Genomic DNA, 144,179 nt, shown 5'->3' with positions numbered 1-144,179 from the left:
ATCAGAGATGCAAGAAAGAAAAATGGCGGCTTCACAATAAAAGGATGCAATTAGCGACGTTAAACGAGCGCGGGTCCGACGAGTAAATAAACAGCTCGAGTGACAATGGGCATTTATCTGCCGTTTCTCTGTTTTAACTCTTCTACACACTGCCTGCCTTTGTGTGGGGCTCGGAGCTGAGGCAGTGGAAAAAAAGGAGAAGGAGAAGGTGAGAGAGAGACAGACAGAGAAATGGAGGAAGGAAGGGAGACGGAGGTGTGAATCTCGTTTCAGCAGCATCTTCATACACTGTCACTAAACTCCAGCGGTAATTAATTAACTTATCCGCAGAAGACAAGTGTTACAGCGACGAGGGAAAAAATAATTACCATGAAATCGCTGCTTTGCTTTCACATGACACGGTGATCCACACACACACACACACACACACACACATACTTTTATGTGAGACGCATATGGAGGTTGAGTGTACAGCTCAGAAAACACAAATCAGCTTCAAACATATTAAAGCCACGCCTCCTTCATTATGACTGACAAGCCAGGCCACGCCTTCTTTACTGAGACTGGCACACAGGCCACGCCTTCTTTATTAAGTTTTACAGGTACATAAGCCATGCCTCCTTCATGTTGACTGACAGTTACACAGGCCACACTTCCATCCCTGAGACTGATGTGCGATGAAATAGTGTGTGTGTGTGTGTGTGTGTGTAAAGGTTACAGCGCGAGTCCTCTGTTATCTCAGTGTTGTGTGGAACAGCGCTGTGTGTGTTGCTAAATGTCAGTTTGCCCATATGGCCCCTTGGCTGACAGATGCCACTTCCCTCGGCCCAGCCATTTACTTACACACACACACACACACACACACACACACACACACATTACACTCACAGATGCACCCTAACCACATAAGTACAGGTTATTGGACACCTGCTCAGCAAGAGAAAAGTGGTGAGGTGGTGAGCAGCCTCTCTCTCTTTCTCACACACACACACAAACTATAGAACATAGAAACACCATATTGATATAGTAATGTCTAGTATATCGATATTTTACACTAATTAATTTTAAGCATTTTCTTGCTTCATAGTAATTTCTGGAATTTAACAAATTTAAAAAAAACTGAAAGTAAATCTGATAAAATCTTTTGTTGACAGCTTTTTTGTTGAAAGCTTTCCAGAAAGTTCCACAAGGCATCTCGATGAGCCCGATTATGAACTCGAGTGATGTAGCTGAGGTTGAGGAACTGAACAAGTTCAGGAGTTATGTTCTGCAAATTGCTATCTGTTTTTAGAAATTGTGAAAGAAAAGAATTCTTCTTATTCCCAACAGCACTAACTTCCTCACAGCAGGATGTCGCGGTCATCTTTACGAGGCTAATGCATCAGGCCATGACCTTCGGCTGCCACCTGGAACAACCATAACATACACACACACACACACACACACAAAGAGAGCGAAGTGTGTGTAAAGCACTGGGCTGTGTGACCAGTGCCAGCATACTTCAGCAGCTTCCAGCCTGAGATTTAAACACCTGAGACAAAGTAGTACGGAAGTTGGAGGCTTGGACACACACACACACAAACACACACACACACACACACACACAGGTCCATAGGGCAGCTGGGGGTTGTTTAGATTAGTAGAAATGAGGCACACACACTCACACACACACACACACACACACACACACACTCACACACACAGTCTTGTCCAGTAGTAGAGACAGAGCGAGCGCAGCGTCAGCTCTTTTCAGATTCATGCTCATGTTCAGAGCCATATGACCCTGGGGTCCACACAGTGGTCACACACACACACACACACACACACACACACAGATGCACACACACACACACACACACACACACTCAAAAATACACCATCTAAACCTGAGGCAAATCTATTTTTACTTATTGAATATTAGCAAATTTCACTCAGTCACTCAGACGCTAACATAAACACAATGCTAATCCTAAATGAGCATCATGTGTTCAGTGTCTTTACAGAAATGATTTCATAACTTCACATAAACAAAATGGATGTTTATAATTTCCTTTCTTGTAACTTTGAGTTCAAGAGTTCTGCTTCAATCTAACAAAATCCAATGAAGTTTAGTTAGCTGTCACTGCTAAGTGGATTTTTTTTCTATCATTTTACGGTGTATGGAGTCTTTTTTTAAGGAATTTGTCGACACATCTGAGGAAAATGTTGATGTTCCCGATAATTTCGTCTCATTTCGACCACCACTTTGCCTCTCCATTTTCCTTAAAAAAAGATTTCAGAGACAAATAAAAGTGAGTTAAATATTTTACCTCAGTTCTGCTTGGTAAACATGTTTTCTGGTTGCCTAGCAACAGAGTTCCATTTAAGGGCAGGACACTACAGGTGAATTTTATAGATATCACGATCAATGTTACTAGTTAATAGCTGATATTTTTACAAGTTGTTTTTTTTAATGCAAATGAGGCTTCCTCAAAAATAAATATGTGTTTTTTTACATTATAAAACCAAAAAAATCACATTTTTGGGATGATGTTAGAATTAAAATATTCTATATTAAAAAATATACTATACTAAATAAAAATAATTCCAGGGAAATCATTTCTTTATTATTTAATCATGAAAATACCGTGCGATGTTGTGATTTATTTAATGCTCTTTTTAAGTACAAAATCTATAGATCCAAAACTTTACATTAACATTTTGGGAAATTCTTCTGTAATATGCTTCTAATTAAAGATAGGAATGAACATGAACATGGAAAAATTCATGAATGCAAAAAGTGTTTTCACTGTTTATAAGGTTTATAAAGGTTCATTATAACACATAAATTGACATGTATATCAAGAAACAAGATTTTCAGAGATATATGACATGATTGGGCAAAGTGGGTGGAGCTTAAAGTCTTTATTAAAATTGCTAAGTTACGGATAATGTGGTGGTTGTGAGTTAAGAAAAACAGTGAAATAAACATTTTGCTCTTATATTTTTCTTGCTACAGAGAAGACGTGTTATAGATGTAACTTATCCAACGACTTGATCAATTATTGACCAAAATAATAATTTTCACCTGAACAAATATCATTTAAACTTTTTATCACAGTTTACAATATTATCACAATATTACAATTTTATGAAATTACTACATTTCTAAATGGAATTATGTGATGAAAATCCTAGTAGCTTACTTCAATGCATTTTGTTAACACTTTGCATTAAAAATGCATTATAAATAATGCTCTAAACTGTAAATACATTTCATAAAAAATGAGAACAATATGTATAATGCTTTATAAATGCATCAATAACTGTTAGGCATGTATTCGGAGGCCATTATACATATGGCCTTTACAGAAAGTGATTAAAAATAATAATAAAAATCAAGACAGGTCTCATGATGCATTTCTCAGCTTAGTTTCTTCAGTCTTATATAATGATATAATGAATTATGAACACTACTTACAATGCAACATGTAATAAGTTAAATAAATGTAATAAAAATAATAATGTATACTAAAGACAGTTACGAATTGTAATGCATTTTCTTAAATCATTGTAATGATGTGTATAATGCTTTATGAATGCATTATAACATGATATGAATGTGCACATAGTTCATTGTTACTATGAGCTTCATAGAAATACTTAACACCTTAATAAACCCCTCATATGTGTTCTTTTCTAACTTTTCTATTCAGATTTTTAAGACCTCGCCACAGAGAGTGTGTGTACAGCGGCTATGAGGATCTTCCATCTCCAAAACCTCCACCCCCCGGGAAAGGTGTGTACTGCTGAAGTGTGTGTGTGTGTGTGTGTGTGTGTTTAAACTTTCCTGGCATTTTATCTACATCAGATGGCCTTGTTCGGCTCTATAGCCTCTATTTGGCTCCGTATCATCAAATGGAAATGCGATTTACAAAACGAGCGTAAGCTCTGTGCTCTAAGCTAAAGCAGCAGATAACATCCCCATGCCGCTAAATCCCTCACCGCGACTGGAAACTGCTTACCTCGAGCCAAGTGCATCATGGGTGAGCAGAGAAGGAGAGGTTTAGAAATACCTGATGAGCCCTTTGTACAGTGGAGAAGTGTGTGTGTGTGTCTGTGTGTGTGTCGACTCAGGAGGGAAAACCGAGAGGGAAAGTTACACAGCTGGTTTTGTGGTGTGAACTGACCGAGGTCACTGCAGTAAATTCCCCCCTACACACACACACACACACACACACACACACACACACACACACACACACATGGCACATGGTAAGACAACAGAAGAATAATAAAATACTGTTCTTACTTTTTTCTTTGATTATTTTAGCTTTAAAAAATATATTTATTTGGGCGATTCTAAAAATTTTAGAAACGGTAACAAATGTAGAATACATGGGAAATAGAACAGGTGAACACAATAGAGTAACAAAGCAATGACAGGACAGGAATAGAGACAGGACTAGAACAGACACAAAACTAAACAAAATAAACGAAACACAAGTGGGAACTTTTAATTAAACAATTAAGTCAATTAAAGTGTTATTATTATTATTATTATTATTATTATTATTATTATTATACTATTGAAGCAATCAGCATTACATGATGTTAACAGATGCCCCATGATGCACTGAAAATCATTTTTTAAATTTATATTAAATTTAATTTTGTTAAAAATAATTAAAAATTAAAAGTAATATGTATAATGTAATATATATATATTTTATATAATGTCATTTCAAAACTAAATATGAACTACTTATTTATGAGCTTATTCTTTTTTTATTTCTTATCTTTTCTAAGATAAGATAGCTTTCTAATTTACAGTTAAAAAGCATTAATATAATATAATATATTAATAATATAATATATAATAAAAATAGTTAGTTGATTTATGAATGATACTTTACTATTATTTATTCATCAAACTTAAAAGATGCTACAAATGTCACTAAGATTTTTTTATTGAATGAATAGCTAATGTTATAATTATTTTATACTTATGTTTTTAATCATTATTAAATGATTGTATAACTAATTAAACATTAACTGATAATAATTTGAACAGCTATGTGTATAAAGTATTACTATAATAATCAATTAAAACTAATAACAATAATGGCCATAAAAAATAACTAGTTATGCTTGGTTTAAGATTTTTAGATGTTTTTATTTTTTCTTTTTGAAATGGAATTCTTGCTGACCGTCAGTGTGAGTTTCTGCATTATCATGGGAATATGTAAGTATTAAACCTTTAACCCATGTGCATGTAGAAACACACACACACACACACACACACACACACACAGTATCAGGTCCTCTACGTCTGCAGTGGAACAATTAGTGCTGTATTTCCATGGCTGGAATATTTCCGAGGCCCGTTTTCTCCTCAAGGTAACACAGCACATTAAACACAAGGAAACGCTGATCAAGTGCCCGTTGGGTCGGAACCAGACCGAGATGGCCCATTTTCTCCCACACGTCCTATTAAACAGTGAGGAGGCGAGCGTTTCGGCCACCGAGGGGAAACGGATCGCGGCCTCTTTTCGGATCATAAATTACAGGTTTTAAACAACAGGGAGTCGAGGAAGGCCTCCATAACCACCATGAGTAGTGCACTCTTGTAAAGAAATTAACCTCGGCTTCGCACCAATACAGGAGAGTGAGTGAGGGAAGGAGCAACATGTTGCCTCTAAAGCCTTGACCTTTCAATCTAAAACTGTTTGGATTGAAGAAACGGCTTCTCTTTTTTTTTTTTTTTTTTTTTTTTTTTTTTTTTTTTTTTTAACGTCTCCACTTTTAAGGCCCAACATGCCTAAACATACATTTTGTACATTTGTTATTTTGTTATTCCATTTTAGACTTTGCACTTACTTCTTACATTAAAATGACAATCAATTTTGCAAGTTGGAGAAGCTTTTAAATATCATATGAAGCGCCGTTACATCTTAGTGTTTTATTTATTCATGTTTATTAAACCTTAAAGGAAAAATCCACCATGAATCCCTTGCATGTCAATATTAGTGAATAATATGTGAAGTTCAGTTGCAGCCCAGATATATTTTCTAATAAAATCCTGATTTGACATTTTTGGTTTATATCGAACAGACACATTAAAATTATATTGAATCACTACACTAAAATATTTATTCATAACAGTATTCATTAAGTATTGTGGGGTTTTTTCTAATCTTTTAAGTTTTCAGCATCCACTTAAATCCAGTAATGTAGCATAGTTACCCATAATGTGTAAAAAAAGTAAGGACAGTTGGGGACATGCTCTCACAGGTAAATAATCCACAACGTTATCACCTTGAAGTTTATTATTTTACTATAACAGTCCTAAAACATGTCCCGAAATGTTTTATATACCTATATGTCTAATACCAAGCTAACATTTTTTATTAATTAAAGAACATTTGTATTATTTATTCATTTATATTTGCATTTAATGTTGTGGAACATGTGCAAAGCAAGTAGTATAATAAGACAAAAATACATCTTGTCATCTTTCTGACACTGGAGACTCCTTACTAAAACCTTCACCATCTCAACAAAAAAATCTGTTTATGTCAAGCGTCCACCTTACAAGTCCCTGTGCAAGTTGTTACTGTAGAAACAGTAGCATATTACTCTCATTGCTACAGTTATATTCTCACCAATTCAAATCAAGAATTCTGTGGTACATATACACGCTATTACATTTTATGTAGCCCATACTGTAATAGTTACTGCATTTTCAACAAACCACAAATTGGCTTCACAAAATGTTTTTTTGGCACCTGTGCACTGAACACTGAGAAAAAAAAGAAAGAAAATGCCTCTGTGAAGTTGAGTTCCTGCTGATGGAGGACATTAGTTAGAATGATGGTTCTTCTTTCTGAGAATTATGACAGGACATGACCTTATCCTGTTGTGCCGAGGTTGTGGGGCCAAAAAAAATCTGACTTTTTTATTTGGGTGAATCTGAAAATTGTAGAAAATAAAACAAATATAGAATACAGAGAATACAGGGAAACTGAAAAAGACATGATAAAAATGCATGAAAAGACTTTGCAAAGAGACAAAGAAACAACAGGTGATAAATAGACAAACATAGAACAGGTGAACACAATAGATCAACAAACAAATGATGGGACAAGAGCAGACAAAGGACTGAAACAGAAAAAAGTAAACAAAACATGACTGGGAACTATCATTCAAAATAAAACCAAGTATTCTTTTATTTTTAATGTATTATTGATAATCCTTGTTTTCAATGTATGAAATGGTTAAAACAATAAAAGTAGCTCTAAGATCAACTCCACTGACAGGTAAAAAAAAAAAAAACACTACCTCTGCTCTCAGCCCTCAAACGTCTGGATTTTTATTTGACTGCATGTCATCTTTATTTTGACGGGAAAGTCCCTGTGAGACTGCAAGAAAAAAACAAAAAAAACAAAAAACTCAAGCATCAGCGAAAAATGCACAGCCTTCGCAAAAATAATTCTGACTTCAACCTTTTTTATTCACTTTTTTATAAATTAAAATGCCGTATATGACTTAGACACACTCTCAGGCCAGAGAGACACACACTCTCAGGTCCTGGACTCACACCCTGTTACACAATATCAGCTCAGGGACTCACTTTCACACACTCTCAGGTCATGAACTCACACATTCTTAGATCAGGTGGTCACACACTCTCAGTTCATGAACTCTCACAATTTCAGGTCAGATACTCACACACTCTAATGCTACAGACTCACACACGCTCAGGTATAACACACTCTTGGATCAGGTACTCACACACTCTCAGATCAGGTATACACACACTCTCAGGTCAGGTACTCACACACTCACACACACTCAGGTCCTGGATTCACACTCTCTCAGACCAAGGACTCACACATTCTCAGGTCAGGGACTTGCACACTCACACACACTCAGGTCCTGGATTCACACACTCTCAGACCAAGGACTCACACATTCTCAGGTCAGGAACACACACACTCTCAGGTCCTGGACTCACACACTCAGGTCCTGGACTCACACATTCTCACACACTCTCAGGTCATGGTCTCACACCCTCAGGACTATCATGAGTCTGCATTTTATTGTGCACTCACACTTCTTTTTAACATTTAACTTCTTATGTGTTTTGACTGACAGAAACTCTAAAATAATAATTATTATTATATAATTTTCCACTTGTTTATATAGCTCTTATCTTTTTTTTTTGTCAGCTATATCTGAGTTACTGGAAAACAAAGCAGGCTCTCACTATTAACTGATATGAATATTTTAAAAATGTGAAATGAATTATATATTTACTTTATTCCAGTCTCACTCACTGGAGTGTTTTCTTTCATAACAGTTCTACATTCAGATGGGAATGTGTGTGTGTGTGTGTGTGTGAGAGAGAGAGAGAGAGAGAATAAGCATTGGGTGTCTGAATAACTGAGCTCTGTTGGTTGTTTTACATGACTGTTAACACTCAAAACCATGAATCATGAACCAGAAACTTCGCCTCATCCACACACATGGAGAGAGAGAGAGAGAGAAGAGAAGGAGAGGTAGGAGGTAAAAGAAAAATCTGATTAAAAGTCCATATGTCAGCACTGAAGACTACCAGCGCAGTGAGCAAGCCCAGCCTGAATCGGCCTAAAGGGCGAATCGCTCACTTCCAGAAGTGTTTAAGGGCAAATCAGCGCTGCCAAGTATGATGTTACTCACTTCCCATGTTAATGTTCACTCAGGAAGGAGCTTTATTGGCAAAGCGGAGGGGGAGAAAGCCACGGCCAGCTGCGAAAACACCGTTAAAGGGGCTTTAGTGCTCATTTCATGAATACTTAAAGTTTCCTTATTGAAAAAGGAAGAAAAAAGTGAAATTAATGGACTACGCACGGGTTTTCCCTTATTGTTCGCCGTCCCAAACTCCTCCATATGGGCCAACGGACAGTCCTCCGGGTTCAGCCGTCCTGTGAAACTCAATCTTACAAATGGTCCAAGGCTCTGTTTTCTTCTTTTTCACCTCTTTCCTTTCCTTTTTCCTTTTCCGAGGTGTTCTGGGAACGCTGTTTGGATTGGGAAAGTCAGGATTTTGTGCCTGGGCTTTAACTCAGAACAGGGTTTCAGAAGGAGCTGGGTTTAGCCAGGGTGGAAAAGAGGAGGTCCAGAAGAGAAGGACAGAGTGTGTGTAAAACCAGAGCTGGTAACTCTTGGCTGGAAAGTCCTACTGAACTACTGGGTCATCCAATAAGTTCTGGCATGAATGTTCTAAAAGGGAATTTGTCCTGACCAGTGGGACTATGGTACAACTTACATAGTTGTGAAGATTTTTTTTTTTTTCAGTTCAGAAAAAATACAATAAAAAAAAACAATAATGGCAGTTCAAACTGAGTTGTAGGCTTACCACCAACTTACACCAAACTTGAGATTCAGGAGCTTGGCTGTGAAGTCATGTCACTGTCCATCATATAGTCTTGACATTATTGTTCAGATTATCACCTATTCTGTTTCTTCTTATTCTGCTTCAACAATGACACTGAAATCAAATGCAAACCAGTCAATTTGTTTAAGCATGTAATTTAAAAAAATGGTGGAGTGAAAGGCAAAGGTCATGAGAATGAATGGGAATACAATAATGACTATTTTCTTTAACACTGTGCCAAAACTTATTGGATCAGTGCCCAAATAAGTATCTCAGACAACAAAAAGGGCTTTAATGTTGCAAATTTGTTTGCGGTTCAATGGCAAAGTTGGTGTTTATTGGTGTATGATAATGTGTGATGGTGTTGGATGGAAAACATTGGTGTAGGGTTAAGTATTTTTGATGCTGTTTGATGGAGAAAGACCGTGTTTGATGAAAGCTGGTGTCTTTCGGAGAATGTTGGTGAGCATGAGTAAATTCAGTAAAGATGTGTTTGTGTTTCATGGTGTTTGTTAGTGCTTACTGATGAATATTGGTCTGTTGTGGTGTTGAGTGATTGTAGTGACTTGAGTATGCATTGCAGAATGCTGGTGTTTGATGGTGTATGTTGGAGAACATTGGTGTTTGTTGGAGAACATTGGTGTATATTGGAGAATGTTGATGTATGTTGGAGAATATGGGTGTTTGTTGGAGATAATGGTGTTTGTTTGAGAATATTAGTATATGTTGGAGAATATTGGTGTGTGTTAGAGAACACTGGTGTTTGTTGGAGAATATTCGTCTATGTTGGAGAATATTGGTGTTTGTTGGAGAACATTGGTGTATATTGGAGAATGTTGATGTATGTTGGAGAATATGGGTGTTTGTTGGAGATTATGGTGTATGTTTGAGAATATTAGTATATGTTGGAGACAATGTGGAGTGGTGTTTGATGGATGTTGGGGTCTGGTGGAGAATATTGGTGAATATTGGTGTATGGGTGCACAGTGGGTATCACCTGAATGCTATGTTGGGGTGTCATGTATGTGATTACTGGCAAGTTTCCAAAACACCGTAGCACACTATACCACTAAGAATTAAAAGTAAAGTATACATTATTGGTGGTTTCACTTGATGGTTCTTGCTATTAGTTAAATATGATAGAACTGTCATTCCAAAATCCAAACATCCAACCCGCTCTCAAACAGCTTTCCAATAAGCAAGAGGAACTCCATCAAAGTTCATATAAACGAGCCACAAGTGCTAACCCCACCCCTCGTCCTATCCTCAACAGAAAACTGCACACATTTAACAACCTCTTTTCCATCCTAGCAATTCACATGCACTACGATTTACAAAGGAGCCAAGAAAAAATACTGGATATAAACCAATGGCTATCAAACCAATTCGATATTCTCACAAGAGTCTCTGACCATCTCACATTAACCAAATGTCAGTGATGGATGTACACTGAGATTTTGTTACGATCTTACGAAATATGTCTGGGACTCGAATATCCTGGCTAAAATCCTTTGGTGTGTGTCTAACTTCAAGGAGGATAAATAACATGATTCCAGGTATATGTGTGTGTATGTGTGTGTGTATGCTGATAGGAAGGGGAGGAGAGAACGCCAAAAGCATGTTTTAGTCATCAGTCAAAACTGAGGGTGTGCTGGTTGTGAATCAACAATCTGTCAGTAGCATCGAAAAGATAAAATAGCCAAATTTATTAGCATCAATCGCTAGGAGAAAAGAGATCCGAATCTCAGAGTCCATTCCAACCAAACTATACTGTACCTTCAGGTTTTTAAACTTTTAAACACGGCCATAAAGAGGCCGAAGGTGGCTCATCTGATCGGACTGAATGAATTTTGACAGGCATTGAGTAATGGCCGCAAAGCCCAAGAGGAGAACGTTAGTGCCAAAACCTGCTCCTGCAATATTTAACCAGTCGAATGTAGGGGGGATGTCACCCAGCGTCCAGGCTCAGTGAACAGCACTCACCCATCTGGAAGCCATTAACATACAGTGCTTTATTGAGCTAAAATATCACAATTCCAGCAACACACAAGTCACGATCCCACCCAGGAGCTTCACTTTATGGGTGATTCTACAAATGGGGTGCCATTACATTAACAATTATGCATGTAAAATAAAGGTAAAAGGCATTTTAAGCACAGGTAAAGTGCCTTTCACAATGACCTATGTGCATGTTTCAGATAAATAACTTAAAACTTCAACAAAAACTACAAAATCTACAGCATGTAGAAAGCAGCATTTCTGCCTCTCAGCGCAGAGTAACTGCACTTTACTGTAAGTTGAAATCAAACCTAATCATTAACATACATCAAAAATCTTCACAATGTGAGAAGCCTTTAAACTTCTCCCCTTTTTGAATCATAAAGCAGCGATTTGATATAGTTCAATTTAGTAGCTTCTGATCATTATGTGAGCAACTTTGCTCAGAATCTAGGGTAGACTTAGTGTTTTTTGTGAATGATGATAACCCAAGGATTATTTTAAGTATCAGAGTTACGGCAAATCACCTTACTAGCCTATTTACACATCCGTTTAAATATATGAATTATTTTTTACACACCAGTTGTCTGTCCTTTTTTTTTTTTTTTTTTTTTTTTTGCTAATAATCCATTTACAATCAATTATAATATTATAATAGACAGTAATCAATTTATGATTGCTTCCATGATTCACTCTTTTAAATTGATGCATCGATCCAAACTGTTCAATCATTTCACCTAAATTAATTAACCATATTTTGTGTGTTGCATAATTCTTTAGTAAAAACTCAAAACTGTTACTTTTAACCCAGTTCCACAAATTGCAGCCAATGTCTGCAAAGAAACCTTGTAAAAAAAAAAAAAAAAAAAAAAAAAAAAACTTCACTCATACTTTAATACTTTAATACATACTAAATGTATTATTTTGGAACAACTTAAGACAACTTAAGTGTATTTAAATTGTGATTAAGCCATGTTTATATATATATATATACACACTGTATATACAGTATATATACATATATAAAATGCATGCTTTTGAGTGCTTATCCAAGCACAACCTTGAGATCAGTAGCTCACTGCCTGAACTTGCACTTCCCCAAGCCGAATTGTACCTTGACTGGAAATTGAACCTAGGCCTCATGGGATTTGGGAAGTGTCTAGGATCATGTGTGTAGTTCCATCATAGCTTAGTTTTAATGTAAAAAGACACCATGGGGAAAAACTTCTGTAATAGAGCTCACAAATGGGAGGAATTATAAGATTACAAATGGAGTATTTTAGTATAGTGGACTCTTTCCTTGGGTAGTGCAAAGTCATCAAATTGCATTATTGGCAAGATGCATCACAAAAAACTTTTACCATTAATATACCATTATACTGTTGATCTGTGTATTCAAATGTGGATTTTTGCAGGTGTTAGTTATTTTTCGTTGCTATGATTTGTTACTAAAAACCTACATTTGTTGCACGAGAGCCCAAGCAGAAAAGAACAAATGCATACAAATACAAAAAATGGATAAACTGGAGTTAACATTTTATTGTAAATTTATCTATGGTTTAAACATGAATGGTTTAATTCATGTGTCTTGGGTATTTGTCGTACTTCCTGTTTATGTCTGTTGTCGTGTTTTGGCTGGTGATGGTGAAATATGTCATTTGTGACATCATTTACAATCTAATCTACAATTCACTAGGTATGATGTTCCTTGAGCATCTCCTCTCAACATATGGGTTAGGATTGGCTTTAAATCTTGACTTAGTATGATCAAACTTTCAACTGGTGCAATCAGCTCCTGAGTGTTTGGGATTTCAGAAAGATTTTGGTCTGGTCCATGGATTCTTTTCTGCTACGTTGGGAGTATATAGTCCTTGGAGATCACAGAGGAACGTGCCCAGCAGCACTGTGGGTCGTCAGTGAGGCCAAGAGGAGGTTGAGTTTGGATTTGCAGCAGTAGACGGTCCCAAAGGCTTGGCTGGAGGAGTCATACATCACTCGGCTATCATATCAGCCTGGCCACATCTCCGCATGGAACTGCGATATAGGACTCCACTGCTGACAAATGTGTGCATGCTTTTTACGCTCTGGCTCAGCATTGTTTGTTTTGTATGTGTGTGTATGTGAATGGGAAGTGTATTCCTGCATCTACACAATAACAGCCAAGAGAAATATCATAAATCTGTTCTTTGTTATGATTAGAGAAACCATCAAACCATCCAAGCACCTTCTTCTTCAGCAGTATTAGACCACGATGGCCATCAAAAAAACATTGCAGTGATTTATCATACCTGTGCGTGATGGTTAAGAAATTTCTAGAACGTTCCGCCCCATTTATATTGGTTCATTCAGCTTGTCTAAAAAGTGACATGTTTTATGAAGTTGGACAATGTTGCCGGTTTGTTGGTATTTGGTGTGTTGATGGAGGATGGAAAATGTTGGTGTGTATTGGAAAACAGTGGTGTTTGTGTCCGTCTTTGGTGACGAAGTGATGGTTTTTGATAAACGTTATTGGTATTTGATGGTGTTTGTTGGAGGAAGATGATGTTTGTTGGAGAATGTTTGATAGTGATAGTTGATGCTGGAGAATGTTGGATTAATTGTGAATATTGTTATGCTTGTTCTGTTTGTATTGGATAATGTGTTGGTGAGTGTTGGTGTGAATTGAAGAATGTTGGTGTTTAATGGTAAATTCTAGTCAAAGTCAAAGTCATTATATTTGTCATACGCACAGTATGCTAGAGATAATTGTGCATTGAAATGCTTGTGGTGAGGCTCTATAATACAATAAATACAAAGAGAACAAAATATTGGAATACGTTTGGTGCAATATTTATTTAAATAGCAGCAGAGAATAAAGTGACACAGTAGTAAATGTCCTAAAAAAGTAAAGTGAGTAATGTGTCTAATTAGTAGTCTGATGGCCTGCAAATATCAAATATCATCCGTGACTGTAAGCTTTGAAAGCACCTACCAGATGGTAGCTTATTGGCTAGAAAAGGATGGTGTTTGATGGTGAGAATGATAGGGGTTTGTTGATGAATGTTGGTGTATGTTGGAGAATGTTGGTGTATGTTGAAGAATTTTGGTGTATGTTGGAGAATGTTGGTGTATGTTGGAGAATTTTGGTGTATGTTGGAGAATGTTGGTGTATGTTGAAGAATTTTGGTGTATGTTGGAGAATGTTGGTGTATGTTGGAGAATTTTGGTGTACATTGGAGAATGTTGTAGAATATTGTTATTGTATGTTGAACAACAATGTTGGTGTTTGTTGGAGAGTGTTGGTATGGAAAAATGGTGTTTAATGACATTGAAGAATGGTAGTCCTTGTTCAGACTTTTGTGATCCATCAGTTTGTTGGAGAATGTTGGTGTATGTTGGGGAACGTTGGTGTGTGTTGGAGAATGTTGGTGTTTGTTGGGGAACATTGGTGTATGTTGGAGAATGTTAGTGTATGTTGGGGAACGTTGGTGTATGTTGGAGAATGTTGGTGTATGTTGCGGAATGTTGTAGAATATTGTTATTGTATGTTGGAGAAAAATGTTGGTGTTTGTTGCAGAGTGCTGATGTATGTGGAAAAATGGTGTTTAATGACATGTTTGAAGAAAGTTAGTCCTTATTCAGGATCTTGTGGTCCATCAATCTAATGTTCCAGCATTCTAGCAATCTAGTGATCCAGGATCTTCTGATCTTGTGATCTGTGATCACTATGATCCTTTGATCTAGGGATCTGGTGTTCTAGTAATCTATTGACCCTATCAGATCTTGAGAGCCACAGGGATCTCGTGGTCTGAGGACCTCATGAACAATTGACCTAGTGATCCAAATATGTTGCGCTCCAGTGAGCCAGGGATCTGTTGATATAGGGATCTGGTGATCTGGGATCTAGTGACCCACTAGAGATTATTGGTGCATATTGAAAAATGGTGCTTGGTGTTGAAGAACGTTGGTGTTTGTTGGAGATTATTGCTGTGTATTGGAAAATGTTTCATGTTGATTAGTGTACATTGAGAAATGGTGTTTAGTGTGAGGTTTAGAGAATCTCGGTGTTTGTTGGAGATTATTGGTGTGCATTGGAGGAAATTGATGAAGTTGAATGTAGTTGTATCAGAATGTATTCAGTATCACCTGAATATTAGATTGGAGTATGACAAATGTTTGTGCTAGTTGTGTTTGTGTGTGTTTGATGGTGAATCTTGGTGTGTATTAGAGGGTTTGGTGGTCTGTTTTGGGGAACATGTGTTCAGTTTAATTAATCTACTTCCATTGTACCTTTCAAGATTTTCTTCTGTGCAGCATCAGCGCAACGTGACTTTGCAGTGGAAAGTCGGTGTGTGGCGCCTCAAGTCTGCTAAGACCTTATCACATTCTCCTTGATCACTAAAAGCCCTGGTCAATGTTAGCAATGACATCACTGACTTTTCCATGCACATTTTCTATCCAGATGTTGTCGCTCTCATGGGAATATGTGTGTATTGGGGGAGGGGGGGTGACACTTTCATGTGTCTGTCCATCCCTTTGTGTGTTATCATAGTTTTCCTTTTCTGTGCTTTGAAGATTCCAGTGCACTATCATACAGAAACAAGTCTCTGTGTGTGTGTGAGAGAAAAAGGACAGAGAGAGAGAGAGAGAGAGAGAGAGAGTAGAAAGGGCAAAGGGGGAAGAAAACTAGCTCAGTTCATACGCTGACCCTGCAGATAGTGATCGGTCTGAAGACCACCGCTTAATTTGTTTTCCTTTCAGAGCACAATTAGCACTGTAATAGCAGAGACACACTGCTGTGTGTGTGTGTGTGTGTGTGTGTGTGTGTGTGCGTGTGTGTGTGAGGAGATCAGCGTTTCTCACTAAGTGCCATTTCCCAGTGCTGCTGAGAGGCTCGCTAATGTCCTGAGAGGTTTTTAAGAGGTCACTCTCGTGTCATTAGAGAATCGTGTTAGTCGCGTATAAATGCGTTTGAGGATAAAGAGGTGTTTAGGACACCAGCACTGGAATGTTCACTGAAATGAGATATTTCATTAGAGAAATTAGAGCACTGATGGAGTCATTATGTGATTTTTTTTTTTTTCACTGCAAAAACACGAGAGCCATCAGGCAGCTCAGTTTCTCTCAGGCCAAAAACGAGCCAGTGTTTTAGGTCAAGAAGTTAAAAATGTAAAAGATTACAAGTTCTTATTGATTTTTATTTAGCATAATGGAATACTTTTAAAATAGTGATTTGATTTGTGCTGTATTTCTGATGGATAGTCTTACTTCCAGGTTAAAATGTTCACTCACACCTTAATCCAGTTATGTCGTTTATCAAATTGAAAATGGGGCAGTGTCCAGAAGTCTAAACTGTAGTGGATAAACACTTTAAAAACTTTTTTAAAGAAATTTTCGGTGTATTGGACACGTTGAAAAATTCAAAATTTATTAAATAAATGAATTATTTAAAAAATAAATAATTCCTCTTGTTTTTTATGCATGCTAGTATCTTACAGGATTACTAATTTTACATTACTCATTCACGACACAAATAAAAAAAAAATGACAGGAACACAACACAAACACAATCCCTAGATGACAACTTTTTAGGCAGTAATGAAGAAATGATCTTGTGAAAGTAGAGATATGAGATACTCTTCATAAAATATTACATAAATAAAGGTAGTTTAATAATGCTAAAGCTTTTAAATGTACTGTACATACAGTATGTTAAGGACCAGCATTTGTGTGTGTGTGTGTGTGTGTTTCTGCAGCAGTGTTTTCAGTTACACTTGAAGCCGATCAGGATTTAGGCTATCCCGCAACATGTAGTTATTCTTTCACATATTTTACACCCTCCAGGTTTCTTCCACTTGAGAATAATGACTATCGACATGCTGCAGGAAGTAGTGAAAAGAATGGAGTGGACGAAAAAAAGTACAGGTTGAAAAACAGTACTTGGAGTCTTAAATAATGTACAGAATAAAGCACTTCGGAGGTGTGGTGTTAGAGGAAAATAATCAGCGATGGGGTGGTATGAAGAAGCAAAGTTGATTATTTTCCCTTAACAGCACATTCCTATGTGTTTTCCTTCTCTTATACCACAAGCAAGCTGCCAATGATAATTTAAGATTGACCTGTTGTATTTTTTATCCATTTAGAGTTACATTTAATGTTGTGGAACATCTACAATAAAACTTAGTACCTGTTTTTCAGGAAAAAAAAAACATGACATACTGCAAACTCCTGTCCTGAAGACTTTCCCATGTCAGAAAACTGCAACTGTTACAAAGCTCTGACACTGGAGACTCCTTCCATAAACGTTAAATAAACATCTTACGGAAAACAAACTCCATCATATCAACGATTACAGAAGTTTTTTTTTTTAACTCTGTTTATGTGTAGCATCTATTGTATCCGTACGTTACTATAGAAACGACGAAAGCTGTCACAAATGCTGTTATATAAAATTAATCAACATCTTCTGACCAATCAGGATCACGAATCTTACAAATATCACGGTGCTGTAGTGGAAATCCATTATTTTACAGGATAATATTATTAACCTCAACACACACACACACACACACACAAACAGTATTAGTTAGATCAGTATCAGTTTATTACTAAAAACATTGCATTGGAGGAAATGCAATGCAGTTGCCTAAATCTGAACATTGCAAATGGAAATAATTTTGAAGAATCTTCTGGATGCAAATCAAACACACACACACCCACAGACACACACACAAACACACACACACACACAGAGAAGAGACGAAGTCTCCCAGATCCTAATTGATATATCCCGGTTCAGTGTCTGTATGATATGAGTCTGTACCTTGGGCCAATTCCACTGTTCCACTCACTGGGTTTTAATTGAGTCCACATTAAAATTTACTTATAAAATAATAATGGGCTCCCATGCAAATGAACCCCGATATTGCCCTGGCGCCATTTACATATCCACAAGCAGCCGGGGAGTTCAGAAATCAATACAGATGATTAATATTATATGGGCTACAGGAATAATTAAAATCCATCTTGATGCGAGGAGTCGCTCGAGCTTGGCGAAGCCTGGGTACAGTTTTCTCCGCGCTTTAATTTAATACAAGGGGCCCCGGATCGCGGTTTCAATTACTGAGCGCCGGAATAATAATAACGTGCGTTAAAAATTACACTTTCAAATATATGTTATTTCATTTCGTCTGATTGAATACATTTAGGGATTAATTCCTGCTTTTCTTCGGGCATTAACATATTGCGGCAAATCGCTGAATGAAATTGGTCCTTCTGTTGGGCGTATTTGAATGCAGATTAAGCATCAGATAATAAACGCTGTTAAACAGTCATCACACACTGTTTACTGGTATAAAGCTATTTATGATGGATAGATTATGGATTTTCGCCTATAGGTGCTAGCTGCTCAAAGATAATCCTTGGTTTTTTTTTAATTAATTAGCCAAATTTGGCAAGAGCACATCAACAGATTTTCTACATCTTCCTCAGGTCGTAGTGTGCCTCAGGAGGGTGCTTCGCCTATCGCGCTCTGCTTCGCTCTTCTACCGTGTGATAGCATTATAATGTCCTGGATTATGATTATGACTCTGTTAATGGCGTCGCCATATTAACACGGTTTTTAAAAAACATCGCTTGTGTTTTTTTCTTCCTGCTTGTAAGTTTTCTTCTCTGCAGGTGGCTCACCTGCCTACCCACAATCCTTCAGTTAGCACACCTCCACCAGGGACCCGTCACACGTTGGTACAAAAATAAACATTTTTTTTTGTGGGGTTTGTTTTAATGAAAGGCTTCACCGTCCTGTCATTAAAATTCCGTTTGCATAACGGATTAATTGCACGCATTTGCATCTCCTCTGTGGATCGAGCGAGAGCGCCTCGAACCGCCGACGTGAAATTATGACCATTATGTTCTCGACAACCTATTACATCTTGGGCACTTTGCAGGGGCATTGTTGAGGATCGCCCAGATTTTGGTCTTTGCCCGTAATGAATGCACTTCAATATGTAATGACTGAGTAATCACATTATTTGCTGCATCTACTTTGCGCACTAGGAAGTGTGCATCTGTGGCTCAGTGGTAATTGCTAGGCAGGGAAGATGAGGAGGAGGAGGAGGAGGAGGAGGATTTGCATCAGCGCTGGGGAGTTCCAGTCGCAAACGATTGCACCGGATTGTTTTTGCAACAGGAGTGTCCGACGTAATAAAGTTAATGATCTTGAAAAGACACCGGTGAAAAAATCTATTAGGATGCACATGTTTCCTCTAGTGCCTTTTTTTCCTTTTTGGAGCCATCTTTATAGTAAACAAAAGCCCACACATTTCAAATGTAATCATAGTATATATAGTATTAAGTCATAATACATATAGAAAAATGCAGAGATGCATTTTAAGATGTGTGGAACGCAGAATGACTAAAAATCTACCAATAAAAACACAGTCTCTAATAATCATGTGGTTAGTTACATGTGAATTTAATATGATTTCGTTTGCTAGACGAATAAACACGCCAAGTTGCAGTGGTCAGAAAAATTTCCCCCAATGCAACATGCAGCATCTGTCTGTAAAATCACTGACCTGTCAATCTTCAAGATTAAAATGATCAGATGACTGCATTTTCTCAGGGGATAATGGAAAGAAATACAGACGTGGCCGATCCAGACGGAAATAAAATCGGAGGAAGACCTGGAAATGGTAGAATTCCCAGGTCTCAGTGTAAATCTAATCCCGTCAAAATATGGCTCTAGAGTTTGGCACAATCCAGTATAAGACGGGGATAAAAAATGTTTTACTCTAATACTGGTGTTCCCAAACTTTTTGGCCAGGAATTTTTTATTTTTTTCCAAAAAATGCAAATTTCCGTCTTGACATATAAAATCAATCTTCATAGTTTGAGCGATATTCATAATGTTCGTTTGTAAGCTATATGAATAAAACGACAGAGGAGATTGTTCTCTCAAATGACTCCACATGAAGTTGCAAGCCCTAGGAATCCCTGTTCTAGATAGATAGATAGATAGATAGATAGATAGATAACTTTATTGATCACAATGGGAAATTTGATCATCATATGATTCAATGTAATACTTATGGACCCCGAAGTAAATTTGAAAAAACAAACAAAACAAAAACGGCCCATTGTTCAGTAAACCAACTCATCTTCTGTAGCAGCTCCTCACTTTCAGTTTATCCAATCATATGCGTTTATGTAAATTATGTAGCTGAAGGTAGCTCATCGTGTCCAGATAGAGCTTCATTTTAGACAAAAGCGATGTTTAAAGACGAATAGACTGAGACGTAGACATTTATTCAAATTCAAAAACGAATGTAAAGATGTTCAGGTGTTTTTTACATTCATTCGTTCATCTTCAGTAACTGCTTCATCCTTGTTCAAGTGCTTTAAATTGCTCATTTGTTTATATTTTGGGAAATACACTGCAAACGATTATATTGTAGCAATAATAAAGGAAAAGTTATCTATTTCCCCTAATGAGATTATTCTACAACAAATATAAGACCATTAAGCCTATTGCTAAGCATATTGACTATAAAAAACTTATTTTATTCTATTGGCAGATAATTCTGTTTCTTTCTAAAAAATAAACCCACATAATATAATAATATTAAGCAGTATTATCTGCCAATAGAATGACCATTTCAAGCTTGAAACGAGTAAATATGTCCAGAAATACGCTTAGTAATCTTACATTTCTCTTTCTAAAGAGAAATATTACTTGATTTTGCCTATATTTGAGATTTTGTACTTGCAAAGATATCACTTTTTGCTGTGAACTAAGTTTGTTAGAACATATTGCAGGCAGGTGAGAACAAGAATCATAACTTCGGGATTGGTCGGGATTGGTCAGTGGGAGTGGGCTTGAGTGGGATTAAAAAAACACAGTCATACACACCTCTAGCTCAGAGTGTGTGGCGCTAGTTAAAACATGAAGCGCCAACGCAAAACCAAAAATATAACCGCTTTGAATTGGCGCTTATTAGCCATCCTACTGACCTAATGATGAAATCAACGTCCTTCAACTGATTTCAGAAGAGTGTTTGCTGTAACACAATTTGTTTCCCTCTTAACTTCTGTAAACACAGCGTATCATTATCAGGTCACCGGCGTCTCGGGAGAAGCTGCGCTCGACTCCCTCTTCACCGTCTCTCCTCGGTTTCACGTTTAATTATGCCACTCCTGTGATTACCAGGTAAAGCAAATTATGCCCTTTCGTTTGGCAGCAGATAAATCTTGCCTTCAATTTGCCGTAATGGCCCGTGTAATTTTTAAGGCGCGCCTACACGTTTTGCTCTTTTCGCCGGCATCATTAGTGGCTCGGAGTATTAGATATACGTTGCGGCGGCTTAATTTGGTCTCGCAGGAGCACTTGCCGGGATGCAGCTGCTCCTGGGTTTCTTACCGGAGCCTCTTTATTTGTTTCTTTTAGATCCGTGTGATTGAACGAGATCTAGCGGGACGTGAGGGTCAATGCCTCTGAGGAATTCCTTGAATAAAAATCCGAGCGGATCACTGGGAAAGTTGTTAGGAGAGAGGACACCAAGATATAGAGTAAACGTGGATTATTCAGCACCGGCTTTGAGAATTCCTTGGCTTGAACCCGATCTATGATTTGTGCTAGGTGGACGCTAAAGCGTTCCAATCCGTTATTAGTTTTCATTGGGTTTCCTCCAAGCTTTGGCCTGAGTTTTTTTTTTTCTTCTTCTTCTTTCTGAGCATGATGGACTATTTTCCTTAAATCCTCCCTGAAACTGCACCTTGCAAGCCGGACGTCAAAGATGCGAGCCGTACATTAACCACATTCCTATAGCTTTGCCAAGCCGAGCATGACAAAGCCGTATTCTTTATGGATGATGTCAGATTTATCTGCTAACACATGTCCCCGTGTGTGTGAGCCTCCCAGGCGGAGACCTGCTTAACATCTGGAGGCGTTCAGAGGCCACGGGCGCTCTCGACGGCTCGCTGTTATTTCAACACACACCATTACCACACAATCTCCCCTTTCTCCTTCCATCCATCCTTTCCCTCCAACCTGGCCTCCCTCTGGTCATCCGGAGAGCGAACGACAGGGCTTTGACACCCGCTGCGAGCGAAACCCTTCTCCCTCACGTTGTGAGACGGTGGAGGAGGAAGGAACAGGCCCGCCTGTGTGTGGAGGTTTCCGTGGGGAGCCTTGGCTTTGGACGCAGGCCCAGATCAATGTGACCTAAATTCAAATTGCGAATTAGAGGGCTGTCAGTGGGAAAGGACACTCTGCAAATGAGCTCAGGCAGCGTGAGGCCCCTGGGGACCCCCGGCGAACCAGGTTTCCCCCCTCTCTGCCCCACCGATTTAATAAGTTCCAAATGGGCGACCCGGCTATAGCCACGCTAACCTCCAGCCTCAGCAGCCGGGGGGCGCCGCTGCACATGGAGTGGGAGTTGAACTCTGCCTTTTCCACCAATGTACCTGTCTAACCAGGGAAAACAAAACACAGCGTTAACATAAATGATGGGGTGATTGGGAAAAAAAAGTGGTGCGGGTTTCAGGAATGTGGCTAACATTGATGCGAGTTAACATACCTGACTAACCAGGGCTAAAGAACGAGGAAAGAACGAGTGCTGCTTATTCGAATAACGGCGTGGTTGTGAAGAAATGGCGTGATTGAGGCTTTGGTGTGCGCCAATGATGTGGCATTATTTTAAGAGCTAGCATGAACATCATGTACTGTATCTGAGGACAATCAGCATGTGAATGTTACGGAACATTGTAGGATTCTTGGCCTCCTCTGTCTTTGGTTTGCATTAAACAGATATGATTATTTTTTCCTAGGTATAGTAAGTGACAGAATACGGGCAGTCAGAGATTGGAAAATGGATATAAATATCCAGCAAAAGAGATTTGTTGGAATACGGATGGGAAAAAAAAAAGGTTTCTTTTTCCATAAAGTTAAACTGCTGTAAACTGCTACAGTGAAAACCAACTCGTATATCTGACAAAATTTTGGAAGTATCATGGACACTATTAAAAATTAAAGGTTCTTTAGAGTGATGCCATGGGACAACAATTTTTTTTTGTTTCCTACAGAGCCCTGTAAAAAACAAACAAAAGAAAAACAAAACAAAAAAACACGCATACAAAAAAAAAATTCTTGTTAGGACGGAAAATTATTTTGTGTGCACATAAAATTTTTTTCTGAAAGTGCTCACCACATGCACAAAACCTACAACTTCACAAATCTTGTGAAAACTGCAAATTTTCACGTGTGCATGAGATAATTTGCCATGTATTTCCATATATATTTTTTGCAAAGGTCCCTTTAGGGGCTCTGTACCTTTTGGCTGATGTATATCTAGTTTTTTCTTTTTTTGGTTTTGCAAGGAGCTACAGAAAAAATCCCACCGTAAATGTTACGATTATGTGGAAGCATTTTTGTGGTGGAAAATGGTTCATTTTATTGTGGCAGCAAAAACAAAAAGATCAATGAATTATAGACTGAAAATGGTTCTTTATGCAACCAAAAATGGTTCGTCTACAGCATCACTAAAGAACCTTTCCCGGTACATTACCATTACTCGTTCTTGGACCCCTTTCTTTCCTCTGCCCCTGGCAGCCAAAAATAAAACGTTTAAAACACAATTACACAAACACAACTTTCTCTCTGACCTAAGCGTACTTATTATTTTTACATTTATTAATTTTTTTAGCCTTTTTGGCCGACATCCATTCATTGATATCACATTTTGCAAGTCTTTGCAAGACAGAAGGCTGACCATAATCTAAAAGAGAAGACGTGAAATAGAAGGAAAGAAAGAAGAGGGAAGAGAAGGGGTTGGTAAAGTAAGAAGAGAGAACGTCTGAAAATATATGAAAGAATAGCTGTTTTCCATTTACCCCCCAAAATGCCCCCAACCCCCTCTTCCTATACACCACATACAGCAATCCATAAGGGAACGCAGCCCTTTTGATTGCCTCCGATAGCATATGCTAATTGTTGATTGTCTCCAATATTATATGCTAATTGTCACGAATTAGCATAATTCATTAACATTTGGGTTCTAATTACACGGCGAAATAAAGGCGAACTCTGCAACGGCGCCGTGTGCTCCGACTCCCTAATGCGCTCTGTGAATTACTCTGTGCATATTGCTTAGGAAGTCGAAATAGCAAACACGTGGCAGGGGCAAAACGTGCGATTATTCCCCGATCAAACGTTGTTTCTTCTCTCCTTTTGCTCTTTGTTGGCCCGCAGGTGAGACGCGACTCTACCGCTCAGATTTATTTACAAAAAGAACACATTCACAAACATTCCTTAAAATGCAAATTGCACAGCAGCAGTGTTTTCATGTCTCCTAATGAACGCTGCGTTCGGAGGAAATTTAGAGGAACAAAAGGGAAATTAGTAGATTTTTTTTTCTGGTGTGTGTGTGTGTGTATGTGTGTGTGTATTCATCATTACAGCCTTATGTGTTTGATATGTAATCTTATATTCTCTTTGAAAGTCTTTCTTTAAAGCTCATTAATGAGAGTTTCATTTCTTAACCATGTTGGGGAAAAAAAAAAACACAACAACACGGTGGCTTAGAAAATACAACAGTTCTTGTATTCTATTTTATTTATTTATTTATTTAGCACTTCAACTTTCGTTAAGTAGTCTTGAAAAAAATTGGAAGATGACATTAAGACATTAAATGACTTATCACTGAAATGCATCGCTACACATACACACACACACACACACGTAGCACTGATTATTATCCCTGGTCAATTAGGTAATTAGTCTTAGTTACAGGCAATTACTCTTAACATTCAATATTCTACACTCGGTGTGTGTCATGTACACAGTGTCAAATATGCACATAATTACAATCCTTACCATTGCAATGCATGGACAAACACTGCACAATTTGTTTAAGGTGTCATTTAAATTTTTTTATTCAATAAATAAACCAGAGTATGCTATTGTTTTCACACCATTAAAAGTTTCTAGCTACGTTTAATATCGTGGAACATCTGTAGCACAAGTGACAAGTTAAATCCTATTATTATACATCATTCTCTCACGTAATAAGACAATAAAAAAAAAGCAGCTTTCACTCTGACTTTTAAAAAGCCCTGGCACTGGAGACTCCTTACATAAATGTTAAATACACATCAATCTCCTTCCAGAAAATCTCACTGTATCAACGATTAGACTTTTTGCTTTGTTAAATGAAAAATTATAATACGTTCATCCTGTTTTTAATCCTGAAAGTAGGACGTTTTGCACATGATTTAAAAGTTTCATTCTTTATTCTTTTATTCTAAACTTTTCCAACATTTACGTCATTGAGAGGCAAGTCGCATTCCTTCTACATGAGGATTACTTGGCTAATAAAATTTCCTAATGTTGTGCAAACTACGTCATCTTGATTGAATCAAGCGTTTGTGATTAGCAAAGTGATAAGAACAATTATTTTCTCATTAAAAGGAATTACGATAATGTGTAACACCGCAAGATTCATAGGCAGTGTGTGTGTGTGTGTGTAGTGTGTGTGTAGTGTGTAGGAAGCACACAAAGAAGGGCCTTGAATCAGTTCCCATTGCCTCCTCTTCGTAGAGGCGGAGCAAGGCAAAATTCCCAAGGACAGGATTTAGGGGCCACACAGAGGACCCCTACGAGACATGGCCAGAAGTGAGGTAATTGAACAGAGTCTGTGTGTGTGTGTGTGTGTGTGTGTGTGTGAGGCCTCCTCTCAAGCAGCGGGCCTCCTGAGAGAGACTCAGGGAGAATGGGAGGGTTTTAATGAATGGAGACTGTCATTAAAATGATAACTATTTCCTCTGAGATCATATCCAATTTAAATGGAAAAGAAAAAGTATTAGAGAAGACATATGGGGAGCAAAAAGAAAAAAAGGTAATTGAAAGATCTTGGATTTCTTCTGCCATTCAAATCCAGAACTCTTCTGAGCTCATGAGAGGAGAGAAAATGTTGTATATGAATCTCGACAAACTACTTTCCAATTACGACTGTTTTCCCAGTGTTTAATCTGCCAGGGAGTCCCTCAAAAAGCGGTTTGACCTTTGACCCCTGAAAGGCAGTAAATCACTTAGAACCGATTCCGTCTCAAAAACGCACAGCTGCAGCAACACGAGATGAGAAGTTCGGGGCCACGCTTCGGTCGGAATACAAAGAGGAATGGTATTTCCGCGCAGCGCTGCGGAATGAGCAGGAACATGTTGAGGAAATATATGCGAGATCAATTATAAGTGAGATGAATTCACTTGGATGGATTTCAGGTGAGCTGTGAGATGAAATGAGGCAGTGTTGATAAGCAGGAGAGTAATGTGAGACATTTTAGCGTATTTGGAAACAAACGGTGGTGAGAAGCAGATGGGAAACTTGCAGAGAATCAATTCAGACACGTCATGTGACTTGCTTGTTAACTCTTTGAACAACAAACTGAGGAATTTTTGGTGTCTGCCTTGTGATTTTTAATAATGGTAACATTTAACATGATTTGCAAACGATCGTGTTTCTCCAGTCCTCACTGTGTATCTATCTTTCATTAAACTGCACTTTGTCCTGATCAGGATCATGTACACCATGTACCCACAAAATCAAGAAGACCAATTTCATTCTTAGCAACTAGATATTTAATGTGTTGGGTTTTGCAGATTTTCCTTCGTTATCACAAATGTAACAAAATGGTTAAATGGTCCCTTTTGAAGTTAATAGGACAAAAAAAATTTAGCATATCATGTTACTAAGAAAGAGCAAAGTGTAAACTCCTCTGTCCTGAAGATACAACAGAAGTTACAGCTGTCTAACAAAATGCTGACACTGGAGACTCCTTCCAAAAATATTCAATAAAAATCTCCTCAAAGAAAATTTCCATATTCCACCATATGACTTAGTATACATTTTATTAGGACAAACACTTTTTTATAAAGCTGTTATTTGCAGCTACACTACTGTCAGAGCAAATGAATTAACACCTTCTGACCAATCAGATGGTTGATTGGTTTAAACGTACTGTTCGCATTCTAGCTGAACACTAGCTAGAAATCACACTGGTGGCAGGCAGTTTATTATGAACCGTCACTCATTTGTACTGTCTCTTTACTTTTAAGTATTTTTTTTCTGCTAGATAACATCCAGCTTTCTAGTTAGTGAAAAGGGTGATTAAAAATAAAAAGCAGACAGATGTTACTAGCTCTCCATTTTCTCCTTGACGAGTCAATCAGGGATTTGGAAAAATATAAAACGTTTGTGCTCTGAAAATACAGAAAGCATTTTTTTATACCAACTAGTACTACTCTTTCTATGATCATTCAAATTTAACTTACGAAATAGTATTTTGTATTTCAAATATATTTCGAAGACCTGTGTAAGAAAAAAAAAGCCTATTCCTGAGCACCATAGTCAAGTTCTCTGAGTAACATCTCAAAAAAGTTCTTTCCTCACACACTCTGTCGTTTTCACTTGGAAGATGAGCTGTCAGCATACACTACCTCTCTGCTGAGTTCAGCTAAATGTATTTATTTCAGAACATTGTTACTGAAACTCATAATTGAAAGCTATTAGTTGCCCTGTGGCCTGATGGTCCTTATGGGAGAAAGCAGCAAAAGTCCGATATCTCAGCGGCCCGCCACGACTCCCACACAGCGGAGCAGATGTCTAAGCTGTCTTTGTGTACATCACAGATTAGCATGACAAAATAATCCATTAACTGCATTATGTATACTCAAAGCACTTTATATTAGATATGGAGTGACATGGGTTTATTAGGCATGATGAGCTTATAGAGTACTTGAACAAATACGAACATCCCTGAGTTATTGTCTCTTTGACCGCTTTCACCTTGGCCTTGTTTAAAATAATAGACCTTGGAAGTATAACACAAATGAAAACTTTCCTAGCTGTATTGTGTATATACACCGGCACCTAGGTATTTACAATGTTTCTACACTTTATATGTACAGAGGAACATGGTTCACTGGTTCCGAGAAATTATTGTCTAATGAGTGTTGGTATAATTTCAATAATTGGACAGTACACTTTGTGGACAGTCTCAAAACAAATAGATAGTTGGCCCTCTGTTTGCCAGAGGTGTAGAAACAAGATGTACCAATCAACCGTCTCTTTAACAGTAGAGCCCTGGGAACAGATGCAGCAAACCTGCCCCAACCATTCAATACCACATGGATCAATGGGGGGATGGGGTGGGTTTGGAGTGTTTATCTAAGAAATTACTGATCATAACATCATCCTTATGGGTCTCTAAAGAAACAACGAGCCCATCTTGCAGATTACTGCTTGATGAGAAAAAATGCAATTAAAATGTCAAATACTTTTTATTAGAAGCTGCCTGCCCTGTCGAGTCTAGCATCCCCAGGAGTCAGCAGCAAGCATTAAATGGATGGCAAAACAGAAACATGCAGACAGAATTAGACAGTGTTACTGTAAGAGGAAAACAACAAATTAGGCCTGTTGGAACTGTTTTTCATACAGTCGGTCTGCAAGGTCTGCTCTTTAGAAGCAATATTTATTGGGTGGTGCCAATTCTATAGTAAGAATGGCTCCAGAGCCTAGACCTTGGCTACATGTCTTTGGACAGGCCATACCTAGTCTTGCTGGGTGCTCTTACATTTAACATTTATGATTCAGGATACAACTGCACAGAAGAAAGTTAAGGGTCTTGCTCAAGGACCCAACAGTGCCAGCTTGGCAGTGCAGGGATTTGAACTCAAAAACCTTCAGATTTCACAACATTCCAAAGAGCCCAAAGCCTTAATGACCAAGCCACCACTTCTGATCAGTATTCCAAAGCCTTATCGACTGAGCCACTCCTTCCCCAGTACATGGACACAGTTGACCCAGAATCTCCTACGTCTATACTGACCAATGACCAATCTGCACCCTTGGATTGTAGTTGCCAAGATAGGTGAGCAATTCAGCAATTCAGACTACTGACTGATGAAAGTGGATACATATGGGATTGACAGACACCAAGCTTGACCAAACAAGGCTCTCCCTTTTGCCCCAGGATATACACTACATGGCCAAAAGTTTTTGGATACCTGGCCATAACACTCATATTTGCTTTTTTAACAGCCCATCCAGATTTAGTACTACTTTGCTGTTATAGTAACCTCCATTCTTCCGGGAAGGCTTTCCACTAGATTTTGGAGCGTGGCTGTGGGGGATTTGTGCTCATTCAGCCACAAGAGCATCAGTGACGTCAGGTACTACTGTCGGTGAAGAGGTCTAGGGAGCATTCGGCATTCCAATTCATCCCAAAAGCGTTCAGTGTGGTTGAGGTCAGGCCACTTGAATAGTTCCACTCCAGCCTTGGCAAACCCTGTCTTCATGAACCTCGCTTTGTGTTTGGGCAAGGCCCACATTTGGGTGTGATGGTCAGGTGTCCACAAAACTTTGGCCATATAGTGTATGTGGGTCATACTCTCTCCAAGCAGGGACAACTATAAGCAGAATCTTGTTTTGGCCTGCAAGAGTTCCCAGAGGATGCTTAAACCAAGGGTTGTCCCAGGGGGAAAAAACTAGCATTTTAGTTTCCAGATCTAGAGGGAATGGACCAACAATAAAAGGTAGAGTTAACGAGCTGAATAGTTAAGAAATGTTCACTGTTCTTTGGGCAACCACTACAGGAATGATGGGCACTTTGGTACACTTGGCAATTTGTTATGAGGTAACCATTCCTTGTACATTAAAAGCAAAGACCAGGACACATCCATGTTTCTCTAATAAGGTAGTTTTTACCTGAAATAACTCAGCATATTTGTCCATCACCAGCAGATTTGTCAGGTCAGGCTGGTGGAGGCAAAAAAGTTGCTTTGGGCTCTTCTCTCGGATGGATGGACAAAGATGGTCTTGAAGTGTACAATAAACACTGTCAAAGGATAACAAAGACTACCAAGAACTTGGTGCATTGGTTACTGCTACAATGCTTCAAGCACTTGTACCACTCCCTGGTTTAAATTAAGGCTAAAGAACCCAAATGATTGAATGGACTGCAAATGGATCTAATTAACAAAAGTTTTAAATTACTTGCCATTGGTTAATTTCTCCTCTTCTTCCTTTTCATGTGTGTTATGATTTTAAGTTAGTTAATTAGTTCATTCGTTCAGAATTAATAATTTACTATGGAAATGTTGACAGCATAATGACCTTTAAAAGTCTCATTTGTTGTGCTAGGCCTGGTAAGATGACACTGGTGTGGTGGGAAGAAATGGAAACAAAAGAGGAAGAAATAGAAGGTTGTTAATGGATTTTAACAATAGGTCCCCTGTGTATTCATTAGCATGAGCGGTTTGAATTATTTTACAGCCATTTGTAATTAGTATCTGTGAGAGTTATTGCCATAATCATCGTCAAGTTCTCCTCTGGATTCCTTTGGTTAACAATTAAACTTTGCTGTTCTTATAGTTGGTGTGGGGAAACGGACATTCGTAAAGCTCACACTTGTAAAGCCAATAAAACTGTAGGGTTCCTTTAGGAGGAGTTTGATCATTTCATAGTTATGAGATTTTGTTCAAACTTCAAAGCAGCTCTTAATAAGGCTATTGCAGCAGGCACTGGTTAGTCCATAGATGGCAGATTGTAGACTTAGGAACTAGTTGATGTCAAAATTACTTATTATTGTTCAGTAATTTTCTCTGCATGCATGCATAATATATTGTAGAGTACACCTTTTATACACTCTTAATGATACATTTGAGTTTAGTTTGGGATAAGATAGTTTATAGCAGTATTATTTATAGTTGTTTTTATTCTGTGCAGCCATTTTTCATTTTTGCTGTGCAAAAAAGATTCCACTTATTTTTAATAACAATTCAGAAGAGCTGATGATGCCCTCCATGATGCAGCATTCATTCATTCATTCATCTTTAGTAATCGCATTATCCTGGTCAGGGCTGCAGTGGATCTGGAGCCTTTCCCGGGAACACCGGGTGTGAGGTGGGAAGACATTTTGGATGGGATGCTACTACATTATAGGGCACCATGAGTAGCCAATCAAACTACTGGCATGTTTTTGGGAGGGGAGGGGAAACCAAATAACCCGGAGGAAACACAGATGCACACTGGAGAACATGTGAACATGAGAGAATCTTGAAAATTTTGTCAAGATACTTCAAACGTTCACATGAACTCCAAAATAAATTTTTATTTACAACTTGTGTCACTTCCTACGTATGCCCAAGTTATTTATTAACTTGATTATGCTATCACCCCTACACTGCTGCATATATTTTACAAAATTATTATCTTTACAAGATCTTTAATTTACCATCCTCAAACAAAATATAGGGTTCTACATTGGGACATGGACTTTTATTGTCCCAATAGACCTCGAGTTGTCCCGGTTTTTTACCGGTAATTACCCTCTCTATGATAACGAACATGTACTGTAGTTAATTTTGTCTGCTTATTTCTGAAGACTGTAGTGTAGCTGCTACCATGATTCCAGCCTTTGATTATTCATTTACACACCTGTCAACCATTTTTACAACCAAACCGTCTCCCCATCGGAGCTCTAAGAATGCTTCTCATGCACCTTTTTCAGAATGTCCAAGATAGCTATGGACAATGTGTATTGGGTGCCAGGGGTTTTAAAAATGGCCAGTAACAGAAGAGTTAAAGCAGTGAGGAGTGAGCAGGAATGAGGATGGACTCCATCACCCTTGGGCCTCAGTCCTTCTCATCACACTTCATCATTCTTTGAGCTGGGGCCATTCTCTCGCCCCACTCCTGCCGCTGCTTTTATTTCCTCCTCTTTTAGTGCCCATCTAATGGCTTATTTATTACATCCATACTTTATAAGAAAGATCCTGTGTGGCCTAATTAAGGGCCACGCTTCTTTGGAATTCTATGATAATTATGGGCCTTCGTTGTTTTAATATTAGTCCTCGCCAGGCTGGAACTCTTGTTCACTCTCTGCATTCCCGGAGGGGTTTTTTATAGGACTGATGAAGCTGGGGCTGAATGATGGTGGATGTTTATATGGCTGCTCTGAAAGTTGAGTCTCCTCCAGTCTCTTGTTTCAAAAGTCCTTCAGCAGGCTGCATACAGGTGGAGAAACTTGGCTTCAATAATGGCCTGCTTCAAGGCCTTACTTTCCCTTAGAAGATCATGTTCTGTTCAGGAAACATTTTCAAATTTGGGGGGGATTAGTGGTGGTCCAATTCCTTCCATTTTTTATTCACATTGCCACTTATGCACACACACACACACACACACACACACACCCCCACACACCGTATCAAGAGGATCTCCAAGCATGGGAAGTGCTTTGAGTGCGACATTTATCAATATTTTTATAAACGAGATAAAGATAAGATATACCGTATTGTGCATTTTAAAATAAATGTTACAATTGGATTGCTATAGAATCTAAAGAGATGGCCTGGCTCAGTGGGAGAGAACATTGCTAACTAGAGAATGAGGTTAAGCGTGAACAGTGTGTTTGCTTGCATTTCTTAACAGGAGCGCTTTCGAGTTCAGCTGCTGTATAAACATTTCTCATCAAGCAGGAATGCTCCCAAAGGAAAAGCCGCAGTGCTGAATAAGTTCTGTGAGGGAGAAAAGGTCTTGGAGGCAAAAAACTATACACCATGTTCTTTGTATGTTCTTACAGAAAAGAAATATATCATGATATTTATCATTTTTCATACAGTTTTCTTGGGTTGTTTTCCAGATTTTCTGGCGTTGACATTGGAATATATGATAACAGGGTCGGAATACGGAAGATAATTTACAATTTTTATTGTCTGTGTAGCTCGGTGAAGACATTTCCGCTTGCTATACAGCAATGCCATATAAATGCTCTGAAGATAATTGCTGTCCATCCTCTAGAGATGCTCTGGAATGCTTGAGTGGCATTTCTCATATTTCTACAACATGTAAATGGTCTCAATCCAATCACTTGTGCATAAACATGAAAATATACACAGTGCAATCACTCCTGCACACATTCACACACAGACACATTCACAGTACATTTAATACACACAGACCGATCAATATCATTACAATACACACAAGTTAACATTTCTGCAGATGCATAAATTTTACAGTTTATTCAGAAAACCCAAAAGACATGTGTTGCAGTGTGTCAAACATTCATTTTTAAGAGGGAACACATGCATTTTAATGGATTTTTGCCTGCAATCAGATTCTAGTCTAAAATGACCAGTGTATTTAAGCTAAGTGTGTGCTTTTAGTTTACTTACTGTAATGCTAATTCACATCAGCAGCTATTTATGAATATTTATGAATATGAACTATAAATCCACTCAGAAAACCATCTCATGTTACCTCATATTAGCAACGTGACTGATATTACCAGTGAATATTATGAACATTTATAAACATGAACTAAAAATCCTCACTGGTTAGCTCATGTTATCTAGATGCCTAGCATTACCAGTGAAAATTATAAATTATGTTTATAAAAAAATCTTAAAATTCTCCAAGAAATCCTGTCAGGTTAGATCGTGTTAGCTAAACGGCTAGCATTAGTAGTGATAATTATGAACATTTATTAATATGACCTAAAAATTCCTCTCAGAAATCCGGCCAGGTTAGCTCATATTAGTTAGCTGGCTAAATAATACATTTATGAATAAGTCTTTAAAATTCTCTGGAAAATTCTGTCAAGTTAGCTCATGTTAGCTAGATGGCTAACATTACTGGTGAAGTTTATGAACGTTTATAAATAAGGCTTAAAAGTCCTCTCTGAAATCCTGTCAGGTTAGCTGATGCTAGCAAGATGGCTTAGCAGTAAATATTATGAAAGTTTAGGAATAAGACTTTAGTCCTCCCAGAAATCCTCTCAGGTTAGCTGGCAAGTTAGCTGGGTAGTTAGCTGGCTAATTAGTGTTTTCTCAGACAGATAGATAGCTGGCTAATAAATCTGTGAAAATGTATGTAAATACAAGAATGCCAATCCTTCTTTTCGCTCATGAACCCAGATATTTGCCACCATTTTCTTATATGAACTCAATCATGCTTTGTATAGTCAGTTATAGTATTTCTAGCATGTTCCTTTGCCATGATGACTGCATGGACCAACAAGGATTAAAGGATAAATATGTATAATGTTTATTTTATTTGTGTAATATCCAGGGATCTAACCCAGCATTAAAAGCAGATAGCTTTAGCATCTTTAGGACTCGGGTACATTTGTATTATTCTAAATTTTTAGGTCTTAGCTTTAGCTGTGTGGTTTGTTCTAATATACATCTTGCTTGTATTCCTTTAGCCTAAACAATAATATGAAACAGTAGAAGTTTTAAGTGGCTTAAACCATATGTAACAGTAAGCTATTTCACAGCCTAGGTGCTGATGGCTCCTCATTGTTTCTCATCATCACCTGATGCTAGCTGAAGTACGTCTGACTTATGCCAAAGCCTAGAGCCACTGAAAGCCCTGTCTTCACGATCTGCTCTTTGACTTATCCTTAACATGTCTTTGGGTGCTGTGGATGCTTCATTGTGTCTCCTGCCGTGCTGTAAATCTGCCAGAGAACATGGACGTCTCTTCCTCTGCCAGGGCTCGGTCCAAATCCCTGACTTGGCTGCTGTTGCTCTCTTTTGGCAGGTGGCTGGAGCTCATGTCTGCTCGTTCCATCAGACGTATTAGGTACTTCTTAACGTCCTTCCCTCATCTCCTTTCCCCTCCATTTCCTCCTGCTCATTAGGCAATACGGATTCCATTCGTTTAGCAAAGAGCTAAGGGAGGCAGTGTGTGAACACACCCGGGCTTCGCATTGATTTATTAGCTCTGATTCAAACCTGGGAGATTCTCATCAGGTCTTTGCTCATTCGGTAGGCAAAGTCTCTGTTCTGGTTTTCGGCCGGAAAAACTTCCCAAAGCGTCCTGTGCTTCGTCCGGCGTGACTTTGCTCTGCAAGAGAAAACACAACAGACCTTGAAAAGTTCCAAACACGAGCAGCTTGGGAGAACTTTTGCAAATTAGCCAGATGTGTTAGTAGGACAGTCCCTGGTTGGATGATTTAAAACCTGTTTGTTTGGACGTGACCGCTGTTATCCGATCTGGCTCTTTTCTTATTCTCTTTCATTCTCCTCTACTGGCTTATCTTACCATCAAACTACAAAGCTCAAGTGACCAACATTTTTAGATTAAGACCCCATCTCTGGAACTCCTTTTCATAAATAATCTTTAACAAGACATCATAGTTTCGAATTCACCAATTTAAAAAAAAACATTTTCAATTTGTAAGAATTTGCAGAAGTTCAATTCAACAACAACAAAAAAAACTGTAAAAGGTTATGATTAGGGTTACAACTGCATTCGTATGAAAAAACAGGACTTTTTTAAATGAATTTTGCATGTGATCAGGTCCAAAAAGATAAATAAATAAATAAAGGCTATACTATAGAGAATATTTTATACTAGTTATTTATTATTATTAATTAATCATTAACGTAGCACTGGCTCTATGATCGTCATGCTTGGTTGATTTGTCATTTCTAGACACATTTATGATTAATAAAAAAAAAAAATACTAGATGATGACATCTTCTCAAATGCATTCCTAAATTGTTTACACATAAATTGTGTGAAATTGGTGAAGTTGGCTGGATGTTTGTGTGCAGTCTGAGTAAGATGTACCGCTAATCTCATACATACTATACTCACACTATTTTGGATGATTTCCGGATTGCAGTACAATTTAGCTAATTTTTAAAAAATTACACTTTGTATATTTTTTTAATATTGAAACAATTCAAATCTGTGTTAACCCCTCTCCAGTCTCATAACCAATCTATCTCTCTTTTTTTTTTTTTTTTAACAAATTTTGCTTCATTGATCTTTGCTGCATTTTGCTCTTGACTAAGTAGCAGGGCTGATTTTAATTAACCATAGAATGAGGAAATAAACAAATGTAGTTGACTAGCATTCTAATGACATGAACATTAAGGAAATTCTAATGCATTTATTATTATTATTATTATTATTATTATTATTATTATTATTATTATTATTATTTTACTGTTTTTTAATTAATAATTTACTTTTAATCTATAAAAATGTGTTTCAAGCATGAGATGTTAAATGGATTCACACATTAATGCAAAAAATATGATTTTTTAGAAGTTATTTATATAAAAGATGCACATATGTTGTTAACAGGTAGAAAATTTTATGTACATATTTGTAAATATAATCGCAGTGGAACACAAAATGGCAGCTAAAATCATGGAATTACCCTTTTCTCATGATTAGCATCTTGAAAAATAATTAACTAATCAAATTACTAGATCTTGGGAATCATACTTTAAGAGAGACTGACATTATTGGGATGGTTGCTCTCTCTCTCTGTCCATTTCCTGTCCTGCTTTATCACTTCCAGGTTCGAGGTGCTCCTTCAGGCCTCTGGCTGCGCTCATTAAAAACAGTTTTCCCATCGATACTCGCTTGATTTGACAAAGTCAAGATCTCACATTTGGCGTAATATTACAAGGGAAACATTGAGTGAACGAGTCGCCCTGAACGACTGGAAATAAACCTCAGTCGAAACCCTGGCCTGAAACCCGATCTCAGCATCCCGTGCCGCATTTGGTTTTCATTATTTTGCTCGAAAATTTAACAATAGCACCCAGGGATTAAGTCATGGGGCAGGGCGCAGCCAAGCCAAACATCCTGCCTCCCCCAGAAAAATGGAGACTGATGAAAAAGGGAAACAGGTGGAAGGAGCGCTCTTTGTATGTTTTTTCTTGAGCCGAGGTTCCTCGCGGAGGTTCCTCGCGGAGGTGTCATGCACTGCGTTCGTCTTCAGCTGAGGACGCGATTTTGGCTGCGAAAGCCAAAAGGACAAAAACCCAAAACAAGGAGCGTTTCTTTGCACTGCACAAACAGCATTCATTTTTTTGTCCCTTTCACAGGAAATGATAATATTTCTTGCGTGATGGAAAAGATTGTAGTCGAGAGATGGGAATGCTGAAAGATGAAGTGATTGTGCTGGAGTACAGGGTGTGATTTGAGGCTAGCACAGCCATGATGGGAAGCAGGCCATGCTCAAATAATTAAAAAATAAATAAATAAAAAATCCTGTCAAGCATTAAATCACTAAAATCACTAAAATATTTATCAGTATTATGACAAAGAATTCATTTTTATAAATTAATAATTAATGCTTGACTAAACTCAGAACTTTATCATTTGATTTTTTAAAGTACTATGTTTTTATTTCTTTGTTTAAGACCAATAAATACATTAATTTATTTTTATTTTATGCAATTATATTATTAATTTACTTACTTTACATTATCAAAAAGCAAATAAAGAAAAAAATAATATTTGGAAAAAAATCACAGGGAAATTTGGCTACAACATACAAATGCATTAATTAAATTTAAATTCATTATCTAAAATTGTGAAATTTATACTTATTTAAATAATTTTTTTTTAAAGTCCCTTAAAATTGTCATGTTTTTGTGACAGGTGCTGCTGTTTTTCACCTGCGCTGTGAAGTCATGTTGAATTTCCCATCATATGATTCAGTAACACCTGTCATCACTGGTGTTATCAGTCTCATCAGACCCAGCAAGCTCCTCAACATCACCAAACACACACACACACACACACACACACACACACACACACACACACAAAGTTTTGATCTACTTAACATACTGTTTTATGTTTCCTGCTTTCCACATAGCTGTGATGCTACATATTTTATTTAAATGGTAACATGTACATGCTAAACATTCACTGATTCTCGTTTCTTAATACACCTCCTAAAAATTCAACTTTATCAACCAATCACAAATTTCATAAAGTAATAGCTAGCTAATTAAACACTACATTTAGTGTTAATGTTAACTGCTTGATCTTAACTAGCTAGCCAAGGTTGCAAGAAAGCTAACTAAAGTTAGGTTAACTGTTATGACTGTTGCAAATACGTTCTGCCACCGTTAGTAAAGAACGTTCTCAGAATGTTCGATGATGCATTCAAGGTGTAATGGCTTAACATTATGGAAATTACGTTCTTGCAATGTTCACACAACACTTCCAGTTAGATTTCGGAAATGATCATATTATTATTGTAAAAGGAATAAAACACGGAAACAGGAAAATTACTGGTACCACCATGAAGTTGATTATTTTCCTATAACAGCATGTCTGAAGTGCTTAATTCCTCTTATTCTACAACAATTTGCCAATGATTAAAGTTTTTATTTATTAAAAGATATGTTTCATTTGTTTAGAATTACATTTTATGTTGTGGAAAGTCTGCAAACCTGTCACTTATGTTATAGCAGCTATAAACCTTTTCTCTTTCAAAGTTACTAAGACAAAATAACAATTCACCAAAGTCCTGCTCTGAAGACTTTCCCATGTTTGTAAAAGCTTTACCACTGACACTGGAGACTCCTTCCAAAAAAATGCTACATAAATATCTCCTCACAAGTCTCTGAGTAAATTGTTACTAGAGAAATGATAATATATTTGAAGGAGCATGTTGATATGAACTTCATATCCTCATAAAATTTAACAAAATGGCTTCCATTGTCATTAATTGCAGCTTACAAAATAGCACTTGATGCAGCACATATTATTATTCTGCATTTGTGCGCACAATTTAATGAAGATAAGATACAAAATCATGAAATTGCAATGCGTATGTGGGACATAAGCTATTTTATCATACTTTTAATTCACGATTTTGAGTCGCCAAATCAATAAAAACAATCTTTTTGTTAAGTTTATGTGCTTTCCTGTGAAGAAGACATGACTGAACATTCTTACAGTTTAATTTAAGTATATATATATTTCATATTTTTATCCAGAAAAAAATCCGCTCCTCGAGATAACATCTCAGATTAAGACGCATCTCCTCCAATGATTAATTAATTAACAGCATCATATAAAAGTGTTTAACATTGTCCTCAACCGGTATTTGGTTGTATTTTAAAATTTATTTACAGCTCAGGATATAAGTTTCAGCATGAAATACAGTCCATCTCTTTCACATCTTTTTTTTCCTCACAATTTTAATTATCTCAGGTCATAAATGTACACTAAGAAAGCTTCTTTGCACCATTTCTTCCCCTCACTTCCATCTTGTGTGAGAAGTTTCTACCATGTGAAACTCTGAGAAACGGGTTTTTCCCCACTTAAAGGACATTTCCTATGGCTTGTTTTCAGCATCTTCCACACTCACACTCTCCCGTTTGTGTTTTTAGCTAAATCAGCCGTAAACCTCCCACACCACGGAGCCTTTTTAGAACCAGCTTTGCGTCTCAGACTCTTTTCCGTTCCTTATAAAATGTTAACTGCGGAAACACTTATTGAATCGGAATTCAGCAGAGCCATTAACAGACGTCATTTAACACACTGCTCGAGCTGTTCCGCTTCCTCCACGGCTCGGTAGCAAGCGACAAAACTCTTGGCGCTGTTAGACAGAAGCTGAACCGTGGGAAAGGCTCTTCAACACACTGAGGCCCGGGTTCGTCACGGCTTCTTTGGCTAGTCATCAGTAGCTGCAAACCAAAGAACCCTTAGGGTTTTACTTTTAACTTTTTTGTTGTTGTTGTTGTTAATTATCTAGCTAAGCTAATGAGTGGAGGTTTGGAGGTTCAGAGAGCTCAGGACTGCACCACAACCTTCTAATTTCCACCCGTGTACCTGAACTTAAGCTAGTCTACATCCAACTTCCTATGATGGCATTATACACTGTAAAGTGTTTCTGTATTTTCTCTAATAATGTCCTGTCTTTAAATCAGTCCAATACTTTAAACATGGTCCTGCCTGGAATTCTGGGAAATATTTATTGTACTGGTAGATTATGTTTCCAAAGGACCTTACTCATTAGCTACTGTACCATTACTATAACATTACAGTAAAACATCCAATATCATTAAATTTACAATGAAACTAGCCACTAAAAGCATTTAACTGCAACAAAACAAACTTGTTCAGCTAATTTTTCATTTTTTCTATTATTAATTTATTCCATTATTAATTTGTCATTTTAAAAAAAGCACAAGCATTAAATCATTTTAGCACAAAATGCTAGACAATGCTAGCTAGGTGGTTAGTGTTTGCTAGCTAGTCAGATTAATTTAAACTGCCAGAACAGCAGCAGTACAGGTACAGGTGATATTTAATAAATAGATAAACATTTCCAAATAAATCCAAAATCAAGGTCATTAAACGGGCAAGAATCCAAACCACAAAAAAACAAGAGCTACAAACAACAGAGCCTTAAATAACAAGACTAATCAAGATGAAACGAAACACAGGTGTGAATAATAGAAGTAACAAGGGAATGGCGCTGGCTGTGGGAAAATCTGAGTTCAAGGGGGCCATTTTGTGAGGCTGTGATGCATCCTGGGAAACTGAGTTCATCACTGTAAGGTGACAATAACCCATAAGTTGTTTTACTTTTTTTTAGGATTGAGAACCAGAGATTCTGTGCCTGTTAGTCTTATTGTTATTTTTCACAGCTTCTTAAGTTGATTTCTTGTGTTTGTTCTTATGTACACAGAAATGATTATCAGATTCTTTCGTTATTATTGAGCCAATCAGATTTATTTAAGATGTACATGGCCATTTTTTACAGTAATTTATTTTTATCATTATCTACTCCTGTAAACATAACTTTTTAGACTCTATAATAAGTGCTGTAAAATTACAGAGTCTTTTTTTTTTTTTTTTTTTTTACAGCGTAGGGAGTGACGGGGTTCAGATCTTGTTATTTAACGGATTTTAAATAGCCGAATGACTTTCTGTGGTTGCTTTTTTTCCCCTAGGTGTGATACAATGTAGGAAACGGAGATCCCAAATGCTCTGAATGCTAAGTGTGAAAACATCCCACATCAGTGTTTCATCACGGTCGAGTTTGCAAATCCGTGAGCTATCAGGACAGGTAACGTCAAATCACGGATCATCCGTACTAAACTAAACAAGCAAAACAAAAGGGAAACTAGACCACAGAAATCAAAGCCTCAGACAAGCACAATAAAAAATGTAAGACTTTGCAACAAGACAGAGAAAAAACAGGATATATGCAGACTAAGTAATGAATGGCTAACACAAAACAGGTGAACACAATAAGGTAACAAGTCATTTGACAGGACCTGTTCATGCCAAAATTAACACCAAGATTGGGAAAATAGATCATTTCAGACATCATCTTCTTTTTAGTAGATTACTAATCAGGTTCAATGAGAGAGAACATTCCTCCAATTCATTTCAAAGTCAACATAATGAGATAAAGTATGATGGAAACCATTTTCAGAAAATTTCAGATGATGATGTGCATATGTTCAATACATCAGAACAGTAATGAAGAGAAACATCTTTGAACACATTTTTTTTCCAGGCACTTGCTTAACATTTGAGGATAGCTGATAGCGCATGACCTGCGTGCTTAGTGTCTGTGTGTGTTCTTTGGCTGTGTGTGTGTGTGTGTGTCTGTGTGTATGTGTGTGGGATGGGAGATACGCAAGGCTCTGATACACTCCCACACACTCGGCAGATAACACACAGGCTTCCTGTACGTCTGATACGACCTCTGATATCTAACAGCATCAAAGTGTTAGTGGATGCTTTATAGTTCAAATGAATTGCTTGCGTGCACACGTATACACACACACACACTTTCAGGGTTACACACATGTACAGAAAGGTCCTAATGTTTAAGAACTACCATGAACTGCTTTGTTTTCATGTTTTTTTCCCCCAAAATGTACTATAAAATTTTATCGACTCAAGTCAACTACTATTCAACAGTGTGTTTATTTCCCCTTTAATTCATACATTTTGTAGATGGTTTTATTACGTGCCACAAATGGCATGCAAATTTGAATGAATTTTTCTACAAATCACTTGTATTAAACAGTTAGGTAAAGTAAAATGGAGTGTTGTAAAATAAAAAGTTAAAAAAATTTTTTTTTTTTTACTTTGATGTCCAAAATCATAGAAAATTACTACTTTTTAAATAATTTTAACAAATACAATAATTAGACAGCTTAGCTCATTGAAGTTATATGTTTTAATTAAAATTTGTTATATGTTTTAATTAAAATTTGTGTAGAAAATTTAGACAATACTTGCTGCATCCATCCCTGCCATGTTCACTGCAAAAAATGACATCTTAGTAAGTAGAAATATCTTAAATATAGACAAATTTATCTAGTATTTTTTCCTGTTGTAAGATTACAGTAAAACAAATATAAAATTATTAAACCTATTTCAAGCATTAAATAGGCTTGTTCTATTGGCAGATCATTTTGCTAATTTTAAGCATTTTTTTTTTTTTTTAAAAAAAGGCAAAATTATAAGTATTTTTTTTTTATTACTAGAAATAGGTTTGATAAGTTTATATTTGGTTTATAGTAATCTTATAAAAGGAAATCCTAGATAGATTTGACTATATTCAAGATGTTTTTACTTCCTAAGATGACATTTTGTGGAAAGTTCGAGTGAAAGGAGTAATAAAATCAGAATAACTGTGTATAAAACATTGCAGTGGTTGGATTGGATCATATATATTCCTAAAAACAGCCTTAAATTAATAGTCTACAAGTTTCAACACTCTACCTAAATCAGACGATTCAAATTTTTACGTTTCTGAACATTATTTTACTAATTGCCTCTGAAATGAACTGAAATTATGCTTTTAAACATTTTGTATGATTAAATGTCAGTGTCAGATAGTGTTCTGGTCAGTTAAACAACTGTTAGTAAAGCAATAAGGATGATAGAATTGCGATGGCGATACAATTACTCAAAATGTTATGTTTTTGATAACAAGAAATAAAAAAACGTTCTTGCCAACTAAAACAGGCGAAATTCAAAAATGAAAAAGAAAAAAATATATTAGCTAATATTTCTTGTTATAAAACTACAATAAAGGTTATATTTATTAACCTATGCTAGCTAGCTAAACTTGTATCAGTATTGCTACGCTAAGCTGCTGAACTTACGTATACAAATTGTACTTGTTGTGGATTCTCTTTTGTTCATTCGGTGTGTGCTAGCTTTTTGTTTCACTACTTAAAATAAAAATTAAAATTGAAATTGTGACATCTTATAAAAACACATGTAATATTTGATATGGTGAAGTTTTTGCTAAGGAAATGTTAACAGGAGTCTCCAGTGTCAGCGCATTGTAACAGTCAGAAATAAAGCTGTAACTTTTTTTTCATCCATTTTCTCTTGCTTTTGTTGACAAGAGTGTGTCACAGCCTGAGTGAGAGGTTATTGATCGTGATCTATAAAGGCTAAAAAGGGCTGTTAAAGATTTCACATTTAAACTGAAAAAATGGTTTTGTTACTCATCAAAAATCTGGTCCCTCTCACTAAAATTCTGAGAGCTCCTAAATAATAATAATAATAATAATAATAATAGTAATAATTTTATTAATACTGCTTATTTATTTGTTTGGGTTCCTGTCTTATGTTTACGTTTTGTATTTTAATACACCTTTTTTTAGGGTCTCACTTTGTTTCACCTTTCAGTTACGTTTTCATTTTTTTTTTTTCGTTCTTTTTTTTTTGTTGCATTTTAACATCTTTTTGTCTGAGATTTTAGTTACTATGGCAACACGACCTGGAATTCACTAACTAAAAACCACAGAGCTTCTACCTCTCAAAAAAAAAAAAAAAAAAAAAAAAAAAAACAGTGATTATTATATTAAATTGCATTTAATTAGTTATCTTGGTTTTTTATTGCATTTTTATTTTGTTCTCTTTGTATTTTAACGTTTTTATGTCCGCTTATTTGATTTTAATGGCTCTGTTAAACGCTGCTATAAAAATAAACCATCTCATCATTGTTATTGCTGTCATTAAGACATCCATTTTTTTCAAGCCAAATGTAATCTTTATTAGTCTGTTTCTGTACAAAAACCACGGTATCACAGAAAAAAAAAAAGAAAGAAAAAAAACATGCATTTATGTACAGCACATTTATGTGTGAGAGGAGACGAAAGGGTTCTCCTCGGTTCTAAAGACATTAATTAAACATTGTGCTTTTGATATACTTTCAATATATTTCAATATTTCACAAAGATCAGAAAGCAGTACCTCTACCCTTTTCAACATCGGGAAAGAAAAAGGAAAAGGAAAGTCAAACCCGGCGTTCTTACACCCTAAAACGCAACACGATGACAGGATAGACAGGAAGTGTGTGTGTGTGTGTGTGTGTGTGTATGAGAGAGAGAGAGAGAGAGAGAGAGAGATAGAGACACTGAACTTGTGTTTGTATAATGGCTCAATATGTGACATTTAACGTAAGTCTTTTTCACACATACAGAACATAAATAGTGATGACTTCAGTAAAGTATTCCAAGTTCTTCTCATTGAGTGATTTAAAGGCAAAACCAGTACACTTTTTTAAAAAGATATATTTCATGTACTCACTCATCAACTCCCCCTAATTTTTTATAAGAATTTACATCTAAATTGACCTGTACATATATTTATTTATACCTGCACCGTTAGCGTTCGGTTTAAAATCAGCCTCGGAGACGACGTCATATGAATAAAACCTTCAATAGAATCTGAAAAATCCGGTAAAATAAATAAATTTATAGTCACAATGATTTTATGTATTGCATTGCATATTGATCTCAATGGGTGACATTGTAACGTTTCTTTTCTACACAAGGTGTTACAGTGCATTCTCGGAAACGGAGCTCGGAATTATCATTTTCGACCTCCGTGCTTTCCAAGCTACCAAGCACGAAGAAAAACCGCAGACGCCTCCATTTTTGTCTTTTGTTAACAACAAGCTAGCCAGCTAACTGTGATGACTGATGTATATTTACTTCTGAATAGTCAATGTTATAGACTTAAGAAGCGATTATGTCTGTCTGTTGATAGGTCTAAAGCAAATACATGTATAAACTGTAAGAAGGAAGTGCTACTTTGTTTACTGTTGATGCTTTGAGCAGCCATTTTGATTTGACATCACTTGCTGAACTCAGAGTTGAGGAGACCGTTCTGAGTTCCCAAGTACGAATTTCCCGATTTGTGGCCATTTTCTTTAGTTTTTCCTAACTGGAGGATGGACATTACGAGTTACGAACTTTAGTAGAAGGGTTATCGTAACAGGTGATGGATACGTTTGTCCCTATGGCAACGGCTGCAAATTATTTATCATTGATTACACTGGATCTTGTCATTCCCAAATAAATAAAACATTACACTGCTCGCAGAGTAAAACAAAAATGCATTTTTTATTACAGAATTAGCTAGCTGTTTTGTTGTGCGGAAGATGTTGGCATAAGTTTTAGTTTATAACTTAAGGCTAGGTTAAAATTATGCTACTTGTTGCAACCGTAAACTCGAACATAGCGGACATTTACTTTCAAACTACAGTTCTACAATTTACTAGAGAAAGGGTTTCTTACCCAAGTTTCACCCACTGAGATCAATGTTTCCAATATAATTTTAAAAAAAAAAAAAAATCTGCGCAGTGCGATACAATCCAAACCATTTAAATATCCCAAACTATTAATGTAAATGTATTAGTAAAGTTTTTTCTAGCGCAAGGCTTCATTTATGTATTGTTCCATTTAGGTAGTTCAATGTAGAAACTCAACAAACAAACAGTCGGAAAAAAAAAAAAAAAAAACATCTATAGACTGTCAGGTGACCCTTATCAACTTATTAGCTAAATTTAAACAATATGTCAACAGTTCATTTTTTTACACCACAGCTCTGTTGAATTCTTGATTCTGATTGGTCAGAGGGTGTTGACATTTAATGTAACAGTCAGAAGTCAAGCTGTAACTTTAATTTAACTTTTCTGTTAAATGGCTGTGGTGTAAGAGGAATAAAACACTTTGTGACATTGATTCTTTTCCTATAACTGCACACCCCCATCGTGTTTTATTCCTTACATAGTTACTTACTGGTGATTTTTAGTAGATTATCTATCGCTTCATTTGGATGGTCCAGGTTAGAGGTCTTGATGTCTAGTAGAACATCCCTAACCGTCCCTCCTCCTATCACAATGTCAAATTCAGTTCATGTGGACTCTCCTGATAGTTTTCATGGCATGGTTTTGAAAATCTATTGATAAGATGTTTCCAGACAGTCTATAGATGGTTTCTACATTGGACAATCTAAATACAGTGATGCGGTTGTTCTTTATCCTTCATCTGCTGAATAAATCATAAGGAAACCCACTAATGTGTTGGGTAATTAATAAAGGTGGTTATTTTTTTTAATAAGGTGTGGCCACAAATTAATATATTAAAGCTATAAGTTTAATATATTATAATATTATATTACTTTTTATATTATAATACTATAAGAAACCTATAGAATTATATAATTGTAGCCACAAGAACCTAATCAATTATGATTAATAATATTACATTTGGATGCGATATGGATGTACTATTAAACAACTTTTTTAGCCGTTCCAGTCAAATAATTAACTGGATGCTACCTATTAAATATGACTTTTCACAAATTTAGTATTTCGTGGCTACAACGTAATTCATGACAATGAGATACTTAGTTTGTGGCCTCAATATTCTAATTCATGGCCGTTCCAAAAAAATTAAAATAAAAATAACCACCATGCCACCTCAAAGGCTCCATGTGTACCCAAGGAGAGTTGCTCTTTTCTCTACTGAAGAAACTCTTTGTTACATCCAAATAAAAAAATTCGCAAATAAATCTGAAGGAACTTCATAATTTCACAACTTCCACTCTGTATTCTGGATTTCAAGTGATTTGCATTAAATGCATTTTGCATAAGTAATTAATGCAGGTTGTGTGCAATGATGCTAGCAATAACATCACATGTAGTGCTCCAGTTAGTTTTCTGAGCAATGTGTAAAATCTTATAAAACTGTATTTTTCATATTTTGTACCTAAATTAATATTTTGCCATCTTTTCAACAATTTGTGTGTGAAAAATTTTAACCAAGTATTAAATTTATGGCATTGGACCATCATAGTGGGACAAAATTCAAAATTTGATTCTCATCTATTTTACCCTGCCGTTTTTCCCACGTCCAGTCGCCTAAACACCACTGTGAGGCATCCTGACGTGACCTTAAAAACCTAATTTCAGAAATAATCAATCACCCAAACCACATGATGAGCAATCATTCATCTCAGTCATCACCAAAGTAACAAAATGAACTCAACGTGTGAGAATATACTGGTGCATATTTGTGGAACTGTTTTTTTGTTTTACCCCTTTTTTTTCATTTAAGTTTGTTCGCTAAGATACATTGCTCTTGTGAGTGCCCCAACGAAAACAGTGCAGTTAGAAAGAACAATGAACGTACATGTTTTTGTCACAAGAACTCACAGGACGAGGAAGGCGAACGAGAACACAAAATGCTGTTTACAAAAAGAAAAAGTTAAATATACAAATTAAAAAGTGTTGTTTTTTTCCCTTTACAAAAGTGGTGGAGAGTACATCCTGCTTTAAAAAAAAGCAGGTGACCTGACATGGAATTTTTCTGTGTTTTTTGTTTTGTTTTTACAAAGAAAAAAAAGGTTGACTTTTCACACTTTTTTTTTTTTACAAGATCTAAAAGGTATTAAGACATCAAGAGATATGTGATACTATAATTCAGGCCTAAATCACCAAAGAAATCTCCAAACATACTTTTTTTTTATAAATACATACAAAAAAAATTCACAAGAAGATCAACAATAATGTCTGGTACCTAAATGTGAATAAAGTTGCAGAAAGCATTCCTGGTTTAAATCTAGCAATCCACACACCTGCGACTCTAATGTACCTACACACTCATGGACTCGTCGTTCTAAAAAAAAAAGAAAATCTTCAAGCTCAACCCGGCTGTTGTGCATCTGTATCAGGTTAGTAACATCATTCTTGAAGTTATGTATTTATGTCAATGGTAGAAAATGAACATGTAGTAGAAATTTATGTTGGCAAGACTTCGTATGAGCCGATGAAAAATTTCACGGTTCATGTTAGCATAAGAAGTGGGAAGAAGTTAGCACTTGTAGCTTTCCTCATGTCTCGCCCTGGCTTTTACTCTTTTTTTTTTTAACGAGCTTATTCCCTTTTCCACTTGGCTCGCTCCATCATTACATGATGAAGTTCATGAATATGAACTGAAATTAAAGCAAGATCAGCTCCGCATGCAAATAAAAAGTCTGGAGCCGAGCCGAGGGTCACAGCTGCACGTTTCCAAACTGTTCAGTTCACGCTGAAATCATCTCAAATCCTGTAATCTAGTGGCTTCGGCTGCCGTTCTTTGCAAAACAAGTCCCAGAAGACGACGATCAAAGGGGACTCAATCCAACAGAAAATATAAACAAAAGACATTTTGTTAGTTTTTATCTTTTTTAATGCACTTTGTCCAGGTTGTCCAGGTTGTGGAAAAGATTTCCTTGTTCAAAAAAAAAAAGCTCCTCCGTTAGATGATGGTGATGATGATGATGATGATGTGAGGATATTTACTAAGATGACGTGTGAGTCGGTGAGTTCTTGAGAATCGTGGAGTTTTATATTCATCAGGGGAAGCTCAGTGAGCACAAACTTCTCCTCCTGCTTCACATGGGAGGGACGATGAGACCGGCCATGGCTGCAAAACAAGACATAAACACAATCAGCGACCAGCAACACACCTCTGGTTAGTAATTTTATTTTTTATTTAAAATACCTTATAAGTCTTTACTTGTAAATACTGATATAAGACCATGTCCTAATCCAATGTAGACAGATTAAAAAATAATAATAATAAGCTATCTACCAAGTAATATGCAAACCAGCCCGAGATTACAGGAATTAAGTGACAGGGTCACATGACTGACACGTGATCATTCAAATTCAATAGTCTGCAGTTCCATCAAAAATAAATGGTGTCCATAATTATGTCTTATATAATGCAAATATTCCAGAAATATCAAATAACAAAGCAGTTGTTTAGGGTGAGATCATCTAGAAAGTCAACCCATGGAAATTTTTAGTTTAGTCATCTAACTAAACATAGTTATAGCCCAACTCTGAGCTTGATTATACATGTTATTATATATTAAAGGTAACTTTTTTACCATATTAACAATTTAACATTTTTATCAATTAAATCACATCAAAATTTGTGAAAATTCCAAAAATCTAAATCTTTAACTTATTTAAAGTAAAAAAAAATGTATTTTAAATAACTATATTTTTGGGGGGTAAATATGGTTATGGATCAATATTTACCTAGAAGATTTTGTGAAAGTATTGGTAAAACTTCTTCTTTTTCTTAATTTGACATTTTAAATAAATAAATGTAATTAATTTGTAAATTTCAAAAAATTAAATCCATTTTTGTTGTATAACTCAAATATTTACTATTACAATAATAGATTATAGATTAGGACAGAAAATTAGAAAATGAATTTTCTATTTAAATTAGAAAAAATCAAACAAGATTATAAAATTATAGTTATGGATTAACTTAATTTTTTATTCATAAATTAGAATCATATTAGATGCTATTACTGTACTATACTATACTATTCTACATGTAGTAGTGATTTTTTTTTTCAGCAATAAATTTGGGGAAAATTGTGGATCAACTTTCATCTAAATAATTCTGTGGAAATTCAAAAATATAAAAAAAATATTTAAAATAAAAAATTATATTCTAGGTACTAAGATAAATCCATATCACAGTAATAGTTTGGGGGAAAAAATATGGTTATAGATCAACATTAACCTTGAAAATTTGGAGAAAATTAAAAAATTCAGTGTAATATTTTTTCATTTTTTTATACATAAACATCAATAACTATTACAGTGACAGACCAGGAAATAAATCTCATAGTTATGGATCAACTTTGACCTTGAATATTTCTGTACGGTGTATTTTTCTGGTTTGATTAATTTTTGTTGATTAGGACGATATAAGCCTAGGTGCTCTAGGATCGTTCTCATTGGCTGAGAGGCAGGAGAGGGGCGGGGTGCTCACCCTGTAGGCTGCTCCCATTGGTGCTGGTGCAGGTGGGGGGCGGGGAGGTCTGAGGCCGCACGACGGGGGCGAAGGCGCTCTTCTGTTTGACTGCAGAGATCATATGAACAGGAGAGAATGAGGAAGAGGAAGTGATGGAGGGGTAGAGGGAAGAAGTGGTGGATACAAAAAGGAAAATGCAAAAAAAAAAAAAAAAAAGAAGATGATGATGAAAAGGAAGGATGAAGGGGGGGGTGACTGAAACAGACACACATGCACGTGTCCACACACACACACACACACACAGAGGTGAATGAATGAGTGAGTAGGTGATCGGAAGGACGCTCATGCTGGTTATTAGGGCTTGGATGAAGTGCAAAGGGACGACTGGAAGGGAGCAGGAGGATGGGGATGCGAGAGGATGCTACCGGAATGGCAAAGTTGATCCATAACTTACATAATCCATAAGTTACATCTTTTATAGTACATCACACATAATTATTAAGAAATAGCTCCACATTTAACACAGCAATAATGGAAAAAAAAAACAGCTTGTCTTTCATCACACTCACACACAGATGAAAGAACAGAAAGGGAAAAAATCATGACGCCAAACCTGGATTCTCATTTTCTTAGAACAAAAAAAAAACTACCTGGTGAATCTACCCACAATTGTGTTTAAGAATACAGATTAGCCGAAAGCACATTCCTCCTTGAAATGCTAAATCTATTTTCCCAGCCAAGTCTTCCTGCCTCGCTTGCGCTAAAAGCAAATGAAATAAAACCCTGTCGCTTTGCTCGCCGCCGTGACTGCCAACCATATGCCAATCAAATGAAACACGAGAACTGTGGACAGAATATATGAACTGAGTTACAACAACTCAAGTACTTAAATGCACAGCTGAATTACCCAAGAGGGCGTATTACACATTCACCCCATTCCGACGTGCCGAAGTAGAAGCATGTTGTTTGAATTTCATGCCACTGACGTATAAAGGACTAAATTATAAACCAATGTGAAAGAAGAATCAACACTGGCAGCTAGAGTTCAGCAAAGACAGCAAGCCGCATGACAGGCATGTTAATGTGTTAGTGAGGATGAGGATGAGGAGAAAGATGAGCATGAGTGGCAGCAATTAGTAATGGCGAGACTTTTTCAAAGCCGAAACCGTCTCTTCCTCTTCCTTGGACTGTACATAGACTTTGATTCCAAATAACTCAAATGTTATATGACTCAAAGTAGATCGACTAAGAACATCAGAAATGGTACAGATCCAATCAGATATCAGATACAGCCTGACATTTACAGATAAATTACATAACCGCACCTTTACATCACTTTACACCACACCAGTACATCACAACTACATCTGTACATGTAAACTACAGCAACAGGTATAGACTACAACAACACATAGTACCAAATAGGCTAGAGAAATAATTGTTCTTGTATACTTTGAAAACAGCTGTATAGGTAAGGTACTGGAATACCAGTCCTGGCAGACTATCAGTAGGTCAACAGGTGAAACACTGGAAACACATAGTATACACCTGCCCAGATAGACTACCAAATCCTCTGTGCAAGTTGACTAAAGAAACACTTTTGCACCAGTTGGATAGAATATAGACACATCAGTATAGAATGAATACAGAAACACCCATGCAGATCAACTACAAGTAAAGTTCTGGAAACACTTATGCAGGTAGACAAAACCCCTGTGCCAGTAGACTAAATAAATACCAGTACAGGTAACACACTCGGATAGACTATAGACACATCGGTATAGGAAGAATACAGAAACACCCATGCAGATCAACTACAAGTAAAGTACTTGAAACACATATACAGGTAGACAAAACCACCTGCCCTGGTAGATAACGCTTACACCTGTGCCAGTACAGCACCACAACACCTGGTCAGCTAGACTCTAGAAGCATCTGTATAGGAAAACTACCAGTCGAACATGGCAACGCCAGGACAGGTAGACTAAAAAAAGCCACCTGCACAGTTAGACTGCAGCAACACTTGTGCAGATGAAGTACTGTATCCTGTAATATCTGTTCAGGAAGACTACATAAGCACCTTAATAAGTACAGCTCAAACTACTGCTGTACCTCTGTAGGTCTAGAGTTACTAAATAACTCAACAACACATTACCAAATAAGCACCCGGTACGCTACATCTTCACTTGTACAGGTAGATTTCTGCTACACCTGTACAGCAACAACTGTATAGGTATTCTACAGCCATGCTGCTATTGATCTGCTGTTATTGTTGCATTGTTGTTCCTGTATAATGACAGGTTTGTGTTCACTCACTTGCGTAGGGTGAGTTGGCAGTGGATCCGTTGAGGAAGCTGGGTGAACCAGGCACGCCAAGGTTGGTCATGCCGGCGGCTCCGTAGCCATTCATGGTGGAGGTGATGGTGTTGTAGTTGGACTGCTGAGGCGTGGAGCTCGGCACGTAGCCACGAGGAGACACACTGTTGGAGTTACGTGAATAACCTACAGCATGGGACACAGACAGCGGGCTTAGAACAGATTTTGTTATTTGAACTAAGTATGTTGTTATAGTACATTTTTATAAACTATGATAGCTGAATATATCCACTGTGGAAATATAGGCCTAACCAGGACACACCGTTCGGATGTATGTGTTGGGGGAGAGGAAAAAAGAGAATGAGAAAGAGTGTCAGTGCTGCCCTTCCACTTATCCTCCTAACATGTGTTTCCCATTCTCTCTGTCTCTCTCTCACTCTCTTTCTCTCTCTCCTCATGTCCTGCTGAATTTCTCAGCAGGAAGGCCATTGATGGAGTGCTGGCCTGCTGGCTGTGTATCAAGAAGAAACAGAGCGCCAAGACACACACACACTCATGCCTGAGCTCAAAATAAAGCCAAGCTTGCAGAGTCTTCACATTGTCCGAATCCTGAATACTGACAGGTGGAGCTGGACTATCTCATGTGTGTTCAGTAATCTGATCTGCTTCATTCTTATACAATGACAGCATATGAGGACATGGCACCTTGACGTCTACACATACCATCTCAGAGGTCATCGCATGGATGCTTACGCACAGAACAAGCAGTTAAGGCGAAAATGGATGTCATCATGCCTCACTTAATTCATTAAGGAGATGTTGAGATAATTAAATAATGCTTTAGAGATCTTTAGACATCTTTAAAATAATAGCGTGGCCAAATGGTTCCCCGAGATCAGCCAAAATGGGTGTCTGAACTTCAGGTCTTTAGTTCTGCACTTGAGGTTAACATGTAAGGGAAGCTATTACAGCTACTAGTTTAGCACTTCCTAAATCATCATAAAATGGTTACACAGTATCAGAAGCATTGATTTTGAATCATGATTTTTGATTATATTTCATCCCAATATAAGAAAATATCGCAGACTGCTACAGTAGCTGCAAAACTCTCAGCCGTTTGTACATTTCAATCTTTTGTACATTTATCTGGCCACAGGCTTCAGAATCCTCAAGGCTGCTATGTCATTGGCTGTCAGTAGTGTATACATACTTACACAATGAAATGTTTATAGTGTTATGTTTTTAAAAGGTATATGAGACTTTTGAGTAAAAGTGGTTGGCCGTTTGCAATGTAAGACAAATCTCGTCCTGTGAAAGTAGGTGCTTCCTGTACCAGTACTCTGCCTCTGGTTGCGAGACTAGCATAACACTTGCAGAGAAGAAACATATATTTTTAGTACTTTTTAACACAGATTTTTCAAAAGATCAGTAGCTTAGCAAATGGTTTTTTAATATCAGTTGAATCGTAATTCTTTAACAATATAAAGTAGCAGAACACTACAATACAGCAGGGAGTATATGCTAAAAAAAATTCCTAAAAGAGAGAGAGAGAGAGCAAAAGTAAGAGGAAATGAGAGGAAACAGAGCCAAATGTTTTAATGAGTATATATAACTGTAACACATACAGTACAAAGTATAACAGCCCTTGTGTGTGTGTGTGTGTGTGTGTGTGTGTGGTTGGGTGATTTTATGCTCTTTTCCCATGACCTCATGGGGTTCTGTAGGTGTTCTTTCCTGCCTGAATGAGGAAAGCAGATGAGCAGAAAGAAGGATGAGCAAGAAGAGAGAATGAAAGAGAGAGAGAGAGAGAGAGAGGAGAGAGAGAGAGGCATCAAGGGAATGCGTGGGTTTTTTTCTGTCTCCCTCATCTCCTCTCTCATCCTCTATCATAAACGGAGTGATCTGTTCATCTCTTTCTTCCTGTCAGTGAGAGACAGAGCTGGTGGATGAAGAGAACCATGGCTCCTCTGAGCAGATATTGAAACAATTTCCTTCTCACACACACACTTCCTGTTCTGTGTAGTTACGGGGACTGAATGTCCTTAAAATATTGTGTGGGTCTTTCACAAATTTGTTACTCATGGGACTAATTAAACCTGAGGTAATAATTACATTGTCCTCTATATTTTTCAATGCATTATCCTTAGGGGAAGCAGGACTGTAGTCCAGACAATGTCTACAGTCCCCAAGACACTCTTGTGTGAAAAGATATAAATGGATGAAAAAAATCACACACATATTTACAGTGTAAATCTTAACCCCTGGAACCTGAATCTTAACCTCAGGAAAATTAACTTTAACCTCAGAAACTTTAAGCTTAACTTCTGGAACATGACCAGACCTTAACCTCTGGAGCCAGTATCTTAACCTCTGGAAAATGAACCTTAACCTCTGGAACTGGTATATTAACCTGATCAGATTTAACCTCTGGAACCCGAATCTTAACCTCTGGAACCTGATCAGGCATTAACCTCTGGAACCCGAATCTTAACCTCTGGAACCCGAATCTTAACCTCTGGAACCTGATCAGGCATTAACCTCTGGAACCCGAATCTTAACCTCTGGAACCTGATCAGGCGTTAACCTCTGGAACCCGAATCTTAACCTCTGGAACCTGATCAGATTTGACCTTTGGAACACAAACAGACCTTAACCTCTGGAGCCTGATCAGACATAATCTCTGGAACCTGATTACACTAAATCTCTGGAACCTAATCAGACATTAACCTCTGGAACCTGAATCTTAACCTCTGGAACCTCATTACGCTTAACCTCTGGAATTTAATTATGCTTAAACTCTGGAACCCAATCAGACATTAACCTCTGGAACCCAAATCTTAACCTTTGGAACCCATCAGACGATAACCTCTGGAACCTGAATCTCAACCTCTGGAACCCAAAGCTTAAGCTCAAGAACTCTTACTCTCAGTAACCCAACCTTAATGTCAGTAACTTCTCAGTAGCTCTTTGGCACTTTTCATTTTGGGATCTGGTAAATGTCCCAACAGTGCCAAAGCTATCTTGTATGTCTTGGGAAAATTTGTTCCCCACAAACAACTAAATGCATACACACACAAGCACTTTTATGAATAGCTGTGTGTGTGTGTGTGAAGTGAGCAGGTTGTCAGACACGGTGTGTAAACACTGTGGTTTTTTTTTAATTCACATAGTGTCGTCTTCTGCATCTTTCCACTCATTAACAGCATCTCTCTCTCTCTCTCGCTCTCCCTCTCACACACACACACACACGCATATACATGCACGATACACATAACCCGCAAACAGATCCATGCGCGTTTCACGAGAGACGCTCATGATGAGTGGCAGCTCTGAAGCATGTGTGTGACAGGCATGTCAAAACAATGCGACTTAATCTCTCTCTCTCTTTCTCTATCTCTCTCTCTCTCTCTCACCCAACCCTCGTCCCAAAAATCATTCATCAAATCACACTGCAGGATCTCTCTCTACAAATAGATACGTACCAATATTTGGTTAAGCAAAAAAAAAATTGTCACAAAGTCAGCAGCTCGAAGAAAAAGTTAAAATGGCTGACAGGATTTTTACTTTACTTTTGCAAATAAAATAATAAACTCTGACTACTAGCTATTTTTTCCAATGCGTTTATTGAATTCATTGTTGTGGCTGAATCTATCCAGCTAGCTGTACTTCAAATCACAGGTTTATAATAATGCACAGTATCGTTTCTATAGTAACAGCTCATTCAGAGGGACTTGTACTTGCATGCTCCCAATATAATGAATAAACTAACTGTTGGAGATGTTTATTGTACATTTTTCAACATGGGAAAGTCTTATTATTTCTCTATAACAGTTATTCCTTACCTGTTAACTAGCTAGCTTGTAATTTTGCAAGCTACAGTATCATTAATTAGCTAGCTCGCACTAAAACAAACTCAATGTGATGTAGTTTTATCTAAGCCAAGAAACTAGGCAACAATTTCTATATATTTAAATTGTTTACATTTATATTGTTAGGTTGTTTATTGCTGCTAACTGCCATGCTACATTTCTCCACAAAGCAAAGGATTGCTTTTGATTGTTTAACAGATTTTTTAGAAACCGAGAAATGCTTTGTCATTATCTTGATATCTGTATAATCAGCTGTGTAAAAACATGAACAGTGTGTATCCAGTATTTAAACAAATACACACTCACACTGGAGTTATGAGTCTCTGTGGCCATCACAGTGCTGACATTTCTGATTATAGAGCTAAAAAAAAACACACATACACACACACACACACAAACACACACATACACACATACACACATACACACACATACACACTCACCCTGGTCAGCCTGCGTGGCCTCGGAGATGTTGACGGCGAGCTGGCTGCTGAACGAGTTCACTCCCATCATGCCCGAGTGCGCACTCGATCCGGTCAGAGAGGGCAGCTGGTTATGGCTGCGTGGCACGCTGTACAGAGCCTCGGTAAGATCGGCCGCCCGCTTCAGGATGATCTCCTTAGAGAAAGAGAGAGCGAGAGAGAAGACTTTCAACATGCAAAACTATTGGCACCCTTCATGAAAATAATAGTATTCCAAACGAATAAAAGATCTTTATTCAGTCTTTCAGTGACTGAAAATGTGTCTAGTTTTATTTTTATGCTTTTTTTTTTCTCCCCAAACAAAATATTCCTTAAGTAGTGCAAATGACCTGATTTGAATTTTTTTAGGATTTATTTTACGATATTTATGTATTTTCAATTCATTTACTGTTCTGTTAAAATTTAAATTTTAATGCAAAAAGTTATATTTATTTATTAATTATAAATCCAGCATGAAACTAAAATGATTTTCCAACATGCAGCGTTTTCCAAGTTTTTTAGTTCATTATGATCCTGAGGTTAACCCTATAATAATAACAATAATAATAATAATAATAATAATAATAATAATAATAATAATACATTCAGAGCCACTGTATTGCTAACATACCTGATTATTATGAGGCATTCCATAAAGAGCTTCCACCAGGTCTGCTGCTCTCTTTAACAGCACCTCCTGTACACACACAATCACACACAATCACACACACACACACACACACACACACATATATGCAGAGTTTAGCTAAACATTCTCCTCAAGTGCAACATGAATGAGCTGTATTTGCATTTTTAAATCATTGAAATCTCCTGTGTAATGTAGCAAAGTTTCTGTGACTTTTTTAAAATGTTTATTAAAAAAACTTTCGTACTCATTTAAATCAGCGACATTAAACCAGGTGACATACGGCTGCGGGACGGGGGTGTTAAAACACTGAAAGCATTAAAATGTAATTATTATCGCAGAGAAGACATGGCAGATGCATTGCTCCAGCTCGACGTGACAAAGAGGGATAGAAAAACAGCTGTCTGCATTTCATTTACACCACACACACACTCTAACCTGTTCCAAACATCACTGATTGCCATATTTATCTGCTTTCAAGTTGCTTATCTTTTCTCTTCCTTAAAGGAAAAGTTCAATACCAAAAAAATACCCATTTACACAATTTCCCCTTGAACCCAGTGTTTGCTTCAGTATTAGGTGAAAATTGAACTCACCCAAAATCTTTTCTATGCACAAAACCTTATATGTAGTGCCTTGCATAAGTATATACCCCCCACCCCTACACCCCCCCTGAACTTTTCCACATTTTGTAGGAATTGAAATGGAATTAATCAGGATGATGTGTCATGAATTTACACAAAGTGGCCCATAATAATAAAAAATCAATGTAAATTATTTACAAAACAATTGTTTCCTCTAATAATTGGTCCGTATTCAGAGTTGAGTTAGCGCGGATTCAGTACTGAAATCGCACACACTGTTTTTTCAGATCTCAAACGTGACTACAGAAGCGCTAGTCAGAAGTTACACGAGGGTTACAGAGACGTGCTTCATGATCTTTTGGAAACCATTTTGTTAAATTAAACCCAATTTACAGTGATTAATGTGATCACTATTCATGAAGCAAGATATTTGTGATATACCTATTAGATTTATTTCAATGCACGACATTTTTTTATTCATTCATACATTGGGTTGGTCTTTTTATTCTTTTATGCTACATTTAACCCTTTTTTTTGTTCTTTAGTCTGATTTTTTTCATGCTTAAAAGTTAGTGCTTGTGTTTACAGACATTGAAAAAACCCATCTCAGACGCTTCAACCTTAGAAGTTTCAAATACACATAGGCAATTTTAATGATTTAAGACTTAAGAAGGTGCGTAACACGATTCTGAATATGCGTAACTTTCTTAATGTAATTATTAGCATAACTTTTGACTTAAGTTTCTGAGTATGTGACTTCTGATGGTAATCCGTTGCACCAGAACTAATTTTGGGGTAATTTTGAATACTTATACTAATTGAATACTAATTTTTTTAATACTTATGCGATCACATTTTTTTATTTGTAATTAATCCCAATTCTGTCCATTTGAATTCCAGGTTTTAACAATGCAAAGTGTGGAAAAGGTCAAGAGGCGTGAATACTTTTAATTTTAAAAATTTTTTACAAATAATCGACTTGAGACCAAAGATATCGTAGGGGATTGAGTGAATTTGGAGAAAGATGGAAGGTGTGTATGTTGTGTGTTGTCAGTTTTGTATCACACTCTATAGGGCCAGGTGGATGAAATGATAGGAACTGACTCAACCTTGGGAACATTTGTGTTTTTGGGTAAATCCTTTAATGATGGCCAAAGGGGACCGAACCCCTGAAACACACACACACACACACACACACACACACATATAGCGCTACTAGAGACACACTGCATCTGTTTATTGAATTGAATTTCTAATTCTCTCTCTCTCTCTCTCTCTCTCTCCCCCCCAGGCTTTGTTCCTGTGCGAGCTGTGGCGATCGCTCTTTTAATAACAATAACACAGCTAATAAATAGCAAAACACACAGCAGTGCTGGGGGTGTCAGCTGTGGCCAGAGAGGCTAAACAACACACACACACACACACACACAATCTCTTCTTTCTCTCGCTTCTCAGCCCTTCAGTGTCAGAGCTGGTATTATGGGAGCCTCTGCTGGAGGTCTCTGGGGTATTGCACTGAGGTAGACCACACACACACACACACACACACACACACACACATACACACACGCACACACACACACAAAATTGTGTTGCTGTACTCGTGAGGACCGGATGTTCTCATAAGCATAATGGCATTTCAGGTTCATTTAATGGGGACTTTTTTTATGTATTATTTATGTAAGAAATCATTTGGAGTCATGCTGTTGTGGGAAAATAATCAACAGCAGGGTGGTGTGATGAAGTGGAGATACTGCTACCACCACGAAGTTGATTCTTTTCCTATAACAGCACATCACAAAATGTTTTATTCAAAATTTTTAGTACTTAATGAACATCATGGTGTACTTTTTATCTGTTTATAGTTACATTTAATGTTGTGGAACACAGTTGTTTTCTCTCCGTCATCATCTTTTTCTCTCAAAAATGCAGCTTCTCTCAAAAACACAGTGTGAAAACTTTCTCATTTTCCCTGGTTACAAAGCACTGACACTGGAGACTCCTTCCATAAACATTAAATAAACATCTGCTTACAAACATTTTTAATCAGTCTACTGTACAAGTCCCTGTGAATGAGCTGTTACTATAGAAACAATAACGTATTGGAACGAGTGCATTAACAGAAACCTGTGATTTAGAGCTGCACGACTGTCAGAGCTGCTGTTACAGGAAATTAATCAACACCTTCTGACCAATCGGTGCAGAGAGAGCCTGTATTTACAAACTTAAATCCAAAGTGGAGCTTTATTATGATTCGCATAATGATTAGCCTGAATTGCTTGATAATAAACTACTGAGGAAATTCTGATTGTCCAAGATGGCCGCCCACATATCATTCCAGCAACACAGTGAAGGTGGGTTCATGTTTATGGATGACAGGAAGTCACACCAAACCACATGACTAAGTCTAAGACTAGTCTATGAGTAACATCACTGACAAACTGGATGTGGTTTGTGGATGGAATTTACAGATTTTGGGTGAGAGACTTGTTAGATAGATTAGTTTCAGAGCTTCAGTGGAGGGTTTGTGTATAATTCTCTCTCTCTCTCTCTCTCTCTCTCTCTCTCTCTCTCTTTCTTTCTGTTTATGTCGTTGACTCATACCATCTGTGGAATCGTTACACGAGGATCATTAGTGTTGAGGTCATGTTTTATCGTGGGAAATATATGAGAGTGAGGAAGAGGAAGAGGAGGAGGAGGAGGAAGAAGAGCACTGTCTTTGCATCCCCCCTCCCCCATCCAGCCCCCTCTATATACACTATATGGAAAAGCAAAAAGAAAAAAATGGTTTCGGTTGTCAGTCTGTTCACACACACACACACACACACATACACACACATTATGAGTTAGATTATGTTACAATCAAACACACATACACACATTATGAGTCAGATTATAACATAATAGTTAGGATGCTCTGTGAGGTGTGTGTGTGTGTGTGTGTGTGTGAGTGTGTGAGTGAGTGAGTGTGTGAGTGTAATCTGAAGCTCAGTGTGTAAAGTACAATGCTGTAGTTCTCACACACCAGTAATGATAGGCTTGTACAAGCTCCAGCTGTTCCACTCGTCCCTTTGCTACTCATTCACTATCTCTCTCACTCATTCACTATCTCATTCCTTCTCTCATTCATTCACTATCTCTCTCACTCATTCACTCTCATTCCTTCTCTCATTCATTCACTATCTCTCTCACTCATTCACTATCTCATTCTTTCTATCATTCATTCTCTAACTCTCTCGTTCATTCTCTCATTCATTCTCTAACTCTCGCTCATTCTCTAACTCTCACTCCTTCACTATCTCTCTCACTTATTCACTCTCTCATTCATTCTCTAACTCTCTCACTCATTCACTCTCATTCCTTCTCTCATTCATTCACTATCTCATTCTTTCTATCATTCATTCTCTAACTCTCTCATTCATTCTCTCATTCATTCTCTAACTCTCGCTCATTCTCTCGTTCATTCTCTAACTCTCGCTCCTTCACTATCTCTCTCACTTATTCACTCTCTCATTCATTCTCTAACTCTCTCACTCATTCACTCTCTCATTCATTATTTTATTCCTTCTCTAACTCTTACTCATTCACTCTTTCATTCACTCTCTTATTCACTCTCTCATTCACTAGCTCCCTCACTCATTCACTCTCTCACTCATTCACTAATTCTCACTCACTAACTCTCTCTCTCTCTCTTACTCACTCATTCTCTCTCTCTCTCTCTCTCTCTCTCTCTCATGTCTCTCACCCGGTTTCTTCCTCTCTCTCCCTCTGGCGGTTGTTCACTTCATTAATCTCCATTATAAAGCAGAAGTTAGTTAATGTCTCGGATGCTTGGCCAACGACACCCTGCCATGCACCCGCTGCCACCAACACACACACACGCGCACACACACACACACACACACACACACACACACACACACACATCGAATGCTAATGCTATGTTTACATTGTTCACAATAGTCTGTTTTCATTAGGCAGTGACAGAAGTGACAGCAAAGAGTAACGATCCCTACAACCTCTCTCTCTCTCTCTCTCTCTCTCTCTCTCTCTCTCTCTCTCTCTGGTTCCCTCTCAGTGCATGTGTGTGTGTGTGTGTGTGTGTGTGTGTAATCAGAGCACGAGCCACTTTAACCACTTTAACCAGCCAATGTTTATGAGTGTAAGTTTATATCTGCCAATGATTGCTACTTTTTTTCTTTATTTAAGAATGACACATCATACTTTTTATCTGTTTACGGTTACACTTAATGTTATGCAACATCCGCAAAACTGTCCCTCTCTTTCTAAGTTAATACTACTACTACTACTACTACTACTACTACTAATAATAATAATAATAATAATAATAATAATGATAAACACAGATTGTCATGTTACCAATAATCACAAAGCATAAACTCTGACTTTACCTCTGACTGTTACAAAGCACTGACACTGGAGACTCCTTCCATAAATGATCAATAACTTCACCACATCATCAACTATATATATGTTTTTCTTTGTTATATTTTGAAGATTTGTGTCACTGGCGCACTTTTTTTTAGCAGTTTTTGTTTTAAAATCCTGGAGTAAATGTAATGCACTTTGTATTTTGAGTATTTGGCTAAATTCATAAAAATAACCTACTTTTGAAGACGGAAATATTAAAATATTACAGTTTATGATTTATAAAATGAGTCTGCATTTTGCAGTTTGTGTTTTTACTTTTTACATTTTCCTTGCTGCAATATTTGACATAAAAGATGTAAAAACTGTCATAAAAAACTTAGAGAATTATGTACATTTAAAAATTATTATTTATAAAAATTACATATTTCTATATAATAAATAATCCTCCAATTGTATAGATTTATTTTTATTTTCTTTTATTAACATTAAACCTGGTACATTTATTATGGTATCTTTTAGTATATTATTGAGTTTATATTTTTTTCTATTAAATATATTTTTCATCATGTCAATTATGAAACCAAACTAAATTTCCGTCAAATATTTCCAAACTCTGGTGAAACTCTGGTGTCTCAGTACGGACGAGTCCCAAATCTGACAGCTGTAGTGTGCAGTGGTAGTGAAAGTCTAATTTGAACAAGTCCGGGTGTGTTTTTCGCTCTACTCTGAGTGTGTTCTCTCACTGTATCATCACTCCATATCTCCTGACACACACACACACACACACATCCTCCTTTCTCTCTCTCTCTCTCTCTCTCTCGGATTTCTGCACTCTTCCTTTCCAGGGGCTCAATTATGAGAGCACGGCTTTCTGGATCCACCGCCTCCGGCAAGACAGCTTTGCCGAGGAGGAGCTCACCGACAGCTCCCTTAACAATGATAAATCTCACACACACACACACACACACACACACACACGCACTCACACAGAGCATAAACCCACTGATCACTAGATCACATAAGAGAGAGAACAAGTGCTGCAAGATATCACTGATAAGGAAGTGAATAACACACTAGGCGGAGAAGAAAACAGAAATCTTTCACTCACACCCACACACATGCACGCACACACACACACACACACACACACACAGAATGGAAATCCCTTGATCACTAGATTATCATAGGTGTAGTTGTAGTGTACTGCAGGTATTACTGATATAATGAGTGTGTGTGTGTGTGTGTGTGTGTGTGTAAAATTTGATGGCAATGAAAAAAGCACAATCAGCAAAAGCACAGTTGTGAGCAAACTCACACACACACACACACACACACACAAAGCCACACACACACATGCGAGGGCACACACACTGAACCTGACAGCATATTTACACACTTAAGTGCATCTTTATTTCTTTGCATGCTCACATATTCAGTTATTTATTTACCTCCTGTATTTACTATTATTCATTTCTGGGGCGAGAGAGATATACAGAGAGAGAGTGAGAGAGCGAGAGAGCGAGAGAGAGAGAGAGAGAGAGAGAGAGGGGAACATCTGCATTCTTATTGAGTTTTCCTCTTGAATAAATAAATCTAATGCCTGTGATAGTTAATGTTCCCTCCACGAAGAGGCCTAGACGCCATATGCTTACTATTAGCATCAATTCGCCAATAAACAGCTTTTTTTTCAGATCTCAGACGCCAGATTTTGATAAATGGTTTCAATTTGGCAGCTGCTTTAAGGTGTCAGTCCGCATCAGGTCGGAACAGCGGGCCTCTGCCCGAACAAATCTCGCTCACTTAGCCCTGCCGCCTTTTTAGGGCAAAATAATCTTTTCATACTAACCAGGCGGCAAACCGCCCACGGCACCTGCCGAGTTTTTGTTGTTCTTGTTGTTGTTGTTGTTGTTTTCTTGACTCTGTGTGCATGTGTAGGTGTCAGTGTGGCTTTTTCTTTATCAGAGAATAAAGGAATGAGTGAGAAAGCAGGCAGCACTGTAACGATTATTTATCATTACGTCTAAGGTACCATCTTATTACAAGAGTTACACTCAACTGTTCTTTAATGGGAAGAAAAATATTGGCATTATAGGATGTAGAGGTATAACACAATGACACTATCTGTATCTGTATCTGTTTAGTGCTCCAACAACTCACATCTGTAATCCGATTTAAACCCAAATCGGGCGGGGTCTCAATCTGAACGGTTTGTTTTCCTTTGCATTTCTTAACAGGACTGTTTTTTTTATCCTGCTTTTGTAGTAATTTTGTATTTAAACCACTGCACCTCTGCAACAAACATGCTGATTATATGTTATATATTAAGAATTACAAAGCCATAAAACCATAAAAATGTGCTGAACACTAAAGCTAATCTTCATCATCACCGTGTTAAATGTCCACTTTACCTTAGGTAACCTCTCGGGGTCTCCAGGGTGGCGTGGAATGACCTTCTGTAACCTCTGGAAGCCGTAATCGATGGTGGGTTCATTCAGAGCTGAAACACACACACACACACACACACACACACAGTTACAGGGTGATACAGTACGTCCTTGTTCCGTGGTACAGTAAATATATTAGGATTGAATTTTATGACCTTTTTTGGAAATCTATACTAGTTCTTTTAAAAGGTGGGAACGAGGTTAGTGTGTGCCTTTATACGGCGTGTTTGATTACTGGTATACGTTATTAAATTACCGGTATTTCAATTGAATTTTATTTCACTTGTATTTAAATGACCGGATCAGAGTTTTATTCATTTATCCATTGTCCGTAACCGCTTATCCAGTTCAGAGTTACAGATGGTTCCAGAGACTTTCCCAGATCTGTGTATTGGGTGCATGTTAAGGAGTAGATCCCGGACGGGGTGCCAATACATAACAGGGAAACACACACACACACACATTGGGGTGTGTTTTTGCGAATTAGAAAATAGTATAGTATAGTATAGTATAGTATAGTATAGTATAACCGAATATTATATTGTATAGTATAGTATTGTATAGAATGGCTATATAGTATATATAGTTTTTAGTATATTATAACCACATACTATAGCTGTATACTATATAATATGCTCATTTTGTATATGGTATACAGTATACTGTAGCCAAATAGTATATGTATTATATGTACCAATGTATTAGATGACATATAGTTTAATATAGTCATATACAGATTGTATAGTTTATAGTATAGTAGTACTGTACAGTAGTGTAGTTGGTATACAGTATACCATAAATGTATAGTATGTAAAATAGTGTAACTATATAGTATGGAGTATAGTTTGTGTGTTATATAGAATGTATTATTATGTTATGCAATTTAATATAATCATGCACTGTATAGTATAGTAGTATACTATAGCCATACAGCAAATAGTGTATACTATAATACAGCTGTGTAGTATAAGCCGTATAGTACTGTATATGGTATACTGGTATAACTGTATGGTATACAGTTTAGTATACCATAGGCATATATAAGACTATAGCCATATATATATATATATATAGAGAGAGAGAGAGAGAGAGAGTACAGTACAGTCTTATTGTATATAATAATTTTCAAAAATGATGACAAAATGGCATTACTACCAAAACAGTGCAATATGTAATGAATAGGGTGCTACTTTGGGCAAACAGAAATTTACATAGCACAAAATAATTAAATAAAGAAAGTGAAATAGAAGGTGGGGGATCATTATATTGATATATAGGAAACATGGCTTGCCAGCTGTTATGACTGAGGAAAGAGTAATGAGCGAGCTCAAGCTGTATGATATTGTCAGAAATGGAAGTCTGTTAATAACATCAAAAAAACGATATTTCCCCTGTCTTAGCGCGCATGTGCGTGTGCATGTGCGTGTGCATGTGTGTGCATGTGTGTGTGTGTGTGTGTTTTATGAAGTGCGCAGTCAGTCTCCGTTGGCCTGCTTCTCCCCCTTCACTTCTCATTCACACACTGCCTAATTCAATCCTCCTTCCCTCCATCTCCCCCCCACACACATTTGATTTTTCATTCTCCCACTCTAGAGCTCAGTTTCCTTTCTTGCATTCTCAGGGCGTGAGAAGAACACGAGAGAGAGAGAGAGACAGAGAAAGGGAAACACCCCGGAAAAATGGTTAGGCAGATATTTCTCCATAATCAAGCCCATTAATCATAAAAGGCTGTCAAATTTGACTTTGGGGACAATTTGTCAGCCCTCGTGCCCACTCTGCTTTTGTCACCGATGCCTCTTGTATCGGTTAAGGATGATTGACAGTCCGAATGCAGGAGAGTAGAATAGCTAGTTTGCGCTAATATGCATAACCGGGCTTTCATGAATAAGAATAAGGTTGCTGCGCTGGAGCACGCTGGCCCTTTCAAAGGGGCCCGTCGCCGTTTGTCGCGCAAGGCAAATAGATGTTATTACCATTATAACAATATTTGTTTTCTCGCGGCGGGGAAAGGGCCCCTGCGAGCTGCAAAATCAAATTTGTTCAAGACAGTTTTTGGCAGGGAAAAGGAGAAAAGAACGAGTGCACTGACAGAGGCCTTAGGGGGCGGGGCACGTGAGCTGATGGTGTGAAGAGAAAGAGAAAGTGCTCTCTGTTAGCGGTCTATAAACAATCCATCAGTTATTACAGTCCTGAAGTCTGAGTCCATAACAAGTGGTTTTAGTCCTGCTACCTATAAACACAATTCTTAATATTCAAGAATACAGCATTTAAAATGGTCACAAATCTGTTTTTTTTAGCTGTCTAAACAATTCTAGCTAAATTAATTCATATATTTAAGCGCAAAAGTTTGCATCCCTTTAGGAAATGAAGCAAAGAATGCAAAGAAATGTTATTTATACCAAGAAGATATTTAAAAGTTTGCATCTCCCTTTCCAAACATTTCACCTACATTTCATTTCTCACTTCTTTGCATTCTTCTTATGCATAGATAAACTGCACATTTTCCTTTGTTGACACTCAGAAACCATGAGGGATACATACTTTTGCAAACTTTTGGAAAGTTTCACAATTTTCACAGCGTTTTAACAAGAAAGGAACGTCGACAGGCCTCACGTTCAACTTTTAGCATGTTGCGCATGTGATGTCTGTTTATTCACCATGTAAACTGTATATTAGATTAGAATACAACACTACACTATACTGTAAACTATACTACTGTCCTCTGAATAACAGCTAGTTAGATAGATTAGGGGACATTTAGCTGGTTTTCACAAGGAAAACTTTATGGTTAGGGTTAGATTTAGGTGTAACATGGCATTATTTATCTGCATTAATAATTATGTCAGTGGAAGGTCCTTATAAAGATAGTATGACAAACCTGTGTGTGTGTGTGTGTGTGTGTGTGTATCAGTTGCATCTCTCACCCTCCATCAATCTGTCGAGAAATTAAGCCCATTCATTCTCTTATTAAAATCCCCCTGCACTCTGACCCCCCCTTTTCCCCGTTCTCGTGCCCAATCGATACGTGAGCGTTACCGAGCGCGTGCTGCAGTAATTGGCGCGGTGGCGGGTGCGCACTTGGCGTCGAACCCTGACCCCACGCACATTGCCGCGCGCGTATGAAGATAGATTGCCTGATTTAGTGTAAACATATGCTGCAATTCCAGCCATCAGCGCCACTTTCTCTGTTGTAATTCGTATTGATTTTTCTTTCTCTCGTGCACGGCTGGGTTTTTTGACGTGCGACTGTGAGACAGAGAGAGAGAGAGAGAGAGAGAGAGAGAGAGAGAGATAGAGTGGGGGGAGCGATAATGTGGTTCAGAGGGAAGACCAATGAGTGAGAGAAGGAGAAAAAAATGGGTACGGGTATTTATTATTTATTTGATCATTCCTTTATTGCTCTCATTGTGAGGCCATGTCTCTCAACCAACCACCGTTTCTGCTTTAAGCCGAGAGTATGTGGTCAGTAATCAGGATGCAATGAGGTATGAGGTCACAGATCATGTTTCTCTCCACACACACACACACACACACACACACACACACACACAGAGAGAGAGCAGAGAGAATGTAATTCACTATTTGATTCTTTGTGCGCTAGCAGATGCCAACATTTTATCATGTTTTTATGATAGATTACACAATAGCGCTGTTGAATTCTCAATTCTGATTGGTCAGAAAGTTCTCTTACAGCAACCCTGACAGCATTTCTGGCAGTAAAGCAGACACAGGTTTATATTAATGCACTCATTCTAGTATATTATCATTTCTATCGCTTCTATAACAGCTCCATATGAACAGATTTTAAAAATTCGTCATATGGTGACGTTTTCTGTGAGGAGACGTTGATTTATGGAAGGAGTCTCCATTGTCAGCGCTTTGTGTGATTGTCTGTTTTTCTATTAAGTCTTCAGGAGAGAGTAATTAAACACTTTAACATTTCTTGGTAGCATCACAAACTGCATTTTTCTGTAGTAATAATTTCATGAGAGAAAAAAGAGAAAGGCTTGTGAGGGAACGACAGTTTAAAGCAATATTTGGGCTCATTTTTGTGATAAATCATTCTAAATTTGGAATATTGTACAAGAAATGGAATACAAAGTGCTTTATAGTGAACTCTACGCTGTGTGTTCGGTTGCCAGATCTTCCACAGAATCATCTTATTTATCATGGTCTAAAGAATCAGATATAATCCTGGATTAAAAGAACAGAATCACCAAGGCCAGATCTGCACTAACCAGCACAATCACGGGTTTAATGCTCATCTAAGCTTAGTGTCATTCCGTAAAAGTGTGTTAACCTGCACTGCTAACTGTCTGTGTGATCAGATTTCAGCAGATGCTCCTCAATCTAGCTGGCAAATGAGAGACAGCATACACACCTCGTAAAATCAATCTCTCGGCTCTTATTCCACACGCCGCAAAAGGTTAGAGGTCAAATGGGGCAGAGTGGGAGAGCAAGCACTCAGTGTCGTGATTAAAGTCCCTCTCTCTCTCTCTCTCATCTTACATACACACACACTACATTGTCACGCTCTTTCTATGCCATTTTGAGGAGACGCTCAACGTGTGTGTGTGTCTCTTGGCATTTTTTCCCATGTATAGCATGTGTCTTCTCTAGGGAGTTGACATCTATTTCCATCTATTGCATTATTTTGCCCACATCCAGCTGATCGCACTTCCATCTTTGCGATCTCGAGGAACAACTATTGCAGGTTTCATCTATTTCCTTCCCGCTCGGTTCGCTATTTACATTTCGTTCCTCGACATCAGCGTCCAGCTACGTTCCCCGAGAAAATGACGGCTCTCCTTTTCGCCTGATGGAGTGATTGAAGGCGCAGTCACGCCCCCGCCGGCCACAATCCAGTCGGCGCCTCTTAGCCATTCAGGAGGCTATTTCTGAATCATTTTGTGTTCAGCTCCAGCTCTGTGTACAAACCACTCCATCAAAGCTGCCTCGCCTGTGATGGAACGACGCAATTTGTTTGCAAGGTTCAAATTCCTGCACAGCAAGGCTCAATCTCACATTTCCATGTGCTGGTTTATTGATAAGGGCGAGTTGACTGTGTGTATCTGGTTTGATTGTCCCTTTGGTCATTACGAAGACGCTTCCAGGCACGCAGAGGGAGCAGGAGACAACAGGAAGTGATTTGTTTTCCTGTTTCAGCCTGTCGACTGCGTGCAAAGTGGCCGGTTGACAAACGTCTAAAACCCCTTCGCTGTTTGCTATTGATTCTGTTTTCTGCTCCCTTCCCTTATTCACATGAAGCATGGAAGCGAGTACACACTTGCTCACTTTGCTGCAGATTCAGAAGCATGGAGCTCAGCCTGATCAATCACTGAACCTCCAATCAATCCTCATAGAAATTTCATGAACTTTAAACTGTGACTGACAGTCGAGAAGCAGTGGAAGCAGAAAACCACCAGGGGAGATGAGAGAAATCCCAAACACACACACAGTTAATTACAGCCAAATACAGCTTTTACGGCAGCACGTATGCTGTGGTGTGACCTCTGTTTACCTCCAGCACGCATGCTGCAGATGTGCAAGTTCACACTTTTTCAAGTGTGAGTCACAGATTTTTAAAAAAAAGTGTGAGAGGACAGCAAAAAAGGACTGCGAGAGGACAGTGGGATGGAGTGTGAGAGGACAGAAAGACAGCAAGAAGGGGTGTGAGTGGACAGAAAGAAGATGGGATAGAAAGGAATTTGAATTTACAGACAGTGTGTGAGAGGACAGCAAGAAAGAGCGAGACAGGAAAGAAGGACTGAGTGTTTCAGGACAAACATGTCAGAGGACAGCAAAAAAGGGTTGTGAGAGGCCAAAGAAGGAGATATAAAAACATGGAGGGGTGTGAGAGGACAAAGTGCAGGTAGGAGGGGGTGTGATAAGACAAAAAGGACTATAGGACAGGAAGAAGGAGTGTGAGAGGACAGGGAGAAGGCGTGTGAGAGGAGAGGGAGAAGTAATGTGAGAGGACTTGGAGAAGGAATGTGAGAGGACAATTTGAAGGAGTGTAAGAGGACAGGGAGAAGGAGTGTGAGAGGACAGGGAGATGGAATGTGAAAGGACAGGGAGAAGGAGTGTAAGAGGACAGGGAGATGGAGTGTGAGAGGACAGGGAGAAGGAGTGTAAGAGGACAGGGAGAAGGAGTGTGAGAGGACAGGGAGAAGGAGTGTGAGAGGACAGGGAGAAGGAGTGTGAGAGGACAGGGACAAGGAATGTGAAAGGACAGGGAGAAGGAATGTGAAAGGAAAGGGAGAAGGAATGTGAGAGGACAGGGAGAAGGAGTGTGAGAGGACAGGGAGATGGAATGTGAAAGGACAGGGAGAAGGAGTGTGAGAGGACAGGGAGATGGAATGTGAAAGGAAAGGGAGAAGGACATTAACATATTAAGAAAGCGATTCAGAGAGGATTTTCAGAAGAATGGAATTTTAGATGACAGCAAGACAGTAATTTTGTCTTGAATGTATGAGGACACAGAGAAGGAATGTGAAGAAGCAGAGTGTATCAGAGGACAGCAAGATCTGTGTACTCGTTCTCTGCTCCTTTGATGAACGTATGTGCTCACACGTGGCACCAATTTCAGGAGGAACTTTATGTTGCAGTGTTAGTCGATAACATCACACTCCTCAGGTGGGGAATTGAGGGGTTTTGATACACACTTCCTGTAGGTGTCACTCAGCTTAATCAAGGCAGCACTGAGGCAATTAGCCAACGGGTGATTAGCATATTGAAACGGATGGATGCTGCAGTAATCAGGAGGGTTGCATCACAAAGAGAGGGAGAGGGTCGAGGAGGACAGTGTGAGGCAGAGACAGCAAGGCAGTGTGTGTGTGTGTGTGTGTGTGTGTGTGTGAATGAAAAAATAGGATGAATAGAGCATGAGAGGAAAGCAGCAGAGTGAAGTGACCACTTTACGGGTTTGGACCATTATCTCCAGCTCCTTCCACACCTGTGGTTAACGCAGTTCTCGACAATGTGTGTGCATGCTCTCATGTACTTATTAAACAAAGCTTAATCAATATTTAGTCAATATTGCATTCACTAATGCTTTCAGAATGATGTCATCTACCCTTACCAATCTTGCATTCTAGTATGCAAGTTCCTCAAGAGTTCGGTAAAATCCGTTGCTTCCTTCTATTTGGATTCTTAACTGAAAGGGAAACTATATATTTTGCAGTTCTATGTGAAACCTTTACATGTTCCACCAGAGAGACATACCAAAGAACCCTTAAGTGTGCTGGATGGCACTGGATGGTTCCTTGTGTGGACCAGGTGTCGCCGTAATAGTAAGAACACTTGATAGTGTCCCCCCTTGTACTTTAAGTCAAAAAGGTACCTCAAAGGTTCTTTGGAGGGATAATGTTCTAGGTTCATTAAAGGATACTACTTAGAGCTGTATGTGAACGGGTAGTCTCAACCTCAGACACTCCATGGCTCAAAGAGTGACGCATTTAGCACGCTTAGCTGGCCATAAGTTTCAGAATATTGATAGTTGTACTTTGATTGGCTATTCACACTTTAGTGCACTGCTTTAAAACAGGGAAGAAAAACCTTTGAAAGGTCAATGAATTGAAAAAACATTCCCAGCATCACTTCTTTAAAAGTTGTTAGACAGTTTGGTTTGAAAATATAAGTACCACATAAACATAGTTTCCCATTTGCAAAGTCAGTTAAACTGCCTCTTCCTGATCAAGTAGGTTGTTCTTGGTCATGTTTAAGCTCAGAAGATACCAGACTATCTAGCAAAATCTGGAAGGTTGGCATGTGAGACCACTGATAGGAAAAACCTTCTGTTGTCATGTTCCTCGTAGAACCTTAAAGGTCCCTTCAGATAAACAAACTGAAGAACTCTTTAGGGTGTTAGATTGAACCATTTTTTGAAGAAGGTTCGGTATAGGAATTGTGATTTCAAGCTACATTAATAGCCGAGTACCTCCAAAAGATAGTAAAACCAAAATGTGTGTGAGTGGTGATGAAAAAAAAAAAAGCAAGGCAAAACAGAACTCTTTTGTTTTCAGAACCCTGCACACTCCCGGACTCTGGTTCCCTGCCTTTCCCGAACTTCTGGGCTCATAAAGCTTTAGAGGCCTTTTAAAGAAGTCGTGCGTCACACGGCGCCACCAATTCTGGCTGAGGACTGAGCAGGTCCCCTACACACACAAAAAGAGTTCATAGGACCAGTAGGTCCCACGAGGGATGACGCCATTTCTCCACTCTGTTCAAGCTCACTTTGCTCTACAACAGGTCTCTGAACATGGTGTGTATTTGTGTGGGCTTTAAAGTCCCACATTAGCACAGAATGGCCTGTTGTCACTGTAAGAGTTATAAAGTGTTTGGTTACATCCTGGCAGAAGCCAGCAAAAGAGTCTTGGTTTATTAGTCAAAAGGTATTGGGGGAAAAAAATCATCCAGTTTTTCATCATAAAAGTATGAATCCTGGTACCCATGTCCCGTAAGCTGGTGATTGCCAACTCTTGATGGTACACGTTAGATCACCTACGAATGTAATGCCAATAATGAACCAAATCCTTACACACCCAAAAGATCCTACGGGCTTTCAAACAGCTAAATGCTTTACATGGACAATGGCTAAGGTTCCTGACAAAAGATGTAATTATTGCTTATAAATTCACTAAGAAGCATCTCATAATCTCTCAGAATATTATTTACTGTAAGCGTGAAAAAGCACGGTTGACTGCACTGTATCAGTGCATGCTCCAGTGGCGTTAATAAACACTGCCATTAGTCCTACGTACATCCAGCCTAGTGTTTCCCATTCTAGTCCCCTGGGAACCCCAGATGGTGCTTATTGTTGTTCTCCCCCGCATCCAACACACCTGTAACAAATATTCAGCATGGTTGCTTGATTCAGGTGTGGTGGAGGATGAGAGCAAAAATTTGGTTTACTTGGTAGTGGTTATCAAGGACATTGTAGGGAAATAGAGACCCAGACCCAAATGCCAAATGGTTCAGCCCTAGGCTAGTGGTTCACAATCCAAGCAGGTGTTTTTTTTTCCTGTTTCAGCACCAATACTCAACTGTACCAGCAAAACTGTGAATTGCTTGGGAGTCCTCAAGGATTGGAAGCTGAGTGACTTGATCAAGGATAATGGGGTTTATTTACACCACTGAAATCCAAGTCCAACATTTTCCACCTAAAAGCTCTTAATCCAAAACATCTGCTCTTGAGTAAAGAGGGCAACACAACACTCAGGTTTAAAGCTTCACTGCATAGCTAAGATAATTCTGCTTCCTAAAGGGGTTCTACTTGGGAGTTTCTTTGAAATGGAAATGCACAGATGTAGGGTTCTTCATATTACCTTTAAGGGCTTCCCCAGAAGAACAATACAAAGAACACATTGTGATCCTAAATTGAAGGTTTTTTTCACCCAGATCAGGGGCTCTACATAGAATCTTGGACTTATTCTAAAATGGAAACTATCTCGAGTACTACATAAAACCTTTAAAAATTCTCAGAGAGGGACAAACCAAATAACCCATTGGGGTTCTAGACCAAACTTTTGTTAAGAATGTATGTCAGTATTTCACCCAGCTCAGTACTTATACAAAATGTGCATCCTCAGGATTCATCAAGGGCTGTTTGGATTGTTCAATGTTCTAGCTTGCTGAAGGGAATCCGTTCTAAAGAGGACATCATCTCTCGTGAGGTTCTACATAAAAGCATTAAGGGTTCTCTCAGAGGGACAAAACTACAAAATGACCTTCTGGTCTGCTGATCTCATGCAAGACCAATTTAGTTGTTTTTGCAATCTGACTCATAAGAAATTTAAGAAAGATTTGTTCCTCATGTTAAGCTGAATCGTGATTTTACACACCAATCGGCTCTTGCCAGTTCTTACAAATTTGCAATCATGACACTGTGTTGTTTATACAAAGGTCTTAACCTCCCAACCCAGCACTTCTGAAGCCCTTTCCTGTGTACGGTATGTGAAAATCTTGGGCAAGTCTGGACATGAAGTGACACGTGTCCCTCAGAAAAACACCTCATGTCCCACCACCCCGATAAAATGATTGTGTTTGTTAGCACCACTGGAGCGTACACTGATGCAGATTTTTCCAGGGATTTGATTAGGAGTCTAAAAGGATGTTTCATATTATTACACAGATGGTAAGGGTTAGTTAAGTGTCTATTATTATTATTATTATTATTATTATTATTATTTCTAGGCTGTGAAGGAGCAAAGGCAGTAATTTATTTCTGATTGCTGTTTTCGAGAGCCTCGAGTCCACGCTGCCAGTCTGAGAGTTTGTAATGCACAGATCAATGCGACCGTGGATCAATGACGGTTGAGTTATTGCAGTATTTGGCTACTGATTTCTTTCTAGAGATGTGTTTTCCCAGGAAAGTCGATACCCTCAGGCTCGTCTCACTCTTTTTACTCTCCTCCTTCCCTCCCACCTCAGAGCGCACCTGGGGAGCCTCGGCCTCCGGAGACAGAAGGAGGCGGTTGGTGGGGTGGAGTGGGCGGGAATGGATTGGAGAGGGGTAGAAATAAAGAATCAGACATAGAAGAGGGAGATAGATGGAAGAAAGAAAGAGACAGAGTGAAAGAGAGAAAGGATAGTTCAAGAAAGACACTGCACAACCTGCACCTGATATCTGCACTTAATTTCTTAATTTTCCATTTTCTCCACTCATTTCCTGATAAGTAATGTAAGCATAATCTACCAAACGACCTTCTTTGATGCTTTTCTTCAGCCTCTTATCGTTAGTGAGTGCCAGATAAAAGAAGACAGCTCAGGAAAACCTGAACGTGCTGAAAATTTGCCAACATGTATATCTTCCCTCTCCATCCTTCTCTATCTCTCTTTCCTTCCTTTTTTTTTTTGCAGCTTGGACCGTTAATTTTCTAATGACCTAAATGCACTCCTTCCAAAAATGTCAAGCTGGCTTGTTTTCATTTGGAAGCCGTGAGCTGAAAACGAGGCTGGCGAGAGAGGAGGAGGTCGGAAACTCCCTGATGAGAAAAACACGGCTGGGTTTGGATTCGCTCGAGTCTTGCCTGTTTAGTAATTAAATCCTGCTTCACATTTCGCATCACACATACCTAGCGCTGTAATTAAGATGCAGAGACTGACGGATGATGCTCATCCGCTATCGAAAAATATAAACACAAGATGATTCTCGGTGCAAAACAAGGCCAACATTTTCACAATGGGAAAAAAAAGAGTTGACTTTTGTTTGAACTTATGATGGTGGCAATATTGCTAAGAAGAAAATTCTAGCATAAGTGATTTCTAAGCATATCTCGGGGACAGGAAGACTCCATGCTAACAGCACAAATGTTAAACAGCACATTCTACCCTGCACTTTTATCCAGAAGCCCCGCCCTCTTGTTTTCTATTGGCTATATTGTGAATTCACAGGTCAGAATTCACACATAATGTAAAAAGTAACTGCTAGGAGAAAGCTACCCAAGAAAGACTTATCAGAACACATTGTATTTGTCTTATATAAGTCTGTGATAAGTCTTCACTTGTCACTGGATCACACATTCAGCTCAGATTATTGCGATGATAAAAGTGCACGCTATTTCACATGTGCATTTTATACACCAGAGTCTATTCTTTACCCTCATCAATGCATTTTTCCTTCTCGAGCCCTATTCACAATGTACATCTCATGAAAACCTCATAATGCGCCAAGGCGCTGTCAGTCAAATCATGGAGATGTCAGTCAGAGCGGACATCACGAAGTCCCGCTGTCCCATTGTAAACTCGTCTTTATGCGAGCAAGGACAAAGGCGAGGCGCGGAGATAAACCTCATGTTTAACACAGAGCTTTAACACAAGGCCTGCTTTTTACGCCGTGACATTTTCTTATCGCGCTAAACAGTCCTTCATCTGACCTTTGAATGGCATCTCGAATTATTCCGACGGAATAAAAAAGCATCGATTAGACGGAGTGATACTCGCTGGAGAACGGACGGATAGGAGGAAAAACATGACACTGTAGTGACTTGGGGAAACTCAAGAGTTCCGAAAAGAGGAAGCGTAGTGACACAAACAGATATTAAATAAAGTTCAAACACAGTGATGTTGAATTCTCAGTTCTGGTTTCTGTCAATGTGCTTGTTGTAATACGTTATTGTTTCTATAATACTCCTTCAGAGGGACTTGTATGATGGACTCTCAACTAATCCAAGTCTAATAATAAACTTCAAATTAAATCATCTTTAAGTTGTATTACATAATTCACCTCTAATCTTGAGTGGAGTGTGTAGCGTGTTCTGGTGTGTGTGTGTGTGTGTGTACCTGTGTAGACAAAGCGTCCCGGCGCTCCTTTGCAGAACTGCTTGGATTTGTAGGACAGTGTGACCTCCACGACCCCGGGGATGTGTCTCGGTGGCGTCTGAACACGGATGGCGTGGGGTGTGATGAGCTAAAACACAGCACACAACACGTTCAGCTCAATACACGCACATCGATTACACACACCGCTGCACTGCCGAGAGTCCACTCTGACCCTTCAGTCAGACACACACACACACACACACACACACTCAGCACTGATAAATTAGCACCTAGGCAGTTTAATTAACTCTTACAGTACTGAATTATTCCTACTATTTTTCTTAAGATGTTAAGATGCTACATGTGTACATGTGTTTGTGTGTGTGTGTGTGTGTGTGTGTGTGTGTGTGTGTGATATCTAAAGAACCCACCTCGCTCCAGACAAGCATGGTTCCGAAGACGACTTGCAGCCCGTCGAAGAAGTTGTCTCCGATGATGATGACAGTGGCTCCTCCAGTCGTCCAGCCCTCACTGGGGCTTATAGCTTTGATGCATGGAGTGGCTGCTTCACACACACACACACACATGACACAAGAGAAACCATGACAAATTAAACCCAATAATATAGTTTAGATTGTGCAATTATGGAAACCGTATCATCGATTTACAGTCTGTTGATACCACAGAGCTGTTGAATTCTTGATTCTGATTGGCCACAAGGTGTGGTTTCATATTCTATGAGAGCAGAAACTACAAAATAGACACGCCTACTGCCTTCCTATTGGCCATACAAAGTTTTGTGAACTGTTTCTGTTAAATATATAAATATGTAAATCTCTCAATCTATGTATTTCCGGTTGCTTCATGATGGCATACTGACACGTTGGTATATGATTAATTTTTGTACAAGCAGGGTGTTTGAGTCTCGTAGACACACCTCATTATTATTTTTTAACTTGTTTCCCAGCTTCTGAGTGACAGAGAAAAACAGACTAAGTGGGAGTGATTTGTAATAACAATTATAAAAGCTCATTTAATATTCTTATCTCCTGCATAATGGTCAGCTCAATAAAGCCATTAAGAGCATTGGGCATTTTTGTCGTTTATGGTAAAGTCGTTTTTGGCTTGATGTGATGGAGACAGGCAGACTGAGTGTGTGTGTGTGTGTGTGTATGACGGACTGTGGACAGGAATTGATTCGACTGATGTCTGAAAGGCTGCGTGCGTACTTGGAGAAAGCTCTGAAACTTTGGAAAGTGAACCTTTGAGAACCTCAAGGTGATCATGAGACGGGCCACTGTAGCGTTGACTACAACTTCATCTGGAAATTACTCTTTCTCATTACCATGGCTAAAATGACAAGAGATGAAGCCTAGACTATCAACTATACTATGTATCTAACTATACAGCTGTATTCGGATTCTCTGTTAACATACTTCCACATGTGTACTCAGAGAAGGCTGGTTTGGAAAATAAATTGGAGTGTTGTTGAGAATAAACCGGTGCTTGGGTTTATTAAATGAACATTGAACAAATATTTAGGAAACTTTTCCACTAAAATGCCTAAATGTAGTCAATCAGCCAAGCCATTTTGGTGTTTGCATTATTTCTGCATTTATGTATTTCTGAATCTAACGTCGCTAATAAGTTATGGAAGTCAGAAATATTGGATTGATTTAGTAAGTCATAGCTGAATTGAATTTGTGTAAATTTGTGTAAACTCACGTATTGAAAATATGTTAAAATTTTAATTCTTTAGAAAATGAAACAAACACTAGCTAGGACCTTTAGAAATAAAGTTGCCAATTATACAGTACATCAGTAAGATGGGAATTTAGATAACTAATCATCCTCTATACTTTGCATAACAGACTCTTAAAGTGTTTATTGTGCATTACTACAACTAAAAATCGGTCATTTTCAGATACCAGATATACAATTATGCATGAATATAGGTCATAATGAATAAAGCTTAATGCATAGTGAATGAGCCATGCATAAGTGTCTCACTTGGACTTTTCCATTTGGGTTTAAAATATCACCACTCTCAGAGAGTGTCTCTAAACTCTCAAATCAAGTGTGTTGTAAACTTCACTGCAAACCAGGGAATTGTGAAACACTGATAAATGAATTAACCAAAGTCGTAATGGCTTCAGGTTCACCTGTTGGGGACTTGATTCGAACCTGGAGCAGCTGTTTAAATCCTGCTCTTCCTCCTAAAATCATCCCAGTGTGTTAGACATGAAAGCTCCCCATTTTCCCGCAAAACACGCCACCGTCGGCTTTGTGCCTCAGAGCGTTATGTGCGCTAAAACAATGCCGGCGTTTCTCTTCTGAAGGGAAATCAAGCCGGCATTGTGTCGGTCCACTTGTGACAGGTTTTTTTTTTCAATTCCAGTCTTTCAGGACCGCAGCGATCTCAAGTGCGGGCGTTCTCGTTGTTCTAGTGCACTCGATGGAACTCATCAAAGAGCTGATGAGTTTGAGTTTGAGTTTGAGTCAGGTGTGCTGGAGCAACAGGACGCTAAGCTAATCAGTAGACCTGATGTCTTACAAACAGACGGATTGTGATCAGTGGAGGAAAGTGACATACAGTGTTGCCTTTCATCCGAACGCATCAAAGTTACATGCTTGGAGATTTGGATGTCTCAGATACGAACAGTCCTACTTTTTTAGTTTTAACTTTACTTTAGTTCCAGGAACCTTTTTTACTTCCTGCTTCTCTCATCTTGACTGTATTTGAATTCTTCTGGACAACAAATGCAGTGTCTTACCTTCAGATGGATCGAGGCGGCGAGCGCGTCTTCCGTGTTTGGAGTTGTTATGGACGAACATGTTGTCTGACACGGCCAGCACATGGCCGTCTACGTTCACCGTAGTGGAAATCACCACCTAGAAAGCCAAAGCTTTATATTTTAGAAAGAGATCTGAAATTGCAGATTTTATATAATCCATAGTTAATTATAGTGGACAGGAATTGGCTTTGGTTCATGGGTTCATGGGGTTATGTGGCACACCTGAAAGCGTCTCATGTCTCTGGGGTTCCCGGCGTTTTTCAGGCAGTTCTGATTGCACTTGAGGAAAAACTTCAGGAAGAATCTGGAAAAAATGACAAACGGGATAAAAGAAGTTGGTTAATACTTGTCTTGTTGATGTTGTATCATTTGTCCACATTGATGACGAGAAAATTTGAAGGTCTCTGCAGACAAAATTGGATAAAAAGTGATTCGTTTCCATAGTTGGAATAAGTAGAGGAGGAATGAGACCTTCACGGGTTCTTTAAGGAGTACTTTGTATAGTTAAGGGTTCTTAGTTCCTAGTTTGGAAATATTTCTGATAGATTCTAGATTTAGAAGAACCATTCTTAGCATTTTTCTTTAAGCATTGTTTCCCACCATAAATATTATCATTATGTTGAAGGACCTTTGTGGTGGAAAAATAATTATTACTTTTAACGTCGCAACAACAAAAAGCACTTAATGATAATCACAGACCGACAGGTTCATCGGGGAACCAATGGTTCCTCTACAGTGTCATTCTAAAGAAGCATTTCTGGCACCTTTATTTTTGATAGAGCATGCAAATTAGCTGATATTTCAGAGCTTGAAGTGCATTATGGGTATTCCGCTACCAAGTAGGGTACATTCTATTGGAGTACATTTTGAGATTTCATGATTTCATAGCCCTAACCCTAGTAATTGTCCTCTGTGCCAGGGGCTCTCCAATGTGTTTGCACAGCCAAACTATAAATAAATAAATAAATAAATAACTTTTAAAATTTCCATGGACCCCCTAATTCAACTGATCAAACATTAATCTCTTTATGTAAATGTTAACAATAATATTTGTGATATTTATTGGAGCCACGGAGCTGAAATTTCCTTGTTTTTTTTATTTTATTAATTTTTTATTATTGAGTTTTGGATTAAACAAATTCAAGCAGTCAAACAGGCTAATAATTACAGGAACTTAATTAAAAAGTAATAATAACTTTGATATTGATGGGTTGTGACTTCAACCACAGTAACAAAAAAAATAAATAAATAAAATATCACAGACCCCCCGGCAATGCTTGTACCGCTGAGAACGATGGTAAAGACAAACATCCAGTCCACACACACTTTTATTTTCCAGCGTTAGCTCAGGGTCGGGTGTTGATGAGGCTGACCCGAGACGCCGTTCTCTCTGATAGAGCTAGCTTACAGTAAGAAATGGATGTCACTTTTAGCGCATTAGCCTCTACCCGCTAATCTCTGCGCATCCATCACCGGCGCCGGCGTTTTGATCGAGTGCTTCCCTTTTAATTGTCGCATTATCACAATAATAATCCGGCGGTTAACGGCGGCCAAGGTCGCTGACAGTCATGTCACATTAACCAGAGGATAACCTCATTCATGAACCCAGGATCACATTACTCCTCTCCTTTTCCTCCTCCTCCTCTCTCCACTTCCTTTTTCCTCCTCTCTTTCCTCTTTTTTTCTCTTGTTTGTACTACTTCCTACATTTCTGTTTATTTCTCTTCCTTATTTTCTCTTCTCTTCTCTTCTCATGCTCTACTATCATTCATTCATTCCTTTATCATCCTCTCTCCTTTCATCTACATATTTTCTTATCTTTTTCCTTTTCCCTTCCTTTCTTTCTTTTCCCTTGTTTTTTCTTTCTCCTCTTTTCCCTTCTTTATCAGTCATTCAATTTCTTCTCTCAGCTAGCTCCTCCTTTATTATTCTATCTCCTTTATTTCCCCCTTTTCTCCTTCTTTCTCCTCTTGTTCGCCTTGCATTTCCTCCTTTTCCTCCTGTCACCTTATGTCTTCCCCCTCCTCCTCTTCTTTCTTCCTCCTTTCTCCTCCTCTCTGAATTTTCTCATATTTTTTCCTCCCGTCTCCTTCTTTATCATCGCTTCCCCTCTTCCTGTTTCACTTCCTACTCTATTTCCTCTTTTACCTTCTTTCTCTGCCCTTTTTCTTTCACTTTCTTTTCACTTCCCTACTTGTCTCCCCCCCTCCCACACACACACTTTTTCCTCCTCTCCTATTTCCTGCTTTTCTGATTTTCTCCACTTTTTCCTGCTTCCGCATCCGTTTCTTCTGTTCTTGCTTTTTCCCTCCTCATTCCTACTTCCTCTTTTACTTCTGTGTCTCCTTCTTCCTCGCCATCTCTCTCTCTCCTCTTCCATCTTTCTCCCACCTTCGTCCTCATTTTTTTTCCTTTCTTCTTCCTGCTTCTATTTCCTCGCCACCCTCTTCTTCCACTTCCTCCATTCTCTATTCTTTCTTTCCCCCCCTCTCTTTTCTTGCTACACCTTTCCCTTTTCTCTTTTCCTTCCATCTTCTTGGTCTGTATGAAGAGAGAGAGAGGGGGATTGTGGGAGTGGAGAAACCCCTGTCAGTGATATAAACGACTGCCATCTGCTGACCGCATCGATTTCCCCCCTAATAAGACAGTAACAATATCTTTAAAAACACACGCCAGTAACTCGGGTGATTTTTTAAAACCTCACTTTGCCTGGCATGACATAATCGCCACGTACATTTTAAACCCCCCCACCCATTTTCCCCTACAGCACTCAGAGAGAGAGAGAGAGAGAGAGAGAGAGAGAGAGAGAGAGAGTGATGGAGAGAGAGAGAGAGAGAGGCATCAACGAGTGTCCTGTTGCTCAAGAAATATGTGCATTTCGTAATCACAGTGGAGAGATATAGTGAGAGTAAGAGAGAGAGAGAGAGAGAGAGAGAGAGAGTGAGGGGCTTTGCTCTATTTAGCCAGTATCGACTGACACTCGATCCGGGTTGCTCTGAAGGCTGCTAATGCCCTTTATGGGTGCGGAATACAATAATATGGGGGCTCCATCCCCGAGCTCCATTCATATGATATTAGAGTCCTTGGGAGGAGAGATATGGATCAATAGGGATTGAATTAAAACGCAGCAGGAGACGAGGCGCTGGTAAAGTGAAGCGAGAGATAGCACAGAGACGCAGCGTCCAGCCGAAAAAGAACGAGTAGGAGAAAAAAAGAGGGCAGGGTGAAAGCAAGAAAGAAAGCAAGAAAGAAACAAAAAAGGTTTAAGAAAGAAAGAAAGAAAGAAAGAAAGAAAAACAAATGACAAAAAACAAAGGAGCATAAAGGAAAAAAAGAAACATAGAAAACAAGAAGGGATAGAAGACAAGGATGTCCAGATGAAAGAAACAAAAAAGATTTAAGAAAGAAAGAAAGAAAGAAAGAAAGAAAGAAAAAGGAAGACAAGGATGTCCAGATGAAAGAAACAAAAAAGATTTCAGAAAGAAAGAAAGAAAGAAACAAATGACAAAAAACAAAGGAGCATAAAGGAAAAAAAGAAATATAGAAAACAAGAAGGATAGAAGACAAGGATGTCCAGATGAAAGAAACAAAAAAGATTTCAGAAAGAAAGAAAGAAAGAAAGAAAGACTTGTACACAGCCATGTTTGGTGTCTTATGTTTGTTTTTTTCATTTTTGCAGTTTTTCATTTGCAAGGCTAATGTTGCTAACAAGTAAAGGAGGCTTATAGCTACCAGTTTAGCATTGTGACTGAAGGATGTTGATTGTCTCCGTATTGACATCATTTCACTCAAAACCCCTGGAAAAAACTGCATCCGAATCATAATAGAAACCTGCTAAACTGGTGGCTATAAGTCAACATTAATTGTTAGCTACATTAGCTTTATAACTCCAACGCAAAACTACCTCAAATACTCGTCTCAGCTGCAGGGAAAATTATGTATTTTTAATTTTTGGACAAACTCTTTGGGAGACAAAAAGACAAGCGAGAGGGTAAAAAGAACGAGAGAGAAAGAGAGAGAGAGAGAGAGAGAGAGAACATCAATGCCTCAGATTCCTCATTTCCTCCAGCTGCCACTGGGCAAGAGTTGATAAGGAATGCGAGATTCCCGATCCCACCGTGGAAGAACGGGCAGCGCTTCAAAGCTCACTCTCTTTGGAGTTTCCTAGTGCTCACTTTTAGACCCAGTGCAGAGTGAAGGTCTTAAACAGGAAGTCGGGGGTGAGAGGGGAGAGAGAGAGAGAGAGAGAGAGAGAGAGAGAGAGAGAGAGAGATTCTGGGGAGAGCTAGTGCTAAAAAAAACAGTCTCCGGAAACTGAATGGAAATGTAATCAGCACACGACGTAACTCTGAAGTATAAACTTTCTCTAAAACGTTCGGACTCGAATGGGTGATTCAGGGTGTACCCTCAGTGCTAGTGTCTGACGATAACAACTAATAATTAAAAAACAAAAGATTTCTGAGAAAATAAAATGTCGTCTGGGAAACATACATACATATAACACATGATGAACAGTAGCTACAAACGAGAATGTTAGCTTTACGCTCTTCTTTGTAGTGCATTAGCGTAATTATGATATGTCTCAGTGAGCGGTGTTCGCTAGCGGGGTTCATCGTCTCAAATTCGGAAATTAATCGTTTCTATGCCACTAAACACTAAAATTACCTACTGTGGTAGCTAAAAAACAAGCAAAAATATGAAAGAAAGCTAAGAAAGCAAGTTAAACTATGCTATGTTGTTTATTACGAGGTCTTTGTTTGAAAATGGTAAACATTTTGATAAATGTTCATAGAGTTAAATGCAGTTAAATTCTAAAGCTAAATTCTATTCTAATAGCTGCCCCCTTTTTCACTTTCCAAATTGTGAAGTAATTGTAATTGTGAAAAATGTCAAGTGCATTTATACACAAGAAACTCGTAATTATCATAATTCTAATGTAACGGAAAAGCAAAATTGGGAAATAGCTACTAGCTAATGAGCTGCTAGTAAATAGACAGATTATTAGTTAGTTAGCTTTTTAGCTAGCTAGTATTTAAGTTTAAGTTTGCCTTTCAGCCATGTCAGAAGTATGATAATTACACATTTCTGACATATAAATACCATAAAAAATTTTTATTGAAATTGCAATTATCATACTTCTGACCTGATTGGAAGTCAAAATTACTGTTTACTAGCTAGTTTAATATTTAGTGAAATACCTAGCAGCTAATTAGCTGCTAGCCAACAGAAAAATTAGTGGTTAGTTAGCTGTTTAGGTAGCTATTATATAGGTTATGAACTATGAATTCATGTAAATACCGTAACACTTTTTTTTTTCTAAATTGCATTTATCATAATTCTGACATCACTGACAGGCAAAATTACTGCTGAATACTAGCTAGTGAAATAGCTAGTAGCTAGTTAGCACTGCATAAAGCAACAAGCTAGCAACATAAAGTACTACAGGTAATGTAGATATTCGTAGCTATAGTTTTATTTCAAAACACTTATATATATATATATATATATATATATATATATATATATATATATATATATATATACACACGTAATTTGGGACTTTTCTTAAAATGGAAGACATGCAATAACAACATGAGCTACATATGAAGCCGTTATTTTCGTTGATAATTATAAAAAAAAATACTTGTCATTTTTAATTTCTAATTCAAGCTACAACAGGTCTAAAGAAAACAATAATAAATCATGAATTGTAAAGCACATATTTTAGACCACACGAGGGACCGTACGTCTCAGGACGGAGGAATAAAAACTGATCCATAGACTGAGAGAGTGAGAAGAAATGGAGGAAGAATGGGCGAGACAGCGAGAGAGAAAGAGAGAGAGAGAGAGAGAGATGTAGAGAGACAGAAGCCTTCATGTTGAAAGTCTCCCTCCTCATCGAAAACTTATTAAAACAACATCAATTATTAATGTCCATCTAGAGCCAAGAGTCAGTTATTAGTTTCACGGCCTCTCTCTCTCTCTCTCTCTCTCTCCTTCTCGTCTCTCTGCTCTTATAAAGTAGGTAAAGATAATGAGCTGAGTGGAGTCTCTGTTGTAAGCCATCACCTCATTACATCGGCCTGCCATCAATTACAAGAGGAGTGTGTGGCCCTGTCACTCGCCTAATGTGCCTCCGACACAGTGTCAGGAATTACTGCTGCCCCTAAATACACCTCTCTCTCTCTCTCTCTCTCTCTCTCTCTCTCTCTCTCTGTCTCTCTCTCTCTGTGTGTAGCTATATATCTCTCACAGAAACTATTATACTAAATAAACAGCAGTTGTGATGTACAGTAGGGTACAATGTCTATAGTGTGATATTGTGCACTATATACACACTACGAAAGGAATAAAACACGTCATGTTGTGCTGTTACAGGAAAATAATCAACGTTGGGGTGCGATGAGGAAGCAGATTTCCTGTTAACACGCCAACGTTGATTATTTTCCTACAACACGACACCCTGGAGTGTTTTATTCCTCTTACATCACAGCGCTTTGTCAACAAGTAATTTTTTTATTAATTTAGAATTAAGAATAGCGTATTTTTATCAAATTATAGTTACATTTAATGCTGTCAAAGTTAGTTCTTTGTTTTACTTATGTTTTAGCAGCTGTAAAATGTTGTTCCTTTACTTTTCTTTTATTTTTTTTTAAGTTAGCGACAAACTGTAAAATGCAAAGCCCTCTGTCCTTGCACGGAGACTCCTTCCAGAAAACCTCTTGGATGTTGGATTGTTTAGTATGACAGTGTGTTAAATTTGTCTTTAAAATAATAAAAAAGCAACAAAAATATGTTGTAAAGACATTCTCAGCTAGTTTAGTTAGCTGTTATTAACATCACTTCTTGGCAAGTTTGTCTAAGTTAATATTAAAAATGAAAGCTTGCAAATTGCCAAACCTTGAATGCGTACGATAATAATTAATAATGATGTGTGACAAAGGGTTCTTTTTAAAACAAAATGGAGGAACTGTTAATTACCGCTATTTCAGGACAACACATTTCATGCAACTTTGGCTCTAATACTTATAAAGACGGCACTGAAGTATAAATGACGGAGGCTGATATTCGCGTGGTTGCAGGATTATGTAGTGTGTGCAGTCAGACACTGCTAGCAAGCTAGCATAAGCTAGCTAACTCACACCATGGCTACTCCGCCTGAAGAAAACAGCGAGGTGAAAGTTCGACATCAAGCCACTCTGACACACAACACTGTTCTAACTTGACGTGTGAAGAGAAGCACCTTAACTCTGACCTATCTCTTCCTCTTTTTCTCTCTCGCTCTCTTACACACATACACACACTCTACACGCACCTTTCCCTGGAGTCTCGCACTTATTACGCTAGTCAAGAAGAAGAAGCTCCATTTCAGAGGTGGTATTTTTAAAAACGCACTGTGTTCCCATTCTCAGGTAAAAAATACTTCACAGCGCTGGATAATGTACAGGAATGTTAACGTCTTGTTTTTTTTTTTCCTATCGGATTTGTTAACCCGATCATGTGAAGTAGACCCATAAAGAGGACAAACTAGCCTGTTGTAAATGTTAGCGATGTACAACACGAATAGTTACAAACGGCTAAATTTGGGTTGGAAAGGTAAAGTTTAATGTACATAAAGTTACAAAAGAGTTTGAAGTAAAGGGGCGGAGTTAGCACTCAGCTCATCATACTTCATACTTATAATTTGTATGAAATACAATTTACAAATTAGCTATGTTCCAAATTGTTTCGCATACTTAGCATACTAGTGAAATTAGTGTGTTTACACTCAGAAACAACAAGCTATATAAAGCTAATGAAACACTTTGGGATGCGATGTTACATGAAAAAGTGTCAGATAATGAACAATGAACTTTCTGTAGTGTTTTTACCCAAAAAAGGACATTTCTAGAATTCTGAAATCTCTACAAACCTTGATTTGACACTAAATCATGGAGTATCAGTCCCACAAAAACAAACATGCTAATTTATTCAGCTATTTTTTTTCCTTCAGTATAATTTCAGGAACATGAGCAGACAGATGATATTCATATTCAGACCTCAGTCTTCGCCTGAACCCTAAAGCATTTATCCAGATTTACGACCAACAATAAAGGTGTGTGTGTATGTGTGTGTGTGTGTGCCCGTATGAGACCACCTAGCCAATTCTCAGAGAATGGGACTCTCCTTGGCTCTGCTACATGCTATTAATAATTCACAGGCCAAGATGGCAATTACAGGACCATGTACAATCAAACTAAATATTTAATAAGGCACTAAAACAGTGCCGTATTTTTGTCTGTCTGTCTGTCTGTCTCTCTCTCTCTCTCTCTCTCTCACTCTCTCGCTCTCTCTCTCTCTCTGTCCTCCTGCTCTCTCGTATTAGCTCTGAACATACAGTTTCTATATCCGAAAGCATCTTTTACAGTCCTCCTGACATGCAACAACTTCATATTGCAAAGGCTGTGTGTCTCTGTTAAAAAAAAATATATGATTCACATTTTATTATATGGTCAAAATATGAGCCGAAGTATGACAAATAAACTTAAAGAAGCCAAATATTTAATGCGATACACTTTAGAGCTGTTTTGATCATGCAAACATGTAGGTTTTGAGCAGTGGGAGGCCACACCTCCTTCAATAGGACTGACAGGAACATAGGCCACACCTCCTTCAATAGGACTGACAAGAAGATAGGCCACACCTCCTTCCATAGGACTGACAGATAGAGAGGCCACGCTTCTTTCACTGACTGAAGCCATGCCTCTTTACTTAGTCCTAACAGGTACAGAGTTCAGGCCTCCTTCCATAGGGCTGACAGATACAGAGGCCACGCCTCCTTCGGTAGGACGGACAGATATGGAGGCTATGCCCATTTCTATAGGCCTGAAAACTACAGAGGCCACGCCAATAGGACAGAAAGATATAGAGGCCATGCCTCTCTCCATAGGACTGACAGACACAGAGGCCACACCTCCTTCAATAGGACTGACAGATGCAGAGGCCACACCTCAACAGACACAGCGGGAGACACAAAGACCACGCCTCCTTTACTGAGAGACACAGAGACCACGTCTCCTTTACTGGGAGACACAGAGACCACGCCTCGTTTACTGGGAGACACAGAGACCACGTCTCCTTTACTGAGAGACACAGAGACCACGTCTCCTTTACTGGGAGACACAGAGACCACGCCTCCTTTACTGGGAGACACAGAGACCACGCCTCCTTTACTGGGAGACACAGAGACCACGCCTCCTTTACTATGACTGACAGACATAAAGGCCATAAGGCCACAAAGAGAGAGAGAGAGAAATATAGAAAGGGGGCAAGAGAAAGAGAGAGGGAGATTGACAGAACTCGAGAGAGAGACAGGAAGAGATAGAGACATAGTAATAGGTAGAGACAGAGAGAGAAACAGATAACAAGAAATAGATAGAGAGAACAAGGGAGAGAGATATAGACATAGAAATAGAAAGAGAGAGAGAAATTGAAAGAACGAGATAAACTGGGGGATACATAGACAGAGGAAGAATGAGTGAGAGAAATAGAGATTAAGATAAAGAACAGGAGCGAATGAGAGGGAGAGAAAGAGAAAGAGAAAGGGAGAGAAATTAAAAGAAACATTTTAAGAAAAAGAGAGAGGGGATGGAAAGTCAGGGAGAAAAAGAGAGAGAGTGAGTAAAAGAGAAAAAGGGACAGATAGAGACAGATAGAGAGAAAAGACGTGTGTGCGTGTGTGTGTGTGTGTTACACACTCTCTGTCACACAGCTGTTTCAGTCAATATCAATTCCTCAGCTAAAGCACAGGCACAATTCCTGGAGCGCAGAGCAAGGGGAAGAACACAACTAATCACTCGTTTACATCTGTGTGTGTATGTGTGTATGTGTGTGTATGTGTGTGTGTGTGTGTGTGTGTGTGTGTTTGCCTGAGTAGACCAGCGATCCTTCTGTTTTTTACTTAGCGTGGACCAAATACAAGACATCCAGTTACACACACACATTTTCTCACACTCCATACACATGTTCATGTTCACATACATACCTGACTTACTCATATATTCTTCCAGACAGACAGACACACACACACACACACACACCAGTCAGGTTTGTCGAGGTCCCCTGGCTGCACTTTGCGCTCTGTTGCCATGGAAAAGTACATATTTGTCTCACCGCATGACATAATGCACATTTGGAGAGGAAGAGAAATATGTGTGGACAGTGACCTCATAGTGAGAGCGCAGATCAGACTCAAGCATGTTTCTTCATACACACACACACACACACACACACTATCAGGATTCATCATGCGCTTTAAAGCCCTGACACAGTTACACAGCCCGACAGTACAGGAAACAGATTTTCTGATTTTCCAACGTCTGAAAACTTAACGATAGAGCTTTACCTCTGTTTGTTACAAAGCCCTGACACTGGAGACTCCTTCCATAAATGTGAAATGAAAATCTCCTCTCAGAAACGTAACCATATGAACAACTACACATGTTGTTTTGTTTGTTAAACACATATTTAATCCTGTTTATGTGGAGCATCCGATATAGAAAATCCCTGTGTACTTTGTTACTATAGTAACGTATCAGAAGAATTGCACTAATTCTGTATAAACCCGTGATTTGCAGTTGCACTACTGTCAGAGAAAATTAATCAACACCTCCTGACCAATTCAACAGTGCTGCTCTATTCTGTGAGGAAGATTTGGTCCAGTGCACACGTGTGAGGTGTGGACGGTAGCATGATAGACGTTTCTTCCTATAGACTTGACGGCAAACTTTCCATCACGCTCCTACAAAACACCATCGGTTCTCTCTGCAACACCTCAGCTTTCATCCTGCCCAGTCTATCAAGACAAGAGAGAAAGAGAAAAAACAAAGAAAAACCTCCTTCCTGATGCGTTTAGACTGACAGTTTCATCCAGTCCCTCCTCAAGCTGTCGCTCGCTTCTGAAGGAATCACTCGCTCGGATTTAAATACGGCCTATAATAGCCCTCCATCTATCAGAGAGGCCGAACGCCTATTCTTAGACACATACATTAGCCCTTGGCCCAGATAGGAATGTCACCAGATTAAACATCCAATTTGTTAACCGGAGCGGGCTAGAGGTGCTGCTTCTTGACAGGACTTACAAACAAGTCCAAATGGCCCCATTTTTCACGCTGGCTTTTTTTTTTTCTTTTCTTACACACCGACAAGATGGCTATGCTGTAAGAAAGGAAACGTGTGAAAAGGAATGATGGACACCGAAAAGCTAAAAATCTTTAGTCTTAAATGTTAAATAAGCCCACACTAAGGAGGCTAATGAAGGAATAAATGAATGAACATTTAATTAAAAAAAATCTTTAAAAAGTTTAATCTTTAAAAATATCCAACAGCTGACCCATGTTCGCTTTAAAGCTGCTCAAGCTGCTAATTGCAATTTTTTAACAGAAGTTAGTATTTTAGCATGATTATGAAGTATTTTTGCCACAGTATTTTTAAAAGTAGTAAGGGTGAGACAAAATAAATATGTTGGCACGAAACAAAATGATGGAGTGATTGAAAACATAATTAAAGATAGATAATGCAGATAATTAATGCTAACTTCCCAATCACAATGTTGTCAAGAGTCATATTATATATATATATATATATATATATAATGTAATTTTGACCAGGAATTGAGTTATTATTAGGATAGAAAGTGGAGATATCACTCCAAAGTCGACAACAATTTGGCAACAATTTATTTATTTAAGCTTTTTATTAATTACAATTAATTAGTTCCTATCATCATTTACATTATAACACTTGTGTGTAAACAGTCGTTTTTTTTGCCAATGAATAAGACTTGTCATGTTACTGAGAAAATACTGAAAGACACTGGAGACTCCTTCCAGAAATGTTAAATAAATAAATAAATATCTCCTTACAGAAAGATTCATCACATCACTGATTATACATTATTCTTTACTATAAAAATGATATTAGACGTATTAGAACAAGCGCGTGAATATCACACATGAGCACCTTCCGACCAATCAGAATCGAGAATTCAACAGCGCTGTGGTGTGTGAGTGGGCTGAGAAGAGGCCAGGCCCTTACAAAAAAAAAAAAAAAAACACCTCATCTAATTTCTCTCACGCTAGCAAACAGGAGTATTTTATTATTTCTAAATCGTATCGTATCTATGGAGTTGGGGGGTGGTGGTGTTGGAGGGGGTGGGGGAGGTTTTGATTTATCCCTCACTTTATCTGTCAGACAAATGTTTCTCTTTATGGCCATTACTATTCCGAACCGGCGGCTGCCATCGCAAGACTAATATAATGCGTGAAGTATTTAATTAAGGATCGGCGCGGGGAAGCCACTTACGTCTCGCTTTATTGGAGCGAAATTAAAAATAACTCCTGCATTTGAATAACAGCCCGGGGGCTGCCTCTCAGCCATGGCGGTTTAATATCGCTTATGCCACTTTAACCTTTCTGAGTGCCGGGGCCGTCATTTGTGTGTGAGAAACACACACACACACACACAGCACAACTCTCAAATAAGTTTACTGAGCAGCCATCTTTTGTCTCACTTAATAAACTAGGAAGAGAAGTACCTTCAGGTTACACTAGTTTTGTGTGTGTGCCGCTAATTTTATTGCGTCTCTGTAAGAAGAGATACGTGCACGCACACACGCGCGCACACACATGCACACACTTTCACCCTACAACACAATTTAAAAAAAAACAATGCTCAAACAAGTTTATAAAGCAGCCATCTTTTGTCTCACTTAATAAGCTAAGAAGAGAAGTAAATTCAGGTTATGCTAGCTCTTGTGTGTCGCTAATTTTATTGTATGTTTGTGGAAAAACAGAAGCACACACACAAAAAAGAAAAACCTCAAACAGAGCAGGCAATTTTTGTCTCACTTAAAAAGGTAACAGGTTATGCTAGCTTCAGGTTATGCTAGTTTTTGTTGTGTGGCTAATTTTATTGCATTGTTTGTGAAAAAATGAGAAGCAAACAAATATTCACACTTTCAAACTAACATACATACACTTACAAACATATACAAATTTTTACATAGCAGCTATATTCGTGTCACTAGATAAGCTAAGTGTCTTCAGGGCATGCTACATGTGGTCCGTGTCGCTAATTTTATGCTAACATTTAAAAGAGAAAAGTTCAGAAGAAGCAATAAGAGGCAGTTTGTTGGATATGTTGTTCTAAGACGGGCCTCGTGATGCAATCCTCACAAAGTAAATGCAATTTGGTTATAGCAGCTCTGAAGTGCAGCTGAGAGCCAGGCATATTGTGAGGTTTTAATTAAACACGACAGCAGTGAAAATAATAAGAGAGAGAACAAGCAAACAAGCATGGCAAGCGAGAAACGGCAAAATAACAACGAAAGATGATTCGAAAAGAGCAAACGCAGCTCTGTGGTTTTTCTGGGATGAAGAGAAAGAGATAGAGAGAGTGAGAAAGACAAAAAAAACGAATTCCAGATGCGGGTTTTAAAATCGCAGTGCCGAGATGGTCCGTATTATCCATCTGTTTGGCACACCTCTCTGCTGCGCTGGAGAGACGGTCACGGACAAGGTGAACTGACACACTCACACACATACACACTCACACACATCCAGCTCCACCATCTGGCTCTGAATTGGCTTGGACAATACCAAGCACGCGTACAGGCTCGAGACAAGACGCAAAACACGCACCATCTTCTCCGACTGCCTAATGAAGGAGTGTTTTCAAGGGCCTTGATGAGCAGCGGATGGTGTGTGTGTGTTTGTGTGTGTGTGTGTGTGTGTGTGTGTGAGAGAGAGAGAGAGAGAGAGAGAGAGCTTCATGATTTGCATTCAGTCCTTGTTTCGGTAATTTCAAGTGCCTTGTTGATACCAGTTCCTCGTTAGGACTTCATGGTTCCTACAACATCCTAGAGTCCTTCATGTGTGCCTTGGTTTTTGGAGATTCAGGAAGCTACCTTGATCTCCAGTAACTCTCTGGCAAAACATTTTACGTATCTTTCACAATGTACAATATCCCATAATTCTGTTCAACAGACCAGAGTTTTTACAAAATGGTAGACCAAACTGTCACTCCAACCAAAGAATACTTTGTTGGGCCATGGCTTATTTTCTCATAGGTACAATTAACCAGCTTGCTTATGCAACTAACGTTCTAGACGCTAACCTGTTAGCCACTAGACAGGTACCAACATTGCTAACAAGAAAATCTTAGAAAGAGAAAAAAAGAATTTTGCCACAAAAACACTATCACATGTCAGTGGACGGGTCGGCTCCATGCTAATAGCAGTGTATTTAGCTGAACTGGTATTTAAATTCAATATTATTTGACGAAATAATTGGATTTAAGCAACCAGTTGAGTGTATATTTTGGGGGAAAAATTGTAAATGCTTCGAGTAATTAAGACTAGCCTTAATTCATTAGCTAGCTATTTTATTCAGCAAACTGTAGAAAATAGCTGACGTTAGTTAAACATCCATGCTTAGGTAAGCCGATAACCAGCCAAACCAAACAAACAACAACAAAACACATCTTCACCTATTACTTCCTGTTTACTACCCCTTCCCACCTCGTTTGATGGACAGCTTGTAAATATCTTCTTTTCTTCGGATAACCTAGAACGTTCCAGGCTTTCAGGAATTTACATTCTGTAAGCATGACCCAGCCTTAATATGTCGAATCTGCACACTTTGCTCTAGACAGCTGAGTAAATTTACACGACACACTCTCAGATTCTGTATTGATTTATAGGACGAGGTCCTCTTGAGACTCTGCAGGCGTGTAAACTGGGTACTGCTGCCATTAAACTCCATACAGATACAGTATACTTGGTTTAACCACAATGGGAAGACTCACTATTCATGGAGGATACAGTCTGACTTGTTGTCATTTAAGGATCTTGATCAAGGACCCTTTCATGGTGTTCTGGTAGTCCTGGGATTCAAACCTTAACCACTGGGCTTTATTTTTAGGGATAGTTAAGGTTAGCATGAGTTGGAGAGTTACTTGAAAATTTGCATAAGACTGGCTTGCTCATGCCTGCTAGCATAAACCACACTCTATGCACACTTAGAAATATCTGTAAAGACATGACACTGTGGATGATACAACTCCGAAGGTTTGCCTAAGGTGCAGGGTTAGCACTCGCAGCCTTTCTTATGACTAGGTAGTATTCCTGAACCTTGTTTTTTTTTTACTGAAATCAAGTTGACTTAGCATAAAAAGTGCTAAAAGTCTGAAAAATGAGGGCAAGAAAGTACTGACACTTGTTTGCTGCTTCCTCCTGAAGCTGGTCTGCATTTCACGGTCTTGCGTTTTCAACCCTGTCAATTATTCATCATGCATATTTTAAAGAGTCTACAAAGCTATCCTGAGGAGAAATGCTAATGAAGGATTCTAAAGTGTTGTCTGGCCCGCTATATTGCTGCATCTCAGCCACATCGATTAATCAGATGCTACGAGGCATGGTTATCTAAATACATCAGTTTCCTCTAAATGGATATTGATATTTTCATCATGTGAAATGGTGGATGCTGATTCTAAAGGTTACGCACTGTAGGAGAGCCCTTTTTATCCAGCACAGCCGTATGATTTTTAAGAGTTTGCATGAGTTCTTAGGGTGAGGGCGGTGTTAGCGCTCACAGCCACAGCTGTAATCACGAATTCATTCCTATGGAATGCAGATAAACCACTACAGCTCTTTAGGATTCTAACAAATTTGCATAAGATTTGTTATTTTCATAATTTATGTTCTATGACATTGTATATGTTTAAGAAGTGCATGGAAACATATCATCATACATCCCCATACTGTGTAGTATGTCATACATCAACATACTTTTTAACATACTACAGCCATTTACTACACCACCATCCACCATACTATGACCATACACCAGCATACCGTCCACCATACTGCGGTCATAAACCATTATACTGTCTCCAATACTATGGCCATATACCATCACACCCTTCACTATACTATGGTCATACACCAGCATACTGTCCACTGGTCTTACACCAGTATACTCTCCATAATACTATGGTCATACACCAGCATACTGTGCACTATACTATGGCCATATACCATCATACTGTCTTCTAGACTATAGTCATAAACCATCATAGTTTCCTCTATACTACGATCATAAACCATCATATTGTGCACTATACTATGGTCATAAAAATCATGCTGTCAACTATACTGTGATCATACACCAGCAGACCATCCACCATACTTTGGTCACACTCCACTATACAATGGCCAAGCACTACTATACTATCCACAATATTATGGTCATACACTAGCATACTATTCACTATACTATGGTCATAAAGCAGCATACTGTCCAGCAAACATTGGTCATAAACCATAAAACGCAAAAATACTGATGATAATAAATCGACAAACCACACTATCTAGTGTGCTATAGTTATAGCACCATAATATGGTCATACACTACCATGCTGTCTAACATACCATGGTCTTCTCTCACTATACCCATCAGGATAGCGTAGCCATATGCCACCATCCTGTCTAGTACTATCATAAACCACCATACTATCCACTATACTATGGTCACACACCATCATACGGTGCATCATAATAGGGTCATAATGCTCATGCTCCACCATACTGTCCCCAATACTTACTGTCATTTAACAGGCTATTGTGCACCATTCAGTGGTCTTCTCTTACTGTACTGACCAGCATACTTTGGTACTACACCAACATACCGTCCAATCCTGTCATATACCACCATACTATTCACTATACTATGGTCTCACATCACTGTCCACTTTACTGATCATACGCTGCCATACTGTCCATCACACTATGCTTATTCATTACCATACTGTCCACCATACTATGGTCAATCACCACAATACTGAGCACTACACTATGGTCATACACCATCCTGTCCACCATACCACGGTCTCCTCTCATTAAAAACAATCATACTGTACAATACATTCCAGTACTGTTATAAACCACCATATTGTTCACTGTACTATGGTCATCTACCACCACACTGTCCTGTAATGTTCAAAAACCACCATACTATCCACTATACTATAGTGACATATTACCATACTGTCCACCCTACCATGGTTATCTGTCACCATACTGTCCATCTCTGGCTATACACCACTATACTGGTTTAAGGTTCTGCACCATTAACTAGAAGATAGCAGGTCCCAGGATTGATCTCACTTATTCTCACCAGTTCATCATTTCTCAGATCATACACACAGATTTCGGGCTTTGAGGAAAACACAAAGAGACTGTGGTCTTGTCACGTCACATCACAATGTGCGAGATTAAAAAGAAAAAAAAACAGCCTCCCAATTAATAAATCACCTCGTCAGTGTGCAGCTGGGGAGGCAGCTGCTCCCTCGAACACTAATAACGGGACGACAGAGACCAGACGAGGACAAGCACACGCAAACACACACACACACCCACACATACGCACACTGACTCGGACCTGCACACACACACACAGCAGAATGTTCAGGGAACGGATTCCTCCAGTGTTTATGAATCACATTTGTATTTAAATATGTGTGACTGACTCAATTGTGTGGCACAAACAGTTTTGGGTTTGCACTGTTTGCCAAATTTGAGAGTTGACGTAAGGATTCATGGTCTTATTCTGAAACCTAAGAGACCCATGTTACTGAGCATTTGAGTTGTTTTGCATTATTTTTTATCTATTTATGAATATAAAGAGATAAAAATACAACTCAAAATAGGCATGTATAGGCAAAATAGGCTTCTTAACTCATCCGAGGCTGCTTTTTATTTACATGTTTATTCAATTTATTACATTACATTATTATCTAATGAATGCATTTGTCTTACTGGTACGGCTAAGTACCATAACTGCTGGAATAACACTCCTACCATAAATATACTAATAAAGGTGCAAATTACAACTAAGGGCATACGAAATGTATTGCGCATATACACACTTGGTAGACTTGCCTAGTACTCTGGAAAAAAACATCACAGGAAGTACAGCTGGGTAAGATGACATCATTTTTTTCATGAACATGTATTATTTTTCTCTAAGCATCTACATATGAGGTTGCATTCCAGTCTGAGTGAGTGTGTGTGTGTGTGTGTGATGTTTGCATTGTGTTATATTAGTTGTGTAAGTTAAACCTGAGTTACTTTATATTCATATACATATTTATACAGATGGAGATGCAATCGATATGAATCCGTAACAGAGTGAGAGAAAGACTGAAGGGTCCCTATGAGGTATGATGCAGGTGCAAAACTTGGACGTGTCCCAGACACACACACACTTCCAATACATTCACTCACACACTCACCAAAAAGTAAAATGAATATTCAGACAGTTGCACACTCGATCGCATGGAGACGTACATGGTTCACCGGTGAACACACTGAGACACACACACAGAATGTCTGTTCGTGCCAAAAATCTCTCTCTTTCTTAGGATCTCAAGTGCATGTATATATGGCTCATGTATACAACAGAAAACACAGACTGAACAAGAGTTGCTGGAGCCAGAGCTCTATCTCACTCACACACACACACACACACACACACACACACAGGCCTGGGAATTTTATCATCTCTTGTGATTTGTGTGTTTTGGAAGGGAGTGTGATGGCTCATATGCGGAACAATACACATGCCGATACACATGCATTACTCTCTCTCTCTCTCTCTCTCTCTCTCTCACACACACACACACACACACACACACACACTATTTGAGGAATTCTTTATAGCTATCGTGTGTGTGTATTTGTGTGTGGGTGGGTTTGTGTGTATACGCACAGTGCCAGATTTGTAGCAAAGCCATAACGCAATCGAGGCAATTTGTTCAGTGCCATCCACAACACATGGTCAGGACAAACATACTGTCATTACAACTAACACACACATATTCAGGTTAGAGAGACCTGAACCAGCTTCTCTCTCTCTCTCTCTCTCTCTCTCTCTCTCTCTCTCTCTTCCACCAGTCCGGTTTCACACTCGGTGCATTCGGCCTGCTAAATGCCTCATCAACATGTTTAATCAAATTAGCGCACGGCCAAAAATTGACGCTTTTCATTAATTATACAGGATAATTCTAATTGCAAATTCAAATGTATTCGCTCCGAACAGAAGGTGTTCAGTAATATTTCAGCGCATTTGCATATTAAATGGGGGTCGCGCTGCATTATGCATGGTAATGTATGCGCATTGTCTTTATTTTTAACTCGCGGGCCATATGCGCGGCTGCTTGCCGGCGCAGGTGAAAAAAGTCCGGGGTGTTTAATTTTGCTGAACAAACGCGACGAGGCGGCTTGTCGCCGGCTGCATGGTCCGTGTCAATCTTTATTTTTTTTTTACACCCCCCTCCTTTCCTGGCTCTCCTGGCCCCTCGCTTTGATTACACTGCTAAACACACTCACACGGTCACTCAGGAAACAGGAAGTCCCAGACGACTGTCTCTTCCTGTTTCGCTCTTTGTTGTTTTGGCTTTGATTCATCCAGACTGTAATAGATCTACATGATCCAGCTGATCCAGTTGTCAGTTTTCACTGAGCCATCCTTCAATCCAAATGACATACCTTCATATTCGTGTATCTTTAGTTCATCAACTGAAGTTACTTTGCTTTAAAACTCATATTAGGGAATCATGTTTGATTAAATAAAAAACAGTTCTTAAGTAGACAGCTACAGTACTGAAGGTCTGAATACATGAGCAAGAACTGAAAAAAATGTGCTGAAAAATGTGTTGAATTTAACTCAGTTCATCCTCTTTAAGTAAGGTATAAAGTACTCTGTGTCATGCTGTTATAGGAAAATAATCATACAACACTGAATGTAACTATAAATGGATAAACAGTAATACAGGGCGAACAGTGATTATAATAGTAGTATATTATAATAGTGATAATAGTGATTTGTGCTTTGGTCTGGATCCTTTAGCCAATTCATGCTGGGAACTTTAACTCAATTCCACTACAAAGCAGTGGATCTCAGCTGAGTTTCACTTTGTACCTAGCTGCAGTGTTGCAGCAACAGTTTGTTTCCTATCCGGGATGTTTCTTCCTTAACAGAGAGATGAAAGGAGGTGTGTTTTCGTCACGGATGAAAGGGAAACACTGATCGCATTTGAGAAATTGGATTTCATTTATCTGGTAAACTACTCTGCTCCGTTTGAACTCCACACGCCGTTAAAGCGCCTGCATGGAGAAGCATTGCATCAGCGTGAATAACAAAAGAGGTTTCAGGTGTAAACACACACACACACACACACACACACCTCGCACATTTGATGAGTTGCTCTGGAATCTCAAAGAGACATGGCGTGCGTCGTTCGATTCACATCGAGCCGAGTGTTTATCAAAGTGCTGGCACTTTTCCCCTTCATTTATAAAGAGTTTTCTCTGTGCCTGACGCTCTCTCGTCAGCTGCGGTGTGTTTTCAAGGCGCTAACGTATGCGACATGCATGCGGAGGAGAAGGAGAAAGAGTGGCCTTTAATGATAAAGATTAATTAAAGCTGAGGCAGGGTTGTGTTTGCAGGTGACAGTGATGACAGGATATCTCCGAGACAAAGGCGTTCTCTTAACGAGCTGATTTTACAGTTATGCGGTATGGTTTTTTTAAGTGCCCCACATGCGCGTCACACCAACACGCGCTCACTTCCTGCATCGCAAATATTTCTACACACTCTAGACAGAAGGGTTCGGGATGTCATCATCATCCTGCTCCACTAGTCCTGTGCCAATATTGGGCCAGAGAAGCACAGATAGAGTCCAACATTCTCTACTGAATGCCCAAATACACTGACCCACTGATGTGAGTCCAAAGCCAAGCTAACTATGATCTCACTTTATCTCTCTGCCAGGCATGGCACCTACACGACCTGTCCTGCACTCCAAGCAAAAGATTTCCACATTTAAAACTGACCCTATGCCATCTCTCATTCAAAGTAGCAATCAATCAAATGCTCAAGCATGCAAACACACAAAAACACACGCAAGCAAGAAATGCACAAGGTTTCAGCTCATTTGCTCTATCTCTATCTGAAGTGCAGCCCACGATTTAATGGCTTCTCATGACGGCATGAGATGATCATAACGGCCGCTACGTCCTCGTGTAAGATTATCTCTCCATTAGCACAAACACGATCTCTTATTGCAGTCAATAAAACATGCCATTCTAATTACGAGGGAGGGAGGCGGCGTGGGTCGGAACGACACTCGTTGCTTTATTGCATTGAGGATGCTGGTTGGCTGCGGAAGATTTATGGATGTAATGAAGGAAGTCAAAATTATTCCTGATTATAATTAAGGCAACATCTGACAGAGACGTGCGCAAAAGTCTGAGTCCACTAGCAGGATTATCAAATTCATTATTATTTAAGATGACAACAATTGCAGTGTTAATTGTCATTTCTTAATGACTAACACATGATATTGACTCAATTAGTCCTTTCCTTATATTTATAAATGTACAAAACCAGACTTTTTGCTTTCGTACAAAAACAATATACCAACCTAGAACCCGTAAGCCTTATTCACTTTGTCTCTCTAAGGTTGATCCTTAAAGCTTCTTTGGAGAACCCTGCAAAAGAGTTCCCATTTCAACCTCTTCACAAAGCTAAGTACCCTGACCTATCTAAAGAACCATTAAGGAAACCTTTTAGTAAAAGTGTATATTACAAAGGGGAAATATGTTATATGCATTCATAATTTTCCATACACTATGACTCCTGGTGGTGTTTTACTCCAACTCCAAGTATTTATAAAACTACACCCAAAATGTCTGTTTATTGTTCCAACTGTCTAATAAAAAATGTTCTATGACTTTCTTCCCCAGAAATCCTTTGAGTCTGGGTTTGATATCAGCTTTTAAAACACTATCTCACATCTATTTCTCAGACTAATTCACACAATCATGATTTCTCACGATTGTGCAACACTAGAAACATTACATTTCAGGCACAAGCTATTTCTTTGCCTCCATACTGGGAGGAAGTACCATATGGTTTCTCAGGGTTGGAGTTGCAAAGGTTAAATGTCGGAGTGTGTGCGTCTGAGGCGAGGGTGTTGCCGAAAATCCCGCTGAGAATGAGTGCTCTTTCCCGAGGGAAACTAAAGCCACTTCCTTTCTCTCTGGCTCTCTGCCATGTACTCCAGTGTTGGGAACTAGAAGTTATGTGTATTCAGCTCTCTGAGTGATCAATGTACGTAAGACAGAGTGTTTGGGGAAGTGTATATGTACTTGGATTAGTGGGTCAAATCAACTTGATCTTTTACTAATTCTCAGAAATAGAGATGGGTGCTTATGATGTTATAAACTTTTCAACATCTGGTAGAATGGGGCTTACATATATAGTACATTTCCTCTCATCAGACATATACTGTAACGTCTGAGCAAACCAAGTATAAATGAGCAAACCATTAGCACAATTAACATCATCAGGCCCAACTCTGTAAAAGGGACTTTTCATTATTTCCATCTGAAACAGGATACGACTCATGACTCAGAGCAGCCAGTGGGTGGAGGAAGTAAGAGCTGATATTCTGAAGGATGAGAGGAAGTACACCCCTGACCTAAGATTCATCTGGAAAGTTAAATTTCAGTAAAAACAAAACTTTATCCAATTAAGGAAATGCTAAGACTTGCCAGGAACTGGTTTGGATGGTGGGATAGGGCTAAGGTGTAATGGAAGGGTCAAGATGCAGGGAAATAGTTGGGGACTGATCTGATGGAGAATCAAGTCAGAATCACAGTTTAATGAAGCCACTTGAGTCTGATGGAGGGATGTAGTCAGGATCTGATAAAGAAAGAGAGTCAGAAAACTAGTGGAGAGATTTAGTGTAGAATCAGTGTCTAATGAAAGGATCTGCACCTGATAGAGTGGTCTGATGGAATTATAGATTATAATGGAGGGAGATTATCAGACTCTGATGGACAGAAAAATTCAGCATAAGAATCTGATGGAGAGATACTGTGAGTGACGAAGTAATGCATGGGAAGATGGAGAGATGGTGTCTGATGGAGTTATGGGTCTGGAGAGAGGTGGAGTATGAGGGATGGGCAGAGGGTCTAAGTCTTATAAAAGGGTAGAGTCAGAATTGATATTTGAATGGTGTCAGGGTCTAGGAATTCAGGTGCAGAACGAAGACAAAATCTGATGGGCAAGAGAGTCAGAGTGTAATGGTGGAAGTATGATCTGAAGATAGAAGTAAGGATCTGATAGAGAAAGAGTTGTAGTGTGATGGAGGGGTGAAGATGTGATAGAAGGAGAGAGGTGGATTATGATGGGGAGTGAAAGGGTAAGGTCAGGGTCTGATGGACAGAAACAGCTGCAGACTGATGTTAGACTCAGGCCTGAGAAATCATCAGAGACTCGGAGTGCATTCATTAAGTACCAACCTGCCAAATCACTAATAATACTTAAGCCTCCGCTCTGGGGCTGTCAACCACACACAAGTCGATAGATCGATACTGCTTGCATCCACACAGACACACACACATTCTCTCTCTCTTATTCTACTTGTCCTATATAGTAAACTCTGTCCGTCTCCACTCCCATCATCATCTATCTGGCGAGACATCTCTAAATTCTGCCCATGATTCCTGGACGAAAGAGTACAGCTCGTTAACCCCCCATCCTGGACTTCCGAGTGTGCACTGGGGCCTGGATTAGCTAATTAAGGGCAAGTGAGCTGGATCCAGAGCTTGTGTGGCGTTCTGTTTTGACAGTTGGGCTTAGCGAGGTGCGATTAGGGACGAGACCGCGTAGATCCCTCTAAGCCCTTGTAAGCCCAAGACGGACGAGCGGGTAAGGTGTTGAGGGAGGAGGATGGAAGGATGGCGGGATTTAAGAAGAGGAGAAGAGATTGACAGCTGGAAGTGCAGAGAACACACTCCATCCTGAATCAATACCACCTGCAGGACCCCTGGGACCTACGAGAGGTATATGCTTTTCTGTCTCTTGTACTGTTTGCCATTGCGAGGTACTTTTCTTTTTTTTTCGTGTTCACATTTCTATATTTGGTCATGTGTGAAAGATGTTTGTACTTGGTGTGTGTATAATCACTCAGTTTTTGGTAAGTAATTCCTCATTAAGCAAATCTAACCAGCAAATATGTGTGTGTGTGTGTGTGTGTTCATGATGCGAGGTGGATTAGCATTATCTAAAACTCTCCAGGCTTGCTAAGTATCATTGCGCCACGCTTAAGTTAAGGTGCAGCCGGGCCTGATTTGCATAAGTAATTAGCTAATGTGCTGTTCAATTTCTCGCCCATCTGCGTGGCCAGGCAGGCCCTCATTGCTCAAATTGACAGGCCGCTCTCTATCGCGCGCCACACCGCAACAAGGCTCGCTCCAAATTAATTTGTCAACCTTCTCTAGTAATGGGACGTTCACCTTGAAAACTCAATTTACCTGAGTCTGTCTAAAAGCGAGGAAAAGGAGAAAAGGTAAGAATTTGTGCCGAAACACTGCAGCGACAACAAAGGAATTACTGCAAGCTTTCTGACAGCCTTTCAGAAAGTGGGCCGAAAAAAAGAGTGTGAGGGAACACCCATACACACACACACATATACTGTAGCAAAACAGGTAAGAGACCACACTAGATCTCTGAGAAATTATGAAAGCCTCGTCTGTCTATACGTAAAAGAAAATAGAAGTAAACATTTGTTTTATCTGCAATGAATACAAATAAAATGTAAATAACAAATTAAAAAAAAAAATTTTAAATGTGATTATTATACTAATGACTGATGATATAAGATCACAATGAAAGTTTCACTGCTCTCTGAAAGAAGGAATGAAAAAGCAAAGAATAATAATATATAACATTTAACATATAACATTTAATATATATAATATTTTAAGTTTAATATGTAATTTAAATGACAATAAAAGTATATAAAAATTACTAAGGTAATTAAGTGATTGTAGATTTTCATGTATATCTAGAAAAAAATGATTTTATTCCTTTGACTTTTTCTATCAAATAAAGTTTGCTGGATTAATTAATTTCTGCTTTATAAAACAAAAAGATCAACTGAATCAAATTCATGAGGCTCTTTACATAGCATAGGCTATTTATTTGCACACGAAACATCTTTCTGTCTCATCGTTCCTTTTTCTTTGTTATATGGTTTTCTTCTCTTTCTCTCTCTCAGTGGGCATCACGCTGGGCTGGCACGGGCACCATCCGTGCCAGGGTGTCGAGCTCTGGGATCACTCAAGGAAATGGGCCAAAAAGTGAATTTAATGAACCCTTTGCACCCCCCAAAAATTAATTTTCAGTCTGATCTCTTAGCTGGAGGCGGCGTGGAGCCCTGGGACCCTCGGCCTTGTTTGCGACGGCCTGGATGGAGGTGTGTGAAGCATGTGTGTCTCCGCAACTCATATAAAGAAACGATTTCCTTATATGAGTTCCCCCCAGTTGCTTTGTCCCTCATGTTTCATCAGTCATTTTCTTTCTCAGAGACGCATACTTATTAAATTCCTTTGTGCCGGGCGCCTGGGCCTCTCTTAGTGGCGCTAAAATGGCTATTCATTTCGCCAGCTGCCTCACACGGCAACAAAGTCCCTGGGAAGTAGTGACGGGGGACATCACACTCTCTCTATCTCTCTCTCTCACACACACACACACACACACAGAGAGAGACACCCACACACAATAAAGCCACTGCTCACTGATTTGCATAAAGCATATACTGTATATTCATGATGACTCTCTGTGACCTCCGGGCTAATTTTTTTTTTTTTTTTTTTTAGAAATTCGTATAATAACTGTTTACATATATGGACTAGCTTTGGCACAGGTTCAGAAACTCTTTTTTGACACGCCACCTCTACTTACAGTCTCCAAAGTGTCCCCCAACCTTCAGGACAGATTTCAGCAAGGGCTAGGCAGTTTGTTAGCACTAAAAAAGAAAAAGCATTTGTCCTAGTCCCCAAAATGGGTCCAGAATTGCAACTAGCAACAGGAAGGCATTTTATGAGCACTGTACCCAAAAAAAAGCTTTTGTAACATAACTTTATATAAATACACTTGGACCTAGCTTTGTAAATCCCATTTTGAGGCTTTGACCTCATCCTACTTCTTAAACGCCTCCAAAATGCCTCCAGATTTCCAGGACCAATTCCATTTAGCAAAGGCTAGTCAGTGTGTTAGCACTGCCCCCAAAAAAGCTTTTGTAAAATAACTGTTTACACAACACATTTAGATCTGGCACAGCTTCAGAAAATTCCTTTTTTTTAATCTGTTTTCCTGTTGAGGCTTTAACCTCATCCTAGTTCTCAAAATATCTCCAAACTAGCAGGACAGATTCCAGCTAACAAGCTTGTTACCATGCTAGCTTCATTTTTTACAGTTTATAGTCTTCAAAATGTCTAGTTTGGCATATTATTTACCACTGTATGAATAATAGCTTTTCTATATCAACTGGTTATGAGAATAAAGTTAGCGCTAAGTTCTGACATAGCTCCTGACACAGAGGATTTATGCTAGCCCTGTTTTCAAACTCCACAAAAATGACTCCAGCTTCCAGTTAGCATATGCTAGGCTGTTTGTTTTTCAGAAAATGGCGGCTAAAATCACTTTTATCACTAACCTTATTGCTAATCAGAGTCTAGCTTTCTGCCTTTACCTTTAACACCACAGCTATCAACGTAAGCAGATAAAACAGTAAGAAAGTAGCTGATTAAGATTAAAATCTGTTTTTGTACCCAATATTAAATTTCCACCTTGTTCTTCATTTTTATATTTTTTAAATATTGCATATTTTTATAGGCTTTTTAAACATGCTGCTAATTAGCAAACCGTGATACATTTTTTATCATTCACTGTTATGTTTATATACAGCAGGTTCTGCAAATGAGCTAAACTATTCCCATGAGTTTTCACACACACACACACACACACACGGCCGCCTTGTGCATGAGACGACTCGCTCCCGAGCCCTCAGATGCTGCGCTGACCAACACGTAATCAAATGCTTTCCGTGCCATTTAGCGCCTGCCGTGTGTCCCGCTCTGCTATGACTGTGTGTGCGTGTGTGTGTGTGTGTGTGTGTGTGTGTGCGTGTGCCCGACCTTGGCCTGTGCCATCTGCAGCCGGCAGGGTTGGGCAGTAAAGCATCTCGACCCTGAGCTTTGGGCACAATACGCCCCCACGAGGGGCCGGGCCAGATGGCACTCCCCACTAAGAAGCTTTTACTGCCACTAAAGATGCCTGGGCAGCTCACTGTCTCTCGCTCTCTCTCTCTCTCTCTCTCTCTCTCTCTCTCTGTCTCACTCTGTCTCACTCTATCAATGTCTCTCTCTCATTGTGTCTCTGTCTCTCTCGCTCACTCTTGCGTATTATCTCACTCTCTGTCTCACTTTCGTTCAGTGTCTCTCTCTCTCTCACTCTGTCTCACTCTATCAATGTCTCTCTCATTGTCTCTCTCTCACTCTCGCTTAGTGTCTCACTCTCACTTTCACTCTGTCTCTCTGTCACTCTTGCTTAGTGTCTCACTCTCTCACCGTCTCTCTCTCTCTCTCTCTCTCTCTCTCACTTTCACTCTGTGTCTCACTCTTTGTCTCTCTCTCTCTGTCACATTCCATCCCTGTTTCTCTTTCACTAACTGTCTCTGTTTTTTTCTCTCTTGTACTGTCTCACTGTCTCTCTTTCACATTCACCATCTCTCTCGCTCTGAGTGTCTCTCTCTCTCTCTGACTCTCTCTTTCTCTCAATCACTCAGTGTCTCACTCTCTCTCTCTCTCTCTTACCGATTCTTCTTATCTCACTCTGTCTTTCTTTCTATTACTCTCATTCACTGTCTCTCTCTCTTTTTCTTTGTCACACTCTGCCCTGTCTCTCTCTCACTAACTGTCTTTCTGTCCTTATTACTGTGTCCCACTTTCTGTCTCTCTCACACTCACCATCTCTCTCGCTCTGTGTCTCACTCTCACAGTCTCTCTCTTAATGCATCTCTTCTCACTGTCTCTTCCTCTCATTCTATGTCTCTCTCACACTGTCTCTCTCTCTTTCTTTCAGTCAAGCTCTGTTTCTCTGTTTCACTCCCTTTCTATCTCACACACACACTCACTCACTCACTCACCGTCTATCTCTCTTCCAGTTTCTCTCACACTCACTATCTCTCTCTGTCTCTCTTCCAGTCTCTCTCACACTCACTATCTCTCTCTGTCTCTCTGACAGTCTCTCTCACAGACTCTCATGCTCAGTCTCGCTCTCACTCACTCTCTCTTACAGTCTCGCTCTCTCTTTCTCTCTCTCTTCCATGTTTCCTTTGCCAGCACACACTGCAGTCTCTCCCAGTCTCTTTTTTCCCCTGACTGTTTTTCCACTTTTATTACTACAAGAAACAGAAGAAGATTTGAATGAAGATATATTCCAACCAGGTAGTAAGTGCCCTCAAAAGAGTGCGTTTGGAGTACACATGGGATTTCGATGCTAAAGCTTTAGCGATAGCCCCTGTGTGAAGCCTCTCAGACGGCATGCACTGCAAAAAAAATTGAAAAGTTCAACCACCTCCATTCAGGAGAAGAGGGAAAATTGGTCTGTAGTTGGACAGAAATCGATAGGTTCGTTTTCTTTCTTTTTTTTTCAGACAGGTTAGGGGGAAGGGCAGAAAAAAACTGGACAGATCAGCAGAAATAAAGAGGAGAAAAAGATGCAGTTTGAGGCTTTAGCCTGAGCTGCTAACACGGTTTACCTCAGGCTGCTGAGACATGCTGATTTGTTAGACACATTATTAGCATGTCCAACTATCTCTTGTTACACAGTAGATAATTTCTACACAACTTCATCGAACAAAATGTGGGTAATCCTTTGTCACTGCGGTCTGATCCAGCCATGTTAGCCACTAGTGCTAACGCTAGCAAGCAGCGTTAAAAAGGAGAGTGGCTTAGCTGCTGCCCAATTAGACGCGAGTCACGCAGCCTGATTAAGGGATTAATAGTGAAGGTGTTTGATGAGTTCAGTATTGACTTCAGAGAGAGAGAGAGAGAGAGACAGAGAGAGAGAGCACTCCACTTCTTAATCCTTTGCTCCTACAAGGTGTGAAGATGTGCGATGTGTTTTTTTTTAGCTTGCTGTTTTTATCTCTAACGGCTATACTCTGTAGCATTTTTTTTTTACTTAGAGAGGTAGAGGTGTGTGTTTTTCGCTTGGCTTTATGACATGATTGATTTTCTTTCATCGGATAGAATCCACATGAGACCTGGGGTGAAAGTCAGGGAGAAATGAAGTGATGAGTATTTGTGTATGTGTGTGTGTCTGTGTGTGTGTGTGTGTACTGTATCTATCACTTGTCAGACCTGCTCAGCGCTGTAGAATCGTTATACTTGTCATAAAATATTATTTCCATGAGAAAATGGTTGTCATTATTATTTTTTTTGTTGTTGTTGTTGTTGTTGTTGTTGCTCTTTTTGTTGCCACTCTTTTTGTTGCCATTGACAACAACAGTCCTGGGACTGGAACTCACAACCTTCTGCTCACTCGTACAGAAGGTTACAGGAGAATTACAGAAAATTAATCTCTTAAAAGTTCAACAGAGTTGTGCTATTAACTACATTTCCCAGCAATAAAATCTTAAAAAAAGCTAAATCTTGAACGTTTTCTAGTCCTTTCACTTATTCCTCTTAAAGCTTCTATGTAGAACCCAAATAACACAAATAATGTTTCTCCATCAGACTGATTTCCAAGTAGAACCCCTTTAAGATGCAACCCATTTCTACCATCCCTACTTTTCAAATCAAGTACTTGGTAAGTAGTTGAACTTTTGGTGATGCTAAAATTAAGTGCAGACTTCATAGGGCTACATAAGCCCTTTATGACAACTGACATAAACATACATAAGACTTGTTGTAATAAGTCTTATAAATGTTTGTGTACGGGTGTCATAAAGACATAATGCACGTCAAGTAAAATGAAAATCATTTTTTTGTTCTGGCTTTTCCATAAAAATGACTTTAATTTTACTGTTTATAATATGTTTATGAAAACCTATGACAGTGTTATAACAACGTAGTGACAGCGTTATGTCGATTTTCTCTTATCCTGAAGCAGCGTTTCAGAGCGAAATGACTGTTAGGAGTGGTCAATGTTATTAAATTCTCTAATTCTTCTAATTAATGTCACATGGTACACAATGACATATTATAACCAGGATGTGACTCAGACATACCAGAAGTACACTAGATAGGTCAGACTGGAAAGTGTTATAACACAACCTCATATGGACAAAACTCTATGTCACATGATTTAGGTGTTAACATCAAAACGGACAAAACCAGTAAGAATAAGTCTTTAACATCAATGTTTATGTAGATTTTATGTAGATTTATAACCTCAGGTTTTCTCAGGTTATTATTATTATTATTATTATTATTATTATTATTATTATTATTAATTTATTTATTTATGTATGTATTTATTTATTTATTTATTTGATTGTTTATTTGTTAGTTAGTTAGTTAGTTAGTTGAAAGCACAACTATCTGATGTTGACCTGAGAATAAATTAAAAAGCAAAAATTATTAATAATAATAATAATAATAATAATAATAATAATAATGTTTATTTGTTAGTTTCTGCATCAGAAAGTTCAACAACAAGAAATACATAGCCTAAACAGATTGTTGTTGTCATTGTTGTTGTTGCTGTTGTTGTACAAGTTGGTTTCGGAGACTCCTTAACGATTTTAAGACTGTGTTGGTTTTAAAAGTGTGACCAGTCAAGTCAAGTCTACAGTCGACGTACTACATTCTGTGTTCTACGTAAACTGTTTAACGTTTTCTTAAAGAGGTTCTCCGTCCTCTCGTGTCCACTTTCTTCAATTTCACAGGTCCAACGTGTTTGGCCCCATTTCTTAACTTGTGGAGTGGAGAATGAAAAGAGTTTCCTGCATCATTCCAAACCCCAAAACAAGAAAAAAGAGAGAGGGAGGGAGAGAGAGAGAGAGAGAGGAGGAGGGAATCTCCAATTCATTGGGCTTCAGTCAATAACACTGTAATATTTATGAAGACTGGAAGCTGGCCTGCCCTAAAACCCAAACTCCAGCAATCCTGAATTATAAATTGGTATTGATTTGTGTGCACGCGCGTGTGTGTGTGTGTGTGTGTGTGTGTGTGAGAAGGATCATACAGAGGTAGTGTTTCAGTCTGCGTTGAGAAGGTGTGTGTGTGTGTGGTTGCGTGAGGTATTATATGTGTATTGGAAATGGGGTGGGGGCATCGTGTGTGTGTGTGTGTGTGTGTCTTTTTGAGGTTGTAAAATGTTCACTAGGGATGTGCAGTTTTGTGTGACTTATAGCTGTGTGTCTATGGGAATATATATTCGAATGTTCATGTGATGTGTGTGATGGGTGTGTTTATGTGTGTGAGTGTGTGTATGTGTGTGTGTGTATCTGTGTGTTATGGGGTCTAAAGCCACAGTGTCTAACTCTCTGCAGGCAGACATCAAATATAGATGCTGATCCGGTGGTGTACATCGGGAACAAAAACAACACACACACTCACTTTCTTTCTTTCTTGCTTTCTTTCTTTCTTTCTTGCTTTCTTTCTTTCTTTCTTGCTTTTCCTGCTTTCATCCCTCCATGATTTTTAATTATGTCTTGGTTTTCTTCTTTCCTTTTTCTTTCTTTTAAGTTTTGCTAAAACCATTTATCTTTCTTTTATCCCTCCTTCACTTGCTTCTAACATGTTTTGGTCTCCTTTTGTATTTTTCGTTTTTCCTTTTTTTTGTTTCACACTCATTTCTTTTTTCTTTTTATCATTTGTTCTCTTTTCTTTCTTTTTTTCTTTCTTAACTTTTCTTCAATCTTTTCTTGGCTTCCTTCTTTCTTTTTTCTATCATGCTTCTTTTGTGGATCATTTCTTACTTTGTCTTTATGTCTTTCTTTTATCATTTATTCCTCAAACTTTCTTTCTTTTCATGTTTTCCTTCTATCCTGTCTGTCTCTTTATTTATTTATTTATTTATTTTACTTGTTCCACAAAACATTTTTTTCTTTCTTTCATCCTTCCATGAGTGTTTTCTTTGCTTTCATGATTTCCTTTTTTCTTTTTGTGCCTTTCTTTCTTTTTTCTTCCTTCCTTTCTTCCTTCCTTCCTTTAATCCTTTGCTCCTGAAACATTTTTTTTCTTTCTTTCATCTTTCCATCATTTTTAACCCTTTCTTGGTTTCCTTCTTTCTTGTTTTCTTTCTCTGATGGGCGTGGTCTCTGTCAGGATGACTCCACCCCCTCCCCCCTCCACGGGGCACGAGGGCTAACTGAATGGTGTGATGATGATTGCTTGAGCATGATCAGTGTAATAGGCGGAGTATTGTGAGTATATGTGACAGATTTAAAGGTCCTCTCTTTAACGAGGAGTGTGTGTGTGTGTGTGTGTGTGTGTGTGTCATGAAGACACCAGGTGGCCCTGAAGCGTCCTCCTGTGACTGCCACATTCCCCTCCATATCAAATTTCTTGATCTTTATATAGAAATCAATACGCTCTTAATCTCCCCGACTCTCTCTCTCACTTTCCTTCTCTCTTTTTCTCCTCCTCCTCTTCGGCCTCTCTGTCTCGCCTTCTTCTCTCCACACCTTTCATGCAGGCCATCATTTCTGTCCTCCACACCCTTCTGCTTTGCTCCCACACACACACACACACACACACACACACACACAATTCCCCGCTCACTGTTAACCGGTCCAGGCATGTCGCGGCCACATCGCGCTCCAACACTATGTCACACCCGGAGGACTCAAAGAGCACAAATCACGCGCCATGACAGTGACACCCCGACTTTCTCCTCTGACCCATCAGAGATTCAAATCAGCACACACATACACACAGACACACACACACACTGGATCCTAAAACCTTACTATATACACACACACACACATACATATATGACAACGTTTTCACACAAAATTAGTAGGAATTGTAACAAGCAAAAGTTGAATTTTCTACGAATGAAATTGCACGAGTGCTAGCCCCGCCCCTCAAGCCAGCCTTATCCATCATAACTTTACACACAAGATCGAATTTATTGCAAAACAAATTCTCTTCTTATGAAGTAAAATCTACCTCAATACAACCTGAGCTTAGCAATGAATCAAAGAATCAATGAATCAAATGAATCAGTTGATTCACTGATTTTTGCTTAACAGATGTACAAGAGATAGTTCTTTTATGTTTATCTTTAAATACAGATAGAATCTGTGTCACAAAATCCTGAGTTTCTCAAATTGTAGCTCGCTAAAGCACACAGATATCATTAAATATAACTATAAATGGATAAAAAGTACACCAAGTTCTTTAATAAAGAAAAAACTGTAGTCCTTGACAAATTGCTGGCGGAATTTGGCGGAAGAGGAATAAGACACTTCACGACATGCTGTTATAGGAAAATAATCACTTCTGTTGTTGGAACAAATACGCTTAGCGTCAGGCCGCATCACACTACCCTGTCGTTGATTATTTTCCAACAACAGCATGCCACTAACATTCTGTTTCTTAGTCAAGCCACTGCTTTCCAAAATAAAGTGGATTACAAGGTACAACACACGGATACATCGTAATCCAAGATAACTGTGTGCACTTGCCAAAGATGAACACACACACACACACACACAGACTGGACCAAGCCAGACTCCCTCATATCCAGTATGCATGAAGTTCCCAGCATGCCCTAGGGCCGGGCTCCGGGCTGCGACTGAACGCGGGCCTGATGGAGTCAGTCGCACTTGCACGTCTCAGCCTGCGGCGCTGGATGCAAACACCAGCATCACTCCTGCGGGAGAAGCATCCACCGCCAGCGCAGCTGTATCTCTCCTCACACACACACACACACACACACACACACACACACGTTTTCCTAGTTCGGTCTTTACTTCTACTTTGGCTTCACTGTGTTGCAAAGACACAATTATGGTGTAGTTAAATTAAATCCAGCAAGTACACACTTCCACCCTAGTAGTGATTGGACATAAATAATGTTTTTGACAAATGACATTTATTTATGATCTAGAAAGGAATTTGTTCTGAAAACTACGGAGTGTTTTGATAGTAAACAGATCTCAGGTTGTAATCCTGCACCACCACTAAAAAACAAAAACATGTATTAGGAAGGAATAAAACTCTTGGTGGTGTGCTGTTATAGGAAAATAATCAACAAGAAGATGGTGTGATGTGCTCGGCATAAAAAGCTGAGTTACTGTTCCCACCATGAAGCGTTTTATTCCTCTTACTTCTTCCCAACTGTTTTTTATTCACTAAGGAATGACACGGTGTATTTTTTGTCTGTTTATAGTTACATTTGATGTCGCAAAACGAGTTATCGCTTATGTCATAGCAGCTAGAAACAGTTTCCTCTTCATCAGACTCGCTTTTTTCTTCTATCTTGAAGATGTCAGAAAAAACGTTAGAGCTTGACGTCTGACTGCTGACACTGGAGACTCCTTCCATAAATGTTAAACATCTCCTTACTTACATGTTTGTTTGTTTTTAAATACGTTTATGTGGAGTGTCCACTCTGTCAATGAGCTGTTGCTATAGAAACGGTCATGTATTAGAACGAGTGCATTAATATTAACCTGTGTTTTTCCTTGCAGCCGGAACTTCTCTCAGAGCAGCTATCAATGCTTACTGACCAATCAGAATCGAGAAATCAAAACTTTTGCTTTTTGAGCAAAATGTATAAAGCAAACTTTTTACAATTTTAAAAAAACTTCAAGCTGATTTGACTTTACAGTATTTACTAAAACTCTACAGTTCTTTTTCACACTTTACTTCTGTTAGATGATAAAAATATTTTTTAGGATAAGTTTAAAAGGAAAGGTGTGTATGGTCCTAAAAGCAGTTTCTTGAGATTTACAGTGTACAATATAATCTGACATGAAGGTGTTTTCAATGGAGAAACTCTAATCCAGATGTTTTCCATCAGCTGTGGAAGTGTTTCTGTTCCAGTGAAGTTCCAGTTGGATTAACCTTCTGCGTGTGTGTGTGTGTGTGTGTGTGTGAAGGTGCCTGCGGTTCTGTGGGTTTCTATTTGCAGGCCTGCTTTGTGTAGCGTTGTGTGTAGCGAGAGCCGGTGTGAAACAGGAGAGGGGCTACACGGCAAACATCGGCTGAAATATTTCCCCTCTCTCATCCCTCAAGGTCGTCTTCGCTTTACACACACACTCACACACACACACACACACAAATTCCCTTGCTAGGTGTGTGCTTGTGGCTGTGTGTATCAGATACACTATACCACTGCTTAGCTTTTGGCTCGTAGGATTAATAATAAAACTACAAATCATTTCTACATAGTATTCTCCAAAAAAAATATTTTCTTTATTTCTTCATGTAAAATTCTAACAAAAGACAGTGATTTGATCACATTTTATACAATTTGAGTTAGGAAATGTCCTGTATACAGTAAGTACTAAGTAAGTACCCCAACCTACAGATTACTGTGAATCTTACTTCACATATATAGTGTGTGTAATTAGCCGTATTTATCCTGTAATTAATATCCCCTGTTCTGGGCTGCTATAGTTCCCAAATTTCTCCCTATGGGGATCTATAAAGTAAATCCATCCATCTATCCATCCATCCATCTATCCATCCATCTGTTCATCCAGATCCATCTAAAATACTCTCAAAGGTTTAACAGTAGTCCTTAAGGTATAATTATGCAAACTGAAAGAAGTTCACTGATGATGCAGGCTTTCCCCTTATGTATTGTGTCTTTTTATTTTTATTTTTTTTTAAGGTGGAGAAATTGTCTCAGGAGATTTTAGGTAACGACTAGCATTTAATTGAGATTTGTACAAAGAAACTTGAGGAAAACAAGCTACAACGTGATTGAGATGTGACCTCTTAACCTAACGTTAGCCTTTATATGTGAAGCTGAAATGACAATTTTGGACAATTCCTCTCCACTTTTCTTAAAAAGTGGTTTTTAAGAGTAACGATATTCCTGAGGATTGATGATTGTTGCGTTTTTAAGTGTGTAAAAGGGCGTTTTGGTGCTAAAACAGCTCAGTAGATTCGAGGTTAATGACAGGTGACCATTTCGGGATGAGTACGCTCCACATCTCCGTGGCGTCTGGCCTCATTTCACACACACCTGTCACCGTGGCCCATCCTGCCTTTCCACGCACCAATGCTGTATAGTCGAAAATAATACCAGATCACACATCTGTTCTCTCTCTCTCTCTGTCTCTCTGTCTCTCTCTCTCTCTCACACACACACACACACACACACACACACTCAAACACACCTTTAACACACTCTAACAATAGATCAATAATGTCTTATATGCAGAGGAATTTATGTCGTCAATAAAAATGCCAAGCCTGTAACTTCTGCTATAAAAACAATCCTTACATGCTGGGAAATTTTAACAGGACATCATTCCTCACATAAATGCAGAAAAAAATTTTTTTTTTAAATAAAAAAAATCACACAATCACACACACACACACACACACACACACACACGCTAAGAGATGCCCTATGCAGACTATACAGCTATAAATGACCTGTTACAAAGAACATAAATCCAGATTCACAACATAAATCAACTATATTGCAATGAGTAAAGGGCACACGACACATACAGGAAGTGTTGAACCATAACCTGCTCAGAGTATTCGGTGTTTTGTAAACCTTAGATAGCGTCAACGAAGCACTTTTTGACCCGTTTCGATTTCTAGAAAATAATCCCTATTAAAACAGTTGTGACTGAAGTGAATTATTACAAAATATCTCTATAACCTCCATGCGTAACATCTGTCTTGTTTTACCTGACAGCACATCTTTTGACCCCTTTTGACTTCCACAGAACAATCTATATTTTAAAAAAGACATAAGACATAAGTGTGACTTAAGTTAATTATGAATAAATATCTCTATTATTTCCATGTATAATGTCTCTCATTTTACCTGACAGCACATGTTGACCCGTTTCAATTTCCACAAATATGTCTCATATTAAAAGTCATTATGTGACTAAAGTAAATTATTACAAAACATCTCTATAATCCCTACACAGAATGTCTCTCTTGTTTTTCCTGAAAGCACATTTTGACCCTTTTCGAATTTCCACAAAATGTTCCCATATTAAACATAATATTGCATTATTATGCATAATATTTCTCTTGTTTTTGGGTTCGTTTTTTTTTTACCAGTTAATTAACACATTTTCTAACATAGAAAGTGGATTAGTTTTGTTTGTCCTTAACGTTTTTCTGATGAATTTCAGTTTCAACTATACAATCATATTTAGCGCTGATTTCGCTATGGTATTTTGCGCTAACATTTCTCACGATATTCCTGTGACAAAAAACATTAAAACACAGCCATCTGTAATACCATGTTAAAATCCATGTTAAAATGTGTGGTGTTAATACTGTGTGTGTGTGTCTCAAGGTGTTGAATGTTCTCCTTGAAGGTGGTTATGTATGTGTGCAAGGGTTTAGCCCTGCAGGTGTGTGTGTGTGTTATAAGTTAACCCTGCAGATATTTTGTGTGTTATGCGTATGTGTGTGTGAAAGGGGTTAACCCTCAGGGCGTTGCTCTCGTTATCAGCCCCTGTGGACTTTTCCCAGCAATAGCGCTCTATTGATCGAGCCTGGAGCGCATTGGTGCCGGCCAGATTAAGAGTATAGATTAGCAATAAAAGGAGGACATTACTCGGCAGCCGGGCTAAAATTGAAAAAAATGATGAGCTCCTGGAAGTGGGGATGAGTCAGACGAAGGAGATGAGAGGCGGGGGCTTTGTGGAGGTGTGTTTCCATGTGAACATCAAGCAAGTTGCGTGAGTTTTTGTGCGTGTGAAGACGAGGTCATTAAAGAGCGCCAAAACACATAGTCACGGAACGGTTGGAACACGTCGGCGTCATCATGACATCACCATTGCATCATCATTGCATCATCATTTACTCAGAAACATGACCATGACTCTTTAACCGTACAACAATTTTTAACATAATTAAACAAGATAATATTGGTGCCATATTTTATTAATTAATATAGCGCAAAAAATATATAGTTCAGGTTTTCTTGTGCCAATTTTAAATAACATGTAGGTAAGAAAATGCTCGGTAAATAATCAACGACGGGATGGCGTGATGAAGCCTCTCTTTTTTTTTTCCTCTCTTGAAGTTAATAAGACAAAAAATTCAGCTTGTCATGTTACCGAGAAACCACAAAGTATAAAATTCCTCTGTCCTGAAGACTTTCCTGTGGTGGAAAACCTACTGACTGTTACAAAGTGCTGACACTGGAGACTCCTTCCATTAAATAAACGTCTCCATGTTTTTTATTATTAGTCTTAGATTACGTCTAGCATCCAATAACGATAATGAAACGATAATGTATTAGACAAAGCGCATTAATATAATGCAAATTACAGCTGGCACTACTGTCAGATGTGCTGATATAGAAAATAAATCAATAGCTTCTGACCAATCAGAATCGAGAATATGTGTTCTGGACTGGATTGGCCATAGTCTCCTGAAGAATCTGGTGTGAAGCCATGTTTTATACATTTTTTCACACTTTTTCACATTTCGTTTTACAGTAATGGTCTGATAAAGCCTACTTTAGCACTTTAAACAGTCCAGAGACCTGGACTATATTTTCTCATTGCCATTTGTATCTAAAGCACCTGATATCTACGGAAACTAAGCAGTGTGTTAGAAAGGATTTGTGAGAATGTCCTCTAATGAGAACACAGGGTCTCAGAAGGATAGGTAAATGGCTACCTTGTGATACCAGTGTTGTTATTTTGTCTGTACCCTGACAATAAAATGTACTCGCTTCCATAATGGATTCGTTTAATAATCCTCACAGTAGGGTTTAATATCTGGACGGTATAAAGAACATCCAGTGAACAGCAGCCGCAGTCTGTGGCACTTTCCAAACGACTGTCGAATGGTTGGACATGTTGGCTTGAAATCTGAATTAGCTGTGTGTTAAAGGAATAATTTCCAGCAAAAATGGATTTTACACCATTTCTTCTTATCCCAAATGTAGTCAATCAGCCAGGACACGTCTGAAGTTTCCTTCATTAGTTTTACACAAGAAGCTAATGTAGCTAACTAGTAAGTGCGGCTTATAGCTACTAGTTTAGCAGTTTAGTCTAAATTGGCATGCTCACTCTCAAAGTGGTTTTGTGGACACAAATAAATAATAGTACATATTCTTATCTTAATTATAAAGTTGATCATTTCTGTAAAAAAACATGAAAAGATTTTGATGACTCATTCCATACATGTCCAATTCACATCCAATCAAATGCTCTCTAGAATGCATATTCCCCGCCCTCGTAAACATAATGTGGGAATTGTGTTACAGTAGTAGCTAGTTAGCAGAAAACACGGATCGTTGGTATAGTTTTAGTCCTGTAGCATTCCACAACGACAAGACGGTTGGAGTTTATATGAGCGTCTGTGCTCATTCCCTCTCCAAAACCAAAACACGGAAAACAACAAAGTCGCAATGGACAAACTCTCGTTTGCGTCATTTAGCCATTTTGCCATTTTGCTAAGCTACTGTTGATGTTTCTTTTGAATCGGTATGAGATGTAGCAAATCTCGAATGCTATTGGCTGCTGTAGGAATCAATCACACCCTTGGAAACTTCCTGTTTTAAAACAAAATACGCCGACATACGGAATCAAGTCACGGCTCCCAAGCCATTCTGTGGGCATTTTAAATTGTGTCAGGTTCTTTACTATCTGAAAGAGTTAATTATTTGGATTGTGATACTGTATGACACACTGATATCTATAAAAAAAAATATTAAAATTGACCCTAACCCTAACCCTAGCTAATATCAGTTGTAGCTCCATCCACAGCACACTTTACGTCAGCATCAAACCTGTAAAAGGCGTGTCCTAATGTTTAGACATGTAATATAATAATACTAATATTGCTATGTTATGAAGTTGTTGAACTGAGGCAAATAATGTCTTGAGGCGAATGTGGACTGATTTAGACACACACAATGCTAAACTAGTAGCTATAGACTTCCTTTACTTAGTATCAACATTAGTCTTGTAACTCCAGTACAAATCTAAACAAGTAATCACTGGACGACAAACATACCTTGTCTGATCAACTGTATATTTAGATTATGTGGAGTATATTCTCAGCCCAGGTTTGCCCCATTCTTGACAAACATTAAGAAAATGGAGGAGGGTACGAGGTCGTAATTAGACAGAGCCCCCCGCCCTCTATATGCACTGCCAGTCCTGGAGAATTTATAGCCCCACTAGGGGAGCTTGCTGGGCGATCTAATTGCAATATTAGCTTGTAATAACACCTGTTTTAGAGGCAGGCGATAGATCATCGGCGCCACGGGTCCTTTCTGCTTGCCTCAGCGCAAACGGCTGAGCATTTACAGCATTCCGCCTTGTGAGGAAGGCTCCCATCCAGTGACCTTCGACCTCGCCGACCGGCACTTGACCCCATTCAGGCGCCAGATCTGACTCGCAGATCAAAGCGAGAGGAGCAGGAGGTGCATGGAACGATTCTCTCGTCATAATTAGTTCTACCTTATTTCCCAGGATGGCTAAATCAATGATCTGAGGCTTTCTGTTTATCAGAAACCCCACCATCATTCAGACTGATTAGGAGGAGATATTGCCCCTGTTGAGGCCCAGCAAGAAAAGAGTGAAGGAAAAAAGAGAAAAGTAATCCGAGCTCATGCAAAATTGATAGGAATTTTTAACCAGAGAGACGAATAATGTTGTAGGAAAAGTTACAATAATACAACGCTAAAGCTGCAGACTTGTAAACATTGCCGTGGTAATATCATCGAAATTTTGGAGCCTTAACTGCTCCAAATTTTGAGCGGTTTTGAGCAATGGTGTGGCACATCGGTGTGGTTGGGACAGCTAGTCACCTCAGATTAACTTATTTTCTTACAGTAGGTTATCATTTGTCAAGTATCGTTACTAGTGGATTAGCTAGCTAACCAAATTAGTTTTTTTTTCTTTTCGTAAATCATCTTTTGTAATCAGATTGTTCATGTTAGTTCAAATTCGTATAAATTTAAAATATAAAATAATATAAAATATAAAAAACCTAAAACATCAAGTTTGTTGTCATATGCAAACACAACATAACTCCACTCCCTCAGCTTACACTTAAGCATATTATTTGGTAATTACTATGAATTATTTAGTAGCTACATTGCAACTAATAGCTAAGATATGTAGTTACGAGTAAGGAACGTCTGTAACGTTTTTGTTATTATTGCTATTATTTCTCATGTAAGTTTGTACAGTTGCTATACGTGTCTTTTATGCATGTCAGGTGTGTGAGATGTATGCGTTCATGCAAACATGTATGCGTGTGCACATATGTGAACTGGCACATGTGTGCATGCCTAATTATAACGCGTGAGGCTGCATAACCTGACGGCAGATGTTGATTTACGGAGATGGGCAAAGGTGGTGGCAGCAGCATGCACTATTGTGTGTGTGTGTGTGTGTTTGTGTGTGTCTGTGTGTTGGGGATGAATGGCTCCCATTAAGGCTTTTACAGTGACGAGCAGTGCCGCTGATTTGCATGGCAAGCCAGAGGCCTCGCTTCGCGTCCAGCTGATTTATCTGTTGGTTTAAGGAGGCCATAAATACCGGTGCTCTTAATAGGGCACTGAAATGCAGTCGTACGCTTTGGTCCGCCTTAAATCAGAACTATCCACTGTCACCGGTAAACACTTTCGGAATGGGTTTGGTCAGCGTAATGAGGAGCTCAGACGTGCCAGACACACACACACACACACACACACACACACACACACACACACACATACACACAATAGGCTATAAGGTATCCAATGTAACTGGCCCTGAGGGAGACATTCAAGGCAGCCACGTCTGCCTCATTGCACAGACATGAAAGATACAAACTCTCTCTTTTACACCATCTCGTCGCGTTTTTCTGCCCTTTTTGATTGCCTGTCCTCTCTAATGTTGCTTTGTTTACTGTAAACAGCACCACAATGGAGTGTGGTGCTCTGGGTATACACTTTTTAGGAAGGAGGTGACGTCATGTCTGTAGGTTTACACCAATCTGCACATGTCTATTGGTATGTCCATATATGTGTAACCTCAATGTGTATTTCTACATGTGTGTGTGTGAGTGTGAGTGTGTGTAAAGGGAGAGGGAGGGTCACTCGTTCCTGACTGTCTACTGGACGTGCTCCAAGGCCACTCTAACGAGCCAGCATGGATTTGGTAATGACCCTTGTGCCCTAAGAGGACACACTCACTGCTGTCCTGTTTGGACACACACACACACACTAATGCTCGTACGCACACCCTCACACACTCTGGCTCGGTCATTAAAGCAGCTCCCTTAAGAGAAATTTAGCAGGTAGAGACTTGGTAGTGTCAATCTGAGGAGCTCATCAGGGAGTTCATTTGAGAGTCACTTATAAATACGACCTCGTTCTGAAATGTCCGTGTCCCTGTCTGCATCCAAACAGATTGTGCTGATTTCATCATAGCAAAACTGTATTGCAGTATCCATGTTTCACAAATTCAATACAGACAGCTGTACGACTGTTGCAGCATGCAAAATAGACACACTTATGAATACTTTATCTTGTAGTGAAGACGTCTGAAGGAACTGAGAGAATTGATAAAGGGCCAGAAGCCGAGATCCTATTACTCTCATTCTCAGATCAAAACCATGTTCAAACTTCATTGTTTAAGGTTTTTTAAAAAAAACGGTCCTAAGGCGCTTGCAATGTTTCGTTAAAAAGCAAAGTGAAAAACCATACAGGAGATTGTTAGAGCTTCATTCCGAACACCTACATGTGAGGTTCTCTTACCTGTCGATGATCACTGGATCTGACGGTGTCTCGTTTCGGTTCCCGCAGCTCTTTTTGTCACAACACCGACTGCAATTAAAAAGAATTTATTCATATTTATTTATTCACAAATGGGCCTTCATATGGGCCTGGTAGTCATATAGATCATTATATGCACTGTATATATAAGTAAATAAAATAGTATCTAGTAGGGTGGGGCAATATTTATTTTCCTAACATTTCTGAATAAATAAAATCATGTATCAAACAGCACTGCTGTTTTGCTATATTTTTTTTGTGTCCCAAGTTCAAACCTTTTTGCCGTATCATCCATCTTCAAAATTGTAATTGTAAAGATTGTATTAAAATGTTAAGAATCATTAGCGACTTAATTTTGATGTAAATTCATTTCAGAAATTTGGATGAAAGTCCAATTTACGTCATACAAAAAGCTATGAGCGTTAAGACAAGATGTTTTCCATTTGTATGAAATCTTTCTCTCATTAAGATACACGATATAGTAATTACTATGATAGATTTGTGGTCTTAATAATGAACTTCAGGCTACACCCATGGATGCTAAATAGTGGTGTTTTCAATATCATTAATGTAAAAGCTTTATGATTTATATTTTATATATCTTTTTGAATCTCTGTAGGTCTTTTATAAAGGCAAGAATGTGGCTGAATAGTGGCCAAGGCGAGTCTCTCTCTCTCAATCTGGCTCCTGCTTGCTAGGTTGCCCTCTCTCTCTCCTTTTTCTTTCTGTCTCTCCTCTCCAGCTGGGCTGGGCTCATGCCAAGGTCACTCAGCCAGCCTCTGACAGTTTGGACAGCGCCCAGAGACGTCCTGGTGCAGCGGCCGTGTCCCAAACGCCCCTCACTGACGCTGCCATCACCCCTGCCCTTGCCTGTGCCCTCGCCCCGGGGCTGGCACCTCATCTGGTGGCATGTGGCTCTCCTAAATACAACCACCATTCCCCTCCAAATTAAAAAAAGACTCATTGTTGGCTAGCCAAACTGGCATTGCCACTTCTGTACCCCACTGGAAAAGTGGTCTAGCGCTCATTCCAGTTCAGTTTATTGTCATTAATTATAAATTACGGTGCTCTATGTGATGCTATCTGCAATTGTACTGAAAAAAACACTAGCCTGATGTAGCTTATTAAAATATAATTGTGTAACTGAGGTAATGCCTGAATAATAGACTAAACAAGACTAAATAAATTAGTATAGAATTTCCCTTCTTGCTGTTATAAACGAGATAATTTGACAAACATTTAGAACATTTGACAAACAATTCTCACTCCAAGGCTGTGAACGCAAAATAATCTGTCTTTATGAATCATTTACCACATTGTTTGATCTATGAAAAAAAGCCACCCAAAACAGTCGTTGTTTTTTCCTTCTCCTTGTGTATGTGTCACTGTTGCCATAGAGCAGTGCCACCATAATTTATTCCCCGAGCTACTTGGACCCATTAGCAAAGTTCCAGGAGACCAATTAGCATTGGAAGCCCAATGGTGCGGCTGTGGTGACAACCTCCTCAAACTGAGAAAGAAGTGTTATAAACAAACTGGACCCCAAGAGCACCAGGCAGTTCCCCTGGGACACCAGTGGCCCCTCGAACACCAAAACAAACCCTGGCAGAACATTTGTAATACCACCTTAATGGCGATCCCACTGGGGGTCCATGGTGGCTAGTACTAGTCCTGCTAATGACTCCGAACCAAAGTCCACAAAACGAGTGCAGTTCTGGTGTCAAGCCTTAAGCCGAGAAGAACCATGAAGGCAAGAATCAAACTTAGCTAAGAGCAAAGAGTAACTAATGTTCCCCTGGCACCTTTATGATAGGCCAACTATGTCTTCCCTAGGCTGGGCCACCCAGTAGCTGATTTACTTAAGGAAGAAGGAAACAAGGGTAAGCTTAAATAAAACCAGGCTTCAAAGCCTCTTGGGGAGTCCAGAGAACTAGCATCAGAGAGAAGCACAGATATGGAGGGATACAGGAAGCCTGTAAAGATATTGAGAGAAGGAGGGTGTCAACGCAGGGCTTGTTTTCAAAGGGCAAGTATTGTAATTGCCCAGGGTGGATGGAAAGCATAGCCACTTGGCTACTTGGCTGCCTGGCAGTAGTCTCTCATCCATCCTGGCCATCCAACATCGTCCTCCAACTCCCTCCCTCTATGCCCATGCGTCGGGCTCTCGACGCTGCTCAGTGCCAGCTAACCTCCGCCATGCCTCATTTGGCAATTTCAGGGTGCCAGTTTCAAGCAGTGAGAATAGCTGGTGAAGACCTTGGACATCTACAGCCAACGGAAGCCTGATCCCATGACAAATCACTTCTTGCCTTTGGAAAACCACTGCGGCTCATTATTTAGTCTTGTGGCTACACTGCTGTCATAGTCTGTCCGTAATTCAGAGACGCTAATTAATCAGTCAAAATTGATCTCTTAGCTTAATTGCGTTGTACTCACTCCCTTCTAAGAAGGACAAAACTAAATAAAAGTTGACACTCTTCACTGATATCAAAAAAAATATTTTTACACAATGGGGTGAGATGTACCACTCATTTTAGTCATATTTTGTTAGAATATATGTGTATGTGTGTAGATAGGTGAAGCAGATTTCGCTGGGGACCTGATAAAGAGTGCTATCACCCAGGAGAGAGAGAGAGAGAAAGAGAGAGAGAGAGAGACAGGGGAAGCATGTCTCATCTCCCTCTCATTAGCGAATGGAAACACACCATTCATCAGGGGATGGCTGCTAATAATCACACTCAATCACGTAATGACCGCCTCAAAGTGAGCTGTCATTATGGAAATGGATCCTGTATCAAAATCATCTTGGAGGAGAGAAGCAGGTTCCATCAGGAGAAAGAAAAAAAAAACGCAGCAGAGAATTTCAGCGCCTGACGCTTCGAGGTTCATAATAACAGGTTATTTTGGCTGCTAAGCGGAGAAATCCATTTTAAAAAGAGAGACAGTAGTGAGATTTATGCTAAGCAATTTAGGGAGGCAGGCTGAGACAGTCGAGCAATGAAAAGATTAGTGACATCTCAATCTCGATTATGGCTTTTACATACAGTACCATGATAATATTTAGTTCTGAGGCAAATTTTAGGCCCAGTCTTTGTGAGAGAAATTGTTCTCGGGTTGGCCCAAGTCCAACAGAACAGTTATGCTCACCTCTATATCTACTGCCTGAGTACATTATATGGCCATTTATTATGTATAGAGTACATAATGTATAGAGTATATTAACTGAGTAACACATGTACTCTATATATCAATTGATCTCTAACTGGAGATCAATTATAGTGGTATTAAGACTACCACTATAAACACACTATGACAAATCTGGGATGATAGCTTAGATGATCTTCTGTGCCCATCCAAATTTGGATCAGGAATATCTGTAAAAGAAGCCTGCTTCCTTTCCTGTAGGTTCTTTGTATAGTAATGGATACTTATCCCAGGATTCCTGAGTGCCCAGTAAAGCCCCCATCATTTCCCCCTATTGCATTATTCACATGGCCCTCAAGCCCTCGACCCTCATTCCTAGGTCACTACCCAGCCAGGTTCCAAACATCTGAGCCCCTTAACGTCCAGGACCCACACACCCCCCGAATTCACCCACGGATACATCCCCCTGACCCCAACTGGGTATTCGGCATGAACAAGCCCCCGCTGGTCGGGCCTCCAGCCGACAGAGCTCATAATTACACGGTATTAAAGCCTATAGGTGCTCTGTAATGAGGGAAGCCCTGTAGAACCGCACAGTGGAGAGCGGCACATTTACATCGGTCTGAATACCAACTTAAAGGTGCACCCATGAGGTGCATGCCAAAGCCTGATTAATGTTTCACCGTTCCACAGCCAGATTTGATATAAATACATTTGTGCTGATAATGCAAAGTCCAAATTTTAAGTGACAATGAGAAAAATAGGCTTACAAAAAAGAAAGAAAAACTAATCAGGGTGAAAGCTGAAAAAAACCCTCAAATTGAAGTTTTACATTTTAGCTGAACCAACCTGCACATGATCTCGTGGGTAAGAAGGACGCGGCACATCTCTGGGTTCTTGTCCTGGCCCTCGTACATGATTGGCTGTGAAAGAGAAAAAGCCTCATTTTTATTTCCATTCATGCAAAATTCTGACATTTTTAAGTTCAATTCATGAAATTACCATTGTCAAATAACTTTATATTGCTAATATTATCATCTGAACATGACTACAAAAGTAGTGTTAATATAATTGTGACAGAGCTGACAGTAGGTCATTAGTCATGTTTTTGTGGTGCACAGCATGCTGTAAAATGTAACATATGCTAAAAGGTAACTCTGGTCATTAATATGTGGGCATATGGAGAGATCCAGAAGGTCCACAAACGGATGCTTTCTCCAAGGCATCCATCACAGAGCTGACGTTCCCGGTGTGTATGACGGATTATTAGCGTACACCATAACAGGAGAGTAACCCGCCCTCAGCCCCACACACACCCATAATCCACCTTACAACATCCCCAATTTCACTCGCCTTTGGTCAGCTGACCCAATGCCTTGGGGGACAATACTTTCAGGATAACGACCACTTTTACATTATTGATCTCTCTCTCTCTCTCTTTCTCTGTCTCTTGATGCTGTCTATGTAGGTCCTCTGCCTCTTTATTAACATCCACCCAGTTCGAGAAAGGGGAGGGGATTTTGGAGAGGGGAGAACAGGTCGATATTTGTATATCATACTTGATTCACGTTTCTGGCGCCAAAGTGGTCCATGATATCATCCGTAAGAAGTGGCTCCATTACTATATGTTGGCATTATCGACCTTGTGGCCTAAACTTGTATTAGACTAACCCAAAGACTAGGATTAGGGACAAACGTTTTACATTCAGATCAGCAGAGATGAGTGTATTTACGCTGAACATAGTGAACGTGGGATCCCTCTTTCATATCTATCATTTATAACAAAAGACAAATCAAGACAGCAGGACCATAATCAATCAATATCTACACCTCGTGCTTTCATAGATTGCTGCTGTGTGTGTGTGTGTGTGTGTGTGTGTGTTACAGAAAGCAGAAGGGAGGGGATTTGACAGCCGTGCATGGCTGCAGATCTCTTTTGTTGTGCTGGGGATTATAGTCTCCAGTGTGCCGCCTCTGCAGATACATTAAGGCCTATTGATTGGTCTCCGGGGCTGACGCTTTTGTCGAGGACCTGCTTGCCGTATTGATCCGAGGTAGCCTGACACACCATGACAACGAGCCCCGTTGAGCCAATGGGACGTGAGGGGGTGGGACTAAAATTAGGGTCCATTTCACTAGAGAATGAAGAGGGATGGAGTGGAATCGAGTCTCAATTGAGAGGGACTGTGTTTAGGACAGACTTGAGTTTATAAAGACTTCTGTGCATTTGTGTAACTACTCCAGGGAACTCGAAGGCTGTAAAAGTGAGTTATATGAAAAGAGAAATGGGGCTGCTTCCAAATCAAGGGTAGGAAGAAACTCCTCGTTAAGCGACATTGCGCCAAAACTCATAAACAGTTATGGTTAAGTCTGAAAATTGAGTTAGCATTTGATTGAGTGTTCAGTGTTCACGGCTCATGCGATGACCTCACTGCCTTGAGATAATGGCAAATGCTTGATGAGGGGCGTAATATTAACCAAACAGGAAACTGCAAAACTCATATAAGCCTAAAGCTTTTATCAAAGTTCTATGAATATCGTTACTCACCTGTTTAGTCATGGAGTCTATCAACCGTACATACAGGTCCTGCTCTGTCCTGATTCCTGTTAAATTTATCAAAAAATATATTTTATTGGTTAAAAAATAATCAGCATAAACAAAATGTTAAAAATTGTGTTGCATGGATGGTCTTTGTAGATATCAAAACATCTGTTTTGAGTTTTAGGTTGTACATTGGAGTTATTTTACTTGTGATACCCTCACGGGTACACCTTTCATACCTATAAAATGTATCTCTTGCCTGGAAATGTGTCTATAGTGACACTACACTACATCCACCTTTCTATGTAAAAGATACACACTAAACCTGCAAAAGATGTATGCTTGTATAGTACTCTTTTTTCTAAGAGTATACTAGTTTTTGAGTTATGGAGGTTTGGCTTAAAGTTACAAGTCAAACAGGCTAACAACTATCAGAACTTAATCATTAGCATAACATCTTTGATAATGGTAGAAAAATGTGGACACCTTGATTAGGTTTCAGATCCCTGGGGGTCCTCGGGAGCTAATCCGAGAAACGCTTGTCTTATACCATTTCAACGAATGCCCAGTATACTAGCCTACTTATCAAGAGGTAAATTTTATTAGGCAAATACTTATTTGAGGCAAACCCACTGGCCTATTATGCGTCACTCTCAGAAACAAATGAACTTAACGGCACTTTTCCTTGTCGCTGAGGTGGTACTATCCTTTGTACCTTTCGTATGTATTTTCTAAGTTGGATTCTAGGTCCAATTATGTGCCTTAAATCTTTATTTTTAAAGGTTTTCAGGCAAAAGATCAATACTAAAGGTACAAAAGATGTACCCTTTTTAAGAAGGTTTAAGAGGTTAAGTAGGGGTATGTTCAGCTTTATAGTGTATACCTATCCAGGGTCAATTACTACAACAAGCACATTGGATTCTTTCTCCATAAACGCACAATATACTGGTTAAAGGTTTCAATAATACGACTCAACATTCCCCAACAAATTAAAATTCATTTCTTTAAAGTAGGCATTAGCAAAAAACAAATTAGCTCCTAATAGAACATTTCAGCCATTTCAGAAAAACAAATTTGCCATAGTGTCCCACATGGAGCATACACCATTCTGCTCGTCATGCTGCTTGAGCTGTTCATTAACCCCCAAACACACTCACACTTAGCGAATCCAAACAAGGAGCAGTGCTGCAGTTAATCAAATAAATGTATTATTTATAGCACTTCTGTCTTAAACCTGCAAGAGACGGAGCTTTCCCGGCCCCTCACTGTCTCTCCGCACGCAACCATGGACAAACTCCATATCCATCTTTACTGTTATTAGCATCACTCCACAGAGAAAAGGAGGTGGATGGGACAGGGTTGGAGGTGGGTGAGGGGCAGAAAGGCATGCTGGGAAGGCGACCCGTGGGCTAATCTCTCAGCAGGCTGGTGTAATTGACATTCATTCGGGTATATATATATATATAATTATTTCAATTCACAGATAGAGTGTGTGTAATCGTTTTGGACATTAATGAGTACTTATATTATAATAAATGAAAGTACAAAAGATAGAAACTCTGCAATGGCATACTGAATACCATTCTGAAGTTAAAAAGGTACTCGAGAACAGAGGAAAGGGACAGATGTGAATGAAATCATCCCAGCATAAACAGATGGGATCCTCAATACTCTTCCAGATGTGCAAAGACATAAAGTCAGGCGCAAAAGCCTGAATCCAGCACCGAGAACTGTTTTATTGCCGCAGTTATTTATAAAATCATATTTCTCAACAAAGACCTTTAACTAGTATAAAGTCCAAAGCAATATGAGTAAAGTATAATATAAATTATATGGAATAATTAAGACAATGAATTGTCTTACAATTACAAAAGTAAAATAGAAAGAAAGAAAGAAAGAAATCATAAATAAATAAATTCAAATAAAAAAAGGAATAAATAAATAAATCAATAAATGTAAAGTGGATATGCAAATAGATTTCAGTTTCATAAGAACATTTTCAAATGTTCCTTTAACTGAAAACTTACACTTTGGTGGTTTCTTACCATTACTGTAGAGGAGCTGTAACCTGTAGTGGATGCCATTGTTGGTCTTTTCACCGTTATATTCCTAAAACAGAAGAACAAAAAAATGGGCAAAAAGATATCAGAAGATGAAAAGTCAAACCCAGACCTGTATACACACCATATTGCTTGAGCATGGCTTAAAGCATTTTAGCCCTGATGCTAGCATGGGTTAACCCTCTGAATCTCCATAACCATCATATTTACAAATACTTCTCAGCTGAATAATAAGACATAATAATTAACAGCTCTTCCATGTGGCTTTTATAGATAGAAACAAAATACAGGCTCTTGTTTTTTGCAAACTCGCTGCTCAGAGGTCACCTAGTGAAATGAACCTCGTTTTTTTTATCCAGTGTATTTTCCAATTTTAGTGACTATTGCCAGTTTTAACTGCTGCGTAATGTATTGCCATATCACTGGGAGAGCCCTAATTCGAATCTTTGTTTGGGAGTCCAAAAGTTCATAATTCTGCTCTGTGCTCTTTGGGTAAGAAAGATGGCCTAGTTTTCTTCTGCCAGTCAATAAGTGTAACGTTGGCCACTTAGAGGCAGTTAGTACTCTCCTCCAAGCACAAAACTGCCCACACCTTTACTCACTGATCATGTGATCGGCAAAGATCTGGGTAATGGGTTGAGAATTGTCAGAATTGTCTTTAAGTACATTATTAAGTTGTATTGCTTATTCGTAGGTGTTAGAGGTGAAGAAAATACCTAATACCTGACCCCTAGACAGCAATCTTTACAGTGGCCCAGAGAAGACTAAATGTCTTCTTAACATGATTTTGATAGATGTAGTACAAAAATCTATGCAAATGTGACACTGTGCTGCTTCCTCTCATTCTCTCTCCCGTCTCTCTCTCTCTTATTGCCAAGATTTGTGGCGATGTCTTGGCAGAGTCCCAGACCGAACAGGAGAGGAGGTGTGTGTGTGTGTGTGTGTGTGTGTGTGTGTTTTGGGGGCGTATCAGGGGTCGAGGCGGAGGTGAACAGACAGTGAGGACGGACAAGTGACCGTGCCAGCTGGACACCGTCCCGCCCCAAGCCGGGGGCGGAGCTGTTCTCTGTAACCTTTTTACCGATAACAACACACACGCGCTCAGACACAAACACATACGCACGCACACAGCAGGCCTAGCAGGACTACCTCCTGACACACACAACACACACACTGCGAGGTTGGCAGGACCAGAGAGCAAGGAGGCGACAGTTAATCATTCGGTCACTAACGGAAGGCGGAAATCTTGCACACACATACACGTAGGCTGATTGTAAGCTTTGGGATAAACTAATAAAAATAATAAAGGAATGTTTTTGTCAAATGTAATAAGACACAACTATTTACTTTGCTTTTTTGTTTTGTTTTGTTTTTTTTGCATGTGTGTTTATGAGTCTGGTCTCTTCACTGCCCCCTACAGGCAGACTTAGGAATTTCTAACATCTAACACTGGCATAAAGTATTCAGGAAGGAGACACTGAAGAGCTGAAGAAATCACCTTTATACACCTGTTTGTATTTATTCAAATAGAAATCCTAATCTATACAAGTTATTAATGTAATATAGTATGCGATGCAAAATAATTTGTCTTATTACACAGTAATAACCATGTAATTACCCATGTAATGTTAACAGAAGTGTAATAATCTTAATAGGCAACTAACTTTATTTATTAAAATTTCCAAACATCATTTTTAAATCTATTCTATTTAAATCTATTCTGTTTAAATCTACACATTTCATACATTCAAATATTTAGAATAAAGTCTAAGTGACTGCGATAAGAGACCACTCACTTTGTCTTTCTCCACGAAGTCGACGTAGGACGTCCTCTCGATTTCCACCGGCTGCCCCTGCCGATCGTACAGCGCCAACACGAAGTGGAAGAAGTTGGATTTGCGCAGGTTGGAGGGAGGCTGTTTCTCGTAGTGAGCTCGGGCCAAACCGACACCACTGTACAGAGAAGAGAAGAGAAGAGAAGAGAAGAGAAAAGAAAAGAAGAGAAGAGTTGAGTTTTGGCTTTCATCATTCACCTAGAAAAAGGATGGACATTAGAGGATGAACAACAGCAGATACATTCTGACAGGATTTCTTTCTTTGGCCTGTATTGTATCTGGCCCGTGTGTGTGTGTGTGTGTGTGTGTGTGTGTGTGTATGCACACTCCTAACTTTGCACACCCTAAAGGCTCAGTCTGCTGCTGTTGTTTTGGCAGCCTCTCCTCTACACTTTTTACCCAAACTGTCAATCAAACATATCTCTCCATGGCTCAACCAATAGGAAGCCCTGATCAATCACTCAGCGTGTACTCATAGAGAGAGAGTGAGTGAGAGAGAGAGAGAGACTGAGAGTAAGGAGAGAGAGACAGAGAGAGAGTGCGAGAGAGAGAGAGTATGAAGGCAGAGGAAGAAAAAAAGAATTGAGCAGGCAGACAGATAGATAGATAGATAGATAGATAGATAGATAGATAGATAGATAGATAGATAGATATTGGGTTGTGACTTTTTGAAAACTACACTGTTAGAAGATTTGTCATTTCCATTTATGAAATAAATGCGTGATTTCTACAGTTTTAACACTGATTCACTCTTATCTCTTATCACTCACTACAGACTACATCCAACAGAACTAACACACAGTTAGAGTATGGAAAATAAAACACACACACACTCGTGACACTCGCGACACTTTGATCTTTATGTGCACCCATCGACATGGAAAGCTCATTAAGGTTATTATTTTAATTAAAGTAATTGCTGCTACATCCACTTCAGCAGCAGAGTGACAGAGGGGGTATATACACACACACACACACACACACACACACACTCACACAGTAACTTACATGCTCATTTGTGACACACATTCGGATACACACACACAGCTGCATTAACGTGAGGGAGAGAGCACAGTGTAGAGCAGCAGCCAACACAAACTCAAAACAGCAACAACACACACACACACACACACACACACGTATAAACTCGTGGTTAAATTACAGACATTTTCAGAGTGTAATAAGGTCAAATAAATCTGATATATAAATAAATAAAATACTGATGTTGGTCATTTGTGTGTGTGTGTGTGTGTGTGTGTCCAGTAGACGACGTACAGCTGTATCAGTAATAGTGTGTTTCTGTCAGTGATTGAAAGAAAGAAAGAAAGAAAGACATAGATAGATAGATAGATAGATAGATAGATAGATAGATAGAAAAAAGTAGACATATACAGCTGTGTGTGTGTGTGTGTGAGTGACAATCAGATCTATGATGGACTGGGACTGAGAGAAGTTTTTGACTATAGTCTCTCTCTCTCTCTTTCTGTCTCTCTCTCTCTCTCTCTCTCTCTCTGTCTGTACTCCCGCCCTCTGTTTACACAAATACGATGCAAGAACAGAAATGATCTGTTTTGGCACAGAGCCATCGCACTGATACAAACAATAATCGTAAATCTGCCTGGGTCTCGCTCTATTTCTCCGGGGTTTTTTCTCTCGCTCCTGTTCTCTCCTCTTTTCTCTCTGCTTTAACGTTTCTTGAAGCACAACAGAGTCTGACCTCTCTTTCATTCTGTGGATAAATCGTGTGAGTCTTCTGAAATGACGTCAATATAACATGTTGTTTTGATACAGTGTGATACTATACAAAGTTCTGATTGGTTAAGGTGAGTCTGAGGGGCGGGGTTAGCTCTGTAACTCACAACCTCATTCATATCCAATCCAATCAAAAAATGTTTTCAGCGTGGAAAAAGACTCTTCAAATCAGTTTCACTGTGCTAAACTCTGTGATAAAAGAGTCTCAAATAAACAGCACTTTTTTTTACACATTTATTTATTACATTGCAGTTAGATTCAAGTTTTTTATCCTTGTTATTAAGTTTCCTGTAAGAACCACATCAGTGTGACGTTTAAACCCATTCAATTCTACTGATCAGGCCATTAGGATAAAAATTAAATGTAACAAGGACATGCATTGTGGTGTATACTGAGCTCCACTGTCAATACGTCATTAGGGAATAATAATAATAATAATAATAATAATAATAATAATAATAATAGAGATGGCACCGCTCCTATACTCAGGTTTAGTATCTGGAGAATAAAGAAGAAATTTGATTCTGAAATAATTGAAAAAGATTGAAATTGGACCTGGAAAAGATTTTTTTTTTTTTTTTTTTTGCTGGAACCTGGAATTTTTTTACACGTAAAGAAACCAGATTGTGTTTTTTTTAAGATAATATTTAAACATCATATTTTGCTATATTTATTGTTATGTAAGTGATTTCTGTGTAAAAGACTTTAACTGACTTTACTCAAGGTTTCAGTATGAGCTTTGGAAAAGAGAAAGTCTCATCTCTAAATAACAATGATGAAAATAATGAAGGATGTACGGTCCTGATTTCTGATTTAAAGCACCTCATTTTACAGTTAATTAATAAAAATATGCAATAAAATTAATTTTTAATTCCACTAAAGTTCAAAATGGAGGATAAGGCACTCCAAAGTGGGACAGCTGTCTAAGGTTTTGGTGAGAGGTACGAGCTTGGCTGTAAAAGTGTAATTATAAATTGTAATAAATGGGGTAATAAAGTGTAATAAAATAAAAATAATAATAATAAATACAATAAATAAAAGAATATATAATACATCATAAAACAATTAAACAGAAAAATTAATATTATTTTATATAAATGACAAATTTATTTATAAATAAATATATTATTCTATAAATAAATTTACAATCTACAATTCACTTCGCATAATAAAATACAATTGGATACATATATAAAATTATAATAATGAAATTAAATAATATATAAAATGTTATAAATGTATAGTTTTTAATAAATAATTGCAATATAATTTTAAGATATATAAATAATAAATATTTTAAAAAAAATTTTAAAATGAAAAATTTTAATTTTTCTTCAGCGTGTTTCCACATCATCCTGGAAATACAAATGTTCAGAGCGCTTCATTTCACACACACGAGCATATTCACACACACACACACACACACACACACACAGCAAATCCAATTGGCAGCTCATCATTAGCTCAGTTCTGGAAGATCCTGCATGCCGAGGACAAAATATATAGGACAAAAAGTAATATAAATATAAAAAGTCCACACACACACACACACAAACACACTCTCAACCAGCTGACAACACCATCAGACATGTAGGAAATGTAATACACCAGTTCCATATCCACAGCAGTGTGTTAGCGGTGTGAGCGCTCCCGGCTAACGGCTAATTTGGTGGTAATTGCGGCGAGACGAGCGCGAGCTGTGTTCCGGCCCGGAGCTGCTCTGCTAAATTACACAAAAGTGTTTCACACGCTAAACACACGTTAATTGAAAATGTGACGGCGTGAGGACTTCAATTTTTACCCATGAGGGTTTAACAATATCGCGCTCGTGTGCGACAAGTTTTCACGCTGCGTGTGCCGTGTTAATTCCTCCACACACTCACTGTCAGAGCCGGACCTCTGACTGAGAGCTCAATAAAATCCAAATGAAGGTGAAGTGTGTGTGTGTGTGTCTGTGTGTGGATGATGTCGTAGAGTGTGTGTATGAGTGTGTGACTGTGTTATAGTGTATTGTGTAATTAAAACTGGAAGCTAGCACACTAACCAACAGGCTAATTATTGTATTGTGTAATTAAAATCAGAAGCCAGTTCACTAGAAAGCTAGCAAACATTATGCTAATTATTATATTATGCCATTACAAATGATAGCCAAGATTGCTAACAAGCAAGCTAACATTATACTAACTATTATGTTCTGTATTTAAAGCCAGGCTAGTAAGCTAGCTAACATTTAGGCTAATTATTATGTCGTGGAATTAAAGTCAGGAGCTCCTACACTAGCAAGCTAGGAAGCATTAAGCTAAGTGTTATATTGTGTACTTAAAACGACTAGCCAAGCTAGATAACAATATGCTAGCAACGATATTCTGGAACTGAAACCAGTGGCCATTCTGCTAATTAACTAGCTAACGTTGGGCTGATTGTTCTATTACTGTGTTGAGCCAGTTTGCTAGCAGGCAAATATTAACATTAATATTAATATTAACATTAACATTATGCTAGATAATATGTTAAAACTGCTAGCACGGCAGCTCATATTAGCTAAACTTCTGTGGTAATGTGCGTGTGTGAGTGTGTGTGCTGTTTTCTTTTGGTTTGGTGTAGCACACACAGACCAACTCTGCCCTCAACCTCCTTCAGCCTCTTACACACACACACACACACACTTCCAAAAATCATTAGCGGGCTACAGCTGAAGCCATTAGTCGGTCACCTGTATGTTTCTAATGGAGTCATTATGGAGGCAGCTGGAGGGAAACACTTGTTCCTCCGTGTTGCGTGCCTGCACTCGCCTTCCTTTCGTAGGCGCCGGACAAAAAAGGTGACAGCGTGTGTGTTTTTAACATTTCCTGACCATTTGGGTTGCGAATGTTTTACATTAAGTAAAAGACAGATTAATAAACCACATAATAATCGGATGTTTCTGCTAGTTCAGCTGAAATATTTACCCGACGTCCTGGTTTTCTGACTGAGCCACTTAAACACGTCCTCATTTTTTCTTTTTTTTTTGTCATGTTACAGCGCTAATTTAAGAGCTTAAGCTAAAAACACAGTCTTTTATAACAGACCATATAACACTGCCGCAGTTAGCTAGCTAAGCTACTTAATATCAGCTAAATGTAGCAACACATTAGCATGCTTATGTGATTACACAGATGCTAGCTTGTCACACTGCTATACTGATCACTACTAAAAATCTAGCATTTTAAAATATTGTATAAGTTTGGTATGTTATGAAAGTAAAAAGAAGGGAATGAGGGAAAACATTTTTTTTTTAGTGGTAACGTCATATAGTCACCATTTGGAGACAAAAAAGTCTCAGGTAGCCTATGATTCCTGTCTAACTGTGTTAGCGTGTAAAAAACAGTCCAGAAATGTTTCAGAAATGAGATATATAAATTCTAGATTTTTTGTATCATGATGCTTTTTTGGAAGTCTAACAATCTTTAAGACACTGTAGTTGACCTATAGATTTTGTTGTTTTGTTTTGTTTTTTTTACCTCAGGGACGTGTTTTCAAAGTGTCCAACACTTCACTTAGCTAATCAGACAGGCTAAACATGGTGAATTTTGTTTGCAACAAAACTCGGTTAGCTAATTTTCCTAATGCTAGACATTATAATACACACGCAAGCTAACGCTAGTTGCTCTTGTAACTTTAAGAAATGCAACTTTTACACAGATCTTTACACATGAAAAGGCTTGCTAGCAAACTTGGTACAGAAAATATTTAAGAGAAACTTTTTTATTTCGTTCTAGGGGAAATGTTTACATCTCTAGACAACAGTTCAGCTTACAGAGTGGAGACTAATAAAACCATGTGGCTTCTCATTGGTGTGTGTGTGTACTGATAATATCAGCTAGCTTGATCTTGAAAACATTTATCTATGGTGGAAACACTGCAGCACCTCAGGAGAAAGTGCCCAGCCCTAGACCTCGAGCCGAGCTACGTCCATGTCTGGAAGTACCCTCTGAACATGGGTTGGTATCCATAGAATCCAATCAGAACATGAAATTAACTGATTCAAACTGCATTTTGAGTCTTAAAATGTAAATCTTATACACTCGGCTACACCAGTCGTTCTCAAAGCAGGGTCTGGGGAACCCCAGGGATCTGTGAAGCATAGCTATGGTGTCAGTGATTTTTTTTTTTTTTTTGAAATCACATCCCACATTATAAAAGTCATTATATTTAGGGGTCCAAGCGCCAAACTCTGACCTTATAGAAATACCTTATAGAACAGAAAACTCCACAAAGCATTATTTGAGGGGAAAAAAAGTTTATAATGAATAATACTCATGAAATAAATTCACACTCAGGGGGGTTTGTGAAATTTATTTTAAAGCTAAAGAGGCTGCACTGGGCTGCACTGGGCTACACCACTGACTCTCACAGACATCAGATTTTTCTGTCTAGTCGCATGAGTAGGCAAAAGAACAGCACCTGCTTCAGTTCAGAAAAAGCAACAAAGTCAAGTACCATGTGTGGTTTTGTTGTTGTTGTTGTTTTACAAATGCTTTTCATTTATGCAGACTAATGAAGCATGTAATACGCAGACGTCCGCTCTCTTAACATGCTATTTGATACTAATGGACATATTGCTTACTGTATACTGTATGTCCAGCTGCACAAGTGAGCACAAAGACAACATTTTGGATGTTTTTAGGACGTAGATTTCATGTGGAGTGAGCTTTTTTTGAAGATTGTCGACTGTTGTGGTGTGATACAAGATGTTAAATTTAATATGGTCCTAAAAAGGATGTTAAAATGGACCAAAGGCAACATCTTTAAATGGGCGAATTTATGTCTTGTTTAATAACAATGAGAAAAATATTGTGATTGTTTCACTTTGTTTGTATCATACTGGACTAAGTGATTCACGGTGGATTACTAGAGCATATTACGCAGACATCCGCTCTCATAGCGTGTCCGTTCACAAGTTCAGCTCTGCTTGATGTCCTAGCTTCATGTCTTAGTGACTCCCGTACAGTAGAGTTCGCCTACGCTGCATGTTTACGTACATTTTTCAGATGGGGTCAAGTGACGGCGGCCGGATAACTGATGCTCGCTCGGATTTGTCCTGAATAGCGCTTTCTCGTTCATTCTGTCTCGCTGTCTCGTTCCTGCTCTAAACCCCAGGGTCTGGACTTCATTAGGTCCAAACCCTTCCTCCCCTCCACCACCTCCACCTCCTTCCCCTTGTAGACGGAACAGAGGCGACATAATTCACTTTGCCAGGTTTTACAGTGTGGGGTAGGGGACCAGAGAAGGGTCAAGTGAAAGAGTGAAATCTGTTCCCCAGCTGTGTGCTCACTCCACAGCCTAAAAAACAGAGCGAGAGAGGTAGAGAGAGAGAGAGAGAAAGAGAGAGAGAGAGATGGTGGAGATACTTGGGGGAAAATAACCCCCCTGCCGAGACAGTCTATTGAAATTGCTCTGTCTGTCTCCACCTTTCCTTCCATCAAGACTAATCCAGTTTGCATCAGATTCCTGAGTAAACCGCCCTCACACGTTGAATACAGAGTGTCAACACACACACACACATATATATATGTCTACATCTATGCCCTGCTTAGAAGCTACACAATCCCAAACTGAACCCAAAACACCATAAATAAGTCTTTTATTTCGGCGTGTCAGTTCTTTCTCGTGAACAAGGACTCACTCGCTAATCTGCACTTCCTCTCCAAGCAGCTCATCAGCACCTCGGAGTGTAAAACCACACCTGTACCTCACACACGTCAGTCTCGACAGCACCAAGCACAAAGTGTCGCTCAGTCATTCATTCATTAATTTCTAATTAAAAGGAAATAGTCTGAAAGATCTCTTGCCATCATCCACTTATTAATTAATAATCCTCTCATAATGTAGTGTACTCCTTATTATTATTATTATTATTATTATTATTATAAATGACTTGTGATTGTTTTTTTGTGTGTATATATATATATATATATATATATATATATATATATATATATATATATATATATATATATATATATAAAGGTGAAAGTATGAAAGTATCAAAAGATTTTATATGCATTATCTAATTATGACTTAATAGGTTATACTAAAAGGTAATTTGATTATAAAACCTTCATCTTGCACTAAATAATGTTGTTTTTTTTTCTCCTAAATTCTCCATAAATCCTAAACCTCCTGCCTGTAAATATTTATTATGATCCATATAATAAGACTGATTTTTTTTAGTTCATTTGGATTGATATATTACAGATAACTCCTAATGCAAATATGCAAGAAATCAAAAGGTAATAAATAAAGCTGATGTCTCAGAATCTGTTCTTGAATATGAATATAAATGCTCATATGGAATAGTTCATTTATTCAGTTTTGTTGTTGTTGTTGATGATGATGATGTTTTTTTACCCATATATCCGACATATGATATCAATGAAAGCATTTGAATATTTTAACACTATTTTAAAAACTCTACATCCAAAATAACAAAATAGCTCTAAATCTAAAACTCCTGTATTTTAGATTTTTAATATTTGTAATATTAAGCAGACATTAGCCCAAAAAAACGCACGTGATAATAACGCGACCATGTCGCATGACCCCTAAACGCGAAAAAAACCTGCTTTTTCGTTCATCCTTCGCTAAGTTTACTTTTTGTGCGCTGTCTTTTAATGCAGAAATATTGTGTACAACTTTTTATCAGCATTTTATAAAACGTACCAAGTTTGCCAAACGTGAAAGTGTGTTTCGTTCCACCTGATGCGCTCAGAAGGTCCATGTGCAATCAGATGCAATTTCATTCCACAAATAATTCCATAATAACACAAAATGCACAGTGTCTTTAAGGTTTATGAAATTTCTCTGCACAGGTATACAGTTTGCGAGAAAGCTGAAATCATCAATCTGCTGCGCGCGTGACGCAATTAATCCGAAATGCTGCTGTCGGATTTCACGCACTGATTTGTGCTCGAGCCTGATATATGATCCGCGCGCTCGTGTATTTTGTTACATTTGGAACATTTTCCTGACATTGTGGTTAAGTGAGTGTATATTTGAAGGACAACCTGTGTGCACGAGAATACACGCGCAAGGCTGTAAATAAAAATAAATAAATAAAGTAACTTTGCGTTTTGTTTGCCATGCACAAAATCAGGAATAAAAATGAGCAGCAATAAATTCTCTGGTGTAACCTGCATTCAAAAAATGTTATATAAACCAGATTTTTAATTCAAACATTTCTTCTATTTTATCTGCTGTTTTATTTTGCAAGCTTTTTCTCTCCTTGACTTCCACTTCAATTACAGCTCAGTCAGTTTTTGCAGTATTTTCTCTGCGCATCAATTCCTTTGAGTTTTAAACGCATTAACACTATACTGATGTCTTGGGGTTTTTTTATTATTATTATTTTTATTATTATTATTATTATTATTATTATTTCTCCTCATGCAACACAAGCTGAACCCTCACGCGCGCCTGCTCCAGGACGCGCGCCTTTTTAAAACTCCAGCCGTGGTTAATAATCCTGCTCGTGCACTGAACATTTTCATGCTCTAACATTTGAACACAAGCTTTAATCTTTATTTTAAAGCGTACTATAATACACAAATCGTATTAGTGCATGCACTGTTGCTGTTATTATAGGTGAAATTAGGGTGCACTCAGGAACTATGTGCTTTTAAGTACATTTGCAACAAGGATCATTTTTAAGATTTTTTTTTTCTGCAGTATGCAACAATTTTTATGACTCAGTAAGATGAAGTAAGCTTTTGCATGTCTGCTGCATTGACTCTACCTTTATCCACGTGGGTGGAGAAGGTTTTGGATGTACAGCTTCATTTTTACGCGCTATGTGTGGAGACACTCGTGCACTACAGAGCACTACAAGTCCAACAGTTTGCTTTGTGCGTCTTGAACGGATACGTTTGCATGGTGCATGGTGCATAGTGCATGGTGTATGATGCATAGTGCATGATGCATGGTGCATGATGCATGGTGCATGATGCATAGTGCATGATGCGTGGTGCATGGTGATCCAAAAAGCGTTGTGCATGTCCATCTATCCCTACAAACCCAACATACACACACACACACACGTGATGTCTCACCTTTGCGCGGCGGTGTTGGCGTCCAGTATCCCGGCGCTCTGCATCCAAGAGCGCACCGGAGTCATGCCGCTGGCGAGCGGTTCTTCCTTCATGGTGAGCGCTCCCCGCGGGAGACCGTCCTGGATGGAAAACATGAAAACGGCCCTCGAAACCGGCTATTCGAGCGGAATAATTAAAAAAAAAAACAGAAGAAGAAGAAGAAAGAAATCCTCCGGATTAGCTAGTAATAAAAAACCAACTGAAAGGGAGGAGGCAAAAAGAGATTAGCGACAAAAAAAGTGTCAACAAGGGTCCTTATCCTCTCCAAAGGGGTCCTTGATGAAGGCGCGCGAGCGCTCCGTATCCCACCGGGTTGCTCCTGTCTTATTTTAGATTCCCAATAATAAACCTCGCAAGTTCAAGATGAAACCGGTGTGTGTGTTTGTGTGTGCGTGTGCGTGTGTGTGTGCGCGCGTGTGTGCGTGAGTGAGTGTGTGTATGTATGTGTGTGTGTGTGTGTGTCTAGTTAAAAGAGGGAGGAGAGAGCTCGCCAAGCATCTCAAAGGAGAAACGCGCCGGATCAAGGCGAACGTCTGGTCGAGAAGTTGCTCAGAAGAAGGAGGAAAGAGCGACCAAACGCGCGCGCGGATGAAACAGCGGGATGAAAACGGACGCGCGTGCTTCAAAAAAGAGGAGCAAGTAAAAATGCAGTGATTAGCGAGCGAACAAGAGGGAGGGATGGAGCAGGGAAGGCTTCGCGCGCTCCCCGGGGAAAAGGCGGATTGGGTAAGAAATCTCACTCCCTCTCCTCCCTCACTCCCTCTCCTCCCTCCTTCCTCTCCTCCCCTCCATCCGTCTCTTTACGGCTCCTGCGTCCCCGCGGACAGGAGCGCACCTTCGCACCGGAGCTGGGCGGGACCCTAACCAGGAGAGGGGCGTGGATTTGGCCATAAAAGGCGAGCTGATTTGCATATCGGAGGTGAGGGAGTGATCTGATTGGCGTCGCTACTGAAACTTGTGCAGCCAGATTCCGTCCCAAACCGCTGAGCTGCGTGGTGTCAGTAGTCCAGGAACACTTCAGTACTAGTTCAATCTGAGCTTTTATTCGTAAAAATCCTTGTTATAGTCAGTCATATTGTGAGTCATGTGGAAATACAGGTTATGACACATCACCAGGAAAAAAAAAAAAGAAAAAGAAAAGAAAAGGATCAGTGCAGCACTGAGAATATAAATCCTGAGGTTTCTCCAATCCCAGAGCCTGCACTGTAAATTATAATCGATTACAGTAAACATGGGATGATGTGCATGGTGAAGGAGTTAAACAGGGGTTATGGGTACTAATGTCTGTGTGTCTGATTCATCAGACGAGTCCAAGTGCACTTACTTCAGTTAAACACACACTGCAGCTGTCACTATCAAACTGATCTGATTAACATGCCATGGGAAAATATATCATGCTTTTTTAACTGCATAATAATAATAATCCTAATCATCATAATCATAATAATAATAATCCTAATAATAATCCTAATAATAATAAGAAGAAGAATGAATATTATACTTCTTTTTCTACCTTTTATCCTTTTTTGCATGTACATTGCAATATTCATAATCATTTTAAACAATAATCCTACACTATTTGGATAAGATTTGTAATTTATTTAAATCAACAACCTCTACTCGATTTATTTATTTATTTATTTATTTATTGGTAAAATCGACCTCGACATATTGCACAAAATAAAATATGATTAGTACTCTTCTTATTAGTAGTAATTATTATTAATATTATTAGTAATGAATCATTCTGGATGGATTAGTGTGTGTGTGAAGTGTGTGAAGGAGCCGGTGTAGGAGATGATCAGAA

The 144,179-nt window shown here is 38.7% G+C and overlaps 1 protein-coding gene across 3 annotated transcripts; it reads right to left on the bottom strand.

The window, feature by feature from the left end:
- Window positions 1-44,181: 44,181 nt before the first annotated feature.
- LOC113546983 (transcription factor COE3) lies at window positions 44,182-143,627 on the bottom strand. Of its 3 annotated transcripts, none has more exons than XM_026947122.3 (16): window positions 142,334-143,627; window positions 132,456-132,612; window positions 130,645-130,708; window positions 128,606-128,661; window positions 126,907-126,980; window positions 122,896-122,964; window positions 80,285-80,366; window positions 80,042-80,159; window positions 77,699-77,829; window positions 77,289-77,415; window positions 64,971-65,059; window positions 57,572-57,637; window positions 56,923-57,097; window positions 52,611-52,796; window positions 50,313-50,402; window positions 44,182-48,938 (listed from the first exon to the last, which is right to left on the bottom strand). In XM_026947122.3, the coding sequence occupies exons 1-16, from the start codon at window positions 142,465-142,467 to the stop codon at window positions 48,907-48,909; spliced, it is 1,650 nt and encodes a 549-aa protein (XP_026802923.1). In that variant the 5' UTR covers window positions 142,468-143,627; the 3' UTR covers window positions 44,182-48,906. The 3 variants fall into 3 exon arrangements, with proteins under 3 accessions (XP_026802923.1, XP_026802922.1, XP_026802924.1); XM_026947121.3 differs by having other exon boundaries at window positions 44,183-48,938; window positions 77,699-77,832; window positions 142,334-143,622; XM_026947123.3 differs by lacking the exon at window positions 50,313-50,402 and having other exon boundaries at window positions 44,183-48,938; window positions 77,699-77,832; window positions 142,334-143,264.
- Window positions 143,628-144,179: the final 552 nt, after the last annotated feature.

This window comes from Pangasianodon hypophthalmus, chromosome 13 (assembly GCF_027358585.1).
Source record: "Pangasianodon hypophthalmus isolate fPanHyp1 chromosome 13, fPanHyp1.pri, whole genome shotgun sequence".
Classification (NCBI taxonomy): domain Eukaryota; kingdom Metazoa; phylum Chordata; class Actinopteri; order Siluriformes; family Pangasiidae; genus Pangasianodon; species Pangasianodon hypophthalmus.
The sequence above is the reverse complement of the archived record's forward strand: the minus strand, read 5'-3'. Positions and strand labels throughout refer to the sequence as shown.

Coding starts and splice junctions, on each gene's coding strand:
- LOC113546983 (XM_026947121.3), bottom strand. CDS start 142,467: ATGTTTTCCATCCAGGACGGTCTCCCGCGGGGAGCGCTCACCATGAAG. Junction 77,416..77,698: donor CCATGCTTGTCTGGAGCGAG/GTGGGTTCTTTA, acceptor GCTGTGTTTTAG/CTCATCACACCCCACGCCAT. Junction 48,939..50,312: donor CAATGGGAGCAGCCTACAGG/GTGAGCACCCCG, acceptor CTTGTTTTGCAG/CCATGGCCGGTCTCATCGTC.